We start from the raw sequence: 144,179 nt of genomic DNA, 5'->3' as shown, positions 1-144,179 counted from the left end.
TTGACTGCACATGAGTGATGTTAGATACCTATTTAGTCAAAAAACCTTATGAAGAAATCTTAGAGTCTATATAATCCCATTCCTTTTTCCTCTGTCATTTTAAAGATTAAGCTAAAGGCTTTATGCAAGATCACAGTTAATTAATAATGAAAATGGACCAATTGAAAGATCTTCCTTTTCAACTCAGTAATTTTCCCTTAATTCATCCTACCTCACATTGTCACAAGCAATTCAGCTTTAAAATTTGTTGAGTTTTGGGGGCTGAAATCTGAAAATTTAACAATGTATATTCAAGTATAAAATTTAACTTACTCTTTCTTTTGCAAGCAAGCATTCATAAGTGTTCCTACTGTGCAAAGGAGGTAAAGTGTGAATATTTCTTCTAAGCATTAAACCCACCATTTGAAATCATGCACAATAAACCATTTATTCATGAATACAACCCTCTTGGTCTCCACTTTCTCACATATGTGATTTCATTTTAAAAACACAACTTGAACTATTTTCATGGTAATATAACATTACAATACTGCAAGTGGTTCATAAACAAAGGAAAAAGTCCCATGTCGTACCATTTGAGGATTCACTCACAAATCTGAGTTGCAGATCTAATTTCTGAAATATTTCATTATTGTGTCAGACATTGAAAATTAACAAGAATTTTCCTATTGGGGAAATCTAAAAGCCACACCAGTTAGCACTAATGAGATGTGAACTCAGAATAAGCTTGACAATTAAATAATTCAAAAGTTATATAAAAAACAAATCTATTTAAAAAGTAATTTCCCCCAATAACGTACTACAATTTTCAATTTGTAAATCACTCTAGGAGTGATTTCGTGGGGCTTTACTTCTATGCCTTAATATGTTGAAAGAAAATATTGTGCCCAAGTCAGACATAAGAAAGGAATATGTCATTTAATCTAAGAACATAAAATTAATGATTAAAATAAATACATTTTGTCCCTTAGGAAGGCATATAATAACTGTTTAAGTCTACTGGTGGATCAGTACTCCACGTCATGGGGCTCAGTCAACATGGACTTGTCTATCCATCTCTGCTAAAGTTGGCATTTTTATTGCAGTAACATTGATTAAGGGACATAAAGACTGGCTAACTGAAGCATATACTATCTGTTTCAGCAGCCTTCATAATCTCAGCTGAATCTCTTGAAATGTGGGTTAAAAAGTAGCAAAAACAGGAAAAAGAAGAGAAGTTTTTTTTTTTTTATCAAGTAGCATTCATAGAGTGGGTAATCCCAGAGGTCTCCTCTTCCTGAATCTCCTTGACAAATTTTGTGACAAGGCAATTCACCTCCTCACAAAGCCTCTTCTTCCATTGTCAGGTAGCTTTCGTTTATTAGGGAATTTGTTTTCCTATACTTTCCAAAAATCAGTGATGCTTCTGTCTTCTGGGACCCCATAGAACAAGTCCAGCTCCTTTTTGTATCTAACAGATATACAAGGACTACTAACATAGCTGTCAATATCTCTTTGTAGGTGATTGGAATGGCTACTATGGGTGAGGAGAGGGGACAGAAGGAGTTGCTATGGGCTTGATGATGCTCCTGGGACCTGGCTGCTATCAAATTAAAGGCAGTGGGAAAAAAGACAGTTGGTATTACCTAGCAAGGGATCTTGGCCTATTGTCACTGATCTATACCCCTGCAACCATTTCTCCCTGCGTTCTCTTCCTTTACATTCATACATGGAATGGGTGGATCTAAACCCCTGAGAAATAAAATAGGAAATGCTCCAAGAGCCTCAGAAATAGATTATGAGGGGCCAGAAGAACAGAAAAGGGAGAATAATGAAGGAAAGAAGTCAGAGAAGCTTAAGGGAGAGATTTCATTCTATAAGGAAATTAAATAAACACCTACTAAAATACATAGGCCACTATTGGCTAAAAGTTGGAATCTGGATTAATATAAGTGGTTTAGAAAGTAGCAGTATGCATACTTCATACACCATTTCATGCAGATAGGTGAGGTGACAACATCAGGTTCAGTGTAGAGAGGAAGGAGAGTCGAGAATCTGAGCTCTGAAAGAGAATGGAAGGTGGCAAGAGAAGCACGCTAAGGGGGACTCCGAGCGCTGTTGGGAGAGGGGGCAGCCACACACACATGTAGTGCTGATTTGGGCGTGAATGCATGCTCTCCTGGGTGAGTCCTTGGCCTGTTGTGTATGTGAGGGAGATTGTTGTGTGTTGTGTTTGGAGATTCTGATGGCTTTATAATATATGAATATTTTTACAAAGCGACCTCATCAACTTCCTTACGAACCGTATTTTTTTGCTGATTTTACTACATCAAGTCATTCATTTGAGAAATATTTATACAACACTTAGAAGAAACATTTTGCCATTGTTAGTGAATGGGAGGAGATATTTTAAAAAAATGAGTACACTAACAACTCTGCTTTTGAGGCACTCACAGCTTTATTTTGAGCAAAAGATATAAACAGACATTTTGATATCATGGTGTAATAATATTATGGAGATATGGGAGCAGGGAGACCAGGACAAGAGTCCTTTCAACAATACTAGAGAAGTCTCACTGAGGACCTAATGTTTGAGCTGAGTATTGAGAGATAAATTGTAGCTTATATAAAAAAAAATGGAGTGAGCGGGAATGTTTTAGGAAATGGGAAGAATTTATGCAGTATCATGAAAGGACCTGGTATGTCCAGGACTTGAGAAAAATTCAGTGAGGCAGTAGAGGGAGAGAGAAGAAAAGATTTGAAAGATAGAATGCGTTAGATTGTGAAGAGTTTGTTTGGCAAATCATAAATCTTTATTCAATATCCAACAAGAAGCAAGAAGTTTTGTTTGCTGTTATTGTTTTTTGTTTTTGGTACTGTGTTTTACTTGAGGAGTGAAGTGTTCAACTTTATTTTCTAACCTAAAATATATTTTATTTTGCTTTTTTGGACTTTTAAATTTTATTACAAATTGACAAGTTATAATTTTAGATATTTTTACCATAACATCACAAAGTGATGTTATGATTAGGTATACAATGTGGAATGGGATTAAATCAAGCTAATTAATATATCCATCACCGCAAATACTTATAATTGTTTTGTGGTAAGAACGTTTGAAAGTTACCCTCTTAGCAATTTTAAAATCTGTGATACAATTAATTATAGTTACCAAGCTGTATGACAGATCCCAAAAATCTTATATTTCCTATCTAACTAGAGCTTTGACCAACAGTTCTCAAAAATATATTAGAAGGAAGGTTTCTCTGGAGTCAATGTGAGACATATAGGTGAAAAAAAATCAGGAGACCTTTTCAACAGTTCTGGGAAGATGATGCAGGTTTGAACTGAAAAGTGGTGGCAGCAAAGATAGAAAAAATACACTTTTAAGAGTGCTTTCTGAGACATAACTTAAATTTGGTATCTAACTAGATGTTGATGATGAAAGACAGGGAAATGGATTTGTTTAAGCTTTTGAATAGGAGACTGGTTGGAGGGTTGCACCTGTATTGACATTTAGATTATAGGAAACTAACATTTTTAAAGAAATCACATTTGAGGCCCTTGCATACATGGAAGCAGAGACTGCTATAGACTGTGTGATATTTTGGTATGTAGACTGGAAAAAACAAACACAAAGCCTGGCGTACAGGCACCTAGTTTGTTTACTGCCTCAGAGTACTGTATCTCAGGGAGCGCCATTCACATCATAAGACATAGCTGCTGGAGGCTCCTAGAGTAGCAGTGGGGAGCTGTCTCTTATACACATCCCTCCCTCACACACACAACAGGCCAGGAACTCACCCAGGAGAGCATGCATTCATGCCCAAACCAGCACCACATGTACGTGTGGCTGCACCCTCTCCCATTAGTGCTCAGAATCCCCCTTAGGGTGCTTCTCTTGCCACCTTCCATTCCTTTCAGAGCTCATATTCTCAACTCTCATTCCTTGCTACACTGAACCTGATGTTGTCACCTCACCTATTTGCATGAAACAGTATATGAAGTATGCATACTGCTAGAGGCAAGTGAGACCCTGGCGTCTGGGGAAGGAGGATGTATGAGTGGGCAGGTGTGTGTATGTGTGTATGCATATGTGTGTGCACTCGTGTGTACATCTATGTAGAAAGTGCCCACAAGCTGTTCATGTTGTACAATAATATGTAAGGTTAATTTTTTTCTTACAAAGCTACTGTATAGGCTAGCACAGCCTTGCATAAGGACTAGAGACACAGATTTGAGAATCATCAGTGTAACTGGCCTTTGAAGCTACAGGGTAGAAGAGGTCACTCAGGGAATGTTAGTAGAAGAAGACTAAAAATAAAGGTAATGATAAGAAACTTTCTCACAATGCAATTGTACTCTCTCTATGGAATATTATCTTTACAAAATTATCTAGTAACCTATCATTCATGCAACTTTTTTTTTTTTTTTTTTGAGACAGAGTTTTACTCTGTCTCCCAGGCTGGAATACAGTGATGCGATCATGGCTCACTGCAGCCTCAATCTCCCTGGCTCAAGCAATCCTCCCATCTCAGCCTCCCAAGTAGCCAGGACCAAAACTGGATGCCACCATGCCTGGCTCATTTATTATTTTTTGTAGAGATGGGATCTCAGTATGTTGCCCAGGCTGGTTACCAGCTCCTAAATTCAAATAATCTTCTGACCTCAGCCTCGCAAAGTGATGGGAATATAGGCATGAGCCCCCATGCCTAGTCCATTCACAAATGTTTAATGAGCACCTACTTATATGCCTTATTCCATGGAAGTGCTAGGATATAATGTTGAGCCCAACAGACACAGTCTCAGCCACATGGCTTTTAAAGTCTAGTGGGAGAAATGGACGTTAAGCAAATAACTTCATAAAAAAGCTGAATTGGGGACAATAAAGCAAGAAATAAGTTCTATCTATGAGGATTCTAGTTAGGCCCCAGGGAAATCCTCCCTGAGAAAGATCCAAATATGGAGCTGGAGTTAACAAGGCAAAGCCAGTATGGATGTTGGGGCAGGGAGTGGGGAGGTGAGTATTTAGGGACAGAACACTAAAAGCTGAAAGAGCAGCATGTGCATAGGCCCTAGGATCAGGGGAAACAGAGATTTTACCAGGAAGCCATTGTGAGGAAGAGGGTCTAAGACCAGGTCAGAGAGGACTGTTGAGTGGGACAAGGTCATGAAGACGAGTATGCATATGAAATATTTTGATCCAACGGCAAAAGAAACCATTGATGGGTTCTAGCCAAGAGAGGTACAATAATCTAATTTATACTTAGAACTAGGTTTGATTGGGATTGAGGCATTTCCCAGGACTTGGACATTCAATACTGAAACCAGAAAGTTCTAAACAAGCTGAGTTGTTTACCCTGCTTTGGACAGAGAGCTCTGGCTGCTGTATTGAAAACAGATTAGAGAAAAACAAGCAGAAAAGAAGAGAGACCAGTCAGTAGGCAGTGGCCACCATCCTCTTTCAAGATAATGGCATAGGACCAGGATGGTGCTACAGGAGGGACAGGGAAGTGAGGAGAAGTGAGAGAGGGACTTGGAGATGGTTTCAATGGAGTGGTAAGGAAGAACAGGTTTTCAAGGTTGGCTGCCAGCCTTGAAATCCAATTCATTGTAGAATTAGATTGATGGTGGTGTCATTATAGGAAACATCCTAGGAGAAAGAATGGGCAGGGTTCTGCATTCTGAGTACAAACTAGAGTAGTGATTACACAAGCTTTGGGATAACACCAGCTGAGACTGAGTGACAGATTTTCCACTTGCTAGCTATGACCTTGGCCAAGTTATTAAATTTCTTTAGCTGCAACTTCTCCATCTCTAAAATAGGTGTTATAATAATAATACTCATTTCACAGAGATTTACATGGATCAAATAAGATAATGTATATAAAATTCTTAAGTCAGTCTTAATATTTATTAAACTGATTGTTTTGGATATTATTGTTATTTTATCTCCCTTTCTACTCTCAGAGATTTTACATAAAGTGTTTTAGGAGTTTCATGTTTTAGAGATGCTTACAAGAATAATAGCTATGCCAAAAAGGAACAGGGAACATAACATCTTTACTATTGCCTCAAAGAACAAAGATCCAAGATGACACTATTATTTACTGGTTGAAATACTTGTTAATTTCAGTTGATAATTACCAGGATATATTAATAGTTTTTATACTTCTCTTTTATTACCTTTAGTCCATTACTTATTTCATTTGTTATATTTTCCATAAACATAACTTTTTAACCATTTGCTATATGGATATTTACTGGTATGGTGATACTGACTTTTGTTAATTTTGCAGCTTGATCTCAGTTTCTATTGCAATTTTATGTTTGTCCCATCTGGGATTTGTGGCTTCAATTGTAGGCTCAAAGACCATGGGACCATGTTGAGCTTGCTTTCTTGTGGCTTGATTTAGGGCTGTACATATGCAAACGTTGTTTGAAAAATAATTGTGGATAAAATATACACATCTAAAATTTAGTCTGTGATTATTTTGCCTGGAGTACCTCTATTAGAAAACAAATTCCCCTTTGAAAAGTAAAATCATTCTACATTTATTTCTGAAGCACCTATCTTTTACCTCAAACTCAGAACACATGTAACTATGCATTAGAAAATCAGAAAGTATTAGAGGCTCTACTAGTTATATATTATTTTCATGATTCAGTTTAGAAGTAGAAAGAAAACAATCATTATTAAGTAATATCTGAGGCAATATAGAATTAATGTAATAGAATTAAGTGGTATCTGAGGCAATACAGAATTAATGTTTAAAAGATTAATATCTGTTTGACAATGGAAGAATTATTATTCATTTTGAACTTGGACAGTGGGATATTGCAGGAATTTGACTCTAAAGAGGAAATAATTTTTTTTTTTTTTTTTTTTTTTTTTTTTTGTTGAGACGGAGTCTCGCTCTGTCGCCCAGGCTGGAGTGCAGTGGCCGGATCTCAGCTCACGGCAAGCTCCGCCTCCCGGGTTTACGCCATTCTCCTGCCTCAGCCTCCCGAGTAGCTGGGACTACAGGCGCCAGCCACCTCACCCGGCTGGCTTTTTTTGTATTTTTTAGTAGAGACGGGGTTTCACCGTGTTAGCCAGGATGGTCTCTAACTCCTGACCTCGTGATCCTCCCGTCTCGGCCTCCCAAAGTGCTGGGATTACAGGCTTGAGCCACCGCGCCCGGCCTAGGAAATAAATTGTTAATCACTAAGATAGATAGAAAGATAGATAGAGATATATACACACATGCTGTGGTCTGAATGACCACCAAAGTTCGTGTGCTGAAACTAAATCGCCAACATGATAGTGTGAAGAGATGGGGCCTTTAGGAGATGATGATGAGGTCATGAGGAGAGCCTTTATGGATGGGATTAGTTAGCTTGTAAACGGGCTGGAGGGAACGAGTTATGTTCTTTTTTTGTCCTTCCAGCTTCAGCTGTGGGGGCATAACATTCAAGGTGCCATCTTAGAAGCAGAAAGCAGGCCTCAACAGACACCAAACCTGCTAGCAACTTGTTCTTAGACTTCCATCCCCAGTACTGTGAGACATACATTTCTGTTCTTATAAACTGCCCAGTATCAGGTATTTTGTTATAACAGCACAAACAATGCACACACACAGGCACATATATGTAGATAGAGAAATGTCTTTGATATAGTATCCTAGGCTCCCAGAATCCTGCCATCGATTGACACTGGCTACAAGAATGTTGTCAGCAACTTCGGTCCTAACCCTTCCCGGATATTCCAGTTTGGAGAATCATGCAATAGGACACCCAGTTAAAGAGCTCTGGAGAGTGAAGGGGATACCTAGCATAAGAAGAAAATCATCACAGATATTTCCATTTTTAACCTGGAAGCAAAAAGGTTATTAAAGATAGCATTTTTGTAAAATTTGAAATGGGCACTTTTTTTCCATCTTTATAATTTTATAAAACCAAATCAATCAATTATCATATTGATAGAACTTAATATGAAGTCATGTTAATAAAATTAAATGTACAGTGCAAGTATACGTATTTCATTATAAGTGTCTTCCAAGCCTATTTGGGTATCAGAGTCATCTGTGAAGATTGTTAAAGCTTAGATGCCTCAATTCCATATATCACTGCTACTTATTTTAGGCAAGTCACCTAAACTCTCTGTGCCTCAGTCACCTCATCTGTAAAATGGGTATAACAGCCGTATCTTCTTAACAGGAATGCTATGCTGATTAAATGAGTTAATGTATGTAAGGTCTTTTGAAAGTGCCTGGTACATTAAAAAAGAAACACATTCTGACATATAGTGATTGCTCTTCTTATTCCCTGTATAAGTTACTTGGATCTTTGTTTCTAGGGATTCTGGTCTGACTCTCACTATGGGTTTATTCCTAGAGGGAGCTCAATTTTCCTAGCCAGGTACTATGAATTTGGGGTTAAATGGAGAGAAAATGTGCATGTTGCTGTGGCTGTTGGGGCAGTACTTCTATTAGTATGTGTGTAGGGCAGCTGAGGGGCAAGACAAGGCATTCGGAGGTCATGCTTTGGAACTGGAAGCAGGTCATCCTGTACCCTAATAATTCCCGAATGGGATTTAGCTTTGTCATTTCCCCAAAGTGTTCCATGGCCTACTGAAACATGTATTTTCTAAATGAAAATAGATTTGTTTATGCAACCGTAAATATAACTTTGAGGCCGGGCGCGGTGGCTCAAGCCTGTAATCCCAGCACTTTGGGAGGCCGAGACGGGCGGATCACGAGGTCAGGAGATCGAGACCATCCTGGCTAACACGGTGAAACCCCGTCTCTACTAAAAAATACAAAAAACTAGCTGGGCGACAAGGCGGGCGCCTATGGTCCCAGCTACTCGGGAGGCTGAGGCAGGAGAATGGCGTAAACCCGGGAGGCGGAGCTTGCAGTGAGCTGAGATCCGGCCACTGCACTCCAGCCTGGGCGACAGAGCGAGACTCCGTCTCAAAATATATATATATATATATCTTTGAATATATTTCAAAGCATAGATTTGAAACCTTAAAATTTAATGACAAAATGGGGAACTACTCTTGGACACAAATAAGCTTTGGCAAATATTGTAACAGACAGGTCCCATTGAAGCTGAATGACTCTGCAGGTTGATACATTGGACATTTTTGGTGAAACCTGTGTGAACAGACAACTGGAGGGTCAGATGATTTCTCCTCTCCCCAGTACTTTGGCACAAGGTAAAACTTCTGGATGTTTGATGCAACCTAGAAGGGGTTGGTCACAGTAAACAAATGAAGTTCCCATTTCTTATGTGTTCAGCAGCGGAGGAATGAGAGGGTTGAACAGAAGGTGTACAATTTTAGAAAGTCCACCTGGAATTTTGGCCTGAGATACATGCTTTATCATGGAAGAATTTTTCTGGTATTATTAAGAATTTTTATGTATGGTGACAATTATCAGTTTATTGCCTTTCAGCTCCAAATCTACCCTTCTATTACCTATTCTGAAATAGTGGACAAGACTTTGAAGTTTTTCCTCTGTAGTAAGCATGATGCTAAGTTTGTCAGTAGAGGGCGCTGGAGGGCCATTGCAGGAGGAAGGAGTTTCCTTTCCAGGTTCCAGTAAGTTTCAGGTTTTTTGCTTCTTGCTCTTTCTGCGTTGCTGCCAAACTGCACTGTCCCAGTCATGCACCCAGACTGTGCTGCCTGACTTCCTGCAAACTCAAGGCCCCATCTTAGCTCAGTAATCACCTCACTGTGGCCGCCCTGATGTGGATGTCAGGTGCCTAGACCTGTGGTAGGCCTGCCAGGAAACTGCCTGCCAAAGCCCCACTGCCCCAGTGTGCGCTCCCGCCAAGATCCCCGTTTGAGGAAGTGCGCTTCCTGTTTGTACATCGACTATGAACCAGGTCTGGCCCTGGCAATGCAGCCAGTGGCTCCACCATCCATTATGCTCCAAACACATCTTCTGGAATAGGTTTAAATCCCAGCCTCAGGAAGATGGCCCCCTTGGCAAGTTATTCCCTTCTTGGGTCTCAGGGAATTCTTTGGAACAGGGGCCCTCAACACCACCTGTTGGAATTTGTAAATAAAGACTTATTCGAATACAGCCGTGCACACTGGTTTATAATTTGTCTCTAGCTGCTTTGATGCTGTAATGGCAGAAACGAATAGTTGCATCAGAGACCCAATTGTCCAGAAAGCATATGCTCCGTACTATCGGACTCTTTACAGAAAAAAATTTGCTGACGTCTATTTGAGAGTTGTCTTTTCTCCTTTATAGTCACTCCATTGTTATAGTTAATAATTATTTTTTGACCAGGCGTGGTGGCTCACTCCTGTAATCTCCCAGCACTTTAGGAGGCCAAGGCAGGTGGATTGCTTAAGTCCAGGAGTTCAAGACCAGCCTGGGCAATGTGGTGAAACCCCATTGCTACAAAAAGTGCCAAAAATTAGCCAGGGATGGTTGTGTAGCTGTAGTCCCAGTTACTTGGAAGGCTGATGTGGGAGGATGGCGTGGGTCCTTGAGCCTGCAGTGAGCCATGATTGTGCCACTGCCCTCCAAGTTTGGTGATGGAGACTCTGTCTCAAAAAAAAACAAGTGTCATTATAACTTGTATTAAAATTTCCCAGTTCAAATTACTATGTTGTTTCTGTCTTTCTGTCTCCTGATTAGGCCTTACTGATAGATGCAATATATACTGTAATCTGACAGATTACATCCCACAGAATGGTGCCATTTTAATTTGAAAAAGAAGCACCTACTATTTTACCTCTGGCCAATAAAAATCCCCCAGGCAAGGAAATACTCTGAGTCTGGCTACTGCCTACAAAGTGGAAAAGGGAAAAAAATAGAACAATCCTTTAGCATATAAGTTAATTATATCGATAAATTATTTCACTACATCTATACTTTATTCATTTGTTGCACTTGGAAGCAATCCAGATACCTAGAACGTAGTAAGAAGTTAGTAAATGATTTTGAATGAGTGAATTAATGAGTGTATGAATGAATGTAAGAAGAACTGAAAACAAACTATAGGGAGCATTTTCCTTTCAATGCAAAGAAATGACAAATAATAAAATGTAGATAAGCTCTGGGTAATTTTTTCCTCAAATATTTACTCTGATTGTATGAAAATTATGGAAAATATATAAAGAGATGTGTCTGTGAATACATTATCTTTAAGCTATATATGCAAATGTAGTGGAAAACACAAGAAAAATAATTTTCTCCTGAAACAGTCTGATAATGGAATCAAGTATTGCATTTTTGGTTTGAATTAGCTGAGCTGAACGGGTGATTCATTTCACTTTGCGTGAGAGACCACAGCCATAGAGAGGTTCATACTGGGTTCACTTCAATAAACAGCTGTGGACTGGGGTCAATTTTTATTTTATTTAGCATTATTCATTCATTCAGATTCCATATTCAGCTAATTACTTGCAGGAACAGTACTCATTAAGAAAAATAACTCATTTACATGGAAGAAGGCTGCAGTTTGGCCTTTTGCTTTTATCTCCCTTCCTTCCCGTTGCATTTATTCTTCTTGCATTTTGAGTAACATAAAGCATAAAATCAAATCAAGGCACTTTAAATTTTGATTTCTTGTTTCCCAAACATTCAAACCTTTTTATGGACAGAAATTAGCCTTTGCCAGGTAGTTCAAATAAAGAGTTACATTCTATTTTATCCTCTTTTCAAGTGAGCATTTTGCCATGTTGCTCACATCTTCCTGTCGGCTCACAGACCACTTTGCAATGGTTTGCTCTGCCTTCCCTTTAGCTGATTGCAGGGCATTCAGTGGAAAGCTTCAGATGCTGGTGATATTTTCTCCACTGTTTACAAAAGCAGAAAAGAATTTCACACTTTTTTGAGCACTGCAGCTGTTTCAGCACCTTTAAATGCCACTTATAAGCCATTCTAAACAAACCAACCTGCCTACCAGAAAACCAAAATACCTGTTAGTACTTTTTTCTCTATGAAGGATGAAGAGTTTTCTTTAATGTTCCAAATAAATTCAAGGAATGCATTTTCATTCTAGGCTTTCATACAAAGACAGAAATGTAGGTAGATCAACATTAAAGAGATAAAAGTAGCTCCCATTTTTATTAGCAGCAGGAATTTGAGAGAGCGAGAAAGTAGTGATTATTCTGTAAAAGCAGTCTTAAAGGAAAGTATGTAATGCTAGTTAGCTTCTCGTTTCATTTAACGTGACCTCTAGGTTAGTGGTTCTCAACCTTGTTTGCAAGTTGGAATGACATGGGGAGATTGGAGAAAAAAAAAAAATGGAATGTCTGTATCCACCCCCAGAGGTTGGGAATAAACTGTTCTGGGCTGTGGCTGAGGTTTGGAAGTTTGAAAGGCTCCTCAAGTAATTGTAATGTACAAGCAAGTTTGGGAACCAGTGCCCTGGATTGACCTTTGAGTCCCAGGTCTTGTGTCATGGCTGTCCAACAGAACTTCCTGAGATTATGGAGGTAGTAACTGCAGTGAGAGCTATTACCCCTGGAGCAGAAGAAACAAAGGGAAGAGATTGGTGTTTTTGATAGAAGAAAGTACTTAGGCAGATAGTGAGGGTATGGGAATTCTCTGTAAGGTCTTCCTTTTAATGAAAAGCAGCCCCCAAATCATTTTCTTTTCTAATAAAGAGCAGACTGTAAAATCGAGCTGCAGACATAGACAAGCAAGCTGGAAGCTTGCACAGGTGAATGCTGACAGTTGTTCCAATACAAATAAACTACCAGGGAGTAAGCATGTTCAAAATGGTGGTTCCATCTTCTCTTTTTGCCAGGCATGGGTACAGTGAGGAACAGACAAGATGGCGCTGGCCAAGTGGAAAGGCCATTTGCATAATAAGATTAGGGTGGGGCATCAGCCTTTTCCTTGCCCTATGTAAACATCACACCTGGTTAAACCAATCTGTGGGCCCTACAAATCAGACACTGCCTCCTCAAGCCTGCCTGTAAAATCTGCTGCGATCTGCAGCCTTTCCCTTTTGGAAGCCTCTCTCTCACAAGAGAGCGGAAGCTGCTTTCTTCTCTCCTTTCTGCTGTTAAACTTTCTGCTCCTTAACCCACTCCGGTGTGTGTACGTCCATGTCGTTAATCTTCTTGGTGCGAGAAGATGAACCCTGGGATTTACCCCAGACAACGATGCTGCTTCATTTTCACAACCAGGGAGCTTCTAAGAGGACTCTACAGAATTGACACTGACTCCTGAAAAGAGGAACTGCCCAGTTGGTGCTACTATCACTGAGGTGGAATGCGTCATTCTGGGAGTGTGGAAAGAAAATATCGTCAACCAACTGCTGCTGCCAGGGAAAAGAACCATTGCTGGGAAGACTGATGGGAATAGACAAGAAAGTAGTCTTTTCCCCTCTCCTCCTTTTAATGCCCTTAGTCATAGAATCTAACAAGACAGTAACTGGTCAAAAGGACACAGTTTGCAGAATCTCAACTCCAGTCAGCATCTCCAAGCCAGAGACAGAAGCCAACTATGGACTGCACAGTTGACTGAAACCACAAAAAATACCACAATGGTGGTATTTTAGTAATAATTTTAGTAGTAGTAGTGAGATAATAATACTGTATTTTTTACCGTATCTTTCTATGTTTTCATATGTTTAGATACACAAATACTTACTATTGCATTACAATTGCCTACAGTATTGAGTACAATAACATGCTGTACAGGTTTGTAGCCTAGGAACAATAGGCTATACCATAGAGCCTTGGTGTGTCATAAGCTTGTAATAACAATCATTATTTCCACAGATCAGTGTTGTTCAGTTGATCTAGGTTGTGCTCACCTAACGTTTTAGCCTTCTGCAGTAGCTGGATTTATCGTTCATCAAATATCTACTCCCTGTTAATGTTGGGCTTGGCTGTCAGGTATGGCTGATGGAATTGTAAAGCAAAAGTAAAGTCTAAGTCGTCCAGCTCACTGAATGGACCCTTCTCTTGGCTAAGGGGACCTGATAAAACCTGAAAAACTAGTTCAGGCTATGACAGGAAGGTGGGTAGATGGTTATTGGACATGCTTCATTATACTCTTTTCGCTTTGGAGTTCAGGCATACAATTGACCAGCATTAACGTTAAAATAGAAACTCTAAGACTTACAGAATAGACTCTTTGTAGTAATAAGATACAAACTCGAGTCCCACCCAGGTATAACATCACATGGCAGATAATAGACTCTAAAAGGAAATCAAAGTGTTTTACCCCGAAATGTGTATCTTTGACATATTTTGAAATTGTATCAATCTACTTAGAAGTTTATTTTGCCAAGGTTAAAGATCAGCTGTTCTTGTGGGGAAATTTACATTCTGTAGAGACTCTCCTTCCTTTACTAGGTCTTTCCAGAGAGTCTGACCCTTTGATAAGAGACATTCACTTTTCTCTGAAGTCTGCTACCTGGAGGCTTCATTTGTATGACAAGAACCTTGGCTTGCACGATTCTCCTCTTACTTTAACTCAGAGCTGATTTCACCTCTTCAGGCAGAGCTTAACCCTTTCAACCAATTGCCAATTAGGAAATCTGTAAATCTATCTATGACCTGAAAGTGCTCTCAGGAACTCCTGAGGTCGTGTTATGGGTCATGATCTTTAACCTTGGCAAAATAAACTTCTAAGTAGATTGATACTCTCTCAGACACTTTATGGTTTACAGAATGTTAGTGGACACAGATAGATGCCTTAAGTGTGTTTGCCAGATTTGGAGTTTCACCACGAGAAGAATATGACTGTATTAGTTCATTCTTGCATTATTATAAGTAAATACTGGAGACTGAGTGATTTATAAAGAAAACAGATTTAATTGGCTCATGGTTGTGCAGGCTGTACAGGAAGCATAATGCTGGCACCTACTTGGCTTCTGGGGAAACTTATAATCATGGCATAAAGTGAAGGGGGAGCAGGCATGTCACATGGTGAAAGCAGGAGCAAGAGAGAAGGGAGGGGTGCCAAACTCTTTCATACAATCAAATCTCATGAGAACGCACTCGCCATCGTGACAGCAGTAAGGGGATGGTGCTAAACCATTCATGAGAAATCCGCTCCCATGATCCAGTCACCTCCCACCAGATTCCACCTCCAACACTGGGGATTACAATTAAATATGAGACTTGGGTGGGGACACAGATCCAAACCATATCAATGCCATTTCAGCCTAGGCTACAGAATGAGATGTGTGTCAGAAGTCTGTGACCTGGAGCAGAGCAGCCCAGCTGAGCACATGCTGGATTGGAAGAACTACTTTTGACCTGAAGACTTGTGTGAGAATAAACGCATTTGTAAGTCACTGAGTTTTAGTTTGTTATGTGGCATTACTGTGTAAATAGCAGGATGAATCACACCCTGAGCTTTTACCTTAGGCTCTTTAGTTGAAGATGAAAAATTTTAAGCACCCTAAAACTGCCTCAAAAAACAGCAGCATATTATCACACAAGATAAAGAATGTGTAGAAGTTCTCTGAATTGCGGCTAACATAATGTTATCTGAATAAATGTTGAATTCTTTTTCTTCTTAGGCAGTAATAAGTTTGCTATTGTTGTAGGATATTTTGAAATAGCAGATAACTGTAATTAGTATGTAATTTGTTGGTAACACTGTCTTTTTAGCAGTTTGAATGCATAGAAACTTAAATTCATAGTTATCAGTAATGTTTATTGTGAATGCTTTAATGTAGCAATTTTTGCATTTTTATGCATCTTGTTAATTAATAAGCTACTATTTTCTTGGTCTTATGTATCTATAGTCTCATTTAATTTTAACAGTTATGTCTTCTAAATAAAGGAATTAAGGTCAGAAAAGGAGGTAATCGTTGGACTGATCAAAGGAATCTATTCGGGTATCTTAGATTAGGTAGGGTCAAAGCTGAACCTAGAATCTAGGTAAGATTTGGAAAGGAGCAGAAGAGGGCATCCCTATTTAGGCCAGAACTGTTAGACGAGGGATTCTTGAATGATGAGGATATACATCAATTGAGATGCCAGCATACCTGGAATAGAGGATTTGTTTGAGGAATTGGTAATAAATATGTTACATAAAAAAAGCAAGAGAAAAATAAGTTTGCACTTGGTGGAGTAAGCAGTGTAGAACTTGTATAAAGTAATGCTAATAATGCTTTATGGAGATTTGTCTTGTGATAATATTCAATTAAAATCTTTAAAGTTTGTAAAACATGTTTTAACTCCCTTGTATATGTTTACTACATGCCAGACACTATGCTTGGTAGTTACATTCACATAAGTGGAGAAGTAGGCATTGTAGGGGTTAAAAAATTTAATAAGATATGGCCCTTGCTCTCAATGGAGCAGACAGATATTTTTACAGCCATAATACAAGTTATAGCTTAGTAAGTACTATAATAAAGGTAAAAGAATTAAGAGAATAGAGATGAGGGAGAATTAATTACTATTAGGAGGATCAAGGAAGTTTTGTAGAAGAGGTTGTAAATGGACTGCTAGTAAATTACTCATAATGGACAAAAAAGAGGGCAGAATCAAAAGTGATGTCAAAACTTTTAGTCCAGGAGACAAATAATGGTTTTGTCATGGCCAGAAATAGAAACCTGGAAATTATGATAATATTAACAACAACTTTGCATCAATTTCATAATTGGTGTGTGTTGCGATGAGTCCTCTTAACTTTTCCGATTCAATTCTAAATGCTTTCCAAGGCATGGGTTAAAGCATTACAGCATGTTTGTATTTAACAGTTAGCCTCATTGACTTAACGTGTTTAACCCAGTTAGGCTTGGCATTTAAATGAAGGAGACATGAGAAAATACATCCCCATTTGGTTCTTCTTGTACATAAAGAGTGTTTTCAAAATATGTGAATAAGCAGTGGTCTTTGCTAAAAATATATTGCCTTATGTAGGCTATCTATAGTATTTTATCTATTAGAAAGTTTTGGGCATGGGATAGAAACCCCCAAAAGTTTAAAAATAATCAAGATATATACAGATACATAGACATATAAAAAGAAGAATCTCATATAGTAGTACAACAGAAGTTTAGCAAACTTGAGCTTTGGTCTAAGGAAAGAAAAATTTAAACCAACATCATGAAGTCTTAGAAAATGTGTACAAAGACATGGCCAGTAACATTACATTCCAATCAGTAACACATGCTTTTCTTGAGGCTAAAATTACTCTTTTAAATAAACCAACAAAGACAGTAAATTTCTGCAGATGCTATTATAAGTTCCTTATTAATGCTATAAGTGACACTCTCCCATATAAGAGAGTCTCTGGCCTGGTTGATTCTAACATGTTACTTCAGTAAACTGAATAAGGCCACTTTTATCTCTCAGAACTTCAATTTCCTCATCTGAGGAGTAAGAAGGTAGGACTTGATTCCTCCTTCCTTTTTCCTAGTCTTTCTCTCTCTCTCTCTCCCTCCTTCCCTCCAAAAGGAACCTCCTTTTGGGACTTCCTTTGTGTCCCAGTTTAGATTCTTATACATTTTACCCAGAGTACTACAATCCCTAGCAAGCCTCTTTACTGCCAATACTGTCTTCCTCAAAATTATTCTCAAAAAAATGACCTGAGAAATGAATCTAAAATGCCAATGTGACTATGTTTTTTTCTTAGTTGGCCACAGGTGATTCTACCTGATGTAGCCCCTGTTGTTTTTGCCATAGCTTCATTGTGGGCTACTTTCCCCTACTCTCTCATCACCTGGTTACTGCTGTCCTCTCTGAATGTAGTGAGTGCCCTCTATGATTTTGTGTATGGGAAAACTCCTATTCATCCTTCAAACTCTTATCAAATGTCCTTTCTTCTGTGACGCTTTCAAGAAGAATAAATTCTTTCCTTCTCTTTTGTCATCATGCTTGGTTTTTGCCTCTACAGTGGCACTTATTCCATTGTGTTACACTTACATTTCTGCATGTCTGACTCTTTATGCCCTGGGCACAGTGACTTGCACATAATGGGTGGTCAATAAATATGTATTGATTTGTGAGCATTTTGGTGATTTTTATTGGGGACTAAACTACATAAGTGTTTTCAAGTTTCAACTTCTTTTTGATAAATCTATACATCACTGAAAATTAAGGGAGCATGAAAATGTGACTTTAATATTTCCTAATACTAAAAAACATATCTGAGATGTGATTATTGGTCAATTTCAGTATTTTAGAAACTAAATAAAACAGTAAAATTTGTGATCACTCTAAAGTATGGAAACATGTTTGGGCTTCTTCTAAGTGTAATGAAGGCACTGGGTGATTGTTCATATTATGGATTCCTGAGCTATTTCTTTACCAACTGCCCAAAAGGCAACACATCTGTTTCCTGAGTCTTGGAGAAAATCCTGTACTCACTTGTAGCCCAACTTCATGTTATGACTTCTGATATGCACTTGGAAAGCCTGTGTGACACATTTTCCTATGAATTTGGCTACAGAATTCATTTGAACCAACTTGACCGCCTTAGAAAAACACTGGAAATTCCAGGATCTAATTGGCACAAGAGTTATTTTTCCAGAAAGGAAGCCAAGTTCAGAGAAGTCACCAGTTATGGTCCCTTAGCTAGAATTTTCTTTCTTGTTTTCTAATAGCATCTCTTTAAACAATATCAGGGAATGGAATAGAAAAAAATCATTTGAGGGCAGTTAAACTATGATTTGGAGAAATACATAGAAAACGTTATCTTTACAATTTTACTACCTAATTTTTTTCGTGTGTGTACCTAAAACAGTTTTACTAAAACTTTACTTTTTAAGTGCAGAGTGTTTCCTGTTGCTTGTTTTAAGTATAAATATCTTAATGAAAACCCTTAAATCATATATAGGTGTCAAAAGAATTATCTTTTGGAAAGAATAATATACAAATATTTTGTTTTATTAATAATAAAACATTTAAAAAAATTAAACTGTAGGTTGAGGTTGAAATCTGAAATTAAGCCAACTGGTAAAAGACAAGCAAGGTTAACAATTTTACATGCAACTTAGAGTGAACAGGCTTTTTATCCTGGTGAGTGATTACTTGTTAGTGACTTTTATATGAACAGATATAATAAAGTGGTACAAACTTAAGCTATTCTATAGTAGATAAAGAAGGTAATGGATGGTGAGAAAAATAAATCCACTATATGTAAAATGTATTGTAACAAACTTTGAAGGGAAAAAAAAGATGCTACCTATATTAGTCTGTTTTCACGCTGCTGATAAAGACATACCCAAGACTGGGCAATTTACAAAAGAAAGAGGTTTAATTGGACTTACAGTTCCACGTGGCTGGGGAAGCCTCACAATCATGGTGGAAAGCAAGGAGGAGCAATCACATCTTATGTGGATGGCAGCAGGCAAAAAGAGCTTGTGCATGGCAACTCTCATTTTTAAAACCATCAAATCTAATGAGACCCATTCACTATCACGTGAACAGCACAGGAAAGATCCACCCCCATAAGTCAGTCATCTGCCACTGGGTCCTTCCCACAACATGTGGGAAATATGGGAGCTACAAGGTGAGATTTGGGTGGGGACACAGAGCCAAACCACAACATTTCACCCCTGGCCCCTCCCAAATCTCTTATCTTCACATTTCACAACTAATCATGCTTTCCCAATAGTTCCTCAAAATCGCAATCCATTTCAGCATTAACCCAAAGTCCAAATCCAAAGTCTCGTCTGAGACAAGGCAAGTCCCTTCTGCCTATAAGCCTGTAAAATCAAAAGCAAATTAGTTACTTTCTAGATACAATGGGGGTACAGGAATTGGGTAAATACAGCCATTACAAATGGGAGAAATTGGCCAAAACACAGGGGTGACAGACCCCATGCAAGTCCAAAATCCAGCAGGGCAGTCAAGTCTTAAAGCTCCAAAATGATCTCCTTTGACTCCATGTCTCGCATCTGGGTCATATCGATGGAATAGGTGGGTTCCCATGGTCTTGGGCAGTTCTACCCCTGTGACTCTGCAGGGTACAGCCTCCCTCCCAGCTGCTTTCAGGGGCTGGCATTGACTGTCTGTGACTTTTTCAGGCACAGGGTGCAAGCTTTTGGTTGATCTACCATTCTGGGGTCTGAGGGACAGTGGCTCTCTTCTCACAGCTCCACTAGGAAGTGTCCCAGTAGGGACTCTGTGTGGGGGTTCTGACCCCATGTTTCCTTTCTGCACTGTCCTAGCAGAGGTTCTCCATGAGGGCCATGCTCCTGCAGCAAACTTCTGCCTGGACATCCAGGTGTTTCCATACATCCTCTGAAATCTAGGCAGAAGTTCCTAAACCTCAATTCTTGACTTCTGTGTATCCACAAGGTAAATACCACATGGAAGCTACTAAAGGTTGGGGCTTGCATCCTCTGAAGCCATGGTCTAAGCTGTACCTTGGCCCCTCTTAATCATGGCGAGAGTGGCTGGGACGCAGGGCACCAAGTCTCTAGGCTGCACACAGCATGGGGACCCTGGACCTGGCCCACAAAACCACTTTTTCCTCCTAGGTCTTTGGGCCTGTGATGGGAGGGGCTGCTGTGAAGACCTCTGACATGCCTGGAGACATTTTCCTCATAGTATTGGGGATTAACTTTCAGTTCCTAATAACTTATGCAAATTTCCACAGCCAGCTTGAATTTCTCCTCAGAAAATGGGATTTGTTTTCTATTGCATTGTCAGGCTGCAAATATTTTGAACTTTTGTGTTCTGCTTCCCTTATAAAACTGAATGCCCTTAACAGCATCCAGGTCATCTCTTGAATGCTTTGCTGCTTAGGAATTTCATCTGCCAGACACCCTAAACCATCTCTCTCAAGATCGAAGTTCCACAAATCTCTAGGGCAGTGGTGAAACGCTGCCAGTCTCTTTCCTAAAATGTAAGAAGAATCACCTTTGCTCCAGTTCTGAACAAATTCCTCATTTCTATCTGAGACCACCTCAGTGTGGACCTTATTGTTTGTATCACTTTCAGCATTTTGGTCAAAGCCATTTAACAAGTCTCTAGGAAGTTCCAAACTTTCCCACATTTTCCTGCCTTCTTCCAAGCCCTCCAAACTGTTCCAACCTCTCCCTGTTACCCAGTTACAAAGTTGCTTCCACATTTTTAGATATCTTTTCAGCAGCACCCCACTCTACTGGTAGCAATTTACTGTATTAGTTCATTATCATGCTGCTGATAAAGACATACCTGAGACTGAGCAATTTAAAAAAGAAAGAGATTTACTTGGACTTACAGTTCCACGAGGCTAGGGAAGCCTCACAATCATGGTGGAAGGCAAGGAGGAACAAGTCACATCTTATGTGGACAACAGCGGGCAAAGAGAGAGAGAGAGACAGCTTGTGCAGGGCAACTCCTGTTTTTAAAACCAACAGATCTCGTGATTCCCATTCAGTATCACAAGAAAGACTCACTCCCATAATTCAATCGTGTGTCACTGGTTCCCTCCCACAACATGTGGGAATTATGGGAGCTACAAGATTAGATTTGGGTGGGGACACAGAGCCAAACCATATCACTAACTAAAGAACTGGGAGCATAATCATCAAATAGAATGATTTTTTAAATGAATATTTATGTATTATAAAGAAATGAGGAGAAGAATTTGGTTAGAATTCAATCCTTGAAACATGGCTGATATCCATGTTCATTTTTGCTTAAGGGTTAGTCTATGATGTGGGTGGGCAGAACTTAAGCTGAAAGCTATAGTGTTACTAGCTTTTGGTATTAGAGGATAGAGTTTGAGCCTTCAGGGTGGTTGAGAATTGAGGAGAACATTCTTAAAACGATGAATTCAAAAGCAGAGAATCCCTGAATTGTCAAATAAACTGAACCAAACTAAACATGCACCAGGGGGACTCCAAGAAACTTATCAGAAAGCAAAAGCTAGATGGCTGAAAATGTTGAACAGAGATTTTAGCTGCTGCTAAATCAGAGTATCTAAAAATAATAAAAATAGTTGACCATACAAAATAGTTCTGGAGAAATTGCAACTTTAAAACACCTCTGGTGAGAATACAAAATGGTAAACCACTTTGAAAAGTGTTAAACATCCATCTGCCATATGACACAACCATTTCATTCCTAGGTATTTGCCAAACCAAAATGAAACCTATGTTTACATGAAGATTGCATGTGGATGCTCGTAGCACCTTTATGTGTAACAGCTACGAAATGGAAACAACCTAAATGTTTGACATGGGCATGAAGAAACATATTGTGGTGTACCCATACAATGGAGTACATTTTCCTCAGCAGTAAAAATGAGCAAATGGTTAATACATTCAATAACATTGATGAATCTCAATGTTGCTATTTTCAGTGAAAGATGCAAGTAATAAAACAGAGTATACTGTATTACTGAATGTAAATATCATTCAATGAATTTCAAATTAATTGACAGTAACAGGAAGTAAATCATTGGTTGCCTGGGAGAGACAGCAGGTAGGGGCAGAAGGAAGGGGCTACAAAGGGCAAGAGGACACTTGGGGGGGATGACAGAAATATTTTTTATATCAGTGTGGCAATAGCTTCATAGGTGAATACATATGCCAAAACTTATCATCAAATTGTATACTCTAAATTATGTGAGGTCTATTGTTCTTCAATTGTACCTCAAACAACTGCATTAGTCTGTTTTCACAATGCTCTAAAGAACTATCTGTGACTGGGTAATTTACAAAATAAAGAGGTTTAATTGACTCACAGTTCCACATGGCTGGGGAGGTCTCAGGAAACTTACAATCATGGTAAAAGGTGAAGGGAAAGCAAGGCACATCTTACATGGCAGCAGGAGAGAGAGAGAGTGAGGGGGGAAGTGCCACACTTTTAAATCATCAGATTTTATGAGAACCCACTGTCATGAGAACAGCATGGAGGAAATCTGCCCCCATGATCCAATTACCTCCTACCAGGTCCCTCCCCTGACACAAAGGGATTACAATTCGACATGACATTTGGGAGGAGACACACAGCAAATCTGTATCAATAACCTTTTATTTTAATATTTTATATTCTCTGTTGAAACACATGCTACTTGCTTTGCTTACTCTTTTCTCACAGCAACATTTAATTGTCCTTGAGAACTCAAAATGCAGTGTGGTGACTGATCATCTTGGACCATGTTAGGCACTACCTTGAACTGTTCCTCAGGGAACAGTTATTTCTCTATTTCCATTGTTTTGAAGACAGATATACTAACCTATATGAAATGTTCTCACTAGACTTATAAATGACCAAAAGTTGGAAGTGTGAAATGGTGACACATAAAATGAATCTGAGATATTTTAATTTGCATTATTGATTATCTTATTTTTAACCTTCATATATTCACTGCCAATATTAAAATGAAATTCCCATTTCATGTATGCTAAATAGAAGTTCAGACTACCCTCATGCGTTTAAAGAATGCTTTTCTAACACCTGAATCTTTAAATGATCATCTTTCAACAATGAATCCTTCCACATATATATATATATATATATATATACACACACACACACATATTTATACCCTTATGTATATACCCTTATTATCCATACTAAGGGTATAGATAAAGTATTTCTTTTGCAAACAATTTGTTTTTCATCTAGAATCAGCCAGCATCCATTGTGACTTAAGGAACATTGTGTTTCAGTCTTAACTAATTTTGTGAATGTACACAACAGTAGTTAAGAGAGGTAGACATTGCAGTCTTTGTTTTTTAAATAAATAATTATTTTTTAAAAAGCAGATAAATGCGTTCCTTTGAGAGGCAATATTAGAATTCATGTTAAAACTCAAGAATCCTTAAATGATCAGACCATTAATAACACTCTCTCTTTATGAAAAAGAAATGGTTTCATAGATGGAAACAGGGAGCAGTGCATCAATTTAATGGTGCAAAAATTCTACCACCTTTACAAAAATTATGCATAAGAACTTGGTCTACATTGTCACTTAAGATAGCTCTTATATTTTGTATGATATTTATTTGCTTAGTTTGCTTAACGCCTTTTTACATACTTACATAATTCAATCCTAACAAATTCTCCACAAAAGGTGGAGTGAGAAACATCGTGACAAAATTTTTATAGTCAGAAAAATAAAGCTTTAAAATGCATATTGAACTTGTAACATATTTAGTAGCAATGTTTCTGCTCTGGCAACTTCCATACCACCAGATTTCATTTTCTCAAGCATTCTTAACTTTCTTTTGGAAAAATTGTTGACATATATTGTTAGTATTAAGAAGCAAGTACTTAGAAGCAATTATTATTATAACCTCTACCCATGTGTTACTTATCTCTAAAGAACTTGGATCTATTAAAAAAATAGTTTCTTTTTTCCTCACAATTGCCATGTAAAGTAGGTTAAATAAAGGTGTGGACAAAGTTATCTGAAAAAGAACTTGGAGGGAAGACTTTATTCTGGTGAACAGTTTGCAAATTAGAAAGACCACAGTCCTCTGTGTAAAAGGAAGGTGCTTTCTAGAGAACAAAGAGAGGGTTCAGATTTTATAACAAAAGTTTACACCCACGTTTCCAGTCAGATCTGTTTATGCAAATGAAAGATTGACAGTTGTTTAGTTCTGATTGGTCAATAAGCTGAGATCTGATTGGTTGAGGCAGTTAAGCTGTGATTGATTGGTTGGTTCAGGTGAGTGTGTTGAAAAGTCTCAAAGTTAGAAAGGTACAGTTTTCCAGGGTTTTCAGGCAACTCAAAGAATATGTGTAACCTCTACTCACCAAATGGCCACTTGGCTCTATTTTAAATTTATGCACAGTTAGCTACTTGGGATCCATCATGACGGACTGGCTCTTTCAGGTTCACATTTGTTCACCAAGTGATGAACCTCATTTTAGAGTGTGGAGACTGGAACTTAGGGAAGTGATTTGTAACTTTGCTCCAGCTTGAGACTTGGCTTGGAAATAACCCTGAGCCTCCTAAGGCTTGGAATACCAGCATTGACAGCAGTACCTGGGTGCACCTCAGGAGTCTGCTCAAAGAGGTGAAGCTATTAGATGGTGAACTGCTGATGAGAACCCAGTGTTAACAAGACAGAGGTGATGCATGCAATCCCTTTAGACACCAGTTAGCTCAGCCCTGGTATCTAATTCGGTCAAATCCAAGTAAGTATTTTTACATGTATGTTTTCCTAATTAGCTCTTACTCTTCTAGCTGGAGTTCAGAGATAAAAGATACGTGCTTAAGATTTCTTCTACCTTGGTAAACTAGATCTAGTATTTTACCAACACCTAGAGAAGAGATCTGTACAGAATTAAAAAAAAAAAACCTGACAAAGTAAAACTGATATCAAGATGGGCAGGGTGTTATATTAACCTGGGGTGGAAGGCATGTTTGACAGGAGTAAATATTAAAGAAAGAAGTTAATATGTCATAATTTTAAATTATTTTATTTGAATTTTTATGAAAGTGCTTTCTGTATTTTTAAGGTTTTATCAGTATGAAAGAGAAAGGTACATTATTATATATGGATGTATATATAATTTTTCTCTGAATATTTTTAAAGAACTCTATCACTAACTCTATCATATGTCTTGCGTGTATTGGGAAAGTGGGTAGTTGCAGAGGGGAGGTGGCTTGCTGTGTCCTAATTTGATATTGCAGATATAACCTTGTAAGTTTAGATTTACTAAAATTAAAATTAAGAAAGTTTAAAATGTAAGGACAGGCACAGGAAAAATCAGTGTGATTCTTATTTTTATTATGAACGATTAGATATTTATGTAAACTAAAATAGTATCTCTAGATTATTTTTGGAGAAAGTGCTGCCACTCCCATGTTTTAAAGACCAATTTTTAATTAATAAATAAATAATTTCTTGCAGTGAGAAAGGAGTTTGGAGACAGAAAGACAGAAGAATTGATATTCCACTCAGAGATATCAATTTTCAAAGAAATTTCTGCCCATTACGGATGCACCACAAATACTAAAGTCTGTGCAATATATATTTTGGAAAGAATGTTTTTTCATGAAACTATAATTTTCATTCATAAGAATATATTTCCTGACTTAGCATTTTATAGACTAGATTAAAATTTTGTTCCCCAAGTAATTGTGTGTGTGTGTGTGTGCATGTGCGTGTGTATGCATTCCTGAGGATTATTCTAAGGCTGAACTCGTTCATAGAAATGGAATTTTTCTGTCTACGCTCACATTTTAAAACAGCTCACACAAGTCAGGCAGAGACTGCCAACACCTTGGTTTCTAATTCTTTTTGCTAGTTCTATTAGAGGGGGCAAGTATAAACTGACTATGGGAAACAGTACACCCTTTCTCATATTCTTTATCAACATACATAAATTGGAAGAAAGAGAAAGAGAGGAGTACAGAGGGAGGAAAGGAGGGAGAAGAAAGAGAAAGGAGGGGAAGCAGGAAGAGAGGAGAAGGGGAATATACTGGGGGAAAGAGAGGAGAGACAGAACCTTTCCACTAAAGTTAGCATCTGAGAGAGAGGCACATGGAATTGAATTTTTTTTTTTAATCCCTTTGGCAAACCAGCATTTGGTCCTTGCTTGGTTATCCTGAGGCAGTGCTTTCTTTACCTGAGCTAGCTGACCATCTCAGCTGTGACAATTTAAAATTAGGCCACTATTTATAATTCAAGCTATGTGTAAACAAAACAAAACGCAATACAACCAATGAAGGAGTTGCTTGGTTTGTTTTTTTAAAGGTAGGGGCATTTTGTAAATCAGACAGAGATAGCTTTCTTGAATAAAATGACATTTTTAGTTATTTCTTTGTCTTGAACTTTCTCGTGAGGCACCTTTTGGCTGGCTCACTAGTCAAGAGGAACTGAAGAGGAATTGAAGGAATTCTAAACATCCCCACATTCTCCAGATGTGTCTTTTCAAGAGGCTGGCTGCTTGTAGGGAGGGTGGCTATACCTTAATTATTCAGTCACTTTTAATGTTTTACCTAAACTCTTTGTCAAATAGGTAGTTATTGCATTGCTTTAACTGTATACAGCCATCATTTGATCATACATTCTACCAAAGATTGATTGCTTGATTTCAGGTTTAATTTTAAGATTTAAACGGCTGACTCTTTAGCTTGCTCAATTGTATTCTTTGTCCCTGATTACTTATTCCATAGAACACTGCTTATCTTTAAATAAAATGCATTAAACTCCTTTGTTTTCAGATGCTCTAATATTTATGCCTATTGGGGATTCATACCCTAATAACTTGGGCTACTAGTCTGTCATAAAATATAAATTCTAGCCATATTAAATATGATAGACTTGCCCTAAAAGTCAGATTTATACCTTCAATATACCATGGAATTTATAATACAAATAAATTACTTTTTTTCATATTTGTTTTAAAATAAGAAATTGTAGTCTCTTGAGTTCTAGAGTTTCTGTAAGAACAACAGAAGGAACGCTCAGCTAATGTTTAGTACCCATATGTTTCATTAAAGTGACCAGATGTCCCGCATTTGTCAAGGGAAAAGGGAATTGTTTTCTTCTCTCTCAAATATTTCCTTCAAAAAGTCTATCATGGATACATTTTGTGCCTTCACTGCCCTTTTTAAATAATTCTTATTCATGCCTTATGATAAGAATATTACAACTGGTAACAAACTGCTTTTCAACTTGGGGTTTCAGATTTTCTAAAGCAAAAAATTGATTGTGTGTGTTGGGTTTTTTGTAGTTCTATAGTTTAGTGTTACAAAAATTCGTATCAGAATTCTCATCCTGCCTACATAGCCCTAAAACTAAATTTATAATGTAAAGTAGGCATGATCCTGTTTATTTTTTTAAAGCATTTTTTAAATGTGTGAGTTCCAACACACATTTTAAATCTCAGTAAAATGTGGCTTACTTTCTCAGTAAATACTGTCAGGAAAAATTGTCCAAACCTTGGAAATGGAAGAAGAGATTATGGAGCATCCTTTAAATGAAGTGCTATGTTTTGTTTGTTGAATTTTTCAAGGTTTATCAGATTCTGAAGAGGTGTGCTCCTTTGAGTGACTTCCTAGTGATGAGGCTAATTATCTCAAACCTTTTAGTCTCAGGATCCCTTTACACTCTTAAAAAGTTTTGAGGGCCCTAAAGACTTTTGTTTATGTGCATTTTATCTATTGATATTTACCATACTATAAATTAAAGCTAAGCAATTAAAATAAATATATATGTGTTAATTTATTTTAAATAACAATAATAATTCCATTGCCTATTAACATAGGACACCGGCTTATTTTTATAAAAAATAATTTTTATTTTGAAATAAAATTTTCAGGTGAAGAGTGACATTGTCTTTACAGTTTTGCAAGTTTCTTTAACATCTGGCTTGATAAAAGGTAATGGATTATCATGTCTACTTCAGCCTTCAACTGGTTGCACTGTTATTTTGGTGGACGTATATATATAATATCTGGTACCACACAGTTATGTACGGAGTTGGAAAAAGGAGGAGTATTTTAACACCCCTTAGCTATAATTGTGGATGTTTTTCTTTCACATTACACCAAAAATTGGCAAGTGGTAGTTTCTTAAAGGTTAGTTTCAATGGGGTATCTAAAGCAATATTGATGAGCTTTAAAACTATTCCTTTTGACTCTGTTGGCTTATCTTGCACATTAAATGGGCCATTTATCTATGTCAAATTATGTAACATTATTTATTGGTCATATAGAAATTATTGGTTTATGGATATATGCAGATTTTCAAAATGTTGACACGTTTGATTGCCCAATATTAAAATATCAAATTTGTCTATATTACTACCAATCCCATAAGACAGTTTGCAGATTAGATGTTCTAAAGGAAAGATTCATTTATTGTTGTTTGGAGAATAACTTTAAAATGCTCATGACATTAGACACAGGGATCTTACTGAAATATATTTTCTTAAAGAGATAATTGCACAAATGTATTAGTCCATTCTTAAACTGCCATAAAGAACTACATGACAGTGGGTAATTTATAAAGAAAAGAGGCTTAATCAGCCCATGGTTCCATGGGTTAGACAGGCTTCTGCTTCTGGAGAGGCCTCAGGAAACTTACAATCATGGCAGAAGGCAAAGCCCATCTTCACATGGCTGGCAAGAGACAGCGAGCAAAGGGGGAAGTGCTACACACTTTTAAACAACCAGATCTCATAAGAACTCACTCACTATGACAAAAACAGCAAGGGGGGAAGTCCACCCACATGATCCAATGACCTCCTACCAGGCCCTTCCTCCACCATTGAGGATTATAAATTGACATGTGATTTGGGTGGGGACACAGAGCTAAGCCATATCATTCTGCCCCTGGCCCGTCCCAAATCTTACATTCTTCTCACATTTCAAAACAAAATTATGCCTTCCCAGTTATCCCCCGAAGTCTTAACTCACTCCAGCATTAACTCAAAAGTCCAAGTCCAACATCTCATCTGAGACAAGGCAAGTCCCTTCTGTCTATAAGCCTGTAAAATTAAAACAAAAGTTAGTTATATCCAAGACACAATGGGGATACTCACATTGGGTAATTGCTCCTATTCCAAAAGGGAAAAATTGGCCAACACAGAGGGGATACAGGCCCCATGAATGTCTGAAACCCAGGAGGGCAGTCATTCAATCTCAAAGCTCCAAAATAATTTCTTTTGACTCCATGTCTCACGTCCAGGTCACACTGATACAAGGGTATTGGGGATAGGGTCCCAAGGTCTTGGGCAGCTCCACCCCTGTGGCTCTGCAGGGTACAGCCCTTGCGGCTGCTTTCACAGGTTGGCATTGAGTGCTTGCAGCTTTTCTAGGCTCACAGTGCAAGCCGTTGGTGGATCTACCATTCTGGGTCTGAAGGACAATGGCCCTTTTCTCACAGCTCCACTAGGCAATGACCCAGTGGAGATTCTGTGGGGGGGCTCAAACCCCACATATCCCCTCCACACTGCACTAGTAGAGGTTCTCCATTTGGGCTCTGCCCCTGCAGCAGACTTTTGTATGGACATCCACACATTTCCATACATCCTCTGAAATCTAGGTGAAGGCTCCCCAAGCTCAACTCCTGTCTTCTGGGCACCTGCAGGTCTAACACCATGAGGAAACTGCCAAGGCTTGGGGCTTGCACACCATGAAGCAACAACCTAAGTTGTACCTTGGCCCCTTTTAGCCATGACTGGAACTGCGACAGCTGGGAGGCAGGGTACTACACACTGCAGCTGCACAGAATGGCAGGGCCCTGGGCCTGGCCCATGAAACCAGTTTGCCCTCCTAGGACTCCAGGCCTGTGATGGGAGAGGCTGCCACAAAGATCTCTGAAATGCCTTGGAGGCATTGTCCCTTCTGTTTTGACTATTAACATTTGATTATCTTTACTTTTGCAAATGTCTGCAGCTGGCTTGATTTCCTCCCTTGAAAATGTTTTGGTTTTTTTCTACTACGTGGTCAGGCTGTAAATTTTCCAAACTTTTATGCTCTGTTTCCCTTTTAAATGTAAGTTCCAATTTCTGGTTATTTCTTTGTTTCTGCAGATGAATGTAGACTTTTAAAAGCAGCCTTGCCACATCTCTCTAAGCATCTCTCTAATTTGTTGCTTAGAAATTTCTTCTATTAGATATCCTAAATAATTTCTCTCAAGTTCAAAGTTCTACAAATTGCTAGAGCATCGGCATAATGCTGCCAGCCTCTTTACTACAGCATAGCAGCAGTGATCTTTACTTCAGTTCTGAACACGTTTCCCATCTCCACCTGAGACATCCTCAGCCAAACATCTCTGTCTATATCACTATCAGCATTTTGGTCACAACAATTTAACAAGTCTCTAGGAAATTCCAAACTTACCCTAATCTTTCAGTCTTTTTCTGAGCCCTCCTACCTCTGCCCATTAACCAGTTCCAAAGTTGCTTCCACATTGCCAAATATCTTTATAATAATACTCCACTTCCCTGGTACTGATTTTCTGTATTAGTTCATTCTCGCACTGCTATAAAGAACTACCTGACACTGGGTAATTTATAAAGAAAAGAGGTTTAATCAGCTCACAGTTCTATGGCCTGTACAGGCTTCTGCTTCTGGAGGGCCTCAGGAAACTTACAATCATGGCAGAAGGTGAAGGGGAAGCAAGCACAACTTCACATGGCTTGCAAGAGTCAGAGAGCAAAGTGGGGAGTGCTACACACTTTTAAACAACCAGATCTCATGAGAACTCACTATCACAAGAACAGCAAGGTCCCATGATTCAGTCACCTCCTGCCAGGCCCCTCCTCCAACACTGAGGATTACAATTTGATGTGAGATTTGGGTGGGAACACAGAGCCAAACCACATCAACAAGTATGTAAAACGTGTGTGAAATATAAACACAAAGGTATTAATGAGAGCACTGTTTATAATTGAGAAAGATTGGAAATTACCTAGGTATGGAAAGCAGAGATTATTTTACACATTAAAATACTTTGTGTGTGTGTAAGTGTGTGTATATATATATGTGTATGTGTGTGTTTAGTGGCATGAAAAAATATATATGCTTCTTGTAGAGTGAAAAATTTGTTATAAAATAGCATTATAGTAAGATCACAAAGAATTTTTGTGTATGCATATTAGGATAGATAATAGAGAGACAGAGAGATAATGTTTCAGATAAAGTTTTGAAGATTCACCACAATGATAATCAAATATCTCTGAGTTGACATATTAAGGAGATGTTGTTTTTCCTCGTAAGAACTTGATTGTTTAATTATTTTGTTTTTTAGAGAAGCGTGTATATTTTACAGTCAGAAAAAAATAATAAACCATTAGCTTTTGGGAAATGAAAGTCAGTTTTGTTTCTAAAATTAGATAAAATAGATGTGTTTTGTTCTGACAGCTAAAGTTGGCAAGATTTCAAAGCAGTATGTAGCTTATGTGCTACTAGTAGAAGTATTAGTGCAATCTACCTGACAAGTAGTTGGGGTTAAAAGTCTTAAAATTTTCATTCCTGATAATTTATCTGATTTACTTCTACTAATTATTCCTATGGACATATTCAGTGATCTCTTCAAAGTTTTGTATAAAATGCAAATGTCAGACAATAGAAAATAATTAGAATGTATTATATTGTAGTGTATTGGTTTGGTAGAATACCTTGTAGACATTACTATAGATCACTCAATATTTTTGCCTCATTGTCTATAGTTGCATGTTGCTGTGATTTGGGAAAGGAAGGAAGTAGAAAGTTGAGAAATGGGGGTCATAAGCCATTTTTCCTTTTTTTTTTTTTTGGTAGATTCTGTGGGACTTCTTGCCTCTCCATTCCTTCCTTTACTTGTCCCCACTTTGATCTCAAGTCTCCACTTATCCTTTCTCCACAACCTTGATTTTTAGTGGTCCATGAGTCTAGTTGTTACTTAGAATGACAGGTCCACATATCTAAATTTTTCTTATGGTATTTTACTTCTGAGATTCAGAAATACTGTTTCCAAAAACATTGAAAACAATTATTCTACATTGTAAAGAGGTATGCAAATGAAAATGAGTATGCCAGAGATACTCATAGGTGCCTGGGAATACACTTTTCATTCAGAGAACAGCAAAAAAGAAATTTCTAATGAAGTCATACCTTACTTAGTGGTGGGGAGACATTTTGCGTAATGTGTCTTTAGGCTATTTGTCATTGTTTGAACATCACAGAATGTGCTTACACAAACTTAGACTGTGTAGCCTACTACACACCTAGGCTGGGTGGTCTCACCTACTACTCCTAGGCTGTAGTGCATGTTACTGCCCTGAATAGTTTGTGTATCTAAACTTTTCTAAATCTAGAAAAGGTACAGTAAGAATACAGTATTAGAATCTTATGGATCATGCTCATATATGTGGTCCATTGTGGACTGAAATGTTGTTATGAGGTGTATAACCATAGTTTCATGTCTTTTTAAAAAATGGATGATATAAATATCAATTTTTTTTATTTGTTTTATAAAAGTATTAACAGTTGTTTATTTATTTATCTATTTATTTATTTTTTGAGATAGAGTCTTGCTCTGTCAACTAGGCTGAAATGCAGTGGCACAATCATGGCTCACTGCAACCTCTGCCTCCCAAGTTCAAGTGATTCTTCTGCCTCAGCCTCCCGAGTAGCTGCATTACAGATGCCCACCACCACATCCAGTGAATTTTTGTATTCTTAATAGAGACATGGTTTCACCATGTGTTGAGCCAGGCTGGTCTTGAACTCCTGACCTCAAGTGATTTGCCCACCTCAGCCTCCCAAAGTGCTGAGATTACAGGCGTGAGCCACTGCACCTGACCTGTTATTTAAAAATACATTTCCTAAGTACATTTAAAACAGTTTTGGGAAAAAATCATGTTAAATTTAGGTTTCTGTATACTTGAGAGCAACTAGAAAGCATTAAACTTTATGATCTAGCAGGTACAGATTCTCAAAGCTAACAGCTAGAAAAATTTCTCATGAGTAAAATTAAATTGCTCATCTATAGGATCTCTGAGTCTTTTCCAAATTTCATAGCAAAAGAGATTTCCCAAATTACCTTTATTTATTTATTTTTAAAGTAGATTCTGAAATCCTAGGTTGAATGAGATAGAATAATATGCATATTTTAATATCTAAATTTGGGTTTTTCTAATTAGCAACACATCTATATTGAATTGCTAATGAAAAATTGTCAATCTTTAATATTAGCCTATATTTTTCAACCAGAACCCCACTCTGAAGATAGTACTATTAATGCTTTCAGTGAAGTCATAGTTATTTTCTTTGGCTGTATCAACACAGGAGGAAAAAAAAGCAAAAGTCTTATCACATTTAAAAAACCAAATAGAATGTAATTTTCATCTTAATCATATGAAATGATATTTACTATCCAAAAACTTTCCTATAACTCTGTTATAAAAAGATATGTTCACTATGTCTGGACAATGTCAAACTCATTTTTCATGCATTCCCATTTCATTGCTATGTTCAATGATTAAATCCAAAGAAAATTTGAATAGATCCCTCAGCTAAAGCAAACACAAAGAGCATCAGTGGCAACAATGAGGATGAAAGGAAAATACTGTAGCTCTCACTAAAGGGCCTAAAAAAACTTCTGCTTTAATTTCTTTAAATCTATGGTAATGCTGTGTTCTTTTTAATTATACTTTAAGTTCTGGGGTACATGTGCAGAACATGCAAGTTTGTTACATAGGTATACACTTGCCATGGTGGTTTGCTGTAGTCATCAACCTGTCATCTACATTAGGTATTTCTCCTAATGCTATCCCTCCCCTAGCCCTCCCACCCCCTGACAGGCACTGGTGTGTGATGTTCCCTTCCGTGTCTATTTGTTCTCATTGTTCAACTACCACTTATGAGTGAGAACATGCAGTGCTTGGTTTTCTGTTCTTGTGATATTTTGCTGAGAATGATGGTTTCCAGCATCATTCATGTCCCTGCAAAGGAAGTGAACTCATCCCTTTTTATGGCTGCATAGTATTCCATGGTGTATATGTGCCACATTGTCTTTATCCAGTTTATCATTGATGGACATTTGGGTTGGTTCCAAGTCTCTACTCTTGTGAACAGTGCTGCAATAAACATACGTGTGCATGTGTCTTTATAGCAGCATGATTTATAATCCTTTGGGTATATACCCAGTAATGGGATGGCTGGGTCAAATGCTATTTCTAGTTCTAGATCCTTGAGGAATCACCACACTGTCTTCCACAATGGTTGAACTAATATACACTCCCACCGACAGTGTAAAAGCGTTCCTATTTCTCCACATTCTCTCTAGAATTTGTTGTCTCCTGACTTAAGGATCGCCATTCTAACTGGCATGAGATAGTATCTCATTGTGGTTTTGATCTGCATTTCTCTAGTAACCAGTGATGATGAGCATTTTTTCTTGTGTCTGTTGGCTGCATAAATGTCTTATTTTGAGGAGTGTCCGTTCATATCCTTTGCTCACTTTTTGATGGGGTTGTTTGTTTTTTTCTTATAAATTTGTTTAAGTTCTTTGTAGGTTCTGGATTTTAGCCCTTTGTCAGATGGATAGATTACAAAAATTTTCTCCCATTCTGTAGCTTGCCTGTTTGCTCTGATGATAGTTTCTTTTGCCGTGCAGAAGCTCTTTAGTTTAATCAGATCATTGTTGTTTAAGTTACTGCCTGTGTAGATGATTTAAAATGATGTGATAATTCAGGGAAAATTCACAGGGTTTGGGTCTTGGGTTTATGTGACTTTATCTCCTCTAGTTTTAGTTAGGTTAAGTTTCATATATGTTCAATATTTCTAAACAAGGTCTGATATTACTGCCAATATTTGCATGGCTTAGAGTATAAACTATTATTAGCCCTAATGATAACAAATGCAAAATTGTGCATTTCTAAATGCTAATTGCACACAAAATGCCTAATGAAATTTTCAACTTTTAAGAGAGCATGTTTATGGGGTACGAATTTGAACTTACTATGCTAGAAGGCTGGTTTTACAGAATTTTAACACTAATAAATTGGAAACAACTCTAATTTTCTTTCCATTGAAAAACAAGGTCACTCACTATGGATGAAGAAAAAATTATATATATTATTCATTAATAATGTTATATCATACATGCATTTATATGCTCTAAAACAATTTGGATGCTGCTGAGAAAATAATTTTTCCAAAGAGCACATTTTCAAAAAGTGCTCTAATGCATGTTCACTGCATCATATTTTTTTCTCTCGAAGACATTTGCTTTTATATTGTGCTATCAAATGACTTTGCTTTTTAGCTATACCTATTACAATGTCCTACTAAAAATAATTCATGTAGCAAATACAACGTTGGTTAGGGAACGAGTTTTCATAAAGGATTCCTTATACTTACAAAATTATCTTTACAAAATCATTTACATGTAGTGTCTCATTGCTCATCAAAATAACTTGATTGTGTAAATAATATCTGCAGTGACCAGAAGATAAAACTATGACCCAGAGAGATTAATAATTGCTAGTTAAATGTTGAATGTGAAAAAAGCATGCAGTTCTCCTGACCTCTTATTGAGTGTTCTTTTCACCACCACATTGAGGGAGGGGATCATTAACTCACATCCTGGAGGCTATCAAACTGACATGAATCCTTGATCATAATTGACCTAAATTATTCTGATCTACCACTGTTTAAATTAAAATTCAACAAATAATTGCTCAACTTCAATTTTATGCTGACTGCAGAGACCTGGCCTTGGAGGGCTTCAAAAAGGACTCTATCTCTCAGAAAATAAAGAAAAGCTTTTATTGGATTGAATTAAAGTGATTCATTTCTTTTTTCTTCTTTAAAGATCTTTTCATTGATTGTGATTTTTAAAAATCCCTTAGGAAATTCCTTATAAATGTATAAAGTTGATTTTGTGGTAAAATTCTTTTCTGCTATTTACCCTTTTTTATTCCTTGGAGAGCTTGGAACTTTTTTCCTCTTCATGTCTACTTTCACTTCAGCCATGCACCCATGATCTCATGTAGCTTTTCCACCCTTTAATCTTTTTTCCTGCTCACTTATGATAGGCTTATTGCAAACATACATTTCAACCTTATGGTGGAGTATTTAAAAGTGAAATTGGAAAGAACAGAGGGATGTACTTAACATTCTCTCAGTGTTACTTCTGCCTTTATAAACTGAGGAAATTTTTATTTTAGTAAAATTTTATTTAGTAAAATTGAGCATATATAAGCTGAGAAAATTTTTATTTTAGTAAAATTTGTAATCAGCCTTTATGCTCTTGACCAATATCATTTGAGATTTCATTAAGTGTAAAGGCCTGTGCTAAGTGATGGGAATTAAAAGATGTTTAACACCCAGTCTTCCATCTTGAGAAGTCTTGGCTTGAGTAAAGGCTGCCAGTGGAGTATATTGGCATGTTTATTTTTGACCAATTTTTAGATTTTTAACAGAATCTTAATAGATTTTTTATTTAACCATAACTCTGTGACTCTTACATATCATACAATGGAATTTTATTAGTTACATTAAATTGGAAGGAAGAAATGAGTTAGATAGAGAGGTTATTAAGCCTTCTTGGTTAATAAAAGTATTCTTAAATAATTCATGGCTTATATGAATCAGCATTGTCAAATATCAAAGAACTAGAATTTGGAGAGCCATAATTTGTCATGTATAAAATAAAAATCACAACTAATTTTCTCACATTCCATTTGACCAGCTGAAATTCCTTTGTTTTTCCTTCCAAAATTGGCTTGAAATTTTTAGGCACTATTCAATATAAAACCTGTCTCTTTTTAGTTCAGAGGAATAATATTTTGCATATATACTTATACAGATATATGTATGTATGTCTGTGTGTGTGTGTGTGTGTGTGTATTAAGCATTTCATACACACAAGTACTAAGACTTTCTTTTTTTCAGTTTAGCTGATTAAAATATTAAATTTTGTCTAGCTATGGAGTAGGGCTTTTTCCATGATTTCCAAAGCATGGTTACTGAAACAGTGAAAGCCTGTATTTTATTGGCAAAAGAATTATACGATTTTGAATCTTTAATCAAGAATTGTTAAATGCTTCAGTTTATAATGGGTTATGAATTAACCAGAATTCTCCACACAAATCTGTGTGCTTGAATGAAAAGACTGGTTCTCTACTTGCAGTATCCCCTAGAGTACAGCCTTCTACTGTTCACAAGTGATGGTAGTCCAGGTGACATGAGAGTGATCTGATCACGTACAGAAATACTTAAGCATTGTTGGCATAAATCCACTCGGAGTAGCTGGGTTTTCACTTGAAAAGGAGTCTGGAAATGTGATTTAAATGACATTCTATCTTTTCTTCTGCTTGTGTCTTAAAGTCCTTGCCTGTCTCTTGTAGCCAATGTAATGCATAAACTCTTCCAAGGAAGACAGGCAGACAAGCTCAGGGTTTGATTCACTGCCAGTTTTGTTCCAACAGTTGTATGAGTGCCATATTCATGAAGCTAATTCCCCTTTTCTGGCCCTACCACAGGATTCCAAGTTTTCTTTCCAGATGGCTGTGCAGCTTCAGCCCCACCAGCAGGCTGGAGTCCTTACGCACTCAACAAAAGAGATGTGTGCTTGACTCTGAAATGTTAGCATGACGTTTCTAATTATGACAATACCAAGAATCATGCAACTGGAGATATACATGGAGAAGGCAACTTGTTTGGTAAATAGTGGTATGGGTTTTTTTCTTTTCTTTTTTTTTTTTTTGGTCACTTATCTGAAGAAATAATATGTCCTATTTTTAATATCAAGAGAATACATTCCTTCATTTAAGCATTCAATCATTTACTAAAAAATTACTTTGCTGAATATAATTCACTACATTTTTCTCTTAGCTAGGTGCTGGGACTATGGAAACAAATCTTTCATTTCTATGGGCCATGGACTCATAATTAATTTTGAGACAGGTAAGGAAGATATGTCTGAGGATAACAAAGAGGGAAGGGTAACCAATATGCCTCTGGGGGCAGATAACTGTAGAAACATGGAAGGTTCCGGAAAGGAGGGGAGTTCAGGCTGAACATGGAGGTTTTAATTTTTTTCTTTCTCTCAAAGTGAAAGAAACTTTTTCTTTCCCAATTTCAAATTCATAGTTTTTAATCCTCCACAAATGATCTCTTAATTCTCAGGATAAGGGTCTGATATGTGTGTGTTATTCGCTCTTTTCATATATGAAAAAGTTGAGCCTCAGAGATGAAACAACTTGCTCATGTCACATGGCTGGTACTTGAAGAAAGAGGAGCTAAAACTACTCCCCTGAAAGTGGTACTGCCCCTTTCGGCAATACTCCCTTGTCACCTATGGCCCTGCCATTTTCAGCATCTGTCTCCTTTATTTGATGGTGTTTTGGCCTCAAAGTCGTAGTATTTCATGACTTGAAGTAAACTCACAATTGAGTATCCAATTTGATTTCGGTTGACCCAGACACTAAGGCATTTTCTCCTGCTTTTGATTGCAGATATTTGAGAAAGGAACAAAGTAAAAACAAGGTAAAATGATACAAGTAATATGTTTATTGAACAATGATGGGCAGGAACTACATTTAGTATTTTAGTGCTTTAGCTCACAATAATCTTATGATCAGTTCCATTTTACAGATAAGCAAACTGAGTCTTGGAGTAATTAAGTAACTTGCCCAGTGTTGCTCAGTTTGCATGTGGAAGAGCTTGGATTCAGCCCTGGCAGCCTGATTCTAGAGCTCAGGAACTTCACCACCATCAAGACACAAGTTTAGTTCCCTCTATGATAGTTCAATAATTAATAAAATATATGATCCAAACTATCTGGAAATAGGTGACCCAAACTATCTGAAGAGCCTTTCTGAACTTTTAAACTACAAAATTATTCTACTGTATAAACATTAAGGAAAGGTAGAATAGATTTGATACACTTACTGTGCTTTTTCTCAATTCACCATGTTATATCAATTTTCTTATATTTAAAACATAAAATGATGTAACAGCTTCTTATTTGTGCACAATACATTAGCATATTAATGATGACTTTTAGACAGCAAGGCAGAGTACACAGAGGTGTTTAATGTTCTTACATCTCTTCTGCCAACACTGTCATAAAAGTGCTTTTCCAAAACTATAGTAATACATTGTTCCTATCACTTTGGCTCACCTTTCAGACTTGGCCAAGAATTAAGAGAATCTATCTCATCAACAGATTCAAATGTGTTTGCATTTTCTTTATCTCAGAGGAGCTTCTGAATTATTCTCTCCAAGTGTTTGGGGAAAAGAGAAAAGTTAAGAGACAAAAGAGAAGTAAGATAATATAAATTCCAGGAGACGACGAATTAACATTCTCTGTTTTTGATTCATGATTCAGAATAGGGATCCGTGGAGTGTTAAATCAGAGTGTGATTCTGTGGTACAGGAACATTGTAGTTGGTGTAGTGTATCACATAATCCTAGAAATGAGTGATGAAAGGTATTTCTGGAGAAGCTGGTCATTAGTACAGAAAAAGTTAAGGGTGTATGCCATATATAGTTCAGGCAGCGACATACTCTTGAAAATTGGATTTCTTTCTTGCAGGCTTGATTTTCCTAACGGTAAAATTAATAGTGGGTATTATATGAACTAAGAGTATTCAGAGCTGTCAAGTTAAGGTCAAATGGACACGTTTCGTAAGTTTACTTGACAGTGGTAAAATGTCCACATTCTTAATCATTTATGAAATTCTAAAGCATTTCAGTTGTATTTCTAGTTGCAGCAGGATATGATATAAACTAGATGTCATTAGGACATTTAGGAGTGTTATTTACCCCAATTAATTTAAACTTCTTTGTGTATATTTTGCACTGCTTTAGTGCTTAACATTTTAGGACTAGTTGACTTGTACATGGAATATAACATTGCAGCTTCCTCAAATAAAAAATGCATGTGTATTTAAAATGAACCTAAATAGCTGGTGAAAGAGCTTCTTAGAAGATGTACTTATTTTAAATTAGAATTTTAAAATAAAACATGAAAATGGTTTTTGCAATTGCAGAATTATATTTTTGCTGCCATTATAGGAGAATAATTTTTAGAGTTAATCTTGAAATAGAAATATATATTTTAAGTGCTAGTCCAAAATTAAAAGAAGATCACTCTGTAACACCATTAGAGAGAAAGAGAGACTGAAATGGGGAAGAGATAAGTAATAACAATTAGAAAAATGTGATAACTGCAAAAACCTCATTTATGTACCATTGATTTCTGAATTACTTTGCTTTGTTCTTCCACAGAAACAGGACGTACTGTGTCACAAGAAATTATTAAAATAATAAATTCTTATTTTCTTGAGGGAAAATTATGTAGTCTGATTTAAAAATATAATGTGGTGACCAAAACAGCAGATTAGCAGAGAATATGATTGCCTCTGATTGTCCTTCAATATCACCTCAGATTCTAAGGTTATTATTCATTCATTTGTAACAAGGTATCTCATCTCCTCTGCCATTTATTATGTTTAAAATCCCACAAGAATCTATACTGCTTCCAGAGAAGTGACATAACACAAAGATTGGCATGTCCTTGTGAGCAAGTTTTGTACCAAAAACATAACGTACTCACCAAAAATGAAGCCTTTTTACATCTTCTCTCACTGGATCTAATTGGGTAGTTAGGTGATTTACAAGAACATTTTCTTTGCTGTATCTAAGTTAAAGTTAGACTTGTGAGTCCTTTTTCTTAGAAGGAGATTGAAAAAGATAAGCTTTCACACAGCAAGTGATTTACCAGTCACTTAAAGAATTCATTTCTGTTTTTTTTCATATATTACTACTGGGCTAATTCGGTTTCTTTCTGGCTTTTTCTTAAAGCGGGATTTCAATTGTAGTGATGCCATCATAGTTCACAGGAGAGAAATTCTTCAACTTTCTCTGGAGTCAGACTACATGTAATGAAGTTATTCCCGAGGTGATTAGTCATTACAAATTCAAGTTATGATATGCTTTGGCTGTGTCCCCTCTCAAATCTCATCTTGAATTTTAGTTCCCATAATCCCCACATGTCATGGGAGGAACCCAGTAGGAGGTAATTTAATCACAGGGGCGGTTACCCTCATGCTGTTTTTGTGACAGTGAGTACGTTCTCACGAGATCTGATGGTTAAGTGTTTTTCCCCCTTTGCTCAGCACTTCTCCTTGCTGTTGCCATTTGAAGAAGGACTTGTTTGCTTCTCCTTCCACCATGATGGTAGGTTTTCTGAGGCTTCCCGAGCCATGCTGAACTGTGAGTCAATTAAACCTCTTTCCTTTATAAATTACCCAGTCTCAGGTATGTCTTTGTTAGCAGCATGAGAATGGACTAATACAAGATATAACAACAACAAGAACAATAATAATGTCGAGGTATTTATGCATATAATCAGTTGCAGCCACATCACATCAAAAGTAATAATGACAACTATTCATTTAAAAAAAAAAAGAAAGAAAGTTCTAACGGAAAATGAAAAAGTGCCAGTGTTTCAGTGGAACTCTTGGAAACTTTGTCTCCAAATTGGTTTATTTTTTAATTTGTTGGGGAGGGAAAACAAAATACGTTTTCCTTCCACACATCATAGGTTCATTGACTGGGGACCCTGTAACAAAAGACAGATTAACAAGAGAAAAGCATATGCATTTATTTAATATTATTTTTATGTGATACAGGAGCCTTCATAAAGAAGTGAAGACTGAAAAAAAAAAAAAACAGTTAAACTTGAGTGTTTTTAAATAGATTTGAGGAAGAATAGAGAATCATGGAAAAACATGAGGCAAAAAAAAAAAAGAGCAAGAAAGAAAGAGAAGAAAGGAAGAAAGAAGAAAGGAAAGAAGGAAGGAAAGAAGGAAGGAAGGAAGAAGGAAGGAAGGAAGAAGGAAGGAAGGAAGGAAGGAAGGAAAGAAGGAAGGAAGGAAGAAAGGAAGGGAAGGGAAGGGAGGGGGAGGGGAGGGGAGGGGAGGGGAGGGGAGGGGAGGGAAGGGAAGGGAAGGAAGGGAAGGGAAGGAAGGGAAGGGAAAGGAAGGAAGGAAATAAACCGGGGGAAACTTAGGCCTTTTTGTTCAGATTCCTCTTGGTGTCCCTGTGATCTGTGTCTTTAGAGGTAAGGATGCTCCTTTCCTCCAGGTATTGAGAAGCCACCTCTCACATGAAGAACTATGACCTTCTCCAGGGGAGAAGTGAAGAAATCTGAGATACCTTCCTGCATATCTATTTCACAAATTCCTTCAACTTAAAATATTCCATATGTCAAGGTGCCACATTTTAGGAGAGCATATCTTGAACTCTGTCAAGTTCTATTTTTTTTTCTTTTAATGTGATGGAGTTTTTGGGGTGTGTGTGTGTTTAGTGTTGGGTGAGAAAAATACTTTATATCCTAAAATCCTAGTTGTAGTGATGTACAAATAGTCATAAACTCAGTATTTTAAAGAGAAAAAAGAAATCTTAACCATCATTTAACCCAACAGTTACAATAATGACAGATCATTAGAATTATCTAGAATTGCATGTGTGTATTATATGATCTCAAATTGTATCGTGTGTGTGTATGTGTGTGTGTGTGTATATATATATATGTATGTATGTATAGATGTTGCTGAGTTTCATTTCTGGGGAGTCAGTGCTAATTCACAAGGTATGGAAAATGACAATGCAAGGTTTCCTCTATGAGCAGCCAGGTTGGGAAACCATTTATGTTACAAGTTCTGTAACTTTGCATATGAGGCAACTGAAGGCTGTGTAGATTGACCAACCTACCAATTATCATACAGTCGTCGGATACCGTAGTCAGTAATAAACCCGGGCTTTCAGACTCTTGACTTTTCCCCATAACCGAGGTTTTTTTCTTCAAGATATTTTATGAGACATTGCTAATCCCTTGACTATGGCTTTGAATGGCTGACACTTCACGGATACTCAGCTCTTGTTATTTGTCTAATAAAGAATTATTTATGCTGTTGATTCACTACTTATCCTTTAAAAGCAACGTTAAAAATAAAGTTGTTAACACTTGTTCCCTTTCGTTGGAAACGATTTTCACATTTTCTCATTTCTACTTGTTAACACTTATCTTCTAACTTGTGGTTTTTCACTTCAAAGTTACACTATTTAAATTCAGGAAAAATTGTTTATTAAATTCACTTGTTTAACAATTTCAGAAAAGTCAGCCAATGAATTGTTTATTGAGAAGGCTGTTCCCTTCCTTCCTTCCTTCCTTCCTTCCTTTCTCTCTTCCCTCCCTCTTATAATCCCCAAAGGAAATGGCAGATGTGAATGGCTGAAATGTAATGTGATTGACTTGTCTCCCTAGTTTGTGTATTACTGCCCTCTGTTGGATACAATTAGGCCTGCACTAATATGTTAGACTGTCTTGCCCCCTAGTGGTTTGTGCAGAAGACAGTAATGAGGACATTGGAAAACACTGTGTGAAAGATCAGCTAATTATTTATTTACTTTTAAATAACACAATTTGACCAAAGCCTGATTTTATAATAACTAATTTAACATGTAACAACTCACCTTGCTTGTGTCTCAAATTTCATTTATGAACAAATCAATAGATTTATTACTAAGTTAGAGAAATATGTTGTTATACAAGAAATATAAAACTTACAGTTACTTTTTATGCACAACTCAATTTGTCACTTCATTAATTGGAGACTTCTAATGGGCCATTTTCTGAAAATTGAATTTATTTCTTCTTCTTCTTCTTCTTCTTTCAGAGATAGGTCTGTCTCTGTTGCCTGGGTTGGAGTGCAGTGGCTTCAGGTTCCTAGCCTCAAGCGAAACTCCTGCACCGGCTTCCTTTGTAGCTGGGACTACAGGTGTGCATCAACACACCAGGCTAATTTTTAAATTTGTTTTTGGAGAGACAGGTCCCACTTAATTTCCCAGCTGGACTCGAACTACTGGCTTCAAGAGATCCTTTTACCTCAGCCTCCCAAAGGTCTGGGATTACAGATGTGAGCCACTGAGCCCAGTCTGAAAATGGAATTTCCTGAACTGGAATGAGTTTTATTCACTATGGCTGAGATTCTGCAAACTGAAGCAGAGACATACAGCACAGAATATTTTTTTTTTTTTTTCTGAGACAGGGTCTCACTCTGTCAGCCAGAGTAGGGTGCAGTGGCATGATCTTGGCTCACCACAACCTCCACCTCCCAGGCTCAAGCAATTCTCCTTCCTCAGCCTCCCAAGTAGCTGGGATTACAGGCGTGCAGCACTACCACCCAACTTTTTTTTTTTTTTTTTTGTATTTTTAGTAGAGACGTGATTTCACCATGTTGGCCAGGCTGGTCTTGAACTTCTGACTTCAAATGACCCACTTATCTTGACCTTCCAAAATGCTGGGATTACAGGTGTGAGCCACTGCACCTGGCATGAATTTAAATTAGAAAAAAAGAGACACTTTAAGCAATTTTTTTTTGACAAAATATGAAAAATAAGTAAGTTGGCTATAGTAAATTTACTACTATTTCAAAATAAAATGTAATCTGCATAATCACCCATTCAATTAATTCATTAGAAATTAACAAACCTAATTTGTCCAACTGTCAGATGAATAAGAAGTAAAAAAAACTCTTGGTTTCTTGGAGCCTACAATCCTCAGATTTGTAGATCCTGTCAGGTTGAGTCTTATTTCTAAGAATAGATTAATTTTTCCCCCTTTCTCCTATCACTCTAAACTTACCACTCTCATGGCTCTTATGAATTCAGTTTTGTTTTCTTGTTTATCATCCCAATAATCCATATCTGTATGTCCTAGGGTATAGTACCTGAACCAAGGTGAGCTTTTAATGAATCTTTGTTTTCACTACCCCCTGTCTCTTTATAACCCTTAACTCTTCTCTTGACCCCTCTGGTATTCAAGAAATCCTGAGACTTTACCATGAAAACTTCCTCTTCTGAAAGGTCGATCAGCCATCTATTGCCTTAAAATGAAGTCTTTGCCCGGAAAGTAACAATGTATTTGCCCAGAAGTACAAACATATTAAGCTTTATCTTGAGTTTTAAATCAAGTATGCATTTAATTCATCTTCCGCTCTTCCAGGCCTACACACGCACGCGCGCGCGCACACACACACACACACACAGGATAGACTCTGGAGGACAAAGGGCAGGAATTTACGGCGCAATTGGTCTTCTCACTCCATAAACAATATGCCTTAAAATAGCAAATCTACCTCATCTTTTTTTTCTTCTTTTATTCATTCTTTTTGTTCTTCTTAAACTAAAGAACTTGCCCTTCTCTCTCAGTGTCAGCAGAGATGACACTTAGTCAGGTATGGCTGTACTGGTTGTGAAGAGCTGGAATCTGTCCGAATTGATTGCTGCATCTGTCCTGATGACCTGGTGCTTATTACAGATTCCGAAGATTACCATACGACAGCAGGCAGTTATCATTTGTCCACACCAGAGTTTTGTGTGTGGTGTTCCCTTTTTCTAGAATCACTTACCTTTCTCTCTTCTAATCCTGAATTCTCAGTCATATTCTAGTAGTCTGCTTATATATTATTTGGTGACCCTGAAAAATTGCAGGATAGAATTGATCACAACCTCATTTGAGTCCATTCTGTGCTTTGTGAAAACCCTTTTAAGGTACTTTATCATTGTTCTGCATATTCCTGAACACTGGGAAACTTCAGCTATGAACATTATTTTTTTTTTAACTTAAAAATAACTGTTAAACTTGCATTGTATTTTAAAATTCGTTCCTTTTCACCCTTTTTGGGGATCACTTCTTAGTCAGATGTTATGGATTTTTACTAGGTCTTTTTGAATTTTGTTCTTTCTTTCTATAAATCCTAGATCTTTTTTAACTTTTATCTTTCAATTAAGTAGTCCTCCAATCATTTTAATTTCTAAAAGCTCTTTCTTTTTCTTTGATTTTTTTTTCATAACCTTTCATTCCTATTTGGTGGATACTGTATCTTCTTTAATCTTTCTGAGAAAACATATTTGACTTTGAACAAATTTTCATCATTATGTTACACAAATTACCTGTTTCTATTGTATCTTTTTCATGTTGCAGATGTCCTGTGGTCTATGTTGAATGTTGGTTTTTATGCTGACACTTAGAAGGAATAAATAGGAAGCACTGTGTGTGGTCAAGTTCAGCAGGCTTCACTTTAAGGTTAGTGGGTGGGGGTAGCCATTAAACCAAATCTTAATGCTGGAATAAGGAAAACTGTGCTCTACAGTTTATTTAGAGTTTCACTGATTAACCAGAGGTAGATGATGCAGTTTCTTTGGAGAAGAGTCCTGTGATTTTTGTTCAGAGCTAAGTGCCAGGTAGCAGGATATAGTTCATCCGAGTCCTGGGAGACATCTACTGTCTGCTGACCTTGGGTCCCTGAGACAAAGCCACTCAAGAGTCTCCTTAGTCAGTTGAATTTATCCTTGAGTTTGTCTTTTGCAGCTTCCTTCCCAATTTTTCCAGTCTGCAGTTCAGTTTCACTTCTGCTTCATCCTTTATCTTTTTTCATCTTCTGGAATGTATAATTTTCTTGCCATTGACTTCATTGTCATTATTTTCTTCATTGCTGTGAACTTTACCCTTCCTGATTATCTTTCCTATCACTTTAATAGGTTTAGGGATGGAAAGAAATAGTTGTCTATGATCCTCCCACCATCTTGAAACAAAAGTCCTAAGAAGGATCAAGGGAGAGGACATCAAACACTAGTATTGCCTTTGTGATGAGAAAATAGAGAGTGGCAGATAGTAGTACAGAGGTGATGTTTTAATTACTTTCATGTTCTGAAAGTCTATCTATTAAATTAAATATACTATCTTTGTTTACATCCAATAATAAAATAACGGCATATTCTCTGAGGCCATCTTGTCAAACTTCAATTTGGAGGTTATAATTGCTTTTGCACCATTTCGTTCAATCTGTTTCCAGAATATACTTAATCACCCTCACCAAAGACTTACTGAAGCAATGCACAGTGTTGGAAATTCCGCTTTGTCTGAAGCAATGCACAGTGTTGGAAATTCCGCTTTGTCTGAAGCAATGCTCAGTGTTGGAAATTCTGCTTTGTTGCACGCCCCTTCGAATATGAAGATGAAATCACCTTCTCTCTTAGTTTTACTAATTTATCCATTACAAACATGTGCTCCAGGGGACTCTGTGGACACTTGAAATTGTATGTAAAAATTGTTCTTGTGTGTGCATAAGAACATTTTTCTGGGAAGATGATCCATTGGGTTTGTTATATTCTTAACCTAATCTGTAAACGAACAAAAGGCTAAATGCCACTTGAAACTAGCAGAGAAAGCTAGCTTTCTTTAATTTCTGAAAATTCTCCAAATACCCAAGAATAGCTGTAATTCATTTTTATTTTTGGTATGTACAACAATGAAAGCTTGAAAATCATCAAATAACATAGATCTGTGGCTCTCTGAATAAGATTCAGATTTTGAAAGGCTCATTCTATAGTTATTATATACCTGTTCGTACTCATCCTCATACATTTAAAGAAAGTCAGTAAAACACAGCAATAAATTCAGTATACTCTAAATCATGGAATCTAAAGGTTTCTTGACTTTCCGAAAAAGTAGAATAAGCAAAATAATACTGGTTTATTAGCCAGGGTTCTAATTAGAGGGATAGAACTAACGGAATAGATACATATATAATGGGGAGTTTATTAAGTATTAACTTACATGATCACAAAGTCCCACAATAGGTTGTCTGCAGGCTGAGGTGCAAGGAGAGCCAGTCCGAGTTCCAAAATTGAAGAACTTGGTGTTTAATGTTAGAGGGCAGGAAGTGTCCAGCACGGGAGAAAGGTGTAATCTGGGAGATTAGACCAGTCTCTCTTTTCACATTTTTCTTCCTGCTTATATACTAGCTGGACTGGCATTTGATTAGACTGTGCCCACCCAGACTAAGTGTGGGTCTGCCTTTCCTGGTCCACTGACTCAAATGTTTATCTCCTCTGGCAACACTCTCACAGACACATCCAGGATCAATACTTTGTATCCTTCAATCCAATCAAGTTGACACTCCGTATTAACCATCACAACTGGAAATTATCTCTATGCTCTTATGTTAATTGCCATACTTGAAAGTCTTCAATAACAAAGGATGAGATCAAGAATGAGGGATGGGATATTTGTGTTCACTTACAAATACATCTGCACTATCTTTTAAAAACCATTGTAAAATCTTCAGCACATTTTAGAAAGCATACTATTTTGCATAAAATTATTATGGCTTTTTGAAAAGTATTACAATTATAAAGACTTCATGGGAAATTTAATTTCTTCAATTTGATAGCATCACATTTTCTTAAATTATTTAAATAATGAACAATAATTATAGATATAAATTAGAAAAAATAGGGAAAACTAATATGTGAAATATTAGTATCGAGTGTATAGATATTAACTCTGGTGTATACTTTCAGAATAAAATATATTATTTGATCTGTATCTGTTTATTTATCAATATATTATGAAGTTTATTTCACAAGAGTGAATGTAGATGAACCTACCTTTTCATTTGTTAATATTAATAAGTTATAGCATAGTTTTCCATTGTTTAGAGGTACTAGTTTAACCTTTCTAAATAGATATTTTGTTTCCATTTTTGCTTCTAAAAACAATGGTATAATACAATCCTCATGCATATAGATATTGTCCATTATATATATTATACAGCCAAAATTCTTTGAGATATATTTATATTTCTATCCACAGTGATTGAGAATATTCTCTTTTTGGACATTCAGGCTAAACCAAGATATCAAAACCCATTTTAGTTTTTGCTAATGTGTAAGGCAACCTGTGGTGTACGTCTTTGTTCTTTGTTTTATGATACCTACTTTTGGTGGGGGCTGGAGGGGGCAGTTATTGCAAAACACCCATATTTCTATCTAGAGGTAATAACGGGGTCAGTGTGAGTTCTCTTGGTTTCTGAGCTTGTGACTTCATGAATAATAAGGGTTATTGTAAGAAGTCTGAGAAGATCTCATAGTCTTGAAATAGGCTTTGCTTGATAATTCAAAAAGATGAATTCAATCCATCTCTATAAAGAAAAAAATACATCCTCATACTCCTATAAGGATGAAAAACGCAGTATAAACATCAATACCTATTTGAATGAATTCCCAATTTGTGCAATATGAGAATGATAAATAGTAAAAATAAAAATGCCGACAATGAAAGGATTATTGGATTCAAAGATAATCCAAAAACTTCATTCTGACCAATAGCTTATGTGAATCTCTCACACTTAATATTTTCCTCAAACTGCCAACAATAAATATTTAAAACAAGTAAAAACTGAAAATAAAATTAAAGTTAATTAAATGCTATAAAATAGTTCTCTTTTATAACACCTTAGTTTAATACAGTTATTAATGAGCAAAAACAAAAACAAAAACAAACAAAAAACCAGGTAGAAAGAGCAGAAAGACCCAAGTTTGGACAAATTGACAATGACGTCCTGAAAAATTACATTAGCATTCTTATTCAATTATTTTAACTACAATGCATGTGAAAAATATTCTCTTTATTTTACTCTAGACTTTTCAACAGTTAAAATCCAGAAAATAGACCCAATGAAGTAATACATAATAAGGTTGTTTAAATTTAAAATATATACAGAACAATTTTATTTCTCATTATATTTTAAATATGACAACCAACATTTAGTATTTTACTTAGAGACTAACTGAAAATAAGTTATGATTATCTATATTTTTCTGAAGACTATGTAAAGGTAAAAATGTATAATACTTTTTTTGCACCCATTTCAAAGTGCACGACTGATGTTACTATTACAAAGGACAGATTAACAAGAGGAAAACATAACAAATTTATTTAATCCAAGTTTTATGTGTCCCAGGAAACTTCAGAATGAAGACCCAAAGACCTAGAAAAAGCTGTGCATTTTTATGCTTATATGCAGTAAAGAACTGATGGCTGTGTAGAAATAAGATTGGCTAAAAATGGTATGATCTAATGGTAATGAACTCTGGGGGAACCCAGCAAGGCCTGTTTGCTGATTCTTCTCAGCCTCTCAGTGTAGCATCCCTTTATCGAGGTATAGGTTAGGTCACTTGTCACATGAGGATCTTCAGGGGAGAAGAAAGAAAATCATAGAGTGACATTTCTAGATTTTATGACTTGTTTTAGGTGAAAGGAGTTCTAGTTTCTGGGATCTTCCTTGGGGAAGAGAAATTCTAGTTCTATGACCTGCTTTGGGGATGAAACGGAGAAAGGAGAACAGGAGAAGGTCACAGAGAACTTCTTGTGTCTGAGGCCCTTCCAGTCTCCTTCAGTTCAAAAGGACTTAGCATGGCAAAGTGGCTTCTACCTTGAGGTATCATAGTTCTGCGTCCCAACACCTCAATAGATCTTGAATGAGGTTTATGGACTTTTAAAGCCCACATTCAACAAAAAAAGGCAATTATGGACCTGAAATGTCCTGGAATTAAACTGAATTGAATAGTATTGCCAGAATATAGATAATGTTAAGTCTGTTTTTTCTCTATTTCTGTACCTTTGTCTAGCAATAAGTTCTGTAATTTAAGTTTCAAAACTTGAATTCAATGCTTTAGAAATATTTGCCACACCCAAACATATAAATGATTGACAACATTGTTCCTAGTACTTTAACAGAGAGACCACTTTGATGTCACTGTGATGATCCATTTTTATTTCATCTGAGCTGTCTGTATTACATGGATTGGGCCTCCTTAGCAGCCTGATTGGTCATGCATAGCCTGGCTATCATGATTTTATTATGTGCTGTACACAATACCAGATTAATTTCCTTTTGGTCCAGTCTCAATAGACTGCTCCCTAGGCCTGCCATGTCCTTGGCATCCTGGCACTTCCCTTCAGTCTGATCCTCTTTACTTTTAGTATCATTCCCTATTCCCTTTCCATTTCTTCTGTGTTGAATGCCCTGTCTCCTCTTCTGGGGGGGCCCCATACTTTCTTCTTTTTTTTCCCCTTATTTTGTTGGAGCACTTTCTCCCTTACCTTCCTGAGAAGCAAGTTTTGAGAAATGTATTTTTTTGCCCCTGCATGTTTTAAAATTTTTATTCTACCCTCATTTGTAATTGAATTGCATCAGGATATAGACCTCTAAGTTAGAAATAATTATCTTTTAGACTAATACCATTATCTTTATACCATTAAAATCATTATACCATTGTCTTCCAATCTCCATTGCTTTCATTGTGAAGTCCCATACCATTCTGATCCTGACATTGCATGTATTACACCGACAAATACAAAAGGAAGAATTTATATAATCTTTTTGGCTGACTCAAGGAAACACGCTCTTAGTTCCTTTAGATGGTTGTTATTACCGCTTTGCTTGAGGGTAGATTTGGGCAAACGTCAAGATTTCAGGGCAGGATTTTGTTGCCCAGATAGCTGGAATTTGTCAACCAAACAAAACACCCTAAACCCCCAGAGTTCACAGCTAGACACAGGACCACCTAGGAATTCAGCTCAAAGCATCTTTCCACTGAAAGGAAATAGATCTAGCTGGCTTCTTATATCTGCTTATGCACCAATAAGAGTCTCTAAAATACTTTTATACAATGATCCTATCTTGGGAAAAATTTTATTTCATTAATGAAAATTTACATGCAATATTTATCAAACTAGTCAACATATTTTGCTAACATTAGTATATTAACTATTCAGCTTTGGATATTGATTAATATATGGATAACAGAAACAACTGTATTAGCTACATTTTGAGTAGGGGCTTCCGTAGAATGCTGCTGATCACAACTCAACTGTACGTTCTTGATTAGTGTTTTAGCTGATGGCCATTGGCTTGGACATGCTCGATTAGTACCTGCGTTACGAGCTAAGCTGAGTAGCACACATTGCATAACACACTACAGGTCCTCAATTTTTAAATAAAGTCCATTAAGACTTTGCCACATTTATCTTCTAAGGAACCGATCCAGGGCTCTTCAGAACTTATTGGCTTGCTTATATTGGTCTATGTTTTCTAAGCATTCTCCATTCCACTAAGTAATCCACTTTCTAGTTGACAAAAAATTGCTGACATCTGTCTTCTGTTGCCGAATATTATCTCATTTTCCATGTCCTTCTGGATTTAACATACTTACTTCTTTTTAGCAAGGATACAGAAAGAATAGCGATAAACCTAAATTATTGATGCTGCATCTCTTAACCAACATTCCATTAAGCTTATTTTCCTAAAAGTGAAGACATTGTCTTATCAGATTATTTAAGTAACATTGGGTAAACATATATATTTGCTACCAAAATTTCTTATAAAATAAGAAAATAACTATGGAATTAATTGTTGTTAACATCCTCTGCTCTGTATCCTTATCTGGAGAGAGAATTGTCTACAAACAACAGCAATGAATTACCAGAAATAATAACAACCATTAGTTTGATTTGCATTATTTTAGAACTTTTCTGTTATTTAAAATATAGGTCAGCAGGAAATACAAATTTCATTACAAAACAAAGCATAAATAATAAAAATATCCCATTGAATCCTTTAATTGTTCTCTAATGAATATGGATGCTTTAAAATAGAGTTAGTATTGTTATAGTTGATTAAACAGAGACAGAACGTCTCTGTTCCTGGAAAAGTTAAGAGTGAGCTTTATGGAGATTGCATATAAACGAGCTGTGAGAGTTGATCACTGCAAAGAATCCAAGGAAGAAGTGTCCATGCCAATACTGAGATTTGCCTTAACTACCTAGAAATGACATTTTTTATTATAGTTTTTTATAGACACATCTTTGTGCTGGAAGTAATTCTAAAAGTTGGATTTCAAAATCTAATTTCTTCTGTGTGGCTATGTTATAACAATTAGGATTGTTCCTGTTGTTCCTGTCTCAATTTGGGTTACACTGATTAAAAAAAGTTAAAATCTATTTTTGTCAGTTATAATTAAGCTGCAAAATAGAAGCCACATTGTAAGTTAGATATGCAATAGGCTGTACTTTACAATAATACCATAATATTTTTTGAAAAAATTGTGAATTTTAGAAAATGAACCCATACATTAATTTCACAATTGGTATTTTTACTAGCCCTGAACTATGCAATTACTATCACTATTTGAAATATCCTTATTCAAAACCTCTGGCTTTGAAAATATGCCTTTTAAAAAATCTAAGTAATAATTGCAACTATGAGAAAAAAACATCCCTTCTTTTTCTGGAAATAATTTGAAGTCAAACAATTAATATCTTCATTTTCTTTTCGAAGCAGAGACATTAAATGGAATATATAACCTATTCACCAGGCAGTCTTTTGCATCGCAGATAATCAGTGCCTAATCTGTGCCATCATTAGATTGAAAAAAAGTCCAGGGAAATCCTTTTTTTCTGTAAAATGTTTTATGGAATGAAGCAGATGGGAGAAAGGTGTGCAGGAAAATTGGCAACTAGATTTATACCATATCCCTTTGGCTTTTGACAATCACCAATATTGAAAACATTTATAAGTTACTAAAAATGATCCTACCTTTCTTATTTCACTACGATGTAGATTAGCACTCTATGTAGACAAACTCTATTATATCTTTTTTTTTCTTTTCTTTCTTTTTTTTTTTGAGACAGAGTCTTGCTCTGTCACCCAGGCTGGAGTGCAGTGGCAAGATCTCGGCTCACTGCAAGCTCCACCTCCCAGGTTCATGTCATTCTCCTGCCTCAGCCTCCCGAGTAGCTGGGACTACAGGTGCCCACCACCATGCCCTGCTAATTTTTTGTATTTTTAATAGAGACGGGGTTTCGCTGTGTTAGCCAGGATGGTCTTGATCTCCTGAACTTGTGATCCACCCGCCTCAGCCTCCCAAAGTGCTGGGATTACAGGCGTGAGGCACCCCACCCAGCCTATATCTATATTTTATTTGATGAAGTTTTCTCTCAGGATATGTCATTTGATTGGTTTATATATAAATATAACAAAGTCCCACTGTGTAACACATGGGGATTGAGCTTTCAGTAACAATAATTATAAGTTAAATGTATCAATTATTATTTATTGAGTTCATGTTTGTACATTGTTTTAAAATAACCCTATGGAGCAGGTACTATTATTTTCATATTTTACATTTTCACATTTTATTGAATGTGTTAGTCTATTCTCACACCGCTATAAAGAACTACCTGAGACTGGGTAATTTATGAAGAAGAGGTTTAATTGACTCACAGTTCTGCAGGCTGTACAGGAAGCACAGCTGGGAGGCTTCAGGAAACTTACAATCGAGGCTGAAAGGTGAAGGGGAAGGAAACATGTCTTCACAAGTGGCAGGAGAGAGAGAGTGAAGGGGGAATTGATACAAACTTTTAACCAGATCTCATGGGAACTTACTCACTATCACAAGAACAGCAACGGGGAAATCTGACCCCATGATCCAGTCACCTCTCACCAGATCGCTCCCCCAACATTGGGAATTACAATTTGACAGATTTGGGTGGAGACACAGAGCCAAACCATATTATTGAGATATACAGAAATGTAGTATATTCAAACTGTGTGTAGAGTACTTAAAATACTCTCCACACACTGGGTGAAGAGTAATTTTATGTGGACTAAAAAATCATCAAATTTTGTGTCTATCATCCCATTTAATATTTATAAAAGTCCTAAGAAGGATATTATTATTTCTGTTTTACAAGTAATTGAGACTCAGAGATATTAAGTAAATTAGTAAAGGTCACACAACTAAAATGTAATAGATTCTAGAAACAACTCAAAGTTTTCTGACTGCATGTCAACATACATTTTAAAAATTATGTGACATATTAAATATAATGTTTATAAAACTATACTTCACATTTATGCTAACAGGCACATGAACATTTACAGTGACTTAAAAATATACAATTTTCCATATTGACTTCTACTTAAAACATTTAAGTCAAAGGGTAAACATTTTACAATAAATGAAACCAGTTTATGTCATGTAAAAAGATTTCTTTTTTAGTATCATTCACTCATGGGTAAAACAAGCAAAGATCCACCCTATAACTTTACTCAAATCACTTGGAAAAGGTTTTATTTATTTATTTTTTTTATTGCCACATGGATGTAAGTTTAAGTTATAGATGAACTAACAGTGACAAAGCGATTGAATCAACATAAAGGCACTGTGCTGGTGACCTCAGCATTGCAACTAAAACATATGATTAGTTTCACCATTATACCCAGTGAAGTTCACACAACTTTATCATTTATATATATATATAATTTTTTATTATAAATTAGTAAAGAGGAGGGTACTATTAATATTAGTAATGTATTACAATAAAAACATATTTATCTTGAATATATTATTTTTTTCCCTTAACATACATGATATGGTTTGGCTTTGTCCCCACCCAAATCTCATCTTGAATTGTAGCTCCTGTAATTCCCATGTGTTGTGGGAGGGACCTGGTGGGAGATAGTTGAATCATGGGGGCAGTTTCCCTCATACTGTTCTTGCCACAGTGAATAAACCTCACAAGATCTGATGGTTTTATAAGGGGAAACCCCTTTCACTTGGTTCTTCTTCCTCTCTTGCCTGCTGCCATGTAAAACATGTCTTTCTCCTTCTGCCATGACTGTGAGGCCTCCCCAGCCACGTGGAGCTGTGAGTCTGTTAAACCTCTTTTTCTTTATAAATTACACAGTCTTGGCTATGTCTCTATCAACAGCATGAAAACGGACTAATACAATCTGTGTTACACATTGTCCAGAAAAATTATTTTAATGTTCACATATTTGCCATTAAGACGTTTATGTTAACAAATCTAAAACTTTACTCAACTGTTTCAACTCTGTGTAGCACACAACCAAAAAAAGATGAATACAATGGGAACTAATTGTATAACTATCTTAGAAACTTTGGGACATGAAGACTGGAATCCAGAAGAGAGATTTGCACTAATCATCTCCATACAAATGGCAATCAAAGCCACTGATCTGAATATTAATAGTAGCTATTCCATATTCCATGAATATGTTGCAGCTAAATCTTATCATATTTCCCAGATACTCTATATGTGTGTCATAATATGCTTAAACTATTCCCTTCAAATGTTATTGATTTCTTTATAGCAAAATTTATGTTAAGAGAAGGTTAGTAATTTGGAGACAGTTCAAGATGAAGAAACAAATATCAGAAAGGCTGATTTTCAGAACTAACACAGGGTCCAAAGGAAGGAGTCAAGACTACAAGTAGATAAGAAAGAAGAAAATATTAAATAATATGAGTCTTGTATGTATTAAAACAAACTGAACTAGAAGTTTTACTACAAGCATGAATTCCTTTCTGTACACCAGAAGCTAGAGTGATGCTTATAGGAGACCATAGTTTTCTACTTACAGAGGCTGAACATGCATGAACTTAACTATGTGAAGATCGAACAGCGATGGCAATAATGAAAGATTTTTAAGGTAATAATGATTAATACTAAAATTCTAGAAAGGTATTTTTTGAGGTTAAACCAGGCAGGTTAATCATGTTTAACAGAGAAAACTTAGTGAGAAATGAAATACAGTCTGAAGAGTAAGTCATTCTTGGGCTTATAGTAATAATTTATTAATTTTTTTGAACATTTGGGAAGTAGCTTTAAATATTCTGTTTTGTCAGAAATTTGTATCTGAACTCCTGTCTTACCACAGAATTTGGGCCCTTCTGACATTGCAGCATGTCCTGTGGTACTTGGCTATTGGGATATATAATCCTCGATTACCCTATCTACTCTCTTTTCTTCTCCTGGAAACCACATGGAACCAGTTTGTGAGCAGAGTGGCGTAAGATGTAGTAAAATTGACATGAAACATGTATTTACTTGCTTCATGAAGTTTTTTTTTTTTAATAGTTAAAGGGGTGTCTATAGAAAAAGTTAAGAGCATAGAGTATTATCAGAAAAAAATTGGAGTTAACATTAACAGAAATATTCAATATTAGGAATGTCAGCTATTGAAGTATGGAAATTAGTTCCTATATATTATGGGAAAAAATTTAGAAACTTCACATGGCATAAACCCAAAGGAAAGTAAAATTTGATTTAATATTCATTAATTTGCTCAATTATTAAATAAATGTTGCATGAATGCCTACCATGTAGAAGTCTTATGCTAGACATTGTAGGTAGAATAATGAAGAGTAAAACATATTTCTTGCCAGGGGGACCTCAGTGTTATGGTCTAGTGAACAATAATAATAATAAAAAAACTAAGTACATGAAGAAAGGGATTTGTGTGATCAATGTGTTGGGAATTGAAGGCTGGTAGGCCATCTAACCACAATGGTTGGATTATTGATTTTTACCTTATCTTATTCCAGAAAGAATGTTTTAGAAATGAGATAGACAAAATGAAACAAACATGAAATCTGTGGTGTTAAGAACAAAAAAACCAACCCTTATAAAAGTGGAAATACATATGCACCTCTCCTTCTGAAAATAAACTACAACCCAACCAAGTCTGAAGTAGGGACAGTAAGAAAGAAAAAAGAGTAGAATGTTGATTTCTTTCAGACAGGAAAAAAGAACCAATTGTATATATTTCAAATATTGTTAAAGTTACTCCGTAAGGCTTTGAAAAATTAAATATCATCTCTCAGCGTGAGATGATATCCATAAATGTGCTTTAAATTCTTCAAAAGGCAGTATGTGGCACTCACTCTTTGCTATTTTTTTTATCTCTTTATACATTTTTATTTTGCTGCTTATTGTCATGTCTCCATGACATTAAAAATGGATAATGAAAAGAGATGAAAAACTTAAATCACTGTTATTTTCTTACAGCTTCAGTAGAGGTTTGATGAAAAAAAATATATTTTGGCATCATCTTGACTCTTGAACTTGCTCCCAGATCAGCTACAAATTTGTCCTATGGCCTGAGGCACTGAAAACACGACAGAGCTCTGCAATAATTTCCTGTCAGACCAGACAACCTAGTTATTCCCTTTTCCCAGGCGTCCTGGTGACCTATATTATTGTCAACAACAAGGCATTGCTTCAGCTTCAAGTCTTGCAAAATCTATTGGATTAGAAGACCAGATATTCATTTCACCATTTATCTGAAAATGCACAGTACATTTTAGAATGATGGGGTTTGTTTAGCTCATCTCTCCATCCATCCTTACTTTTATTCTGTTGGGTTCTTAATTCAAAAGAAAGAGTGCCACCTACTGGATATGAGATACAAAGAACATATTAGCATTAAAATACACTCTCTCATTAAAGGTTTTCTCAAAATAATTGCATAAGAAAATATTCCAAAGAATGTCTAATTTTTACAGATAACTATTGAACATATTTCCTTAAATGGTTTTATTATCAACAAATACTGAGTAAAAATTATTTAACAATGTCCATCTAATTATTTAGAAATAAAATTCCTTCTTCCTGTTGTCTTATTTTAATAAAGTAAACAATTAATTTATCTTTTTTCCGATAATACAGAATAATCAAGCATTCTCTTATGTTATCTATATAAAAATTAGAATAATGATCTTGACAATCTAGTACTATTTTGTGATACAAAAACTCAGGTTATAGAAATACTAACAACTTTTATAAACTACATTCTAGTAATTAAAAGCAGTCAAATTTGAAAAGGAGAAAGGAGCTCTCGTGGTTCAAATAGAATCAATGATTTTTATCAACCCAAAGTTAGCATTTAAAGTCTAAATGGTTGGTTCTGTAACTTGCTATATTATATTTCTTATGTCTCTATTATTACTTATTCTGTAGAGTACCGCATTTTATCTGTTTGACTAGCCACATTTCAAGTGCTCAATAGCCACATATGTTAATGGATACTGTATTGGACAGCTGGATTTATAGAACATTTCCATCATTGCAGAAAATTCAGTGGGACAGTGCTGATAGACATGAATACTGTAATGTTCACTCCATTTCCCTTGTATAACTCTTAAAAATGTGCCATAATGTTATCTTTAAGAGTCAGTACTCTAGATTCCATCTGGATTTTTATCTCAGTGTGGCCACTTACTGGATGATTTTCAGTACAATCAAGAAAATAACTGGGGAGGAAAGCATGAGAGTAGTGGTAGTATTGGGGGGGTAAATCAACAATTAGTAAGCAAATATATATAGAACACCTACTAATCATTGGCGTGACTGGAGCAGAGTCCCTATTCTAAACAGTTTATGCTCTAGCCAGGAAAAAGAGGGAATAAGCATGTAACCAAGTAAAAAAAGAACATTTTTAGGTGCTGTGCAATGATACAGATAAAATAAGATAGTATTATAGAGACAAGAGGGCTGCTTTGTAGGTAGATTTATTAGAAAATGCTCTCTGAGTTATCAGTTGATTGATAAGAAAATGATAGAAGGCAAAAATCTTGGGGAAGAGTGTATGAAGCAAATAAAACAGTAGGAATAAAAGCCCAATTGAGAAAAAATTTGACATGTTTAAGGTACAAAGGTCAATGTGGCTGGAGATTAGTGAAAGGAATAAGAATAGAGGGAGATAAAATCAGAGAAGTCAGCCTAGTAGTTTGTATTTTCTTTTGGTTGCAGTGAAAAGCTGTTGAAGAATTTTAAACAAAATAGTACTATGATCTAAAATATACTTTTAACAGTCACGAATAAAATGATTCATGATTCATGCATCTGTTCATCTAATAGGGAGGACAAACTGAATAAAAGTGACCCTTCATCTGCGTTTTGAAAACATTGCTGCTGCTTCATCATCATCCATTATTTTGCACATTTCCAGGATATGAGAAAAGGAAGTTCTCCCTTATCGTTTTCAGTAATAAACTTTTTTTTCCAGGCCACTTAGTGAACTTTCTGGGCAGGGATCTTGATGTGTGGAGAGATTAGCCTGGAGCCTGGGGTGATGAATTAAGGTACAACTAAAGTGGATGTTAGATTTACTGGGAAGAAGTCATGAATGTCAATTTGGGTAAGTCGGAAAGAGAAGAAAAAAAAATACTGCATGTAAATTTTCTGCAAATAAATGAAATGCCCTCAATTGATTTCTGATTCTATTGCACAAGTAATATAAAAACTAAGGGTTTGATATTCTGTTTTAATAATATCAATTACATGTACCTGCATACGACTTTTGAAGCCCCAATAATGCAGCTGTAATGAGGACAGTACAAGCTCAAACCACTGGAGAATAATATTTTAACCCCGTTTGCATTGTTTAATGAGATAATGAATTCAGTTGATTTCATTGTGACATGTCTTGTAAATCACTGAATTATTATCTTTACCAGGGTCAATGCATGGCTCCCATCTCCATTTTACAGCATCACTACCCTAGATAACACCCGGGGAATACGGGCTAACAATCTCCACATAATGTATTGGCCCATAAGTAGAGTAACCCTGTTATATATGAAGCATTTAAAAGGAAGATGCATTTATGTGCAAGAGAAAAAAAGAAAAATGAATTCTTAGCTTTTAAGTAAAAAACAGAATTACATTTTTTCTCTTTCCTACTTTGTTCAGTCAGAACATGAATATGACAGCAAATTAAAATTTGTGTTTGTAGACACAAGTTATTCAATTTTGGTGATTTCCTTAACCTTTAGTGATCTTATGGGTTTTAGTTTTAGTGCAACAGTGAAAAAAAATCATAATTGCTGTTCTTCTCTCTGCTTTACTTAGAATCTCCCAGTGTGTGTTTCTTAGAGGATGGGACTGCCACCAGGGTACAGTTCCTATAATGTCGTTCTAGTGGCCCCAAAGAAATGAGATACCCTAGTGCCTTAGTGACTAGTGCCCACATGCTTGAGTGATTTAAATTATTTCTATCTAGCTCAGTATATTTTGAAAGGATTTGACATTGATAATAGCTGCACTGGTTATGGGTATGAGAAAATTCTTCATTTCACGGGCTAATTGATGTATCAAGAGAATGCAGCTGTCATAATTGAGAAGAAAAGACATTTAAGCCACCAGACACAAGCTACTGCTGTAATAAATCGAACCTACAAAATCTGAAGTGAGTAGCCCAGTTATGCACATGCAATGTGGTTTCATTAATATCTTTTCCTTGTTAGAGTGTGAATCTAACTTCTAGCTTAGGCACCAGGCCCAGGAAGCATCATTACTTGGTTGCCAAATGACCTAGATTTAAGATTTCTATCCATCCATAGGTTTGTGAGCTTTATCAAAAAATTATGAACAGGTAAGGAAAAACTTTTGCCTTTTCCTTTGACTAAATTAATTCCACCTAAATGACAAAGGTCTTGATTCTGAATCGCACTTGCCATTGAGCTGTTCATTTAATTAAATTCATGTGAATGTTCTGCCTAGTCTCTAAAATAATTTTAATTTCTGTACCATTGCTGGTATCAGAGAAAAACAATTGAATGTAAAGTAAAACGTAGATCTAGATTAGTAGTGTAGTTTTCCAATTTTCACTAGATGAACCAATCTTGGTAACTTAGTGCTGTGAATTCTTACTTGTCTATGCTAATTGGATCTAGAAGGGAAAGAAAAGTTTCCTGCCCTCTTGTTTGTTCCTCCTGGATTTAAAAACACTGAACAGATGCAGTGATATAAACCTGCATTCAAGTCCCTTATACTTTCCTTTACAGACACAATTGTGAATTGTGTTCTTCCTGCATTTGTAATTAGAGGGTGAAACAGATGGCAAAGGCTCAGTGTAAAGAGATGTCCATTAAAATAACTTATGCTGCCAAGTGATTGTTCACTCCAAGAGGGGGATTCAATTCAATTTCCTCCATGCAAAATAAAGCAGCAGCACATACAGGCTTTGAAGAAATGTCATTATGTAAGGCAACGAACACACTAGCTGGACAACACACTGAAAATACTAAACTAAAAATGCATAAATGACTTCATCTTTTTTTATAAATGAGGTTTACTGAAGGTGGACGTTGAGGGAAGTTGAGGTTTAGATGGAAGTCCTTCAAAGTACAATTTAATATATTAACAATACCTGCTGTAAATCTGCTGTGGGTATACAGAAATGTAGAGTAATTTGTTTCTCTCCAAATTTTTAACTGGACTTCTGGAAGCAAATGTAGAATCACTAGTAAGGATGTGAGATATATCCCTCTATGTGTTAAACATTTATTTAGGAAGGCAACATAATGAAGACATTTTAACTATTATGTAAGGCAACACAACATAGTGGTTAAGAATGAGGATTCTGGAGTCATCCCATCTGGGTTTGAATTGCACCAACCATTTACCTGTTAAGTTACCTTGAGGAAATTATTTAACAATTCTGTGTTTTAGTTTTTTCCTATATTTAGTTGGAATGACTAAATATATCAATCTCAATGATTTATAATTATCAACAGATGTAATTGATATTTTATTATTAAATAAATAAAAAACACCTTGACTAGAATTTTATTTCATATCATTCCAATATTAAGTATTAACTTAATCATTTTCAAACAAAAAGAACTTTAACAAATCATTTCCAGAGTGAATCAACTGCTATTTTTCTGCTATAAATAGGTATGTGAACGCCCTGGAAAATCAAGGTGGATCTACATATAACCGCAAATTTGAAGTTTTAATCTGGGAAAATTTTCTTGTCTGATGCCTGTGTTTTTGATAGCTTTCCTGTGTACCTAAAGCTGAAGAATATAAAAGTGTTATTGAGATGAAAATTACAGAGAAATAATCTTTCAGAATGAAAATGATGTAATATTATTTTGGTAACTTAGTATCTGAGAATCCTCAGTGTAAGTGACATAAACATGTATGTGTTCATATCAACTGAAAATTTATAAAAGAATTTTAAGGTTTTACTATACACCTTGTACTATTCTGGCCACTGCATTTTGAGAGTCACTCAAATTCTGCTTGCAGGGAGCTTACATTTTAACAGGAAGAATACCTCTGCCTTTTCTTCTCCAGTCCCCCTGAAAAAAACATGAAGGGAAAAGAAAGATCCACAGGTCTAAAGCCATCTGCAAAGTTGGTAGAAGCTGCGAAACCTAGGAGTTTACTCAGTCTGTAGAATTGCAACCAGAATTTAAATATTGCCTCAAGCTTTGGGTCTAACCTTGGTCAAGTTGCTTAACCTCACCTTCATTTTAAAAGTCAAATTGTGGCTCTGTATCTTAGAGAGTTATGAGGAATAATTCAGTCAGTCTCAGGTAGTTCCTGGATCATATCTGGTATTTAATGAATAGATGCTCCTTTTCTTCCCTTTCTTTTAGATACCACCCCAAAATTACTTCAATACACTCATTTAAGATATTAATACCCTTTGAAGCCTAATGTTAATGCTATGCAACTCTTTCTGCTAATATTTGATAATAGTCCAAATTTCAGAGATTGTTTCTAGACCTGAGGGCATTAACTCATATCAAACATCATATTTAATGTCAAAATAGGAATAATAATAGTTAACATTTACATAGCACATGGGCCAGGCACTATTAAAAGCAGTGTTCGTATATTCACTCACTTAATCCTCACAACAACCCTATAAAATAGGCATTATTTTTCTTGAGGCAAAAGGAGCTTAAAACTTGCTCAAGGTCACACAGCTAGTAATTGGTGAAGTTGGGATTTAAAGTTATCGTTTGGCACTAGCATCAGCAATGTACTCAAGTACTGCATATACCACATCTCAAAGCTACAAAGACCTTATAAATTCAGGTACAAGAAAAGCATTCTATCCTACAGTATTTTACTTGAGGCCCTAGACCTGCAATAGGAACAATAAAAAATGAAATATAAATATTGGAGAGAAAAATATGAAGGCATCTTTCTATGTGAACAATATTATACTTTACCTAGAAAAACCCAACACAATCAACAAAATATAACTGAAGAAACAGTGAAATAGATCAGTAAAGTGATGTTATATAAAATTAAAGCATAAAATCACTATTTTTATAAATAGCAAACATTCAAATAAGAATATAAATCATAAAATTGTAAGAAGAAACCTTGTGTACAGGCTTAATGCTGGAAACATAAAACTTTAAAGCTAAAGGAACTAAAAGAGGATTTGCATAAATGAAGAACTATAACATGTTCATGAATGTAACATCTTAGTATTCTAAATTTTTGATTTTCAAAATAATCTTTAATGTTAATATAATAGCCATGGAATTTCCATCAATATTTTCCATGGAACCTGAAAGTCAACTCTAAAGTTCATATGAAGAAGAAAATAACAGAATAGTAAAAACAGTTTTCATGAAGAATAACAGATGTCATATTAGATATTAAAACATAATTGAAAAATATAATAGATAATAAGTTGATATATTTAATGGAGCACAACTGATCCAGAAATTGACATATAGAAAGCTAATATACCAAAAAGTCTTTTTCAGATCAGTTAATAAAAGATAGACTACTTAATAAATGGAGTTGAGATAATTTTCTATCCATTTGGAAAAAAATACTTGGAATCCTACCTTGAAGAGTCTCAAAAATGTGTTTCAGATTGACCTAATATCTATATGTAAAAATAAAAAGTATTTACTATTTGCAAAAAAAAGGAAAAGCATAAAAATAAGAAAAACAGGAAAATGTTTCTGTGACCTTGGAGCAGGAAAGACATTCTTTAAAAAAGATAATGGAAAATATATGAATAAAAATAGATAAATTTGATCATGGTAAAACAAACTATACCACAAAGTTAGAGAATAAGTGGTAAGCTGGTAGAAAACATTACAGCATACAACACAAAATGAAGTTCAACAAGTATCTAAAAAATAAGGAAAGCGTATGAACAGTCAAAAGTCATATGAGAAGAGTAAGTCAATACACACATGAAAAGATCACTTTTAATGACTTGCAATGGGGAAAATGAAAGTTAAAATAATGAGATACCATTTTCACTTATCTGACTGTCATCAAATTTAGTCTTTAAGTACAAAGTGTTAACTATTGTGTGGGGAAGCAAATACTCTCTGTTACTGGTGGTTGACAGGTCTAGCAATTTTTTTTTTTTTTTTTTTGACAGTATCACACTCTGTCAACCAGGCTGGAGGGCAGTGGTGCAATCACAGCTCACAGCAGCCTCAGCTTCTGGGCTCAAGCAATCCTTCCACCTCAGTCTCTCAAGTAGCTGGGACTTGAGGGACGCACTACCACACCCAGCTAATTTTGGTATTTTTTGTAGAGACACAGTTTTATCATATTGCTCATACTGGTCTCAGCCTCAACTTCTGAGCTCAAGCAATCCTCCAACCTTGGCCTCTCCAAATGCTGGGATTATAGGCATGAGTCACTGTGCCCAGCCAAGGTATAGCAATTTTGCAGAGTAATTGGATACTTTCTATGAAAACATTTTAAACATCTATACTTTCCAATAATTATTTTAAAGTATCTACTCTGGAGAAATTCCTACACATATATAATGTATCTCATGCAAGAAAGTTCTGTGTATTATTTGAAATACAAAAACAAAAGGGAAATGGAAACAACGTAGATAAATATCAAAAGAAAACTGTTAAATAAATAAATTATGGTACCTACATACCATAGAATACTTTGGGGCAATTAAAAAAAAAGATGGACTTTATGGACTGCTATGGGAAGATTTACAAGACAATGCTTTTGGGTGAATCAGTGTGGTATAATTAATGTATATTATCTATAAAATCTCTACATATGTATATACTACTTGTACAGTTTTGTAAGACTGGAAACTCTTTTTACAAGTTTAAGTTGTTGACAACAGAGTGGCATCATTCTGGCTGCCAGCGATTAGATAGAGTCTCTGAAAGAAAAGACTCCTAAATTAGAACTTGATGTGGGACTAAGGGAGCAATCACGGGATAGGGAAATACAGGCCGAGTTCTTATTTCAAGATTGGTTAGCATCTTGACAGCGCACACTTCATCTAGAGTAACTAAAGTTAACATTAGAGATGACAAAAATTGACAATATTGTATTTTGTTCACTTCATACTGAATTACCATTCATGTGTAGTCATTTTCAGCCCTTCAATATGTTTTGAATTAGTAATTTGGGAACAACCTAGAATGTAATGATTGTGCATGTTAAAATAGCAATAGATATGTTGTAGCTTCACCAAATAGATTCTTATTAGTAACACTCTTGTGATATTTTTTCTTGAGCTCTTCATTTTGGTTCTAAATCTAGTTTAGTATATTTGTTATCACCTCGGTTTGATATTGAAATAGCTGTAAAAATAAGAATGTCATGGGTCTTTCCATAACAAATATTAAGGTAGGGTAGTGAGGCACTTAATCATCAATCCTGTTGCCTCTGTTATTATTTCAAAAATTTCCCCAAATACTGAGGTTTAATAATAGTTTTTAAAATTACGTGAACACAAAGTTTTTAAAAAGACATTTCTAATTCATTGTAAAATTCTGTAGTAAAAGTTATCTTGTCAATTTGGATTTTTTTAGGCTGTGGTGAAATTATTTTGTTGACATATAAAAGCATTTAAATGGGGAAATAAGTTTTGTTTTTCTTCATAGAGAATACTATCGGGAATTTTAGTCTGTACTAAAATATTATCAAAATGGAATGAAATAGACTTTATATCTCATTTTGAAAAAGAAGACAACCTTCCTCAACAGTGTTCTGGCTTCTTAGAGTCACCTCAACATTAAATTGTGTTCTAATGTCGGATTAGCTCTGAGAATCAACACTAAATGGTACAGCTGCTGCAAATGCAGTATGGCTCTGAGGCTGCAGGATTTGACCAGCAGAGGGATATATAAGAAACGTGAGAAGCATTAGCAAATAAATAGAATCACCTCTGAGACTTTAAATTTTTTTCTTTTTAGCGAAAAAAAAAAGAGCATGCCGCTGAACTAATAGCATGAACTTTCCAACCAGACACATGTCAGTTGGATTGACTCCATCATTACTAGCAGTGTGATCACAATCATTTTTCTTTTTTCGTTTTCTTTTCTTTTCTTGTTTTTTTTGAGATGTAGTTTCACTCTTGCTGCTTAGGCTGGAGTGTAATGGCACAATCTCAGCTCACTCCAACCTCTGCCTCCCGGGTTCAAGAGATTCTCCTGCCGCAGCCTCCCGAGTAGCTGGCATTACAGGCACTCACCACCATGGCCAGCTAATTTTGTATTTTTAGTAGAGATGGGGTTTCACCATGTTGGTCAGGCTGGTCTCGGACTCCCGACCTCAGGCGTTTTGCCCACCTCGGCCTCCCAAAGTGCTGGGATTACAGCCCTGAGCCACTGCTCCTGGCCAATATTTTTCTTTAACTCTAAATCGGACCTACAAAATGATGATAAGAATATCCACCCTTGGTTACCACGTGTCTCAGTCTGTTTGGGCTGCTGTAACAAAAACACTTACAATGGGCAGCTCAACCAAACATTTATTTCTCACAGTTCTGGAGGCTGGAGAGGTCTAAGATTAAGGCCCTGGCAGATTCAGTGTCTAGTTGAGGCCACTTCCCAGTTCATAAATGACCATCTTCTCTCTGTGTTCTCACATGGCAGAAGAAGTGAGGGGGCTCTCTGGAATCTCTTTTATAAGGGCACTAATACCATTTTTGAGGGCTCTGCTCTTATGCCCTAATTACCTCCCAAAAGTCCCACCTCCAAATAAGATTTCAACATATGAATTTTGGAGGGGCACATTCATTCATTAGCAGTATGATAATTAAATGAGATAATGCCTATAAAGTACTTAGGATCTGGTACATCACAGATGCACAAACTATTAAATTTCATCCATCTAAGATGCCATCGGTATAAAATAGACCATTATTGTATGTACCATAAATAAAAAGACTATAAATTTCAAAAATGTTAACATGAAAAATTTGTAATAGAATAGATAAAATATAGTGATGACCTCATTTGTCAGACTGTTTTTCCATTCAAACAAATGTAACCATTTCAAGGAATACTTGACATTTAAATTGAGTATTTAACAAGAATTTGTTTTCTTAAACACTACTTTCACAGGGAAATATATAAAAATACAGACACATGTATCTTTCTTTCAAAAGAATTTGTAATGTATTTGGAAAGGACAAATGTTAATTAGTCATGAGGAAGTTCAGGCTTCTTATGAAGAAATTCCTTCAATCCTGTATTAGTCTGTTTTCATGTTGCTGATAAAGGCATACCCAAGATTGGGTAATTATAAAGAAAAAGAGGTTTAATGGATTCATAGTTCCACATGGCTTAGGAGGCCTCACAATCATAGCAGGAGGCAAAGGTGCATCTTACACACTGGCCGACAAGACAGAATGAGAACCAACTGGAAGGGGTTTCCCCTTATAAAACCATCAGCTCTCATGAGACTTATTCACTACCATGATAACACTATGAGAGAAACTGCCCCCATGATTCAATTATCTCCCACTGAATCCCTCCCACAACATGTGGGAGTTATGGGAGCTACAATTCAAGATAAGATTTGGGTGGGGATATAGCCAAACCATATCATTTCACCCCTGGCCCCTCCTAAATCTCATGTCCTCACATTTCAAAACCAATCATGCCTTCCCAACAGTCCCCCAAACTCTCAACTCATTTCAGCATTAACTCAGTAGTCCACAGTCCAAAGTCTCATCCGAGACAAGGCAAGTCCCTTCCATCCATGAGTCCATAAAATCAAAGGCAAGTTAGTTACTTCCTAGATACCCTGGAGGCACAGGCATTGGATAAATACAGCCATTCCAGGCTGGGTGCTGCGGCTCAACTTGTAATCCCAGCACTTTGGGAGGCCTAGAAGGGCATATCACCTGAGGTCAGGAGCTCGATACTAGCCTGACCAACATGATGAAACCCTGTCTCTACTAAAAATACAAAAATTAGTAGGGTGTGGTGGTGGGTGCCTCTAATCCCAGCTACTTGGGGGGCTAAGGCACAAGAATTGCTTGGACCCAGGAGGTGGAGGTTGTAGTGAGCCGAGAAAATGACACTGCACTCTAACCTGGGCAACATCACGAGACTCTGCAAAAAAAAAAAAAAAAAAAAAAAATCCATTCTAAATGGGAGAAATTGACCACAACAAAGCGGCTAGAGACCCCAGGCAAGTCCAAAATCCATCAGGGCAGTAAAGTTACAAAGTGATCTCCTTTGACTTCTTGTCTTGCATCCAGGTCATATTGCAAGAGGTAGGTTCTCATGGTCTTGGGCAGCTCTGCCCCTGTCTTTGCAGGGTACAGTCTCCTTCCCAGCTGCTTTCACAGGCTGCTGTTGAGTGTCTGTGGCTTTTTCAGATGTGCAGTGCAAGCTGTAGGTGGATCAACCATTCTGGGCTCTAGAGAATGGTGGCGCTCTTCTCACAACTCCACTAGACAGTGCTCCAGTGGGGATTCTGCATGGGGGCTCACACCCCACATTTCCTTCCACACTACCATAGCAGAGGTTCTCCATGAGTGCCCTGCCCCTGCAGCAAACTTCTGCCTAGACACACAGGCATTTCCACATATCCTTTGAAATCTAGGTGGAGGTTCCCAAACCTCAATTTTGACTTCTGTGCACCTGCAGGCTCAATATCATGCAGAAGCTGCCAAGATTTGGGACTTGCACCCTCTGAAGCCACGGCTCAAACTGTACCGTGGGCCCTTTTAGCCATGGCTGGAGCAGCTGGGACATAGGACACCAAGTCCCTAGGCTGAACACAGCAGGTGGGCCCAGGGCCCTGGGCTGGGAGACCATATTTTCTGCCTTGGCCTCCAGGCCTTTGATATAGGGGCTATCGCAAAGGTCTCTGACATGCCCTGGAGACATTTTTCTAATTGTCTTGGCAATTAACATTTGGTTCCTCGTTACTTATGCAAATTTCTGCAGCTCACCTGCATTTCTCCTCAGAAAATAGGTTTTTCTTTTCTATTGCATCATCAGGCTGCAAATTTTCCCAACTTTCTGCTCTGTTTACTGAATGCCTCTAACAGCCCAAGTCCCCTCTTGAATACTTTGCTGCTTAGAAATTTCTTCCACCAGATACCCTAAACAATCTCCTCAAGTTCAAAGTTTCATTAATCTCTAGGGAAGGGGTAAAATGCCACCAGTTCCTTTGCTAAAACATAGCAAGAGTCACATTTACCCCAGTTCCCAACAAGTTCCTCATCTCCATCTGAAACCATTTCGACCAGGAATCATTGTCCATATCATTAATACCTTTCTGGTCAAAGCCATTCAACAAGTCTCTAGGAAGTTCCAAACATGCCCATATTTTCCTGTCTTCTTCTGATACCTCCAAACTGTTCCAACCTCTGCCCGTTACCCAGTTCTGAAGTTGCTTCCACATTTTTGGGTATCTTTACAGCAGCGCCCCACTCTACTGGTACTAGTTTACTATATTCATTCGTTTTCACACTGCTGATAGAGACATACATGAGACTGGGTAATTTATAAATCAAAAGAGGTTTAATGGATTCACAGTTCCACGTGACTGGGGAGGACTCACAACATGGTGAGAAGTGAAAGGCACATCTTACATGGTGCTGGACAAGAGAGAATGAGAACCAAGTGAAACGAGTTTCCCCTTATAAAACCATCAGATCTCATGAGATTTACCAAGAGAATAGTATGGGGGAAACCACCCCCAAGAGTCAATTATCTCCCACTGGGTCCCTCCAACAACACCCAGGAGTTATGGGAGCTGCAATTCAAGATAAGATTTGGGTGGGGACACAGCCAAACCATATCAAATTTCTTTGACCAAGAGGCATCTAACCGATATACTTGAACACCTCCTGATGGTAACCTCAGTTCAATGAGCCTGCTCTGTCCTTCCATTTCTCGACAGGCCCAGTCTTTAGAATGTTACTATTTCTATGTTATATTAAACCTGTGTCTCAAAAAGCCACCGTGTGACCCTAGTTCTTTCCTTAAATCACACATAATATTAACTAACTGTCTTACACAATGGACTGACAACTATTAGATGACAGCTATTTTTTCTAATTTCTCCTCAAAAAGTTGTTTCTTCTTTGCATAGTAGTAATAGTTAATATTTCAGAGAACTAAATACATTCCTGACAATATTCTAAATGCTATGCATGTTTTAGTTCATACAATTCTCCGGTGATCCTTCATGTTTAGCACATACTATTGATGTCGTAATTTAACAGTGAAGCAAATGCGTATGGAGAAGTGGAATAACCTGTCCTAGCTTCCCTGGGTGGGAAGGAGGTAGAGTCAGGATCCAGCCCCAGGCCTCTCTAACTGTTGAGAAAACAGTGATTACTAGTGGGTTGCATTGCTACTTAAAATAGTCTTAGCTGTCTTGTAGGATTTTCGTAATTTGTATTAAATTTCTTGAAATATGCTGTAGTTAATAAAAAAGTCCCTCTTAAAATATAGTATCTCAGTAAAGAAGCAGTTCTTCAGAAGTGGCCTGATGCCACAGAGTAAAGTGAACCTATCATCTGCCTTGTCAGTTACATAGTAGTGCTCTGTAACCTAAGTTTGTACTGCACTTGTTTCTTAAGTAGATACATTGTGCAGGAGGCTCATTCTGAAAGGATGCTCAAGTGAGAACCTTAGGATTTTATTCTATAAGCTTCTGTCAACATTTGTAGCTTCTATTTTTTAACTTATATAATTGATTATGTTTTCCATTTATTTTTGAAGCAATATAGAAATTTACATGCATACCTATGAAAGCTTAGGGTGCTATGGAGAGCTACTGAGATACATAATTTGAGGTTTATTCCTCAATGTGTTGGCTATTTTTCCTGGGAATAGTTAATGTATAAATTTTAGTATTTCATTTACATTTATAATTATACATATTCATTATAAGAAGTTAGGGTATCTTTAAAAATAATTCTGCCTCTGAATTCCCAATACTCTGTGTGTATGGGTGTAAACCCACCACATTATTTCTGCATGTTTCCCCTTTTCTATATCAAAGCATCATGTGGCCATTTGTTAGAGGAAATTGTTTCTGGTATCTGACATATTGCTAACTAGTATTTACTTTCTAGTTATCAAATATTGCATCTCTTTTGTGTTTTCATAAGTATTTCATAGAGGAAATGAGTTATCAAGTATCATGTAATATTATGTTGTCATCCAACCCACAGAGTGGTAGAAAATATTCACAAACTATGCATCTGACAAAGGACTAATATCCAGAATCCATGAGGAACTCAAACAGAACACCAAGGAAAAAACAAATAATGTCATCGAAACTAGGCAAAGGACATAAATAGACAATTATCAAAAGAGGATATACAAACAGCCAACAAAAACATAAAAAAGTGCTCAACATCACTAATTATCAGGGAAAGGCAAATGAAAACCGCAATGAGATACCACCTTACTCCTCCAAGAATGGCCATTAAAAAAAAGTTGTTGTGGATCTGGTGAAAAGGGAACACCTTCACACTGCTGGTGGCAATGTAAACTAATACAACCACTATGAAAAACAGTGTACAGATTTCTTAAAGACTAAAAGCAGAAATACTATTTGATTCAGCAATCCCACTGCTGGGTAGCTCCCCAAAGGAAAAGAAGGTATTATAGGAAAAAGACACAGGCACATGCATGTTTATAGCAGCACAATTCACAATTGCAAAGATATGGAACTAACCTAAGTGCCCATCAACCAATGACTGGATAAAGAAAATGTGACCTATACACACCATGGAATATTACTCAGCCATAAAAAGGAATGGAATAATGTCTTCTGCAGCAACTTGGATGGAGGCCATTATTCTAAGTGAAGTAACTCAGAAATGGAAAATCAATATTGTACGTTCTCACTTATAAGTGGGAGCTAAGCTATGAGCATACAAAGGCATAAGAATGATATAGTGGACTTTGGGGACTCAGTTGGGGAAGGAGGAGAGGAAGGTGACGGATAAAAGACTATGTATTGGGTTCAGTATACACTACTTAAGTGATGGGTGCACCAAAATCCCAGAAATCACCACTAAAGGACTTATCCATGTAACCAAAAACCACTTGTATCCCAGAAACTATTGAAACAGAACACAAAATTAAATTTAAAAATATTGTCTTCTTGATCAGAAACCCTTGCTATTAATAAAAAGGAAATGAAATAGTTGCTAATTTAAGTATAAAGTAGCATAGAGCTGAGTTCTTAGATCTATGGTGTGTATCACCATCCTAGTGTCTTTTCATGACTGAGTTGTCATTGTTTAGTACAGTAGTTATATCGGCTACTAAGCCATCTTTGGAAACCTGGTGGTAGCAATTACTGCAGAGATCTAGATCTAACCCACAGGACTTCGAGTTGTTCACCAAATGCTAGGCCCTTTGGTCAGGTCCGGAGACCAAGAAAATGAGTCATAGTGGTGCCTGGGATGATTAAACTATGACAGAAAGACTCACAGTAAGTAATCTATACACAAAACTGCCACTGACAGAAGAAAGCAAGTCACTGTCATCTACTGATTAATAACTGTCAGAATTATTGGACACTGGAAATGAACACAGTGTCTTTTTTTTTCTAATGGTCATTCAACAAAAAGAGTTAAATAACAATCAAAAATTCTTCTGATACATATAAAATCAAAGCAGAGAATATTTAAGGATCTTGGAAAAAACAGAAGTAAAGCATTAACAGGGAGATGGTAAGTTAAGGGTACAATCCCTCATTTGTGATTAAAAAAATACTAAACAACTCTGAAAACTGAAAAAAAAATAATACCTCATTTAGAAGCAAACTCTGCTCTGACCTGGAAAACTTAGTATTTTACTGCAGAAATACAAATATGTTTGATTACATAACACTCACAGGGATCCTGCTGGGGTTGGCACATACTATATTGTATTTGGACTATTTTGGGCTATCTAAAATCTGAACATACATGATGCTAAATTTAATACTGCAAGATTTTGGGCCGGGCGCGGTGGCTCAAGCCTGTAATCCCAGCACTTTGGGAGGCCGAGACGGGCGGATCACGAGGTCAGGAGATCGAGACCATCCTGGCTAACACGGTGAAACCCCGTCTCTACTAAAAAATACAAAAAACTAGCCGGGTGAGGTGGCGGGTGCCTGTAGTCCCAGCTACTCGGGAGGCTGAGGCAGGAGAATGGCGTGAACCCGGGAGGCGGAGCTTGTAGTGAGCTGAGATCTGGCCACTGCACTCCAGCCTGGGCGACAGAGCGAGACTCCGTCTCAAAAAAAAAAAAAAAAAAAAAAAGATTTTGGAAAAAATATTATAAACCTCTAAAGTCCTTCAGCTAAGAGTCCTTTTAAGTTAAGAGAACTTGCAGGACTTTTTTCTACTGTACAGATTACTTTGCCAATGGAAATAGAAAACTCCAAGTTAGTTTGCCAGGGATTTTCCCACTCCGAGTAGTGAATATGTAATATCCAATTGGACATCCGTTCTCTTTGAATGTTGGTTCTTTGGTTTTCAGGCTGTTTAGATATATTATATTCAGTGCCTGTACTAGATATGTCCATTAATGGGCCCATCTCCCACCCTTGTAATCCCTTGCCTAGAAACCACAAGGTGTATATGTGACCCACACCTGTCCACAGCTAATTGAGCCAGGAGCTGTCAACTGGTCTGAGATGAAAGAGGCAGCGATTTGGCCTGACTCAAAAAAAAAAAAAAAATTGAGCTGGGTCTCTCTCTCTCTCTCTCTCTCTCCTTTTCTCTTTGGAATTTATATGATCAAAATGATGCCACAAGATATATTAAAGGCTATGGAGATTGAATCCAGAGGGAGCCACAGTTACCAGGAGGGAGACATTGTGAGGGGCATTAGAGAGGAGAGCAAGTAACAATTATGTAGAGAGGTATAGTTACTCAATGAGAGAAAGAAATCATGAGCTCCAAGAGAAAAATAGATCAATTCACTGGTAGGGCTCTCCTGACTTTGGTGCTTTTTCCAGTACCAGTTCTAGTTCCATGTATCCGCATAATATGCTTCTTTTGATTGCAGTAGCTTGAATGAGCCTCCATTCTTTGCAACTGAAAGAGACCTAACTAAAATTGTGGCACATCTTTAAGATACTAACACTGCCTGATTTTGCTTAACTTAGGAGCTAATATTGCATTAGGGAAAAAAATTGGAGCCTATTAATTAGAGTTTTATTTTCAACTGGGGGTAAACCCACAACCTATGGTAAATATTGATTCAATTGTTTTACTCTAAGAAGGCAGTTTCATTTTCCATCTAATTTCCAAGTGTTTGAAATTGTTATTTGAAGTTATGTGTAGCCATATGTCTGAGATTTAGTTCATGGAACATGTGCGGAAGTGATAAATGCTGATTAAAGTCAGAAAACACCTTCCTCTTTCCCTTTCTGGTGGTTGGATGCTAATGCCAGGGTGACCTCAGAAACCAGAAGATGATGATGTCACTGTCTCCATCAGCCTGGATGTCTGAATAAATGAGTGGAGCAGGGACTTCCTCCACCCCCATGCATAGAGCTTTCATATTCGACTCTTATATAAATGTGAAATCAACGTCTGCTGTGTTTCTTTATTTTATCCATTAGAACATTAACATCCATACTTGGATGTTAATAAGAAATTTCCTTTAACGTCTAAGTACAGAAAATACTATCTAATTTTACTGTTATCTAGTTTGCATTTCCTTTTGAAAATATACTTAGGAGATACATCTTGAAAAATTGGATAAATATCTTGCTTAAATATATGCACCCTGCACTCCTTATTTTGCTAATTTATTTGTACACCTTTCACAAGTAAGGTATTTTACTGTTTCCTGGAGCAGTGATTGCAGTTTCTTGAGAAACTTTGTTTATTCACATTTATGTATATGAGTCATTCTAATATTTAGTCGCTAAGGATATTTGAGAGGAAAGGGATGATTTTTTTCTATACATAATACATACATGATACCAAAGGTGTGTGAAAGCCTCTGACAATTCCTAGAGCTTGATAATAACTTTTAAATACATTACACCATTTTAAAGTTCAGGCTTATGTCACTTTTAGTGATTACAACTAAGGTAGAATAGCCTTATATTTATAGTAATACTGCTTCTTAAACATACACTTTCAGCCAAGCATGGGGGAGTTATGCCTCTAATACCAGCACTTTGAGAGGCTGAAAGTGGGGGGATCACTTGAGCTCAGGATTTCAAGGCCAGCCTGGGGAACATAGCGAGACTCTGTCTCTACAAAAATTACAAAAATTAGCTAGGCATGGTGGCTTGCACCTGTGGTTCCCACTCCTGAGGCAGCTGAGGTGGAAGGATCACTAAAGCCCGGGAGTCCCAGGCTACAGTGAATAAGGAAAGTGCCACAGCACTCCAACCTGGGTGACAGAGACTCTATGACAAAAAAACCCCAAAACACCAAACAAAAAATAAACCCACACTTTTATTCTTTCAATTAAAAATTTGTCCATTTCCTGATAACTGAAAATTGATTTTGCAAACATATAAGTTAGATTGTGCTTTACTAGGAAAAGGAGCAAAATTTCAAGAAGTAGCAAGTTTTTCTTCTAAGGGTCTGAGATTCTCTGCTACTTTGTTTCTTGCTTCCCTTCCTGATAAAACTTCATATTTGGTTGTTATGCTTTACTTCAGCAGCACGTTACAGTCATACCTTCACAGAAGAGAAAATTCGTAGTTCACAATGCATTTTCACTGTGAAAGGTGTCTGAATGGTAGAAAACCAATCCTTCTAAACCTTTGGGTCAATTTCCCCCCCAAAAATGTTATTTTAGTTTTGCATAAAGTGAAACCCACATACTACCATGGCTTCTTATATTTCTCTGACTGCTTTACATTTCACCCCCTGGAAGGGCTTTCCGTGAATCTGAAATACGTAGATTTCTCTATGGAATTCCTTTTGAGATCATAAAAAATGTTAAGTGAATTTATTTGTTGAGGATTCCCATCATTTACTTTTCTCTGTTCAGAAAAGTGCCCATTTGTTCCAACTTATCGTCATTTCTCGGGTGTAAACAAATATTTATCCAAGAACAAACACTTTTCCCAAATCAATCTTAGGACATTAGGAGTCACTTTTTTCAGTATCCATCCAATGATTGAATTCAGCTGTAATATAAGGATGCTTTAAGGCCTTTCTGAGGCAAACCATTTTACCTTCAGACAGTATTATCTGTTATGTGATATGTGGACATTACCAGAGTTAGTCACAGATTTTCTTTAAATACTTAAATTTTCTCACATCTTAGGGGGAAAAAAAAACTGTAGAAATTAAATTTGCATGCACATTTGTATGAGTCTAAAATAATATTATATATTGTCGTGTAAGTTGTGAGAAAATCTCCTTTTTTGTAGTTATGCAATATATTCCTATTCAAGAAATTTTGTATGTCCTACTTACTCTTTAGAATTGTCTACCTCTCCTCCCTATATAATGTGATAAAGCAGCAAGACAGGGTATAAAGATCAAAGAGTCTAGAATGAAAAGTAATTTTCTATCCCATTTCTGCTGCTTGCCAACTCTGGAAACTCAGTCTCTCTGAGCCTCAGTTTATCCTCATGTAAATGGTAAGAATAATAACATTAATATAGATCTTCTCTATGTCTCAGGTTAACTGTGTGTATCCAGTTGAATTTTGTGTATAAAAATACTTTGTAAAATGTGAAACCACATATTTTCTTTAATTACGTTTAATAAAGAAACAGATGTATTTCTAGGGTACATACCATGGAATTGATTCACATGAGGCAAAGAAGCATGCTTATTTGGCCTGTATTTTTCACATTGCATATGAGAATGTTGTAACTCATTTAAAAATTTATATTGTATTTTTCAAAATCTTGTGTAACATGAGTAACATAGCCATGCTATAATTCATAATATACGAGAGACTTAAAATGACCTTCTCATCTTACATTATTGTCCCAGAAGCTCATTTTGGAATGTGTGGAGACTAGACGAAAACAAATTATTGGGCCATGTCAGTTAATTGATTTTATATCTGGTGGGGAGTGCAGGAGATTGGGGTTAGTCATTTTAGGAAAGTGGTAAATGTCACAATTTCTTGGATAAGCAAAGGGAAACACATGTGAACAGTTATTTAAAGAGCTCAGTGTCGGCCTGAATTTCCTAGAACTGTAGCTTGAAACAGAACGTACATGCTAAAACTATATTGGGGCTTATTATCTTAGGGAGGCAAAAGCCCCCAAAAAAAAACCAAAAAAAAAAAAAAAAAAGGAGGGGGAATTGAGACAAGAAAGAAGGGTAAACTGAGACATGGTGTTGCATTGCCAAGCTGGCCTCAGCTTCTCAAGAAAAAACAATTGGTTCCTGGTGAGAGGTAACAATGTGCTAGCAGCCCTCACTCGCTCTCGGTCGCTCTTGGCACCCCCTCAGCCTCGGTGTCCACTCTGGCCGGGCTCGAGGAGCCCTTCAGCCTGCCGCTGCAGTGTGGGAGTCACTCTCTGGGATGGCCAAGGCCAGAGCTGGCTCCCTCTGCTTGCCAGGAGGTGTGGAGGGAGAGGCTCAGGCGGGAACCGGGGCTGTATGCGGAGCCTGCCGGCCAGTGCAAGTTCCGGGTGGGCGTGGGCTCAGCATGCCCCACACTCGGAGCGGCGAGCTGGCGCCACTGGCCTGGGGCAGTGAGGGGCTTAGCACCCAGGCCAGCAGCTGCAGAGGGTCCCCCAGCAGTGCTGGCCTGCCTGCACCAGGCTGGAACTCTTGGGGCCTCAGCTGCCTCCCCGAAGGGCAGGGCTCCCGGCCTGCAGCCTGCCATGCCCGAACCTCCTCCCCAAATGCACCAATCAGCACTTTGTGTCTAGCTCAAGGTTTGTAAACACACCAATCAGCACCCTGTGTCTAGGTCAAGGTTTGTAAATGCACCAATCAGTGCTCTGTGTCTAGCTAATCTATGGGGACTTGGAGAACTTTTGTGTCTAGCTAAAGAATTGTAAATGCACCAGTCAGCACTTTGTGTATAGCCAAAGTTTCATAAAACACACCAATCAGTGCTCTGTGTCTACTCTGTATTTAGCTAATCTGGTGGGGACTTGGAGAACGTTTGTGTCTAGCTAAAGGATTGTAAATGCACCAATCAGCACTCTGTGTCTAGCTAAATGTTTGTAAATCAGCACCCTGTCAAAATGGACCAATCAGCTCTCTATAAAATGGTCCAATCAGCAGGATGTGGGTGGGGTCAGATAAGGGAATAAAAACAGGCTACCTGAGCCAGCAGTGGTAACCCACTGGGGTCCCAGTGGACACTGTGGAGGCTTTGTTCTTTTGCTCTTCACAGTAAGTGTTGCTGGTGCTCACTCTTCGGGTCTGCACTGCCTTAATGAGGTGTAACGCTCATCGCGAAGGTCTGCAGCTTCACTCCTGAAGCCAGCAAGACAACGAACAACTCCAGTAGGGAGAGACAATCAACTCCAGACAGGAGGGATGAACTACTCCAGAGGCACTACCTTTAAGAGCTCTAACACTCACTGCGAAGGTTTGCAGCTTCAGTCCTGAAGCCAGCGGGACCACAAACTCACCAGAAGGAAGAAACTCTGGACACATCTGAACATCTGAGGGAACAAACTCCGGACACACCATCTTTAAGAACTGTAACACCGCGAGGGTCTGCGGCTTCATTCTTGAAGTCAGTGAGACCAAGAACCCACCAATTCTGGACACACTGGGTCATACGTGAAGCCTCAAGAGAGGAAGAAGGAAAATATACTCGCTTGCTCCTGTTACTTCTTGTCTCTCATTGGTCAAAGTCTCATCCACAACATGTTAACTCATCTGCACATCTGGGTAATTTGACAAGGATTCTCCGGGCAACTCTTGAGGAAACCACAGTCTCTGTGGTCCAGAAGATCAGATCTCACCCCTGAGAAGGCTGAGGCTGAAGTGTTGTTAGGAGATGAAGTGGTTGCAGGGGTTGCAGTGGTTGCCAGGGCTTTATGACCATGAGCAGAGCTTTGGTAGTCACTGGGATTCTCCAGACAACCAGGAAGAAAGCACATGGAAGGTGGGGGTATCAGTTGGATTGGTATAAGTCTGCGGCAGCCCACCCCCTCTGACAAGAATTACACAACTTGTCTTATTAGATAGGAAATGCAATAAACTTTCTCAAACCCATATGCCTAACTCAGTTCATCTACTTAGAGAAATTGTAACCTTGGAAGGAAGTAGCTTTTGATTCCCTACTAACTACATACCGTACTTATATAAAATCATTTATACAAACGACTCTGCATGTTGCAAATGACCAAGATCATTATCATCTAATTGCAATCATTATCATTATCTAATGGTATTTCTGAAAGGGACCACCTGCCCATTTCTAAGCAGATGCACAAGTGATGGATTGATAACTAAATAATTACATTAGGGTACATTTAAATAGATTAAAAATTTAATTTGGAATTAGACCAAGGTAAGCCTGTACTACTTTCCTTAATAGAAACATATTTAGAAAAAGATATACTTTTAGGGCTGCTGGGATTTTTAGATAGTTTTTCCAAAATTTGTTTGTTAAAACTTTTATTTAGCTGAGATGACATAAGAAAATGTACTGCAATAAAAAACTATCTTAATTTCGACTGGAAAAAGTGGTACACATAAAGACTGAGAAAGTAAATCAAGAAATAGAGCATATTAGCAAATACACTAAAAGTGAAGTTTTACTGTAGGAAAATATTTGCTGTTAACACATAGCTGCCCTCTGAGGGAGTTAAAGATACACTGTATTGAAAGACAAAGAAGGATAAGGACTAGCTAGCTGGATTATTATTGGAAAGCCAACAAACCAAACATTCAGGGGCTAGCCTAATGACATAGCTGCTGACTTGAGAAAAATTAATCCATCTTTAAAATATTTGATTAAATTGCACAAATGAGAGTCCAACTTAATCAAGCCAAATAAATTTTTTCTTGAGCAGCATAAATTATGCTTTTCCTGCCTCGGCGCACACGCTCACAGGCTGTCGACTGGCCATTTTAGAGTGCAGTACTGCATTTAACTGCTGTGTCATGCCTAATGGAAAATGTATTCAGCAAGATGGTTATTCCATTGAATTTTGGAAGCGGTTAGGAACACTAATAGCCTCTTATTTTTCAAACATGCTTAATGATATAATGAATATAAAATAATTCCCTCTACAAATCAACATGACCTTTTTTATAACAAAAGAGGAACAAAAGGATGGATTACTTTACAGAAATTCTCATGTACAGCAGATGTTCCATTGAATTCTATCTCAGGATTCTATAAAAAGTACAGACTGTGAGGTGAAAAAAGGGTTTTTTCTCTCTCACAAGCTTTAATGTTAAATGAGAGTATGAAAACTAGATGATCCAAAGAATTGACAGATACTCCATAATAAAAAAATCCTTTAAACTTTATAGATATAGAAAACATAATAGTAAGTCAATTTTAACATGTACTTTGAAACCAGTTTTAAGAGTAATTTTTAAATAAAAGGCAGTGTTAATATAATTTTCTAATTTATTTATACTCCATGATGAGAGAGCCCCCTATTGTTACAATCTGCTGAATTGTCAAGAAACAAAGTAAGAAAAACTAAATTTAAAGAAATTTCTTAACAATCTTAAACATTTGAGCAAAACTAACATATGGAGACAATTGAATAGAATTTTCCCATATCAAGATATAGATCACATTTAACAAATATTTGTGTGTAAGAAAATCTTTAGACACCTTGTGTAACAAATTATCACCATTTGCAAGGAGAATAGGACACTGTGGCATAAAACAAGGGACCAACACCATGAAAACAGATTTATGCTATAAGTGAGGTATTTGGGATGTGAAGTTATCAGATTAATTGGTCCAAATAAAAGTCACAGTAATGGTTTTTGGAATTTAGATGATCCTTTAGGCGATTGCTTAGGCATTGCTACCTTTCCTGACCATCTTCTGACTTCTGTCACTTCAATACCTTGAACTATACCAGGCTTTAAATTATCTTTGAAGTTACATGATTTAGTCTTTTCTATGAGCTGCAAATCTGCCATATTTTCTCTGACCTGTCCAAAGAGTAATGTTTCTCCTAAAAAGCAAACATAAATTATGATTTTAGGTGAAAGAAGGGGGAAGAGAAGGAATAAAAGGCAGATGAATAAAACTGATTGAGATAATACACGTGAAGAAATTAGCACTTTGCAGAAGAACACATTGGAACGCTCAAAGATGTGAGTTGTTATTATTCATGATTAGATGAAATGAATTCATACTTCCCAACTTCGTTAACTTGTGTACTAAGAGGCCATTTAAAAAGCATTGAAATAATATTAAATTAAATCTTGTGAATATTTATTAAAAGAATGTGTACATTTGAATATACATGTTTGAATTAAAGTGCATTCAGTAAATCACTTTTATTTTTACACCATCAACCAAGAGCTCTCCACGAAAGCTTTTACTCCAGGTACTTCATCTTCTCTTCTTGAGGTATTACATCTTCTGCATCATCTTATGCAACCATTCACAGGAAGAACATTGCTACAATGTTTGCATTATCTTTTTGGTCCCACAAGCCAAAAAAAAAGAAAAAAAAGAAAAAACCTTTAAAACCTGTGGGTTTGTAAATCCAAGTGGCTTCTGTTAATTCTAATCAATGTATATGTACCATAATCAGAAGACACATGTGTGAAAGAGAAGAAAGTCTATCCTTAAGACATCAGAAAGCAACAATAACAGCAAAATCAATATAAGCCAGTGAGTGTAAGTATACATATATGTGTGTCTTGGCAGGGGAAATGGGGAGGGAGTATTGTATAGGAGTGTAACCGTACTCATCATAACACAAAAGTAAAAGAGAGGCAGCTATTGCATTATCAAACAGAGCAAATGTGCAAGTACCATAGTCATTTGGTTGTCTCCGCACACAACTGATTTGATAACATACATCTAGATTAAATTTTATGTAAATACAATTTTTCTACTAGTGTTTGAGTTCTACTTGAGATATTGTAATGTAATTTCACACTTCATTTAATAAAAGCCTTTAAAATATAAAGCGTACATTCATTCTAGATGCCTGTTAAATGTAAGATGCAGAGACATAAATAGGAGATAGGTAGAGATTTTAGAGAGAGTTTCTGAGATATTTTTTGTTTTTCACATTTTAAGCTACTCACTGCGTGACAATGTCACGTTGAGATTGTCAGTGTTTTGGAAAGGTCATTTTCCAAGTGCTACTGCTCCAGTCCCCTAAGTGGTCATAACTGATGTGGTAGACAGACAGATTTTACCATTTGCTTAAGTGTGTGTTAAATCTTCCATATAATAGGCTGATAGCACCCCTGTTCAAGAGCTTAAGTGTTTGTACTTTTTATTGTTTCTTATCTTTGTGGGCATTTTCTGTTTCCTCAGATACTTCTTTTTCCAAAGTGACTTCTTTTTTTTCTTTTTCTTTGGCTTCCTTGACCTTCTTTATAGCATAAAGCTCTTAGTTTGCAATTTATTTCAAGGCTACTGTTGCTACCCTCAGTCACGCCATTTTGTCTGTCCATGTATATGTGTATGTTTGCTAGAGTGGAGGAGAGGGTAGAGAAGAAGTAGAAATGTGTAACTTATTCTGAAATGAGTTATAGTTTACAAGTATTTTCAAATCTTTGAGAAAATAAATAACTTACAGACTTAATGACCTATTTCATCTATACCTTATCCTCATCTGAACATATGAGATGGATTTGAAAAGATAAAATACTTCCCCTGACTCTAGAGGAGCAAAAAACTATATGGTATACAACAAACACCTATCTGATATCCAACAAACAACTTGTCTGATGTTGTTGATGACATTTGTCCACTTAAATAAAGCTTATTTTTCTCAGGCCATGAATATATTTCCCAAATCCTGGAAAAAAGAACAGCAAAAAATAATTCTTTATTCTCCCATCTTCAAAGGCACATATCTTAAAGTGTAAGTTTTCCTTTAGTGAAATGACATAGTAAATGATATTTCTTGAAAATGATTAGCTGAACAATGTTTGACAATGAAACTATAAGAAAGGTTAAATGTTTTTGTTTAAGTGATTGATTTAAGAATTTCAGAACGCAGTAGGTTGTTTTTGTCATTGAAAAATGTTTCCCAACAAGGCAAGTAGGCAAGACTTTAGTCAACTCTTTTTCATATCCATAAACTTCTGTTAAAAAAAGAATTGGAATACTTTTGTTTATATTGCTCTATTTGAATTCATTTACAACCAGTATTGTCCAAATGTAAGAATAATCTGTTGGCCTACAAGACATCAGACGAATCCTGTAATATTCAATACAAAAAGTTTTTATATTTTTTGAAGCAAAAAGTTGCATGCCAGGAGATATAAAAAGACTGTATTTCCAGGACAACTAGCATTCAATCCTATGTCTAGAATTCAGTAAGAATTACATGTATGTTTATTGCAGCACTATTTACAACAGCAAAGACTTAGAACCAACCCAAATGCCCATCAATGATAGACCAGATAAAGAAAATGTGGCTCATATACACCATGGAATACTATGCAGCCATAAAAAGGATGAGTTCATGTCCTTTGCAGGGACATGGGTGAAGCTGGAAACGGTCATCCTCAGCAAACTAACACAGGAACAGAAAATCAAACACCACATGTTCTCATTCATAAGTGGGAGTTGAACAATGAGAACACATGGACACAGGGAGGGGAACGTTACATACTGGGACCTGTCGGGGGATGCAGGACAAGGGGAAGGAGAGCATTAGGACAAATACCTAATGCATACAGGGCATAAAACCTGGATGATGGGTTGATAGGTGCAGCAAACCACCATGGACACATGTATACCTATGTAACAAACCTACACATTCTGCACATGTATTCCAGAACTTAAAGTCAAATTTTAAAAAAAGCAAATGCCTCTAACAAAAAAAAAAAAAAAAAAAGAATCATGAGTGAGTTATAAACCTTGGTAATGTGTTTTCTGCCTCCAATTCCAGTTTCTTATTATAATGTGCATCCATAGTTCTCATATGCTTTTTAAAAGAAAGTTCCCATTTTAAAAGTGTAACCTAAAATAGCTCATAACTGAGAAAATGCTTGCTATTGTTTTGAACAATTAAAGAGATATGACTCAGCTTATTCTCATTTAGCTAGTATTTTATCCAATAGCTTAAAAATAAAAAATAATTTTTAATAAGATACAGAAAAAGGAGATTTTTTTGCCTGAGCATAATTGGGAACAGAAGAATGGGAAAGCAGAAATAAACAATGCTGAACAGAAAGCTAAAGTAGAGAATAGAAGAGGAAAACAAATAGAAAGCTATAGTTCAATTCGGTATTTCATATCACTGTAGAAGAGGTGCATGGCTGCTAAATACCTAAAAATACATACAATAAAAATGTGTGTTTTTCCATCTGTCCTTGCTCTTTCCTCTCTCTTCATTCATTAAAAATGGAAGACAAACTAAGTAGAAATGCTGCATTACTATGGGGGTCACCAAAGTCCTGATCATCAAACCTAGCACAGATTGGGGTTATGGGAAGGTTAAGTAGTAAAATGGGAGAAAATTAACTTGTCAGGAAAAGGCTGTGAAGCTGGCTGGTGAAGGTTGTTAGATCCCTGGGCATGGTTACAGCACACTGACTCAGGTGCACCAAGCAGAGAGAAGGTCACACCCCTTGAGGCTGGATGACAATCGGCCGATTTAGACACTAGCCCAGGGTCATCCTAGTTTTACTAAGTAATATCTCAAACTGGGAGTTGTCTGACAAGGTGCGTATATGAGGATAAATTCCAGTCAAATGCATTCCAGAAACAACTTCTTTTTCTGTTCTGTTAACTGCAGGACATTTGTTTAATTAGATAATGTGCAATGAAATGCAAGAAAAGGCCTATTGCTGAATAGTCATGAGAAGAGAAAAAAATTTGCCTTTCTTTTTAAAACACAAGATGTTAAATTCTCTTCAGTTAAGATGATAACTTATTTTCATGTTCTATATTTAAACGTAACTCTTTGAAGCACAGGATAGGGTTTTTTTAAAGTACAACCTATCAGATTGGCAAAAAAGCAGAAGTTTGACAACATAATATATTTGGTAAGGCTGAGGAAGCTAGGAAGTGTCAGATACTGCTGATGGGAAAGCAAACTGTTACATCACCTATAGAATAAAATTTGGCACTACACAGCAAAATCGCATGTGAATAAAAGCTCTTGTTTCTAAAAATCTACCCCTGAAATACACTGCAAACAATACAAAGACAGATAATCATGAAGCTATTCACTGCAGGCTTATTTGTGATAGCAAAAGACTGGAAACAACTCAAATGTCCTTAGTAGGGTTCCAGTTGAATAAGCAATGGTACAGTCAAACAAAGGAGCGTGCAGTTCTGAAAGAACAGGAGAAATATTTTTATACATTGCTGTGCAACTATCTCCAAATTTATTTATTTATTTATTTTTTTGGAATACAGTGAGTTTTTAATCCAATCATTTGCAAATTAATAAGCAAGTAATACACCAACATAATATTTTGCTGTACAAGATGAAAATCTTAAAAAGAATTTGTACATGTATCATGTGGAACATTTTTATTCCTAATTTATACTTTGAAAGATATCTGACAGTGTACAAAGAATACCCAGTTCTAGGTGGCGACTGTTTTGTATAATCATTTATTTATAAAATTTCACCACATAATAGGAACTACCTTTAAAAAAAAAATCAGCATTGGTCCTATAAAGGCCATTAGGATAAATTCTTAAGCCTACAAAAGACGCCTTAGTACTACTGCTCCCAGGCTCATTATTGTTAACTACAATCTGACTCCAAGGCCCAAGTGTAGTTTCTAGTTCCAATTCTACAGTCATTCAAAAGCACGTTCTAACTAGATTGACAAGGGACAGTGGAGGACCCAAGAAGTCCTATCAACCCCTATAAGAGGTGTACATAAGCCTACTGCTCATAGCCTTCTAGACATACCACCCTTTATTTATAATGGGACACCAGATAATCCCACTATGTTAAAACATGGTTGCTCTGGGAAAAAACGAGGCTTTCTCTAGACCAGCTGGACTGGTCAGGAGGGAGAGTAAACAGCGGCTGTTGCTAGTGAAAAACGGTTTCATTTCTTCAAACTTTTTCCTTTTCCTTTTCTGGGCTCCTTATCTTTTTCTGGTTTTGAAGGCTTTGAAGATTTTGTCTTTTTCTTGATCATGGCATCAGTTTCTATAGCATCTTGGTCTTTCTCATCAGATTGAGAGTCATCTTCATTTAACTCTTCATTGTATTCCGAATCCAGGGATGGGCTTGTGCTGTGTCTAGATGCCTTTATAGCTTGAAGTGAATACGGAGTAAGGTGGGCTCCCTTATTGTAAGCTCTTGTGAAGGCTACTTTCACCTTGGGATCCAGCTTTGAAAAGGAACTAGGTTTGCCACCCCAGCTGCTAATTTCCATGATATTCTCAAAATCTTCTTTCATCGAATAATATGTGTCCATAATTGCAATAACATCCTGTACCCTGTCGACTCTTTGTGAGGTCAAGGGCTGTACAAGTACATCCCTTAGATGTGACAAATAATCCATGTTTACGGTCCTTTTGCTGGAGTAAGTTCTGAGACTCATATGCAAGGCCAGGTCCCGAACAATACGATCGTGTTTGCCTGTAGACTAGTGCTTCCCCAGTCAGCTCGGTAAGGTGGGAAACTGGGTCATGAACCCCCTCATCAACTCTCCAGGAAGAACACTGGCATAAATGGCCTGCGTAGGCAGAAGACTCCAGTTTTGCTTACTCTGGATCTGGCTGTCCACTAAGTCACCATCACATATGCTGTCTGCTGCTCTGCTTAAAAGCATCAAGTGGTTTTTCATGTCACCCCCTGCTGCCACAGGCTTCACATGTATGTAATTTTCCTGGACAAAGAGGGGTGCTGTTGAATACTCAGATCTCTTTCTTCATGATTATTCAATAGCACCCCTCTTTGTCCAAATTTATTATTAGGTGAAAAAAGCAAAAAGGAGAAGGCATGTATTGTATGCATCTACTAATTTAACAAAGGAGTGAGATTAAAATACGTACATATTTTATCATAATATAAACAAATCAATATTGAAATAAAAAGTTACTGACGGGGAAAGGAGAAGGAAGAGGAAGCGACAGAAATAAAAGTTAGACTTTCCTGAATGTATCTTATTTTGCAGATTTGAGTTTGTCACTATGTAAATATTTTACATTACTAATTACATTAAATCTTTAAAATGAAATTCTTAAGAAAAAGGAGCAAATGAATCTAACTGCATGGAGGTAGTGACACAACCACACAGGGAAGAGTTATTTCAAGTGACTTTGGAATAGCACAGTTTCATTATTTATTCATTATGAGACAGACATACCTAAAAAACAAAACTTTGGGTATAGGAAATTTGGGTATAAAAATTACTTTTACTAATTTTATTGTTGGTGTTTATTCTGAGATTATTTGCTACCTTTGTGGAATAGAACATATATTTAATTATGTTGGTATTACTGGGAGTTAGTATTTTTAGCATGGGGGAAGGAGATAGGGACACAAGATCAATGAGGTGAGTAAAAACTGTGAGTTCTGAATTTGCATTTGAAATATCAGAAGGAAGGAACTCATACTGCATTTTATCTTAAAAGGAAGGAGAGCTTTTAGAGAAATGAAGGATTCTGTTTCTGGAATGAGAAATGTTCAAGATGAGCCTGGAATATCATGCCATGCCAGGAAGTAAAGAGATTTTCAAAACCTGTGCAGTTGTATCAAAAGAACTAAGGTGTAATTTAACGAGTCTTTCACTTGTCAAGATGAATGAATTTATATATGAGTGGAAACAGTAACTGCAATGATTGGAATATTTAAAATGTATTAACTTCCATGAGTTCATAATAATAATAAAGATAAAATGGATTGGATCAACTTTGTTGGATGCTATAACAATGAATTTTAGCAAAAAGTGTTAAAGAAGTGTATCAAACTGTATTTTCTAAGATGATAGCCACAAGATCTACCATCTCATGTGATCGTACAATGTAAATTTTCATTCTTCCCACTGGGGTGTGGGGTCCATGCTCCCTCCCCTCAATTTGGCAGACCTGTGATTTTGGTCTGTGATTTCCAAGACTAGGTCATAAAATATGATACAGCTGTTACTCTTAAAAATCAACCACTATGCTGGAGAAAGCCACTGGCTAGAGCGGAAGTGGACATGTGCAGGTGTTTCAGATGACAAACCCACTTGAAATCTTCCATACACGTGAGTAAGGATGAGCCTTCAAGATGACTTCAGCTCCAGTCATAGTCTGACTGCAACCATATGAGAAACTCCAAATGTGAATCAACTAGCTGAATGCAGCCAACCCCCAGAACTGTGAGATACAACAATAAAATAATTGGTATTGAGTTTTTGTTTGTTTTGTTTTTTGAAACAGGGTTTCTCTCTGTCACCCAGGCTGAAGTGCAGTGAGCAATCATGGCTTACTGCTGCCTTGACTCCCAGGCTCAAGTGATACTCCCACTTCAGGGTCCTGAGTAGTTGGAAGGTGCAAGCCACTATGCCTAGCTAATTTTTGTATTTTTTGTTGAGATGCGGTCTTTCTGTGTTACCCAGGCTGTTCTGAAACTCTTGGGCTCAAGCAACTCTTCAGCCTCAACCACTCAAAGTGTTGAGATTATAGACATAAGCCACCATGACTGGCATGGTATTGTTTTAAGGTACTAAGTTTTGGGGTGTGTTAGCCACAGATAACTGCAATATATTAGGAAAAAATCAAGCATTTGTTGTGTTTTTCCTATACAACAAATAAGTGACAAGAAGAAATTTTTAAATCTATATTTCATCTAATAAATGTAGAAAAAATGGTAGAATTAGAATATCATCACTAATAGAGTCAGGCAATGATCTCTGTATTAGTCTGTTTTCATGCTACTGATAAAGATATACCCAAGACTGGGCAATTTACAAAAGAAAGAGATTTAATTGGATTTACAGTTCCACATGGCTGGGGAAGCCTCAGAATCTTGGTGGAAGGCAAGGAGGAGCAAGTCACATCTTACATGGAGGGCAACAAGCAAAGAGAGAGAGAGCTTGTGCAGGGTAACTCCTCTTTTTAAAACCATCAGGTCTCATTATCACAAGAACAGCATGGAAAAGACTTGCCCCCATGATTCAATTACCTCCCAGTGGGTCCTTCTCACAACATGTGGGAATTCAAGATGAGATTTTGGTGGGGACATAGCCAAACCATATCATTCTGCCTCTGGCTCCACCTAAATCTTATATCTTCATAGTTCAAAATCAATCACGCCTTCTCAACAGTCCTCTAGAGTCTCAACTCATTTCAGCATTAACTCAAAAGTCCACATGCAAGACAAGGTAAGTGCCTTCCACCTATGACTCTGTAAAAGTAAGTTAATTACTTTCTAGATGCAATGAGGGGTACAGGCATTGGGTAAATACTGCTACTCCAAATGGGAGAAATTGGCCAAAACAAAGTGGAGCCCCATGCAAGTCCAAAATCCATGGGGCAGTCAAATCTCAAAGCTACAAAATGATCTCTTTTGACTCCATGTCTCACATCCAGGTCACATTGATGCAAGAGGTGTGTTCCCATGGTCTTGGGCAGCTCCAGCCCATAGCTTTGCAGGTTACTGCCTCCCTCCTTCCTCCCAGCTGCTTTCAGGAGCTGGCATTGAGTGTCTGCAGCAAATTTTCCAGGCACATGGAGCAGCTGTCAGTGGATCGGCAATTCTGGAGTCCAAAGGACCGAATGCTTTTAACAGCACCCAAGTCATCTTGAATGCTTTGCTGCTTAAAAATTTCTTCCACCAGATACCCTAAATCATCTTTCTCAAGTTCAAATTTCCACAAATCTCTAGGGTAGAGCAAAATACCACCAGTCTCTTTGCTATAACAAGAGTCACCTTTGCTCCAGTTCCCAACAAGTTCCTCTTCTCCGTCTGAGGAACTGTATTTCATTGTCCTTATCATTATCAGCATTTTGGTCAAAGCTATTTAACAAGTCTCTAGGAAGATCCTACTTTCCCAAATTTTCCTGTCTTCTTTTGATCCCTCCAAACCTATTTCAACCTCTGCCTGTTACCAGTTCCAAAGTCGCTTCCATACTTTTGGGTATCTTTTCAGCAATGCCCCACTCTACTGATACCAATTTACTGTATTAGTCCATTTTCACTCTACTGATTAAGATATACCTGAGACTCAGCATTTTACAAAATAAACAGTTTTAATTGGACATAAAGTTCTACATGGCTGGGGAAGCCTCACAATCATGGCAGAAGGCACAGAAGAATGAGTCACGTCTTACATGGGTGGCAGCATGCAAAGAGAGAGACCTTGTGGAGGGGAACTCTTCCTTTTAAAACCATCATATCTCATGAGACTTATTCACTATCACAAGCACAGCATGGGAAAGACTTGCCCCCACGATTTAATTACCTTCCCCTGGGTCCCTCCCACTATACATGGGAATTCAAGATGAGATATGGGTGGGGACGCAGCCAAACCATATCAATCACTGATGACTCTAACATCACAAAAAGAGACAACACAAGGTTACGTGGCTCCTGATGGAATAATACACTGCTGCCTATGAAGCACCCTGTGGGAAGTACTGGGGACAGAGTGGCATATTAATACTGAGATACAATCAGCAAATTTCAGGGCATAAGAAATATTAATAACAAAAGATATGATCTCTTAAACAAATGAATTTCAAAGGAAGAAAGAGGGAAGAAAACCAGTAATTTAAAATAGACATAACCAATTGCTGTAGACCTTATTTTTATTCTGATTCAGCTAAATAAGCCTTAAAAATATATGAGACAGAGTATTTGATGATTTAAAGTCATTTTTAGTATTCGAAGAATGGTCATAATATTGTGGTTGTATTACAAAAAGAATCCTTATGTTTGGAAATACATATTGAAATGGTTTGATGTCTAAGATTTGCTGCAAAGTAATCTAGGACAGGAACTTAGATGGAGTACAACTGGCCATATGTTGGTAATGGTGAAAACAGTCATGGGCATATGTAGGTGCTTTTTATTCTTCTTCTTTCACACAAGTTTGAATTTTCTCTCTCTCTCCTTTTTTTTTTTTTTTTTTTTTTTTAAGATGGAGTTCCATTCTTGTTTCCCAGGCTGGAATGCAGTGGTGTGATCTCAGTTCACTGTAACCTCTGCTTCCCGGGTTCAAGTGATTTTCCTACCTCAGCCTCCTGAGTAGCTGGGATTACAGGCATGCACCACCACGCCCACCTACTTTTTTTGTATTTTTAGTAGAGACGGGGTTTCTCCATATTGGTCAGAATGGTCTCGAACTCCCAACCTCAGGTGATCCACCTGCCTTGACCTCCCAAAGTGCTGGGATTACAGGCGTAAGCCACTGTACCTGGCCTGAATTTTCTCATCATGCAAAATTTAAAATATGCACTTGAAGTGCTGAATGCTAATCCTGGGTCTTTGATCTCTTGGGCAGTCTCTTCATGATCCACATTATGATACGCCCAACTGGTGAACCAGAGTAGGTGAACTTGGCTATACAAATGTCTAAAGTGATTTCCTACATGAGCTAAAAAACAAAACAAAACAAAACTCTTAAATATTACATTTCTCTTTCTTCCAGTGATTTCTATCTAATTACAAAACTAAGTTAAGATGAAAAGTCTAGGCAAAATACTAGCAAACAAACAAAAACATTGCTTCAAAACTAAGCAAATTATCAGAAGCAGTATAGTGGGAAGAGTGTATTGCTGGGCTTGGTAAAACAGGATTTTTTTCCAACTAATAAAGTAAGTGACCACAGGCAAGTTATGTAATCCTGTGGCCTCATTTACCTTATCTGTTCAGGTGGACCATTTGTGATACAAACTCCCTAGAATCCAATCCAATCCAGCTCAGCTCAGCTTAGTCCAACTCTACTCAGTTCAGTCCAGTTTTGTTTTGTTCTATTTTATTTTATATTTTTTGTTTAAAAATACAAATTGCAATGAATAGTTGAGTCCATCCTGCCTAGAAATGGCATTTGATGGCTGGGGTGTTGGGAGCCTTCTTATTCTAAAGAATAATCTTAGGAGGGGCCAGGATGGCCATTTAGAAAGAGATACGGTCCGTGATACTCATGAAGAGGAATGAAAGCAGAGAGTGAATTCCGCACCTTCAACTGAAATATCCAGGTTCTTGCTTTGGGACTGACATAGGCAAACAGCTCTAACCACAGAGAACGAAGAAAAGCAAGGTATGGTGACAGCACAAGTGGAAGCAGCACAGAGCCAAAGGGACTCTTATGCTCAGTCAAGGGAAACGATGAGTGATTGTACCATCCTGCCCAGGAAACTACGCTTCTCCCATGGATCTTTGCAACCAGTGGATCAAGAGATTCCCTTAAAAGCCTACGCTACCAGGGCCTTTGGCCGGATACACAGAGCTGTGTGGAGTCCCAGCAGAGCAGCCACTTGGGCACACACAGAGACCCAAGAGTTTTGCATACTCCAGCCCTGGAATTCCCAGCAAGGTGGGAGGCCTACCGGTACATTCCCCTAGGAGAGAGGCTGAATCCAGGGAGCCAAGGCTGCTGCTTTCAGTCAGAGACCTGCAAATGACCAGTTCGGTCTGTGGCTGGGTTAATCTTTCTTTCTCTTTTTTTTTTTTTTTTTAATGTTTTAGCATTACAAATGAGCAAACTAAGTTTCAGAAACCTGGCCAGATCACATTACTAGCAAATCATAGAGGTCATAGAGGTCAGTCCTGGTCCTAGAGGGAGTCTTTAAGTCTTCAAAAGCCAATTTAAGAGTATCATATCCCAGCCAGGGGAAGTGGCTCACGCCTGTAATTCCAGCATTTTGAGAGGCCAAGGCAGGCAGATCACTTGAGGTCAGGAATTTGAGACCAGCCTGGTCAATGTGGTGAAACCCCATCTCTACTAAAAACACAAAAATTAGCCAGGCGCGGTGGTGTGCCCCTGTAGTCCCAGCTACTCGGGAGGATGAGGCAAGAGAATCGCTTGAACCCAGGGGGCAGAGGTTGCAGTGAGCTGAGACCACACCACTGCATACCAGCCTGGGTGACAGAGCCAGTCTGCTAACAAAAGAAAAACAAAAAGGTTATCATGTCCCTTTCCCTGAAGCAGATTGAGAAACAAATCAAGTAGTGGCAGATAGAGGAAAAGGGATCATCTTTCTATTGAAAGTTAAACTTGAGCACATGTGCTGGCTAATACTTAATCCCAGCATTGGGCAGATTTGCATGCACACTACTGGGGCAGGCCTTTCACTCTCATCCCTCCACGCTCCACTTTCCCTCCTCACCTTCTGTCTAGACTTTAGGGTAAACTAAGGAGAAAGCTTGCTCCTGAAAGTAGCTTATGCTCACGATTAAAGTAAAGGAGAGGGGATGACCACATCAGGCTTAGCCTTCCCCAATTTGCCAGTCAGCTTCCTCTAGGACTGAGTGAGTGAAAGGTCACAGAGAGGATTCTGGATAACTCTCATGTCTCTGAATACACATGGAAGGAAACATCCGGAGTGGGGAAGAAGGTTTCACCTCTATATTCCCCAGATTAATTTTTCTTTTCACCCATTAAACTCATGCTCAGCCTTCAGAGGAAGAGATGCACAAGTTTCAAGATAAATTTACTCTCATTTTCATGAGGTTGTTCTCCAAATTCCTAAATCAAATTCACTGGATTACCTTGGTATTCCTGGACCACTGTAGAATTTGCCTCTAGAATGCCCAGAAATGGATATGTATATTACATTATGTATATAAACTTTAAGGTCAGTCTCAACCTAAAGTTAAAAATTCATTCTCTATTTTCTTTTAATTTCCAAATTATGTCCAGCTACATTTTTAAACAGCATGCCAGAGGTTTTTCAATGAGATTTAATGACAAAAGGGAAGAAAGCATTAAATTTCTCTAGTAGCAAGATGCCAAGACCATCAAAACATCCCAGCTCTAAATATAAAGATTTATAAAGTATTATACAAATCCCAGGACAAAACTGAAGTTCAAAGATAAAATATCTTTTCAAGTTAAAGCCAAAATGAAGTTCAAATACATTTAAGTTCAATATCAAATTATTTTCCTCTTTGGAGTTAAATGTTAGAAGTTTAAAATTTATAAACTGTAATTAAGACCTCAAACTATCCTCCCAAGTTTATCATTCAGCTCAGTCCCAGTCAGGGCAATTCTGAATGCCTGAGTGAAGTTGGTCTTCTTTTAGCAGCCACCTTCTGAGATGTATATCACAGGAATATGTGCAGTTCCTTCATTTAGGGCTTCAAAATTTGTAATGTCAAGTCTCTGATGCACCTCACTTTAAGGAATCCAAAGGAGGAATAAGAAATAAGAGATTATTATAACGTTGGCTCCATGGCTACCAAATTTAAAAAACCAACCAATCTCTAGTGCCTATATTAATCATCTCTTGCAAACTATTTTTCCAGAAGCCAGTGTTATCAAAGACCAAAGCAGAGACTCAGTGTTCTCTGAGAAAAGGGGAAAAGGATGCAGATAAATCCATGCTAGTTGTCTACAATCCTTAACCCATATAATTAAATTCCACTGGGATGGATCTTTCAGCAAGAAGCTAATTTAGGCACCACAGATTTGCCTGTCTCGGGTAGGGAGGATCCACCTGTGTATCTTGCTTTCCCTTTTAGAGTGGCAAAGAGTCACTGCCGTTTTCCCACAAAGTTGAGAAATTTGCATTCTTGAGAGTACCAAATACCAGGTCTTAACTAAAGTGCCTTTCTGGTCACTCAGAAGTATATTCAAAACCTCTGGATTTCTACTACCTCTAGAACTGGGTATGGACTGCATGCACTGTCATAGCATCGTCTTTCTTTTAGGAGCAGGTGTTCATTCCTGGGCTACTATTATTGCTGCTGTGTCCTTTTATATAAATCATATTTGCACACCCAAAACTTGTTTCCCTGAAAATGTTTCTCATTTTCATTATAATTTTATAATAAAAGTGTAAATAAAGCCAGTCTAGAATCAAAGTGAATTTGTGGACAAGCCTCACAAATCCAAAGCTACTATTGATGTTTTCTCCTTTCTGGGCCTTGAAAATAATCCAAAACATAAAAGCAAGAATAATTTGGGAAGCCTAAACAGGCCTGGCACTAACAATTTAAAGGCAGAGCTTCAATAGTACCCTCTGCAAAACTAGAAGAACTCAGCACCCTGTCACTCTAAATCAGCAAATATTCTGTCCAACAATGCCTGCAAGGCCTGAAAAGACCTGTAACAACTGAACTTTGCCTTGGCCACAACTACTTTCAAAAAGTTGTGTTTGTTCTATATATTGACTGAGTCATCTGCAACTTGCTGAGAGCTTCCTATTTCGTCCCTATTTTTAGGTCCTCCAGGCTACCAAGGATTTGACTGAGGCCAGAGTCCTTAACCAAAGCCAACACCCTTTGCCTAAGTCCTGGGCTCTAAAAAACCCAGTCATTTACATGTGGACAAAGCTGCTATAACCTATTTGACCCAATGACATCAAAATATTATTTTCCCAAAGACTTAACGTCTCTTCTTTATGTCATAGCCTTTAAAAGCTAGTCTCATATACATCTCAAAAAATAAGACAAAGAAAGGAAAAATAGAAGTTCAAAATGTCTAGCCAAAATAATAAATTCCAAGTCTAACATTAAATATCTTGGTGGTCCCTCCCAAAGCCTTACCACATGTACATTTGGTCTTGGATTTCACTCATCTATTTTATTTTTCAGAGCTCCTCGTCCATGCAAGAAATGTTGGGGATCTTTAAGGAAGGGAGGGAAATACATAGCATCCCTGTCCCATAGCTAGGTTCTGGATAAATTCAAAAATAAAACAAAGAGACGCAGATGAAATTTAAAAATATCAACTTTATCTTTGGTCAGTGCAAAGTCAGAGACATGCCTTTATATATAAGCAAGTGAGCTTCCTTCATCTTAGAGTTAGACAGAACTATCCACATGGTTACAGATAGTACAGGACTGGCAGCCCTCCTGCCGTAGTCGGTTAGAGTGACCAAGAAAGCTTTCTCTCAACTCCCAAAAGGAAGAAGGGCAGAGCTAACCTGAAAATGTTAAATTGGTTCTTTACAAATTTAGCAATTGTGTAGTATAAGACTTTCCCCTTCCCCAGGGAGAATTGAGAAAGGGAAGGAAGAGTGTAACACTAATGAACTTTATAACCAAAGAAGGAAAAATTGTAGGGAATAAATGCCTCCCCACAACCCCCACCCCTAACAGATCTAAATGCTTGTGATTCCCAATCTTTCTATTATAGGGCAACCATTTTCCTATTCCCAAAGGAAATATTACTGTTTGTGATATTATTCAGCTATATATCTGATATATAAGCAGTTATATTTAAATAGTCTATTACTTCTACTTATGGTATCATGGGCTAAATGTATGTAAAACTATCTAAAAGTCTGTCAAAATATGCCTTGTCACTAGACTCAGCTGAGACCATTAAACTGGTGGTGAAATTCGACAAAACTAAACTGGTCTATAGCAAAGTACCTTCACCTTATCCCCAGAATGCCAAGGTGTTAATAATGTGCCCCACAGGGACCAGTGACATTATCACTTTTCTCTTCCCAAAGCTTCCAGAATTTGAATAGACAACACCAGTGAGAGGCCATCCATGTGAAAAGCACTTCCCTACAATTGAGGGGAAATGCATATTAATTTTCCTTTCTCATTCTTTGATGAGACATATTCATAATACGTTTGAGAATGGAGACAAATGAGTGGAAGTTTATTCTTTATGCCGAAATGACCTTCTTCATTTAAATGCTGATGACACTTGGTGGAGCCTCATAATTATACTTGTAGCTGGAAATAAACCACTTGCAACCTTCCTTCTTTTCTATTTCTTAACAGGGAAAGAAATTATGAGAAATTAATCAGAATGCAGCCAGCAATTATTATTTGACTATGTCTGCTGATTCTTATTTTTGCCATAGAAATTCTCTTTCTTTTTATTTTAGACCTGTTGTTTATAAAAGATAAGGATTATACTAAAATTATTGGCACTGGGGAGTTGAAGAGCAAATAATGCTAATGGAATAAATAATACATCATTTATTAGAACTGTTCTTTAGGGACTTATACCAATTCTTTACTAGCCTCAGCTGCATAATATTTAGCAACCTCTAACAAGTTTCAGGGAGATATATTACCTTGTGACTCAACAAGGATCCTTAATACACTGCCTAAATTAGATAGTATATTAAAAATTAATAGCAGACCAATATTCTACAATTATACTTTTATCTGGGGAGCAGACGACCAGGTTTGCACGCTATTAGTAACTTTTGGCTGTGCATCACTTTTACAATTTCAGTTGATCGAGTTAGCTAATAAACTTTTGTCACACATGGGCATGTTGACAACCACACTTAAACATATATAAAACATAAGATAAATATTTGAGTATGAACTGAATTTGTCAATGGTATTAATTTAAGAAGGTGACTGTATGGTGAGAATGACACATAGATATACTGTTTATATGAAGAACTGTTTCCTATAGCAGCAGAGAATGATGTTGGAATTCTGTTCTTAAGTGCCAGCTCTTTAAGAGGATGTAAAAGGTGAAAGTGAAGAAAGTTGCCACAACCGAGGTCAAATCTCCTTCCTGAAGAAGTTCACATCTGATGGCTTGTCAATGTGGAGATATAGAGACAAGGTCCCCAACTAAGACAGGATAATTATTATATTCAAAATACTGAAGAAAATAAAAACCTTGCCAGCTGAGACTACTTTATCTGGGAAAGTTGTCCTCAAGGAATTAGGTAGAAATAAAAATTTTCTCAGACAAACAAAAGGTGGTGAATGAAAGGAGTTCATCAACACTAGGCCTGCTTTACTGAAATTGCTAAAGGGAATTCTTTAAGCTGAAACGCAAGGCTGCTAATTAAAAACAAATATGAAAATAAAATCTCAAAACGTAATACATAGTCACACTGAAATTATTTAATACTGTAAAGGTGGTCTTCGAAGAATTTTATCCCTACTATGACAGGTTAAAGATTAAACTATGAAAAACATCCACAGCTACAACAAATAGTTAAATAATACAAATTACCAAAAAAAGGGAAAATTTTCACATCAAAATTATAAAATCTGGGGGTTAGAGAAGGAGTGCTCATGTGATTAAAGTTACTACCAGCTCAGAGTAGCCTGTTATGAAGACAAAATATTGTATGTAAGCCCCATGATAACCATGTATGTTTTTGCAACTACTATAGGCATTTGCTTTGTGGTTATCATGCATGAAATATAAAAAGAAAGGATTCAAAGTTTGCCAGCACAGAAAGCCATCAATCCACAAAGGAAGACAGAAAGAAAGTAAAAAAGAAACAAGGGACCTACAAAACAACCAGAAAACAAATTTGAAAATGGCAGTAGCAAGTCCTTATATATCAATAATTACCTTGAATATAAACAGATTAAATTCTTCAATCAAAATTTAAAATGACTAAATGAATAAAAAAACAAGAGCCCCTGCCTACAAGAAACTCACTTTATTAGTAACGACATAGATTGAACGCAAAGAAATGAAAAAAGGTATTTTACACAAATAGAAAACAAAAGAATGTAGGGGTACCTATATTTATGTCAAACAAAAAAGAGTTCAAGTCAAAAATTATAAAAGGAGACAAAGACAGTCATCAATAATAATAAAGCGGTCAGTTAATAAAAAGGACATAACAATTGTAAATATATATGCTCTTGACATCACATTACCTAAATACATAAAGAAGTTAGTAAATAATCTGAGGAGAAAGATAGACTATAATACAATAATAATACTGGGCTCCAATATCCCACTTTCAACAATAGACAGACTATAAAGAAAGAAAATCAATAAGGCAACATTGGATTTGAACAACACTTCAGAACAAATGGTCCTAACAGGTATATACAGAACATTCCATCCAACAACAGCAGAATACACATTCTTCCCAACCACACATGAGGCATTCTGCAAGATGTATCATATGGTAGGCCACAAAACAAGTCTTAACAATTTCCAGAAGATTGAAACCCTGTCAACTAGTATCTTTTTGGATTGCAATGGCATGGAACTAGAAATCTATAACAGGAGAATTCTGGAAAATTCACAAATATTTGGAAATTAAACTACATGCTTCTAAACAAACTATGGGTCACAAAAAATAAAAATGGAAATAAAAGATACCTTGAGACAAACAAAACTGGAAGTACAACATGCCAAAACTTATGAGACGCAACATAAACATCCCTAAGAGGAAAATGTGTAGCATTAAACTCCTAGATCAAAAAAGGACTAAATATCTCAAATAAACAATCTAACATTATATGTAAGGAATTAGAGAAAGAACAGCAAACTAAGCCCAAAGTTAGCAGAAGAAATGAAATAACAAAAATCAAAGTAGAAATAAATGAAAAAGAGACTGGAAAAACAACAGAAAAAAAATCAACACAACTAGGAGTTGATTATTTTGAAAAGATAAATTTGACGTACCCTTAGCTTGACCAACTAGGAAAAAAAGACAGAAGACTCAAATAAATAAAATCATAAATGAAAGTGGTGACATTACATCTAATATCACAGAAATACAAAGCATTATAAGAAATAACTATCAACAGTGATATGCCAACAAATTTTATAACCTACCAGAAATGGATAAATTCCTAAACACATGCAATCTACAAAGACTGAGTCATGAAGAAATAGAAAATCTGAACAGATCAATTATAAGTAAGGAGACTGAATCCATAATAATAAGTGTCTCATCAAAGAAAAGCCCATGACTGAACAGCTTCACCGCTGTTTTACCAAATATTAAAATAATAAATAAAGCCAATTATTCTCAATCTCTTATAAAAAATTAAAGAAGAGGGAATAGTTCCAAACTCATTTTATAAGGTCACCATTACCCTGATACCAAAGTCAGATAGGACACTGCAAGAAAAGAAAATTACAGGCCAATATCCCCATTGAATATAAATGCAAAAATTCTTAATATTAATGCAAAAATTCTTAATTAAATAATAGCAAACCAATTTTAACAACACATTAAAAGAATCATTCACCATGATTGAGTGGGATTTGTCCCTGGGATTCAAGAATGGTTCAACATATGGAAGTCAATAAATGTGGTACACCACTTTAACAAAATGAAGAATTAGAATGATTGTCTCAATAGATGCAGAAAAATCAATTGACAAATTCAACACCTATAAAAAGTTGTTTTATGGTAAAAACTCTCAATAGGTTAGGTATAGAGGAAATGTACTTCAATACAATGAAGGCCATATATGACAAACTCATGGCTGACAGCATACTCAATGGTGAAAATTTGAAAGCTTTTCCTTTAAGATAAGGAAAAGGATAGTCTTTCACTACTTCTATTGAACTATGTACTGGGAGTCCTAGATAGAGCTATTAAGCAAGAAAAAGAACTAAAAATTACACTAACAGGAAAGGAAGAGTGAAATAGTCTCCGTTTGCTGATGACATGATCTTATATACAGAAAACCTAAAATACTCCATCAAAAACCTGTTGGAAGACTCCACCAAAAACTATTAAAACTGAAAATTCAGTAAAAGTGCAAGACACAAAATCAACATATGAAATTAGTGGCATTTCTATATACTAATGATGAATTATCTGAAAAGAAAACTAGGAAAACAATTCCATTTGTGATAGTAACAACAAAAAATGAAATACTTAGATGTGAATTTTTTTTTTTTTTTTTGAGACGGAGTCTAGCTCTGTCGCCCAGGCTGGAGTGCAGTGGCGCGATCTCCGCTCACTGAAAGCTCCGCCTCCTGGGTTTATGCCATTCTCCTGCCTCAGCCTCCCGAGTAGCTGGGACTACAGGCGCCCGCCATCTCGCCCGGCTAGTTTTTTGTATTTTTTAGTAGAGACGGGGTTTCACCGTGTAGACCAGGATGGTCTCGATCTCCTGACCTCGTGATCCACCCGTCTTGGCCTCCCAAAGTGCTGGGATTACAGGCTTGAGCCACCGCGCCCGGCCTAGATGTGAATTTAACCAAGGAGGTGAAAGAACTGTATGCTGAAAACTGTAAAAAAAAAATTGACAGAAATTGAAAAAAAAGCACAAATAAATGGAAACATTTCCCACATCTATCATTTGAATTAATATTGTTAAAATGTGCATACTACCCAAAACAATCCACAGATTCGATGTAATCCTTATCAAAATTTCAAATGTAATTTTTCACAAAGCTAGGAACAAAAATCTTTAAATTCATGTGGAACCACAAAATATCCTGAATAGCCTGAACAACCTTGAGTGAAAAGAACAAAATCAGAGGCATCACATTCCCTGAATTCAAAACATACTATGAAGGGATTGTTATCAAAAAACAACATTGTACTGGCATAAAAACAGACACATTGCCAAGGATAGAAAGCCTTAAACTCATGCATTCACAGTCAATTGATTTGCAACAAAGGTGCCAATAATACATAAATGTGAAAAGGACAATCCCTTTGATAAAGAAGTTTTCTGAAATGATATTCAGAAAACTACTTATCCATGTGGAGAAGAGTGAAAATGAATATTTATTTCACACTACATACAAAAATCAACTCACAGTGGATTAAAGGCTTAAATATAAGACCTGAAGCCATTAAACTACTAGAAGAAAACACAGGGGGAAAGCTCCATGGTGTAGGCAACAACTGATTGCCTATGACCCTGAAAACACAGACAACAAAAGCAAAAATAGACAAGTGGGATGACATCAAACTTAAAAGCTACAATACAATGAAGAAAACAATTAACAAAATAGACAACTCACAAAATGCGAGAAAATATTTGCAAATCATTTATTGATAGGTGGTTAATATCCAAAACAGATATTAAATAATCTGATTAAAAATGGGCAAAAGACATGAATAAACATTTTTTTAAAAGAAGACATACAAATGGCCAACAGTACACGACAAAACTCTCAACATCATTAATCATTAAGGAAATGCAAACTAAAACCATAACCGGATATCACCTCACACCTATTACAATGGCTTTTCTCAAAAAGATGAAGGACAACACATGTTGTTTAGGATTCAGAGAAACTCGTACACTGTTCATGCAAAAGTAAATTAGCAAAACCATTATGGATGGTGGTTTTTCTATAAACTAACAATAGAGCTACCATGTGATCCAACAATCCCACTTCTGGGTATACATCCAAAGGAATTGAAAACTATGTGTCAAAGGGATATCTGCATTCTCATGTTCATTACAACATTATTCGCAATAGTCAATAGTGAAATCATCCTAAGTGTCCATCAACAGATGAATGGATTTTAAAATGTGGTACCTATACACAACGGAATCATATTCAAGCTCTAAAAATAAGAAAATTCTATCATGTGTAACAACATGAATGAATCTAGAAGACATTATGCTAGGTGAAATAAGCCAAGCACAGAAAACAAATAGCACATGATCTCACCTATGTATGCGATCAAAGAAAGTTGAACTCATAGAGTAGAGAATAGAATTATGATTACCAGAGGCAAGAGGGGAGAAGGGGAATGGGGTTTGGGAATGAGAAGTTATTGATCAAAGGGCACAAAGTTTTGATGAACAAGAGGAATAAATTTTGAGATCTAATGCACAACGTGAATATAGTCAATAACGTACATTTCACAATAGCTTACAGAGTAAATTCCAGTGGGCGGAGCAAGATGGCCGAATAGGAACAGCTCCAGTCTCCAACTCCCAGCGCGAGTGACACAGAAGACCGGTGATTTCTGCATTTTCAACTGAGGTACTGGGGTCATCTCTCTAGGGAGTGCCGGACAATCGGTGCTGGTCAGCTGCTGCAGCCTGACAAGCGTGAGCTGAAGCAGGGCGAGGCATCGCCTCACCTGGAAGCGCAAGGGGGAAGGAAATCCGTTTTCCTAGCCAGGGGAACTGAGACACACAACACCTGGAAAATCGGGTAACTCCCACCCCAATATGCGCTTTAAGGAAACAGGCACACCAGGAGAATATATCCCACACCTGGCCGGGAGGGTCCCATGCCCGGAGCCTCCCTCACTGCTAACACAGCAGTCTGCGGCGATCTATCCGCAAGGCAGCAGCGAGGCTGGGGGAGGGGCGCCCGCCATTGCTGAGGCTTAAGCAGGTAAACAAAGCCGCTGGGAAGCTCGAACTGGGTGGAGCTCACAGCAGCTCAAGGAAGCCTGCCTGTCTCTGTACACTCCATCTCTGGGGACAGCCCACAGCTGAGGTCCAATAGGGGAAGCAGCGGGGGCCGGTGCAGAGGCGAATGACTCTGTCTGACAGCTTTGGGGAGAGCCGTGGATCTCCCAACGCGGAGGTTGAGATCCGAGAACGGACAGACTGCCTGCTCAGGTGGGTCCCTGACCCCTGAGTAGCCTAGCTGGGAGACATCCCCCACTAGGGGCAGTCTGACACCCCACACCTCACACGGTGGAGTCACCCTTGAGAGGAAACTTCCAAAGGAAGAATCAGACAGGTACACTCGCTGTTCAGCAATATTCTATCTTCAGCAACCTCTGCTGCTGATACCCAGGCAAACAGGGTCTGGAGTGGACCTCAAGCAATCTCCAACAGACACAGACAGTCTCTGACTGTCAATGGAAAACTATCAAACAGGAAGGACACTATACCAAAACCCCATCAGTACGTCACCATCATCAAAGACCAGAGACAGATAAAACCACAAAGATGGGGAAGAAGCAGGCAGAAAAGCTGGAAATTCAAAAAAAGAGCGCATCTACCCCTGCAAAGGAGCGCAGCCCATCGCCAGCAACGGATCAAAGCTGGTCAGAGAATGACTTTGACGAGATGAGAGAAGAAGGCTTCAGTCCATCAAACTTCTCAGAGCTAAAGGAGGAATTACGTACCCAGCAAAGAAACTAAAAATCTTGAAAAAAGAGTGGAAGAATTGACAGCTAGACTAATTAATGCAGAGAAGATCATAAACGAAATGACAGAGATGAAAACCATGACACGAGAAATACGTGACAAATGCACAAGCTTCAGTAACCGACTCGATCAACTGGAAGAAAGAGTATCAGTGATTGAGGATCAAATGAATGAATGAAGCGAGAAGAGAAACCAAAAAAAAGAAAAAAAAGAAATGAACAAAGCCTGCAAGAAGTATGAGATTATGTAAAAAGACCAAATCTACGTCTGATTGGGGTGCCTGAAAGTGAGGGGGAAAATGGAACCAAGTTGGAAACACTCTTCAGGATATCATCCAGGAGAACTTCCCCAACCTAGTAGGGCAGGCCAACATTCAAATTCAGGAAATACAGAGAACACCACAAAGATACTCCTCCAAAGAGCAACTCCAAGACACATAATTGCCAGATTCACCAAAGTTGAAATGAAGGAAAAAATCTTAAGGGCAGCCAGAGAGAAAGGTCGGGTTACCCACAAAGGGAAGCCCATCAGACTAACAGCAGATCTCTCGGCAGAAACTCTACAAGCCAGAAGAGAGTGGGGGCCAATATTCAACGTTCTTAAAGAAAAGAATTTTCAACCCAGAATTTCATATCCAGCCAAACTAAGCTTCATCAGTGAAGGAGAAATAAAATCCTTTACAGATAAGCAAATGCTTAGAGATTTTGTCACCACCAGGCCTGCCTTACAAGAGACCCTGAAGGAAGCCCTAAACATGGAAAGGAACAACCGGTACCAGCCATTGCAAAAACAGGCCAAAATGTAAAGACCATCGAGGCTAGGAAGAAACTGCATCAACTAACGAGCAAAATACCAGTTAATATCATAATGGCAGGATCAAGTTCACACATAACAATATTAACCTTAAATGTCAATGGACTAAATGCTCCAATTAAAAGACACAGACTGGCAAACTGGATAAAGAGTCAAGACCCATCAGTCTGCTGTATTCAGGAGACCCATCTCACATGCAGAGACATACATAGGCTCAAAATAAAGGGATGGAGGAAGATCTACCACCAAATGAAGAACAAAAAAAGCAGGGGTTGCAATCCTAGTCTCTGATAAAACAGACTTTAAACCATCAAAGATCAAAAGAGACAAAGAAGGCCATTACATAATGGTAAAGGGATCAATTCAACAGGAAGAGCTAACTCTCCTAAATATATATGCACCCAATACAGGAGCACCCAGATTCATAAAGCAAGTCCTTACAGACTTACAAAGAGACTTAGACTCCCATACAATAATAGTGGGAGACTTCAACACTCCACTGTCAACATTAGACAGATCAACGAGACAGAAAGTTAACAAGGATATCCAGGAATTGAACTCATCTCTGCACCAAGCGGACCTAATAGACATCTATAGAACTCTCCACCCCAATCAACAGTATACATTCTTCTCAGCACCACATCACACTTATTGCAAAATTGACCACATAATTGGAAGTAAAGCACTCCTCAGCAAATGTAAAGAACAGAAATTATAACAAACTGTCTCTCAGACCACAGTGCAATCAAACTAGAACTCAGGACTAAGAACTCATCAAAAACCGCTCAACTACATGGAAACTAAACAACCTGCTCCTGAATGACTACTGGGTACATAACGAAATGAAAGCAGAAATAAAGATGTTCTTTGAAACCAATGAGAACAAAGATACAACATACCAGAATCTCTGGACACATTTAAAGCAGTGTGTAGAGGGAAATTTATAGCACTAAATGCCCACAAGAGAAAGCAGGAAAGATCTAAAATAGACACTCTAACATCACAATTAAAAGAACTAGAGAGGCAAGAGCAAACACATTCAAAAGCTAGCAGAAGGCAAGATATAACTAGATCAGAGCAGAACTGAAGGAGATAGAGTCACAAAAAACCCTTCAAAAAATCAATGAATCCAGGAGTTGGTTTTTGAAAAGATCAACAAAATTGACAGACCTGCTAGCAAGATTAATAAAGAAGAAAAGAGAGAGGAATCAAATAGACGCAATAAAAAATGATAAAGGGGATATCACCACCGACCCCACAGAAATACAAACAACCATCAGAGAATACTATAAATGCCTCTACGCAAATCAACTAGAAAATCTAGAAGAAATGGATAATTTCCTGGACACTTACACTCTCCCAAGACTGAACCAGGAAGAAGTTGAATCCCTGAATAGACCAATAGCAGGCTCTGAAATTGAGGCAACATTAATAGCCTACCCCCCAAAAAAGTCCAGGACCAGATGGATTCACAGCTGAATTCTACCAGAGGTACAAGGAGGAGCTGGTACCATTCCTTCTGAAACTATTCCAATCAATAGAAAAAGAGGGAATCCTCCCTAACTCATTTTATGAGGCCAACATCACATCCTGATACCAAAGCCTGGCAGAGACACAACAAAAAAGAGAATTTTAGACCAATGTCCCTGATGAACATCGATGCAAAACTCAATAAAATACTGGCAAACCGGATTCAGCAGCGCATCAAAAACTTATCCACCATGATCAAGTGGGCTTCATCCCTGGGATGCAAGGCTGGTTCAACATTCGCAAATCAATAAACGTAATCCAGCATATAAACAGAACCAAAGACAAGAACCACATGATTATCTCAATAGATGCAGAAAAGGCTTTTGACAAAATTCAACAGCCCTTTATGCTAAAAACGCTCAATAAATTCGGTATTGATGGAATGTACCTCAAAATAATAAGAGCTATTTACGACAAACCCACAGCTAATATCATACTGAATGGGCAAAAACTGGAAAAATCCCTTTGAAAACTGGCACAAGACAGGGATGCCCTCTCTCACCACTCCTATTCAACATAGTGTTGGAAGTTCTGGCTAGGGCAATCAGGCAAGAGAAGAGATCAAGGTATCCAGTTAGAAAAGAAGAAGTCAAATTGTCCCTGTTTGCAGATGACATGATTGTATATTTAGAAAACCCCATTGTCTCAGCCCAAAATCTCCTTAAGCTGATAAGCAACTTCAGCAAAGTCTCAGGATACAAATTAATGTGCACAAATCACAAGCATTCTTATACACCAGTAACAGACAAGCAGAGAGCCAAATCAGGAATCAACTTCCATTCACAATTGCTTCAAAGAGAATAAAATACCTAGGAATCCAGCTTACAAGGGATGTAAAGGACCTCTTCAAGGAGAACTACAAACACTGCTCAGTGAAATCAAAGAGGACACAAACAAATGGAAGAACATACCATGCTCATGGATTGGAAGAATCAATATCGTGAAAATGGCCATACTGCCCAAGGTTATTTATAGATTCAATGCCATCCCCATCAAGCTACCAATGAGTTTCTTCTTCACAGAATTGGAAAAAACTGCTTTAAAGTTCATATGGAACCAAAAAAGAGCCTGCATTGCCAAGACAATCCTAGGTCAAAAGGACAAAGCTGGAGGCGTCACGCTACCTGACTTCAAACTATACTACAAGGCTACAGTAACCAAAACAGCATGGTACTGTACCACAACAGAGAAATAGACCAATGGAACAGAACAGAGTCCTCAGAAATAATACCACACATCTACAGCCATCTGATCTTTGACAAACCTGAGAAAACAAGAAATGGGGAAAGGATTCCTATTTAATAAATGGTGCTGGGAAAATTGGCTAGCCATAAGTAGAAAGCTGAAACTGGATCCTTTCCTTACCCCTTATACGAAAATTAATTCAAGATGGATTAGAGGCTTAAATGTTAGACCTAATACCATAAAAACCCTAGAAGAAATCTAGGTAGTACCATTCAGGACATAGGCATGGGCAAGGACTTCATGTCTAAAATACCAAAAGCAACGGCAGCAAAAGCCAAAATTGACAAATGGATCTAATTAAACTAAAGAGCTTTTGCACAGCAAAAGAAACTACCATCAGAGTGAACAGGCAACCTACAGAATGGAGAAAATTTTTGCAACCTACTCTCATCTGACAAAGGGCTAATATCCAGAATCTACAAAGAACTCAAACAAATATACAAAAAAAACAACAACCCCATCAAAAGTGGGGAAGGATATGAACAGACATTTCTCAAAGAAGACATCCATACAGCCAACAGACACATGAAAAAATGCTCATCATCACTCGCCATCAGAGAAATGCAAATCAAAACCACAATGAGATACCATCTCACACCAGTTAGAATGGCAATCATTAGAAGTCAGGAACAACAGGTGTTGGAGAGGATGTGGAGAAATAGAACACTTTTACACTGTTGGTGGGATTGTAAACTAGTTCAACCATTATGGAAAACAGTTTGGCGATTCCTCAAGGATCTAGAACTAGATGGACCATATACCCAGCCATCCACTACTGGGTATATACCCAAGGATTATAAATTACTCTACTACAAAGACACATGCACACGTATGTTTATTGCGGCACTATTCACAATAGCAAAGACTTGGTATCAACCCAAATGTCCATCTGTGACAGACTGGATTAAGAAAATGTGGCACATATACACCATGGAATACTATGCAGCCATAAAAAAGGATGAGTTTGCGTCCTTTGTAGGGACATGGATGCAGCTGGAAACCATCATTCTTAGCAAACTATCACAAGAAGAGAAAACCAAACACCGCATGTTCTCACTCATAGGTGGGAACTGAACAATGAGATCACTTGGACTCAGGAAGGGGAGCATCACACACTGGGGCCTATCATGGGGAGGGGGGAGGAGGGAGGGATTGCATTGGGGAGTTATACATGATATAAACGTTATGCACATGTACCCTAGAACTTAAAGTATAATAAAAAAAAAAGTAAAATAAATAAATAAATAAATAAATAAAAAGAGAATAAATTCCAAATATCTCACCATACAAATAAGTGATGCATGTTTAATGAATTAGAATTAATGTTAATTATTCCATGTTGTATACATACATCAAAACATCACATGTACCCCATAAATATATACACTTGTGATTTGTCAATTTGAAATTATAGTTTAAAATATCAATAGCTACAAAATAACAATGTTGTAGTTTTCTCTGTATGTATGCTTATAATTTATTTGAAATTAGCTTTTTGAATTCTATAGTGGAGAAATCTAGCTTTAACTCCATATAGATAGCCAATTGCTCCTGTCATTCTACTGAATATTTATGTTTCCTCCATTGGTTTGAAATACTAAATCTATTATATTAAAGATATATTAAATCTAAATATATGTATATTTGAATATAAGAAAGAAATAACTTTGAAGGCCATCTTGACTCTAGAACTTCCAGTGGGCTCATTTGTGAACTTGATTCGGACTGAATCACAAGTCAGTTTATCCCTTTGTCCAGTCTTGCTTCCTTTTCCTCCCATCCTGAGGTGCTGATCTCAACAGCACTCCCTAACTAATGTTCTACATGCTAATGTCTGTATCAATGTCTGCTTCTTGGGGAAGCTAAACTGCAACAGGGTGTCAATACAAAGTTATATTCTGAATCAAATTTTTTACACACACATGTACACATGCACAACACCTACTCATACATTCATCTGTTGGCTCATAGGGAAGAAAAGAAAGATTTAGGTCTCTCCTCACACATTTTACTGTACCTTTTGAGTAAGAGTAGAGTTTCTATGGATTATCGAATGCAGAGATAATTTATTGGGCACAATCTAGGAGCTTTATGCCAATACATATGACAATTAATAGCATTGAAAACAGAAAAGACCAACTTTGTCAGAAGAGTATAAAGAAAATCTGAATAACCTATACTTAACAAAAATATTAAGCTTCTAATTAGAAACTTCTCCACAGAGATAATCCAGGTCCAGATGGCTTTCCTGGGAAATTCTAACAAATATGTAAGAACAAAATAATCCCAACCCTACATGAAAGCCTCGAAAAAGACATAGAGTGAGGAACACTGCCAACATGTTTTATGAAGCTAGAGTTATATTGATTCTAAAATTAGACAATAACCTTACATGAAAAAATATTATTTATAAAAAAGGTAATCCTTATCTAAATATTATCAAATTAAACATATGTGCATATAAGTATACTTAATGTAAATGTGTTTAATTAAAACACATGTGTATATATATTTCATATATATTAATTAATATAGATTAATCCATCTTGACTACTGTCATTTATTCCAGAATTTCTAGGTTGGTTTAACATTGGAAAATCGACCAGTACATTCACCATATGAACAGAATAAAGGATAAATATAATGATCATGTCAGTAGATGCCTTCTAAAAAACAGATGACTCTATTCAAACCCATTAGTGATAAAAATCTCAACACACCAAGAATAAAAGAATGTCTTAAAACTAATTAAGAGCATCTAATTAAGAGCTGTAGCATAAATGCTACAGCTAATGTCGTGCTTAGTAGTAAAAGACTAAATGCTTTTCCATTAACATTGGGAACAAGGCAAAATATCTGCTTTTATCAGTTTTATTTAGCATTTTTCTGGACAGTCTTTACAGTGTAGTAAGACAATAAAGAAAAATAAAAGGCATAAACATTTCTGAGAAAGAAATACAATTTTTCTTATTCAAAATATGGAAATTGGTCTTGTGTGTATGTGTTTTAATTTTTGGAGACAGGGTTTCTATTGCCCAGGATGGACTGCCCTAGCTCAAGCGATCCTCCCAACACAGCCTCCAGAGTAGCTGTGACTATAGGCATGCATGACTATGGCAGATTAGTTTTTTGTATTTTTGTAGAGACAGGGTCTCAGTATGTTACTCTAAATGGTCTTGACAAACTGGACTCAAGTGATCCACCCACCCCAGCTTAGCAAAGTGCTGGGATGACAGGTGTGAGTCACTGTTACCAGCAGCTATTGTTTTAAATATGGGATTTTAATCTTCACCTTTTAACAATTTTGTGGTTTTTGAATCTTCATTAAATATCTTCAATTTCCACCACATTCCTGATTTTTTTTTTTTACTTCATTCTTCATCTAATTTTGTTTTTTTGGTTGTTTTCCAGCCTTTCTTCCATATCCCTTAATAAACGTTTAAGTTTTCAGTTGAATTGAGCTCCTGTAATTGGTAACTGATTACAATTGATCGGGACTGAATCACTTGTAATTTAGTCTTCTTGAGAGAATTTTTTTTTTTTTTTATTTCTTTGAGTTTGGTCAAAATCATTTTTATCTATCTTCCAATTTTTTCCTATTTGGAATCTGAATTTTTGAATTTCTGATTTAGGCATTCATTAATACCTGCAAATGCACATACAGCTATGCTTAGCCCAGGTTCAAGTGCATGGTTATTTTTTCTTCTAAGTTGTGGTTGTTTCCCTTTGAGGAGGGAAGATTTTTCACCGACTGAATTACTTTAATTAAGAAACTTTTTTTAATACAAATTGACTTTTTTTTTTTTTTTTTTCTGTTTGTATTTGTTTCCACACAATTTATGCACCCAAGGGTAAAGGTTTTTTTTTTTTTTTTTTTTTAATGGGATAGCATGTCTTTGGGTTTTGCTGTTCTCTTTTGTTTCTGATACCTTTAATTTCTCCCCTTACTTTCTTCTTTTCCTTTATCGCCAGGTCTTCAAAAGTGCCCTCCAGAGCCTATTCACTTCCCTCTTTTCCAGGAGAGTTTCCTTTGTGAATTTGGTACCCCGGTTCAGACATACTTTCAAACACCTTTTCTACGGCCAGTGCTCAGATAGACCAGGTCCAAGGTCTGTTTTAGAATGTTTGTGGCTATATTGGGCCTTTGCATATTTGGATATTATTTGCTCTGGACTCCATCACCCTCTTTTCTATCCAGACCCTTCAGATGCCATCTTATTTCCACAATCTTATGGTGTGAATTCACAGATATCTTTGCTGGAATATAGGGTTAGCGTCTTTCTTTATATGTAGTTTGAGGACTGTGGCATTCTCTGTGTCCAAGGTATGCCAAATAAGTCAGTTTTGTGTGGTTTCACTGGCTTTTCTTCTTTATTAGTTTACTTGTGGGAAAAAGGATTGAGAAGCTTTAAGCTAAGAAGCTAGCATTATCCTGGGACAACCCAGAAGTACACCCCATCGATTTAGTAAACAATTTCCTATTTATTTATTTAGAGGGGATGTTGCTCTGTCACCCAGGCTGGAGTGCAGTGGTGTGAACTTGGCTCAGTGCACCCTCTGCCTTGCAGGCTCAAAGGATCCTCCAACCTCAGCCACCACAGTAGTTAGGACTACAGGCAAGTGCCACTACAATTGGCTAATTTTTTAATTTTTTTGTAGAGATGAGATCTCACTATATTGCCCAAGCTGGTCTCAAATTCCTAGACTAAAGAAATTTTCCCACCTTGGCCTCCCAAAATGCTGGGATTACAGCTGTGGGTCACCACACCCAGCCCAATTTCCTATTTCTTACATAAGTGTGATTGTTATCTTGTGAAGATAATTACGTAAAATTGCCAGAATAGGCAAAATCTGAAGAGACAGAAAGTAGGCTTATGGTAGTCTTGAGCTGGGGCAATGGAAGGATGGGAGTTACTCCTGCTGGAGATGAGGTTTCTTTTCTTTTTCTAAAGGAAGAAGCTATTTTCCAGGGCTGTTTTAGGTTCACAGCAGAATTGAGTGGAAAGTACAGAGCGTTCTCATAAACTGCCTGCCCCTCATTCATCCCACTTTCCCTACTATCAACATCCAGCAGCAGAGTGATGCCATTTGTTACAACTGATGAAGTTACACAGACATATCATCATCACCCCAGGCCCACAGTTGACATTAGGACTCACTCTCGGTGTTGTACATTCTATGATTTTTGATGCATGTGTAATAGCATGTGTCTACCATTATAGTATTATACAAATGACTTTTACTCCTAAATATCCTCTGTGATCTGTTAGTTTTCTTTTTGGAGTGAGAAAACTGTTAAAAATTAGATTGTGCTGATTGTTGAGTGTCTGTGAATATACCATAAAACATTGAATTGTACCCTTTAAAAGGGTGAACTGTGTAGTATGTAAATTGTGTCTCAGTGAAGCTGTTAAAGTATTTTGTGAATATTTTTATTGTTTGGCTGCTTTCGTTGTTCACATTTCTGACTAATTCCCTACTCAGAGTTTCAACTGCTATAAATAATTTACATTTGACTATTTTGAATCTTTTCCTTTTCCCACCTAGTAAATGGGTCCTTGCTTTGCTTGTAAGTCTTTTCCCTTAACCTCTTCCTCTATTGGTTAAATCATGAGATTAATTCTTTCTCTTTTTTCCCTGATGCAGGTCTGAGAAAGGAAAGAAGGTACTATGGAAAAAAAGGCATGCATATTCTAAGGCTGAGGTAGAAATGTTTTAGATAATTTGAAGAGCAGCACCAAGGTTACTACAGGAAATGGAAGGAAAGGGGCTATTATTAAGCATGTCTGTGACCTAGGTATCATTTTCATATTATTTGAGAATTGCAAGGATGAATTTGCTGATTTTCAAGTTACATTTTAGTTGTGAAATTGTGTTTCTTTAATGATTACTGAACCATTTGTATCATGGCTTTGATATGTTTATAATTTTTGGAGATTTCCTTTAAGAATAGTGGACTTAATGTTTGACCCTCAGCTGAATACTGGGGGAAAAAAAAATTGATCTAGAACCAAGCTATTTGTTTTTTTCCAGTTTTATCAGACAGTTGGAACTGATGTGCAAACGAGTAGAGGGCTGTGAAGATGGAGCCAATAGGTTATCAGAATATTGTTAGAACACAAGAGAAACATGTTAGAGACATGGTGCTAATGCTAGAAGCAAAAATCATAGGTACACTTGCTTTTCTGAGATGAATGTACCCGCCAGAGTGATACATACAGTGTACATACAGTGATTTTTTTGAGTCACAAAGATAAATTTAAAAAACAAAAGGAAAATACCCTCAGGAAGCAGCAGACTGGGCATTTTATTTTGTATTCCAAAATCTATTAACATACACTTTCTTTTAGATACCTACAGTTGGTTAATACAAGGTATAAGAGAGTTAGAAGTCAGCTTCATGATCTTAAATAATTTTCCTAATCTTACTAAATCTTGAAGCTTCTATTTGTAAACTAGAGATTACACTAAAATGTCATGCAGTTATTGGGAGATTTAAATGGGATAATACTTCAAAAGCACTTGGCAAATAATAGTTGCTTAATAAATGCTAACTTCATTTGCTCCTTCCTCCTTTTCTTTATGCAGAATTTCTACTAATCTCAAAAAAAGCCATACATTACATGTAAATCTTCCTTGGTTGAAAACCACAGGGAAAGATAATTAAGTTTAATCGATGAGCAAATATAAACACACATTAACAGATGCCTCATTTTATAGTGGCAAAGGCTGACTGCTTTACAAATGCTTGTTATAAAACATGACATTAATCAAGAGGACTAATTTTGGTGCTGATGTGACTTGAAGTGCTTCCACTCAGACTCCACCTAGGGAAAGTAATATATTCATAAACAGTAGCAATTGGGGCAAATCCCAGTTGCTGATCTTACCTACATTAGCTTTTCTGCCTTTGGGAATATGATTAATTTCACTGTGTAACAAAGAGAATAGGATGCTGAGAGAACTTCAAATTTAATTTCTTGATTAGTTAATGTTTCAGCTCTTAGGATTTTACTTTTATTCAAGCCATTTCTCAAATCAGTATTTTGTGTGATCTGATCTGAAGCATTCAAATATAAGAAAGCAAAAGCCATATTTTCAGCACATATTCTCTTAATTCATCAGATAATGAAACTTAATTGTATTATAGTGTTCTCCACATCATATTGCATTTGGACATTTACTTGTATGTTTGGCCACCCAGACAAATTCCAAGAGGAGATAGATGTTGACACATGATTTCCTCGATGTCAAGAATCAAGCTTCAAACATATGAGGGTCATATATGGAGTCATAGTTGTTCAATATGTCACAAAAATTATCCATGGTTGCTTAATAACATTGTTTGAAAAAAATAATTAGGAAAGTCTTATTTTATATTTATTTATACTTTAAATACTTGTCTGGGCATGGTGGCTCATGCCTATAATCCCAGCACTTTGGGAGGCTGAGGCAGGCAGATCACCTGAAGTTAGGAGTTCGAGACCAGCCTGGCCAACATGGTGAAACCCCATCTCTACTAAAAATGCAAAAATTAGCCGGATGTGGTGGTGTGTGCCTGTAATCCCAGCTACTCAGGAGGCTGAGGCAGGAGAACCACTTGAACCCAGGAGGTGGAGGTTGCAGTGAGCTGAGATCCTGCCACTGCACTCCTGCCTGGGTGACAGATTCAGACTCCATCTCAGAAAAAACAAAAAAAAAAAACTTAAATGCCACTTACTTAAGTAAGCATAAGGAATACAATAAATAGGAAAGATATTCTGATATAAAGCTTGCATCCTAGCTGTGCCCAGAGGACATTATAATATTAAGAGCATAGAATCTAGAGACAGCTCACCTGAGTTTCAAACCCACTTCCCCTATCATAGGAACATTTGCTGTTCTGAAATGAATGTACCAGTCAGAGTGTAGTGTGACCTTGGGCAGATTATTCTACCTCTACAGACTGTCTATTTTTCCTTATATGAAAAATGGGCTTATTAAAAGTAGCCTCCTAAAAAGGTAAGACAGTGCCTACTATGTAGTAAGTGCTAAATTTGAGCTCACTAAATATAGTAAGAAAAAATAAGCAATTGTAATCAACAGTGAGTTATAAAAGGGAGCTTTTAGAGTTTGTAGTAGACGGAATTCTAAGAATGACTCCCAGTGATCCTAATCTCCTCCCCTTAAGTACGAGTGGAGTCTGTGGGTATGATATGGCGAAAGGAATTTTTCATAATTAATTAAGGTTTCTAATCAGTTGATTTTGGATTAATTAAAAGGGAGATATTCAGGAAAACCCAACCTAATTACACAGGCCCTTTAAAGCAGAGTTTTCTCTGACTGTAGCAAAAGGAGGAAGTCAGAGGGTTTGACAGCCTGAGAAGGGATGGACTTACAGTTGCTGATATGAAGACAGAGGAAGCCACAGGCAGAAGTTCCCTGGCCACTAAGAGTAAGCTTCTGCCTGACAGCCGGTAAGGAAATTGGACTTCAGTCACAAAACTACAGGCACTGAATTCTGTCAGCAACATGAATGAACTTGGAAGCAGAGTCTCCTCTGTAACTTCCAGACAAGAGCCCCGCCAGACCAATCCACAACTTGACTTAGCTGTGTGAGTCTCTAAAAGGAGAACCCAGTCAAGCCTGCTCAGACTTCTGCCGTATGGACTGTGAGATAATAAATGAGTGCTATTTTAAGTAGTTGAGTGTGTAGTAACTTGTTACATATCAGTAGAAAAGGAAATAATACAGGACTGATGGAAGCATACAGCACGCTCATCCAACTTTATCTAGGCAGATCCTTAAGTCTTCCTAGAGGCAATTATATGAACCACAGATTTGAAATGATGAGTAAGAGTGAGCAAGGAGAGAGCGATGGGAAGAAGAACCCATGATGAGAGACATGCAGATGCCTAAATGTGAGAAAAATGCATGCACTGGGGATGGAAACAAGATCATATGACTTCTGAGGTGAGAAGAGTGACAGACTTGCATGCATAGTTGGCCAAATCTAACTGAACAAGCCAGGAATGATCTTTTACGTTAAATAAGGGCATTTACATTTTATCCTTTTTATATTTATGTGATGTGTGTGTACACATGCATATATGCAGAAGCAAAAGATGTGTGTGTCTACACACACACACACACGCATATATCTCTTTGGAAAACCATTGAAGGATTTGAAGAGCAGGAGAAGAATTTGTTTATAATTTTCTCACCTTCTTTCCCTGCTGAGAATATCCTCTTCACATTTCAAATGCACCCTTTTTTATGAAGAATTTTGTTTTCCTCAAGGTTCACTTAATGACTTCTTCCTCTGTTGTACCATACTTCTAAAGTCTCTCATTCACTGAGCATACATTGTTTCAGGCATAGTTCTAAGTGCTTTATATACACTAATCCAAGTATTCACCATTACAACCCCGTGAAACAGGTGTATGTATCAATCCTCATTTCTATTTACATGAATAAAGTGCTGAGTGTGGAAATGTTAGGAATTACACAAGTCTTCACAGCAACCTCTGGTAATTCTGTAGATAATAGCTACCTCATCTACATACAGTTATGGCAGATCAGTTAACAAATACTTATGGAGTGCCATTTCATAGCTTTTACAATGCTAATTTTAGAAAAGTTTTGATAAGGTGGTCTAAAAGGAATCACCAGTTAGTATATAATTCCATTCAGCAAGTAAATCTGATTTTTTTTTAAAAGTATAATATTTATAAGTTTAATCAAGGTATTGACATGTGAATTTTAGCTCAGAACTCCCCCCCAATAGAACTATACTTTCTCTATTTTCCAATCTCTTTTGAACCTGAAGACATGTTTGCTTATTACCTTAGAGTTTTATTTACATCTATACTCTCCCTGGAACTCTTTTGTTTGCTTTTTCCACTGTGAGAATATTTGAGAGTTCTGGCAGTTATTATAGACAGTTCTAATCAAGGCTTCATTGTGCACAATATGCACTTGGAAAAATCTACACCTGATTATGCCAAAGTAAGTTGAGGACTGTTTTACATTTCACTCAGTTGTGGCATTTTTATTAGGTCCCAGATTGCTTACTTTGCCTTAGACATTTTCTATGTTAATTAAACTGATGATGGTTCCACTGCTTAAATTCTTCCCTTTTAAATAGTTGAATAAAAGAGAAAATGCCTTAGAGTATTTTTGAAACTTTTGTATTTTAACTGCAATATTAATATGTAATCTCATTTCTCCTTTCTATAATCATTAAAATTCCAGAGAGATAAATATTTTCAGCCCAATTTATAAACTCTTGATTGACAATTGAAAAGTTGCTTTTTGTCAAATAAAAGAGCATCTCTTTAGATGTCAAGAAAATTAGGCACAATACACAAACCTTTTTTGAATATTTCAGAATGATCTCATAAAAGGCCATAATTTTAAAATAAAATTTGGTGTGATGTTGTGTCATAAATATTGTCAGGTAAAATTTTACATTTACTTGTAATTAGATGTAGATATTAGGCTCTGCAATTTTTTTTATATTTAAAGGTAAACACTGATAGTTACAAAACTTTCTTAAAATCCTTGACACCAATTAAAATTTTTTTCCTTGTAGAAATATGACATCGGAGTTTAGCAAGAATACATTTACCATATTGTATTCGTTATTAAAACTCTGCTAAGCATCCTTACTCCCTTGCTAAGGACAGCAAATGGTGGCCCTTTCAGAAATCTGGAAGTGTTCCTTTTCCTTTTGCTATTATTCCCTTGCAATATCAGGCTTAGAATAGCACCTAATAGCTCCATGTTTCTAAATCTGGAGACAGAACCATTACGTGGCTCTTGCATTAATAATTTTTGAGACAAACAAAGTTGGTTCTGCAAATGTAAAGCATGGAGCTGAACACCTGCTGGCCTTGTATACAATTTTCTAGTCAATCTTAGGTTGACATTTGTGGTAGACCAGCCCATAAAATTTGCACCAATAAAGCCTTTGGTAAGACTGTCCATATGTGAAACTGCCTCCTCAGTACTGAGTGACTCTACAAATGAAAAATCATGTGGTGTTTTTGAAATGCAAACACCATGTAAGAGTTGATTAGTTTTCACTCCTTTTTTCCTCTGCTGAAATCTGTTTGGATAACTAAACTCTCCTTCTGTTAGGTGCAATTTTATACATTGCTTCTAACTTTCTCCCTTTCTTTTATTTGCCAAGATAAAGGCCCTTTTCTTTCAAACCACAGCTCACTATTAGAAGAAATGAATACATTTCGAAAAGAAACAGGGTAGAAAAGCTGTTTTTTGTTCTGGAGGCTACAAAGGAAAAGGTTTTGTATTCACCGACTACTGGCTTTAAAAGATATCTTTTAAATGCATCTCAGTAAATGGGAATTCTGTTTGGCTTGGAAGTGAATACATAAACAAGTAGTGTATGGTTATATATAAAAATACTAAAAGTAACCAACCCTCTGCTAAACAACTCAGAATGAAGAAAAATTTTCCATCATAGTGGCTTTTATTATTTGTCTAATCTGCCCATTTTCTATTTTGCTTTGAAAGCAGCAAACATTTAGAAGCATCTCATAGAAATATGCTTCTAAAGTTGAGTATTAAATGATGGTCTGAAGTTCTACTTGTGTACATAGAAAGGACTTAAAGACTTTTATTTGTGTGAAATTGATGAAAAAATATTGACAGTATAGATTATGATCAAGAACTCTGTTATGAGCTTGAGAAAACACATTATATGTATAGCTTCTACATTTGAAGAGTTTGGAATCTGCAATAGCAATCTTTTGTAACCTAACAACTTACCATACACTTAGCGGCTTAAAACAACATACAACTATAGTCTCACATTTTCTGTGGGTCCAGAGTCTGGGCATTACTTAGCTGGGTCCTCTGCTTCGGAGTTTTCCACAATCCTGCAATCAAGATGTTAGCCAGGGCTGGATTCTCATTTGAAGATGCAACTGGGGAAGAATCTTTTTCTGAGCTCACATGGTATTGATGGCAGTCAGTTTCTTGAAATCTGTCAGATTGGGATTTCTCTTTTTTGCTGATTGTCAGCCAGATCCTGTCCTTAGTTTTTTGTTAGGTGGGACTTCCCAACATGTTCATTTTCTGTATAAAGTTATTTAAGTATATATTGCTTATTAGAAGGTATATAAGCTTTGACTACAATTATACTTTCTATTTTCATGTCTGTTTCTCTGTCTGTCACACATACATGCACACATACACAAGCAAGTATATGCATATGTCTTTGTCCTTTTATTTTTTTTTCTTACCAACTGTGACTTCCTTAAGGTCTCTGTGGACTACAATATTTCGCATTTGGGTTTGCAAGTGATTTCTATCTAAGGAGGTTTGTGCATCTACACCTTATGTCACATGACCTTCTTCATGTTTGACTTTAGCTTGACTTCCTTAAGAGTATCCACAATGAAAAGATATAACACAAAGAAAGTAATGGTAAAATTAGGAACTTAAAGGAAATCTCCTAGTTTAACTAGTCGTTCTAGTGTGCTGTCTATTAGCTTTAAATCATAAAATGCTAGAACTTAGAACTTGTATATGTCTTTTATTTTTCATTTCTATTTTATTCTACAACAATCAATTCTTGTCTTCATGGTTAAGTGGGACCTGATGGCTGATTATGAGAAACTATACCTAATTTTACTAGCTAGTCAAGAGTTCTGTTCAGTAATTAAGAGTCTTGGAGTTCCTGGGTACATTTTTACAGCAGATAAAAGGGCCAAGAGCCTTATAAAATACAGACCCAAAATGTGCCACAAAGAACTGCCCTCAAGCTAGCTGGCATTAGACTGTATCAGCTAGAAGGCACTCTTTTCCCCTCAATTTACATTATTTCAGGAAGAAAAAAAAAAATTATGCCGATTAAAGTTTTAATTTTTGATGATTCAAGAAATACCATTATTAAAAATGATTCATGAACAGAGTTGTGTCTACTAAATCTGCACAATGAAGATGTCAAATTGCCTCACTTTATTAACCATAACTTTGGTATCTGATGAATATTAACATGCCTCCTTTAATCTAACCATAACAATATTATTTTTTTCAAAAGTGAAATTTATTTTTTTTTAAACCATGGAAAATCTAGGTATAACACAGACCTGTTGAAAAAATCTGGATGACACCAAGCCTTCCAAGTGAGAAATTTCAATCAGTAATTTAAATATTTAGTTAACGTGATATCAAATATCTGGACACTAGGAAACCTCCAGATGACTGGTAGAAGTATTCATTTTTTATCCATATGTCTTGCTGTTTTGATAATGTACTGATTAACTTTCTTCCCAGCCTATAAATTTATTCCTTCTATCCTAAAGGAGAACTAAAGGACTGGGTGAGAAAAATCACATTTTTTTTTTCTTCAGCTCATCATTAAATTGAACAATGTGAGAGTTTTTGAAGTTTAGCAATGTATGGTTTCCACCATAGTGGATGGGTGTAGCTTTAGTAGAGTATTTGACTAGCTTTAACCTGAATATATAATTTCTCTACATTCTCCAAATCATCATGAGCTTAATGCAATTTGGTAACTCCAAGTCTCCTGCAGCAGTGCATTCCTGTCAGGTTCACATCTCAAGGTAGTTCTCTCTGAGAATGAAGGAAGTGAATAAAACACACACATTCCCAGGTTGTATATATATTTTGCACATCATAGTTTCAAGGGCAATAGGAAAGGTATAAATTACCTAAAAGCATCTATGACTTACTATACTTGAGAGCCAAAACCTTATCCATTCAGTCTTATTTTAGTGCTGAAATGTATTTATTTGTGCAGTTCCAAGAACACAATTTATCACTTTTCTTCTGTTGCAGAGAAAGAAAAAAGGCCAATAGATCATCACAGTAAGAGCTGAAACTACTAAATATAGTGATAGAGCCTTTAGTTACTGTTAAGAAGAGTCAGAATAGAAAGAAACAGTGAGAAGTACTATTTTGTATCCTGATTCCTCACAGGTACACTTAAATATTGAGGGTCAGAGATGTGAATCTAAATCCTGTTTCAAATATTTGAAGCATTTTTAAAAGGCAGAAATCTAGTCTCCTGAGAAACAATATGATTGTGGCAATTTCTACAAAATCAGTAATAATCTAATTTCCATGTAGAACATTCTTAATCTGTATAGGACAATATCTAGAAAGTATCATAGAGCATAAACTTTATAAGTGATGAATCTAAAAAAATTCAAAGTTTGCATCTTTCTTTGATTTGTCTTTATGGTAAATGGTAAAAATAGTTTATGTAAGAAGTTATTGAAAACACCAAGAAAATATTAAAGTTTGTATGGTTTGGTGCTATACTGAGATTTCCAATATGGGATAATAACTGAGTGTTTATGTTATTTTTAAAGGACTATGATAGAATAATATCTTTTAGAAAGTGGTAATTACCTATGAAATACTATTATGTTTAATTGTTGTGCATTAACCAACTGCTGTTTTCTGACCCTTTGCACATAATTCTTCTCTGTTTTTGTAGGCCATAATGGGATAATTTTAGTTTTTTCTTGCTAAGGCTATAGCATAAGCCATTTAATTCAATACAGTTCTGTTGTTCCGTCAAAATCTGCTGCAGAAAGTGTGCCAGGAGAATGTGCTGTCATCTTCTCAATTTCCAACCTTAAATATTAGTTTTGCATCAATTTTTATTCAATCAGAATATCCTTCATATATCATTGGAGGACTTACAATTGGGAAATCCTTTTTATGTTTTTGGTCCAACTTAATACTTTAGCAAAACATTTTCCAGTTTTATTTTTAAAAATTATACAGATTAATAATCCTTTCCACAATACTAAAATTATTTTGATCAAGTTTAAAAATCTGGCATGTCTGAGATAATTTTAGGATTTGCTGTTGGATAATACTGTATTCTTTTAATCTATATAGTTCATGATTTGATTTTTAATCTCTTAACTCTATATAAGCATATCTTAAAATAACTAAGGAAAATTAATGTCATATTAATAATAAGTTTTCTGAAGAGGGAATACAAATAACAGTAAATATTTTGTAAGTTGCTCAACTTCTTTAATATTAAAGAGATGCAATTAACAATGAGACATCATTTTTTGTTACCTATGGCTTTAGCAAAAATTAAACAAATTAGAGTACTAAATGTTTGCAAGAATGTTGAGAAACAGAAGTACCTAGGTAATTTTAGTGTGAATGTGAATCTACACAACACTTTTGGCATAGAGAGCTATGCATTAAAATTTTGGATATCCATACCCTTTAATCTAGGAAATTCACTTATAAAAATTTATTATATTTTAGAATTTTATTCACACAAATACCCCAAAATCATGTATACAAGAATAATTAATACAACAATAGAAACCAACAAAAGTCATCTGAGCTTCTATCAATAAAAAATGGTTAATATACTATCCATTGGAACACTATGCCATTGTGCAGTATACAGGTATTTAAAGACATCGTATACATTTGCACATGTTCATCTGCACAGTTGGCCAGTATTTTGCAGGGTTCAAAAATGAAAGTTACCCAAAGTTAAATTATTTATTTATTTATTTTCTTTTTTTATTATACTTTAAGTTCTAGGGTACATGTGCACAACGTGCAGTTTTGTTACATATGTATACATGTGCCATGTTGGTGTGCTGCACCCATCAACTCATCATTTACTTAAGTATATCTCCTAATGCTATCCCTCCTCCCTCCCCTCACCCCACAACAGACCCCAGTGTGTGATGTTCCCCACCCTGTGTCCAAGTGTTCTCACCCAAAGTTAAATATTTATTTTGTGAAAGTATTGCAAAAAGATTTTACATTTTTGTAATTTCTGTTTTATTATTTCTCACTATGCTACCTTTTCTTCTCTGACTAGGAGAACTTTTACTTTTGTTTTATAACTTACTGTGTTATTTGAATTGGGTTTCATAAAATAATTTGAAAACATAAAAGGGGCACAACAGAATAAATATTTTAAACCTTTTATTTTTACAACTAATGACAAGTCAGTATATGGTGTCTTCTGAACACCAGCATAAAAACATTCTGCACACAGTTGAGAAAAGTAATAATGAAATCTTGCCTGGAGAAGCAAGTTTGAGAATCATTAGCAGTGGGTTTAGATGAAGCCTCCAAAGGTAAATGTGTATATTGAGAAAAGCATAGATTGAGGGCTATAACATGTAAGCAGTAGATGTAGCAGAGGAGCAGGAAATAGAACCTGACCTTCAATAACTTTTTAACATATTGAATAAACGAATAAAGAAATTAACAGGTTTTTACTGAGAACCAGGAAATATACTTATATGTAATACCAAGAAGGAAGACATTTTCTAAGGAGTGTCAATCAGTTTAAGTGTTGCAAAGCTAGGTCACCAATGACCTCCATATTGCTTTATTCATGACTTAGCATAGTGGAGGTATAAACCAGATTGTATCAGGTTGAGGAGAAATAAAAAGTAAATAATTGCAGACTGTGAGTTATATATCTTTTAAAATAAATTGGCTGTGAAGGGAAAAACAATAAAGTGGAATTCATAAGGGGTTGTGGGCATAAGAAGTATTTTGTTTAAGACTCTAATGTTTAGACCTGAGTCACTTAAACAGGAGTGTATTCTGGGATAACATTTGAAAAGAAACAAAATCTGATAATGACGTAAGGTTCTATCTCTCTAAAACCAAAAAAGAGAAAAGATGGAAAACACCAGGATTCCCAACATTTACATATTAACGAAGAACCATCCAAATAATAAGATGGTATTTTTCTTCTGTAAAATCTTTCTGCTTATATGTCACCTTCAAGTGTAAAGTCTGTTAATGCTACTTATGCCTAGGTAATTCACGAAGAGTTCTTTTTTTATAAGGAAATGAAAAATTCATGGTCATATATCCATTGAAACAAATAATTCCATGCAGAAAATATCATGAAAACATTGTAGTGTAATCTATCAAAAAGGTATCTGAATTGCAGGCAAAAGTTTTGGTGAGTTTATAATTTTCTGAAAGCTTAAAAGATAATAGTTGGCTGGGCACAGTGGCTCACGCCTGTAATCCCAGCACTTTGGGAAGCCAAGGCAGGCCAAGCACTTGAGATCAGGAGTTCTAGACCAGACTGGGAAACATGGTGAAACCCCATCTCTACCAAAAAAAATACAAAAATGAACTGGGTTTGGTGGTGCGTGCCTGTTGTTCCACCTACTCTGGAGGCTGAGGTGGGAGGATTGCAGAACCTAGGAGGTCGAGGCTGCAATGAGCTAAGATAGTGCCACTGTACTCCAGCCTGGGCAACAGAGAGAGATCCCGTCTCAAAAAATAAATAAATAAATAAACTTTAAAATTGTACAATTTTCCTGAAAGTTTAGAAGATAAGATTATCTAGCAATAAATCTGTACTCAATAAAGCTTTAATAAGAAGGAGAGTAGACAACCTTTGTCTGTGCTTAGTTCAAATAAAGTATAAATGCTTGAGCTTCAAAGAAAATAAAACATAATTATTTTACACTATTTGCACTATGCTTGAAGCAATGGACTTGGAAGAGGCCAGCTAGCAGAAGCCTGTAATAGAAGAATACAGACTTTTTGATTTTATGACAATGGTTATATTTTCATGAGATGTGATTTTATGTTAAAAATGAAATGGCTTGAAATTGGGTCTACTGCATGGGAGGGGAGAGGAACATAGCATATGAAGAACACATTTTGCAAAAGCTTTTTCACCAAAGCCTATGGGAGGGTGAGAGGAGATAATGAACTCTTACCTGAACTCATCTTTCCTTCACTATTTGCAAGAGAGAAAATAAAAGAAATGCAAATGAGAGCAATTTTTCTGCTAGTAACAGCAAGAGGTCATGTTGGATCAGGTGATTTATAAGAATTGTTAGTCACCATACGTGTTTAGGATTGTTCCTTACCTTTTTCTTTCTTCCTTTTGGTGCTATTCTTTCTCCATTTATCTTTTCCTTCTTAAAGATTCCACACATGAAAAGTGGAGTAATGTACCTGGCACCAGGGAAATCAGAAATCTTTTATCAATAAAAATGGAATAGTCCTCTCTTTAATTAATATGATTTATTAGATGTGAAGCTAGATCAGCAACTCCTTCTAGAGTTTCCCATGTAGCTCTCTCATTGTTATTGTAATTTATTGAACTGTCTACTGTACTCTCCTAGTTAATTCTGGTACACTCTCCAACAATTCTGAAAACCATTTAATGCTGCTGTTATGTTTAAGAGTCTGGTGATGTCTATTTTCCTTATGCCTCCTGTAAGGATGTTTGGATTAAGTAGATAAATGTTACATTATTAAATGGCTACAGTGGACAATAAATTCTTAAAATTCTTCTTCATAAACCACAAATAAATGGTGGAAACAGTGAAGACGAAGAACATTGGTCGAAGAACATTGGTAGAAATTTTATTTCTTCTAAATAATACAAACTGGAAAAAAGTTTCTTTTGAAATAACTATAGCAGCTCCCAGTTTCATTATATGACTAATGGCATTGCCTTAACCCTATTGTTAAAAATATATCTTTCTTCAAAATGACAGAGACAAAATTAAATTTGTATCTTAACCTTAACCCTAGCCTGGTCTAACATTTCATTTAATAATTCCATATAGTGAGATTTACTATTAACAATTGAATGGTACTAACTCAAAATGACATTGTGTCAATTTGGTTCTATTTTTAAAGACACCATTTATATAATATTTATGTATATGCTGTCAAGATCAGTACTTGGTAAGTTTTTATTCACTCTTAAAGTCAAGTTCAAGGTCAGCTATTTTTGCCCATATTGATTTGTCTACTTCTTGTGCCAAACCCTTTATTAGCTCTATCACAAATTTTGACATTCAATTATATTCTGTGGTTTATTCATCATTAATTGAGAATATGTCCCAATGAGGAATTAAACTATAAAAATCACATAGTAATTTAATTCTCTCAATTACCAACATACTCTGGAAACTCAGCAAAGACTCAACAAATGCTCAGAGAACTAAAAATATAGGACAGAAGGAAGATTGTCTTACAGACATAGTTTAAACTTTGACTCGTGTTGAAAAATCATTTTTCCCAGATTCACAGAAACAAAGAAATTCCAGCACTGGAAATGACTTGAAGTTGTATAGTCTAATGTCTCTGGTTGGCAGCATAATTAAGACATGGTTGGCCAATCTCTGGTAAAAATGAATAACCACTTTCCAAGGCAGTTATGCCTTTTCAGATGGTTCTGACAGCAAGTTTTATTTTAAGCTTAAATTCACCACCTTGTAACTTCTACTGACAATATCATGCACTGTGACCATACTCTTGAAAAGAGCTTTTGTGTTCCCATTTGTCTTCTCTTTTCTAGTTTGCTCAATAATTCCTCATATCCCTTCATATATTGGTTAAGATGCTTTTGACTATGAATAATAGCAAACTGACACTAATAAGCTTAAGCAATATGGAAAATTATTATCTCACATAACAACAAGAGGCAGATGGATTCCAGTGTTGGTTGATTTAGCCACTCAAGGATGGCATCAAACACTCTCATTTCCTTTTCCTTCCCTTCTCCTGTCTCCTATCATTCTTGGTGGTCTTCACTATTAAGCTGACAGAAAAATGACTTCTTCTCACGTATCAGACAAGAAAAAGATGGAAAATTATCATTTCTTGTCCACTTTTCTAGAGATTTTTTTCTAGACTTCTCAGCAAGTTTCATGTTTCATTAGAAAAAAAAAAACTGGGCAACATACCCATGCCTGAAGCAATTCCTGGCACGAGTGATGAAATTACATATAATTGGTTTAGAAACGTTACCTGGTGTGAAATAGAGTCAACTGCAATTCTAATACACATGGCTACATATGGTTTTTATTTGCTTTTATGTTCTATCTCTTCTTTATGCAGGTGATACAAACTAATGGATTTTAACCCTTTATATTTAGAAGATCATTGCAAGTCATTAGTTTATGTTACAACCAAGCTCTACCTAATAGGAAGTCTTGCGATACGATGATTAAGAAAAAAAAAAAAGGAGGTTCCTTGTGAAATAAAAATGCTGATTTATTTTAAGTAATTTGTACCTATCTTAGTGTGTATCTTTTTATATTTTGCACTTTGAAAACATTATTTTAGCTTTACATTCAATTTAGTAGATAAAACTCCTACACAATGAGAACTATTTCATGTGGCGAAATAAGTTATAATCTTATCTAAAAGTGTAGTTAGTGGTTTTCAAGCAAATATTATAATTTTGTCTCTGTGTTGGGTGACAAATTTTTATTCTTTTCAAGGTAGCAAATAATTTATTCAGGCTTTTACATTTTCTTCTTTCTTTTCTATCATGTTCATTTAATGAAGGTAGCAATTTAATATATAATTGGTAAACTAAATAGGCAGTTATTATACTTTTATGCGCACAATAATTATAATGGGATTTACACAATTGCCAAGATAAAAGAATCACGTTAAACAGGAGCAAAGGAAGACATGCGATATTTAAGTTCTTTCCTAATACAGACAGTTGCATACTGAGAGAAACTGTCTCAATAAGATATACTAGCTGCATCACCATAATGAAAAATTTCTGATAACACTAGGAGCTCATCAAATACACACAGAAACACATTCGCTGGAAATCATAAAACCTAAGTAAGAAAAATTATTGAGTTTTTCTTTCATGGCTTAGATAATTACTTAGCTGTCATATAAATATTTAGCAGAGTATACCATTTCAACAGTATACAATACATAATACAGGAAGCATGTTTCTTCTTAACGGTTGGGATAAATTGTTGTTTCATGTATAATTTAATTTATTTATAAAATTACCTTGCACGAAGCAGTTCACTGATGGTGACAGGTAGACAGACAAATTCTTAGGCAGACAGAGTCGGGTCCCCCAGTAAAACTCAACCTTCAAACCAAGGACAATGTAAAGCCTGAAAACTAAGCTGCCAGTCCCAGATAGAGTCCAGGACTGAAGCAAGACCTTCTATCCGTGTCTTATTCACTCTCTCGACTGGTTTCTTCTGAATGATGCCTTTTAACCAATTGAATGGTGCTTTTTCCAAGAACACCTGTGGACCCATCAACATGCACTTCCCCATTCTAAGGCCGTAAAAAACCCAGACTCAGCCTCACAAAGGGCTACCCACTTTCATGTTCCCTCCTGCAAGGGACAGCTTTCCTTCTGTCACTCCATAAAATTCTTCTCTACCTTACTCAGTCTCTGGTGTTTGTGTACTTTATTTCTCTTGGTCTCCGGACCAGGAACTTACCAAGCTGAGGGAGGTGCGAATGAAAGAGCTATAATTCTCACTCCTGCTTGCGTAACTGTGGGAGCAAAAGAGCCATGATGCTCCTGGCTGTCTCGCCAAGCTGCAGGTGGTGGGAATAAAAGAACTGTAACCCTCCTTCCTGTTTACTGAACTGCGGGAGCAAAAGAGCTGTAACACTCCTGGCCGGCTCGCTGAGATGCCCGTGGTAGGAATAAAAAAGCTGTAACCTTCTTTCCCTCTCACCAAACTACGGGAGTAAAAACGTTGCTGGGTGCCACTCCCTCCTGCTCACCGAATTACGAAAGTGAAAACGTGAAAAGGCCATTGGGCGCAATTCCCTCCCACTCGCCAAACTACTGAAGCCACAATATTACTAGGCACCATGGGCAGGATAAAACTTAGTTCTAGTCTTCTGATTAAATTATTTGTAAAGCTAATTTTTCTCTCCTGACATTCTACAAAAATGCAGAAAATGGATAATAAGCACAGTCCATAAAGACAAATAATTTCAGAGAAGAAACACAACAAACAAGCAATGTAGACAAACTTATGAAAGAAAGAAAACAGAAGGATGAATGGTAAATACCTCAGGTTTTTTTTTTGTTGTTGTTGTTGTTATTTTGCTCTGCTAAGGGCTAGTAAAACAGAAACCAATGAAAATCAACATGCAGAACTGCACAAAGATTCAAAAAGTGAAGGATCCATATATACAGGCATGGTATGGATTGGTTGAAAGTGATTGTGACAAGCTGTCAAAATAGAACTTATTTTCTGCTAAGATCTCAACAGATGAAGAATAAAATAGGAAGTTGGAAAGAATTCTTGCATTCCAAAAGATAAAGCAAACAATGGCACTGACAAGACTTTTAGCAAAATATCCATCTAATAGATTAAGAAGTATCAAGCATGAAGAGACTGGGACAAAAATCTTTTTGGAGACAGTTACAAGGGCACTAGAGAGAGAATGTTGCAACATTTTCCCTCTTCACCCTACTTTCTCTATGGTTCTGTGGCAAAGAAGGGGGCCTTTTTCTCTTAGCCCAAGCCTAGTGAGAGAATCTTCAGTGGAATTCCATTGAAAACTTGAATGTGATCCTAAGAGGACATGCATTTGAGTTTTACTCATTCCAGAAAAAAACTGAAACTTGCTGCACTAGGAGTGATGGGAAAGAGACGTTTCTTTTCTAGGATCTAGATATTGGCTCCCTGGGTAAGCAAGATCCAGCCTGGATCATTTTACAGAGAACCTTAGCCAAGACTGCTTCTTGCTACAGGCAACATAATCTCAGTAGAAAAAGATGAGAATTGTACGTATGGATATAGAAACTAAAGATTTTGTTTTTATTACCTTTTAGTTGTGTGTGTTTTTTAATGTCCAGCCAGAGGAAAGGCAATGGCTCATTGAGGCAAGTGAAGTCAGGTGTTCCCACTGTAGGAGCTCTCTAGAACCAAGTTCAAGAGGCAATGAATCAGCTTTAAGCATTCTCCAAGCCCAAAGAACAGAAAAGGCTGATGGTAACAGAGTCTGTTAACAAACACCTTGTTATCCCTCTCCACTCTTTCTTCTCTTAGTCCCAAAACTGGAGAAATAAAAAATCAGATTCCACTCTTTTTTCTCTTAGCCCCAGCACTGGAGAAATAAAAAAAAAATCAGGTGGAGTTAGCAGGTGGGAGAAAGAAGATGTGCAGGCCTGGGACAGCAAGAAGCTGAGCAGATGCCCGTTTTCCATATTGAGTGGTTGAGGTCCCTTACTGAAAGGCCACACGGCTAGGGGAAGAAAAACGCAACTCTCAAGTCAGACGAAATCTTTTATGATTAAGCTTAATGAACATTTTTATTACTGAATCAAGATTGTCCTTGGGTCTAAAAGTGACTGAATATTGTTAAAGTTCTGCAATATCCTACATATATAAAAGAGTATATAAACCATGTATGACATATCTGTAAATTTAGATCGTAATTATAGAGCAAATGTTGTGTAATCACTACCCAAAATTAAGAAACATAACATGATCATACCTTAGAAGCAATTTCTTATATGCCTCTTCTCTATCATTGCACTGTCCTACACCAACCCTCTGACATTGGTGGCAATAATTTTTCTAATTCTCTTTTTAGTTTTACCAGGATTAATTCATTCTTTTCACTGTTGATGGACATTCGAATTGTTTCTAGTTTTTTTTCCTTTTAGAACTTATCTTCCCGTGAAAATTTTTATGCCTCTTTTAATGCACATGTACACTAGTTTCTCTAGGGGTTACACTTGGCATAGAGATTTAGAGTCCTAGGATACACATTTCTCTATCGGAGTTTTCCAATTTAGACTCCCATCACAGTGCATGATATTTTCTCTTGTCCCATGTGCTCACCAACACTTATTATTGTTATTTTCAATGTTTGCCAATTTAGTGGGTTAAAAAGGGTATTATATGTGGATTTATTTCTTTGATCATCCATGCAATTAATCACCTTTTCTTATGTTTTGTATTAACCTTTTGGATTTCCTCTTTTCTGATATGCCTGTTCAAATATTTATTTTTATTTTAGGCTGTCTGTCTTTTCCTTGCCAATTTAAAAGAGTTCAGTATGTATTCTGAATACTAGTTTATTTTGTTTATTTTATGTTGTGCAAAAACCTACCTTGTAACTGGCTTTCTGCTCTCTTTGACTTTTGATGAATAGAAATTATTTAATTTAATATTTCTTAATTAGACATATAATTAAATTATACATAGAATTAATTTTAATACATTTCAATGTACCAGTCCTTTTAGTGCTCTGTGTTTCAAGAAATTATCACCTTACCAAGATAATGAAGTTATATTTTATTTTATCTTCATAATAAAACAAGAGCTTTATAAATTTCCTTTATCCATTTAGATCATGAATCCTATTGGAATGCATTTTTGTGTATTTTGTGAGATAGAATCCTTTTTCTTTCCTGTTTTCTTCCTTATGGCTAGCTACACAATTTTGCTGGCACCAATTAATGAGAAACACTGCTTTTCTCTGTTGATCTGCATAATCACTGCTGTTTTATAACAAGCATCCGTAGTGTTGAGTGTGTTCCTGGGCTGTATATTCTATTTCATTAATCTGTTTGTCTATCCCTAAATAATATCACACTTTAATTAATATAGCTTTACATATACTTGAAATTTGAAGAAAAATAACCATTTTATTTTTTATCAATACTGTCAAGGTTATTCATGACCCTTTATATTTTCCTGTAAGTCATAGAATTTATAACATAAATATAAAATATGTGTAAGTATAATTCTATAAATTATAGAATCAGTTTTTCAAGTCCACAATGAAACATACAAAAACCTTGTTATGATTTTTTCATTTGTATTAGAAAGAATCTATTTATCAATTTAAAGAGAATTTACATTTCATATGACATTTCACATGGAGTCTTCCAATTCATGAAATAAAGCATTTCTCTTATTTTCATATAGATCTGTTTTAAGAATTACTAGGGACTGAATTACGTCCCCTCAATTCATATGTTAAAATCTTAACCCCCTAAGTGACTATATTTGGGGATAAGGCCTTTAGGAGGTAATTAAGTTTGAATAAAGTCATGAAGGTAAGGTCCTAATCCAGTAAGGTTGGTGACCTTATAAGAAGAAAAAGGAAAGATCTTTCTCCCTCTCCCTCTGTTTGCCCATCTGGAGACCACAAAGAAGAGGTGTAGTAAGCACACAGCAAGAATGTGACCACACATAAGCCAAGAGAAGAGGCTCAGAAAGAAATCTGCCTTGCTGGCACCTTAATCTAGGACTTCCTAGCATTCAGAAGTGTGAAAAATACTTCAATATTGTGATGTTAATGTAAATGACATCTACTTAAAAATTCCTTTTTTTGGTTTGTTATGGAAAAATGAAATTGATCTCTATATTTTGATCTTATTTCAATAAATCTTGTTAATCTCTCTTATTAAATGCCAACTACTGATCCTTAAATTCTTTTAGAATTTCCTACAGAAACAATGATATCTATGAATAATGAAAGCTATGGTTTTTTTCTGATCTTGATTTTTTTTTTTTTTTTTTTTTTGCCTTAATGTGCAGATAAGGGCCTAATTTAGAAAGTCTGAGGTGGACTCTGGGAATCTTCATTTCTGACCAATATCCTTGGATGAATATTGAATGTTTATGAATTTCCAAATTACAGTAATTGGGTTGTAAAGTTCTGATTGGCAGACATTTGTCGATTGACTCACGTTTGTTGATTGGTTCACCTTTTTTCTTTACAATAACAATTTCTGAAAAGTTAAATTTATCTCTGGTTCAGCAATGCAACTGGAGGTATCTGGGTCAAGAAGGGCCTCTGCTAGGGGACAGAGAGTGGGTAAAAGACCGTAAACTGGACATGGGTGGTGACAGTGGAGACTCAGAGTCAGCTTTAGGAAACTGAAGAGCAGAGAGATAGGGAGATCAATGACACAGAGATGAAGATATTTAACAAAATAAATATCAAGAGTTCTTTGCACACTCCAGGCTCACAAGGAGCTATTCTTGAAGCTCTCCTTGATTTTCTAGGTCAAATACAAACTTCAGCTAATTGGTTAAGCCCTCCTTTTTCCCTGAATATCTCCCACACTCGGCTTCTTTAAAAAAATGTCAAAAGCCCACTCTCAACGTGTTTACTCTTCCACCTGGCACTATAAACTCCATTTACAAACAATGGTTCAAAGGAGAAACATTTCTTTCACAAAGGAAAAATGTTTGAATTATAATATATACACAATAAATGATAGTAAAGGCAAAGGTAATTTCAGGAGAATAATAGGAATGAAATCATCAAAGAGATAAGAGATAACAACTGAACTGAATTTTAAAACAGGTAGGAATTCAAAATGTAGGAATAGGAAAGCATAGTGATTCTTAGCTAGAGAAGAGGCTGTGTGCAGAGGGCAGTGGACAATAAAGTTTGGGAGTCAGTGTAGTAATCAATTTCAGAGAATCCTAAGACCAAACAAAGGATGAGAATGTAGCCTAGAGGAAGGCAGAGTCTTCTAGGTTTATTATTGATGGTCAAGTGACATATATAAAACTAAATCTATTCCTGTTTTGCAGGAAAGAATGAGGAAAGAATGGAGTAAAAAAAGATTTAGCAAACTATAACTTAAGTACGATGTAAAGAGAACTCAAACTAAAATATTGTTTAAAAATAGAAGAAAGGAATGTGTTTAAAGGAAGCTCTAAAAAATTCATCAACATAAAAGTCACTGCTGGAGGAAAAAGTGCCTTCAGATCTTACCTAACACACTTATTTCAAGGGAGGCTCAGATACTAAAATATTCTACAGAATCAGGTCACTAATCAAGAAAGTTTTCTTTCTTTAGAAAGATTAGAAAAGAAACAGCTAAAGATTTTTGAGCTATGTTGTTCTTTTTGGAAAATGTCAGGCCCTGGTTTGTATTCAAGAGGAATAATTTCAGAAGATTTCTCTGATGCAGTCTTCTAAAATTTTGTCAGGGTGACAATACCTTGTTTATCCCCTGATTAATGTATTACTTTTAAAGACCAGCTGGAGATATCTGATGTGTCAGTTCATTTAAATGCTGCCATTTTGCTTTTGTTGGAGATATACAACAATCACCCCCACAGTGCAGTGAGTAAGACCTTGGCAGTTGCTGCTGTATATGTCTGATCAGTCTTCATGCCTTAAGCAGACAAAGAGGGAGGAGGAAAAAAGAAGGAAGAGCTCTTTTTATCCATATTTTCCAGAGCTCCACTAACAGACTGTGCAATTTCTGACTTATGTTGTGTGAAAAGTGAGCTACAGAATGGCTCACTTCATTTGCAGCATAATGTCTTGGAAAACTGAAAAACAGAAGCATGAGCTCTCAGCAAGTCAGCAATATGATCTTAAATTTCAGGTGGAATAATCAATTGTTTAAGTGTGCAGCAAAAAAAAAAAATATATATATATATATATATGTAGAGAGAGAGAGAGAGTGAGAGAGAGGATTTCTTACGTTGATAATGTTTTACTTTATACACGTGGTTGATTTAGCATATGGTACTCTAGCCTTAAGAATTTATTTCTACTCTGGCTGGGCGCGGTGTCTCACGCCTGTAATTCTAGCACTCTGAGAGGCCAAGGCGGGTGGATCACAAGGTCAGGAGATCGAGACCATCCTGACTAACACAGTGAAACCGCGCCTCTACTAAAAATACAAAAAATTAGCCGTGCGTGGTGGCGGGAGCCTGTAGTCCCAGCTACTGGTGAGGCTGAGGCAGGAGAATGGGGTGAACCCAGGAGGCAGAGCTTTCAGTGAGCCCAGATCGGGCCACTGTACTCCAGCCTGGGTGACGGGGCGAGACTCCATCTCAAAAAAAAAAAAAAAAAAAAAGGAATTTATTTCTTCTCTGGACAATCTTACCTTGGTCAATGTCACCACCATAGATCTGTTTAGTTGTTCATGTTAAAGAATTTGGAATTCTTGACTCTTTTTCCTACTCAAAGCATCTACACCATATATCCCATCTCTCCCAAATTCTCACACTCTTCTGCATCCCATAGATTCTGCTTTATTTTGGCTTTTATTAGCTCTTGTCTAAACAATTTTAATAACCTTTTAACATGTTTTCACTCCAGTCTCCCCACAAAAGCCAATTCTTCACAGCCACTGAGAAGATTCACATGTTCAAAGATGAACTTCATTATTCCACGTTTCCTTGGTTAACATCTTTCAATCTCCACCTTCACTTCCCAGAATTTTTTCTAGGGATGAGTAGAAACAGCATTTATGCATTGTTCTCCAAAACATGGCTTCAGGCTACTTTTCTGACCTCATGATTCTCACAATCACCTACGTGGTCTGCTCCCCCTTTCTAAAGCTAGAAAACACATTGCATGAGACTCAACATAAATGGTACCTCCTACATGTAACATTCTCATCTTCCCTACATTAAGATTTGATGAGCACTCCCACTCTCTGTTCCTATAGTATTTTAATATTTTTAAAAATATTAGTAATTTTTATTTCTTTTTTCTATGATATGACAGTCTTGTCCATTTTTAAGACAGACTGATTTTATTACAGCCTTTCACACCTAATTACCACAAATCACCTTAACAAGAAATCTAGTGCTATCAAAATGAAAAAAAGGAGAAAAGCTACTTTTTAAAATTATTGTTTTTATTTTCCCAGAAAGCACACATTTCTGCTTTATGTTTCTAGTCTTCTGTAAATACCTCAATGTTTTCTATGAATACCCCTCTGTTAAGTATTACCACTGGTTGGAGACTACTGAAATATCCATATTTACTCCTTGAGTCCTCAGGAGTTACCAGTAAAGACTAAGCAAGCAACAAAACTGTTAAATGGTTGACTCAAAGCATATTTTTCAATTCTGTTGTTTCTTATAGCTCTGGTTTATCATTATCATAGCACCTGACTGCCACCTTTTATGCATGAGGTGTATTTTACAAATTCTTGCAGAAATCACTGATCCCTTGAGGATTATGTAATGTAGAGCTATCATCTTCTATTCCTTTTAATAACTGTTGTCTACCGACCTACTGACAACTATTAAGCAAAATTTTAGCACCAGATATCTTTTATTTTCATCCAAGTCTTATCCTCATCTTAGATTAATTCAGTAGCTAACTCCTTTTCACTTTGAGTCTTGCACTCTTTCAGTTCTATTGGTTTTTATTTCTACTTTACTTTGGGATTCTATATTGAAATCTTGAATACTGAGATACTCAAACCTTGGATACTGACAATATGTAAGAGGAGTTCAACTCAAAATCTTCAACTTTATTCTATGCCTTTAGTCTCTCAATATTTTAACATTCTTAGTTCATTACACCCTTTATTCATCCCCAATTTTTCTCCTTTCCCGCTTTTTAAAACTTTTCTTAATTAGTCTAGACCCAAAGGTTTCCTTTTTCAACTATTATTTTATCATTACCTTCCAAGTTTTTATCTCTTCCCTATCATACCTTCTTTGTAAAACCACAACCCTGGATTAATATAGCTGTCTGCCTTCTTTAGGCAATGGAGGTTTTGATATTTACTGAGTAAAATTACTGCAACTATGTAATTGGCATGACTACAGTTTTGTATTTTCTGTTATTGTCTGTCTTATCTATACTGCCTGACAACCCTGTAACAAATCCATAGTCCTTCCATATTCCATGTCCCACAAGAACTCATGTTGTCTGCTTTTTCTCCCCAGCCCTCCGTATATCTGCATACATTTTTTATTGTAAAAAGACATTTGAGTCTGTTGGGTGGAAATGCCCTCAGCCGCATGCTTATTATCCTCTTCAGTAAGTATGTCAGTCTTTCAGTTGTTAGCTATTTCCCCTTCCAGTTTCAGTGGAACGAAGATGACTCCTTCCATCTATGGCTATTTCCTCTGCTGATCCCTGAAGTTTCTGCCTTTCTATTTTCTTGAGTTGTTTATTCATCAGCTTTTTCCTCTTTATCATTAATCTCTTCATATATTTTTTCTTAAAAATACAAAATTGCTCTATGATCATGTCTTCAAAAATGCTTTTACATCATCAGCTTCCTTCAGCAACAAAGCAACAAGCATCTTTCTGCTTCACAGTTGTCTCTTGAAAAAGTTTTCTCCACTCTCCACATTTTCTTCTTGCCTCCATTTATCCCCCAAACTACTGCAGTCTAGCTTCTATCTTTATCCATATAGCCTTTATCTTTATGACTCCAATGAAATAATTTTCAATAACAATCTCTTTTTTTGCTAAATTCAGTGCAAAATTTTGTGCTTTTTTCTTTCTTTACCACTCTAGCATGTGACACTATGGTTCATTTTATTCCTTTTTTTAAGTCCTGCATTGACTATCTCATTCTCTCTCTCTAAACAATCCTTTTAGTATCTATTTATGCTTCTCTTCTCTTCCACTGTCTTATATAATAGTGTTTTCCAGCATTCTGCCCTTGGCCTCTTCTTTCACTGTCATTGGAATAAGGGAGGAGACCACTCCTCATGTTGTCTTATACCCAATTTCTGCCTCCAAGAAAAAAAGAAGTACAAATTAAAAGGCAGAAATAAAATCTACAGGAAGACAGCCCAGTGCCATACCCTGGGCCTTGTAGTTAAAGATCAACCCCTGATCTAATGGGTTATGTTATCTGTAGATTACAGACATTGTATGGAAAAGCACTGTGAAAATCCCTGTCCTGTTCTGTTCCATTCTAACTACCGGTGCATGCAGCCCCCAGTCACGTACCCCCTGCTTGCTCAATCGATCACTACCCTCTCACGCATAGCCCCTTAGAGTTCTAAGCCCTTAAGAGGGACAGGAATTGCTCACTCAGGGAGCGCAGTTTTTGAGACATGAGTGTTGCTGATGCTCCCTGTCAAATAAAGCCCTTCCTTCTTTAACTCGGTGTCTGAGGGGTTTTGTCTGTGGCTTGTCCTGCTATAGTTACACTATCTGAGCTTACCTATGGTGACAGTTATGGTTGGATCCATAATCTGTGAATAATGAGCCCTTGAAAGCCCTTGCATTGACTGTTGGGGAGTTAATGAATCATCTTTGAAGGGGGAAGGCCCATGAATCCTTAGAGCTTTAATGCGAAAACAAATTGTGGTATAGACATATAATGAAGTAGAATTTATCCATTAAAAATAATGAATTGAGGGAGTAGGGCCAAAAAGGCCAACTAGAAGCACTGGTATTCAGAGGTGCCCATTGAAAAAAACATAATAAGCATGTGAATCCTTCACTGGCAACCAAGCTATCGAGGTTCTCTCATCAAAATTGACTAGAAGACTGGTGTGACCTGTTGGAGAGAAGCAAAAGCAGTATGGTGCAGCAGTCCACTGGAGAGCCACATGGGGAAGGAGAACCCCTCCTCTCCAGCCAAGAGAGGCGGGGAGTGAGTATGCTACCCAGCCAGGCAAACTGCTTTTTCCATGGAACTGTGAAACCCACAGATTGGAAGACCCCACTAGCAAACTCATGCCACTGGGGTCTAGTGTCCCAGAAGGCGCAGATTCTTACAATCTCTCAACTGGAATCTGTTAAACCTACTGAACTCCTTAGAGGTAGGGGCAACCAGCACTAGCTGCAGCTGCCTGCTTTCTAAGCCTTTTGAACTTTTTGAGGGAGGGGCAGCAGCAAGCACTGGGACTTGCAACTGCCTAATATGCTAAGCTCCCTGGCACCCATTTCTATAGTTACAAGCTGTGCTTTTCCCCTGCTGGAGCCAGAGAGGCTGGACGACTTGGTCCCAAGACTCTCCCCACAGCCCAACACCACACTGGCTGTGGCAGTATGTGACCAGAATGGCTCTTCAAATCTAAACCTGACCCATCCTTCTGCAGTGGGTGAGGCTTCCCTGCAGAATCTCCAGTAACTCCAGCCAGAGGCTCAGGGACAGAATTCAGATCTCCCTGGGTCTGAGTCCCTAGGGGGAGGGGTGGCCACAGTCTCTGTGGACCAGCAGACTTATCCTCTCCTCCTGGTAGTTCTGAGGAATCTGGGCAACCCAGACAAGTGGGTTTCCCCCCAGCAAAACACACCCTCTCTGCCAAGGGACAAAGTGCTTCATTAAATGGGTCTTGTTCCCCACACCACCCAACTTGGTGAGACCCTCCAACAGGGGTTGTCTGGTACCCAATATAGGAGCGATTCTACTGGGATCAGGTCTGAGGTGGGAAATTAGAAAAAAAAAAAATTTAAAAAGAAAAAATTAAGTTTTCCTGTATTAGGCTGACTTGTCCTAGAGGCAGCAATAGGCACAGCCCAGACTCAGGAAAAGTCTTGATAATATTATCTAATGTGCTCTGGAGACTCTCCCAGCACTCCCTCAACATAGGGAAAAGAAAAAGAAATTTTTCTGTTTTATGGAATGAGTTTATAGATTCTTGTTCTCTGTAACTAGTGACTTCAAGTATTCTGTTCTATCTAAGATGTACAATGAAGGTCACGAAAGGTCTGAGTAGTCCTGAACTACAGCTGCCTGGGCACCATAGTAAAGGTTATAGGATAAACCCACGCCCAGGCAAACCTAGATAACGAACATCTGGGATGCTTGGCAACAGTCATGTGCAGTCCTGTCTTTGTCCTGCCTCTGTATCCCTACGTTCATTCCACTGTAAGCTTGCTTCAGCCTAGCCCCCCTGCTTTTGTGAAGTATGTATAAAAGTCAACTGCTGTCTTTGTTCCAGGTTCAGTCTTTTAGACGTGAGTTGGGCCTGAGTGCACTCAATAAAGATTATTCTGTTTCAACCCGAGGTCTTTTTCATCCTCCTGAATCCCGCAATAGGTTGGTGCCCATCCAGGTCAGAGGTCCCAGAAGAAGGATCAGGAACCCAACTTTGCTGCTCTCCAGGTTCTTTGAGTGACATCTCCAGGCATGGGAGTAAGTCAGATGAATAGGACCTCAAGTGAACCCCCAGAAAACTGCAGCAGCCCTGCAGAAGAGGGACCTGACTATTGTAAGAAAAACAAGCAGAAAGTGACAACAACAGCATCAACAACAACAAGAATAAAAGGGCCCACACAAAAACTCCATCAAAGAGTCAGCAGCCTCAAAGACTGAAACTAGACAAGCTCATCAAGATGAGAAAAAATCAATGAAAAAATGCTGAAAACCCAAAGGCCAGAGTGCCTTATCTCTTTCAAATGATCACAACATCTCTCCATCAAGGACACAAAACTAGACGGAGGATCAAATGGATGAATTGACAGATACTTCTGTCAGTAGGCTTCAGAAGATGGATAATGAAAAACTACAATGAGCTAAAGAAGTATGTTTTAACCCAATGCAAAGAAAATAAGAATCTTGATAAAAGGTTAGAGGAATTGCTAACTAGAATAACCAGTTTAGAAAGGAACATAAATGATCTGTTGGAGCGGAAAAACACAGCATGAGAACTTTGTGAAGCATAAACAAGTATCAACATCCAAATAGACCAAGCAGAAGAAAGAATACCAGAGTTTGAAGACCACCTTACTGAAATAAGACATGCAGGCTAGAATAGAGAAAAAAGAATGAAAAGGAGTGAACAAAGCCTCCAAGAAAGATGGGACTTCATAACAAAACCAAACTTATGACTGATTGGAGTACCAGAAGGAGATGGGAACAATGGAAACAAGCTGGAAAACACACTTCAGAATATTATCCATGAGAACTTCCCCATTATAGCAAGACAGGCCAATAAGCAAATTCAGGAAATACAGAGAACACCATTAAGGTATTCCACAAGAAGATTGAACCAAGACACATAGTCACCTGATTCTCCAAGGTCAAAATGAAGGAAAAACTGTTCAGGGAAGCCAGAGAGACAGGCCAGGTCTCCTACAAAGGGAAGCCCATCAGATGAATAACAGACATCTCAGCTGAAACTCTACAAGCCAGAAGAGGTTGGGGGCCAATATTCAACATTCTTGAAGAAAAGAATTTTCAGTCCAGAATTTCATATCCAGCCAAACTGAGCTTCATAAGCAAAGGAGAAATAAAGTCCTTTCCAGACAAGCAGATGCTGAGGGATTTCATTACCACCAGACCTGCCCTGCAAGAGTTCCTGAAAGAAGAACTAACTATGTAAAGGAAAAATTGGTACCGGCCACTGCAAACACACACCACAATATAAAGACCAATGACAGTATGAAGAAACTGCATCAACTAGTGCGCAAAATAAACAAATAGCATCATGAAGGCAGGATCAAATTCACATATAACAACACTTACCTTAAATGTAAATGGACTAAATGCCCCAATTAAAAGACACAGACTGGCAAATTGGATAAGGATTCAAGACCCGTTGGTGTTCTGTATTCAGGGAACCCATCTCATGTGCAGAGACACATACATGCTCAAAATAAAATAAAGAGATGGAGGAAAATTTACCAAGCAAATGGAAAGAAAAAAAAAAAAAGGAGGGGTTGCCATCCTAGTTTCTGACAAAATAGACTTTAAACCAACAAAGACTAAAAAAAAAAAGATGAAGAGGGCATTATATAATGGTAAAGAGAAAAATTAAACTAGAAGAGCTAACTATTCTGAAAACATATACACCCAATATTGGGACACCCACATTCATAAAACAAGTTCTTAGAAACCTACAAAGAGACTTAGACTCCCATACAATAATACTGGGAGACTTTAACACCCCACTGTTAGACATATCAATGAGATAGAAAATTAATAAGGATATTCAGAACTTGAACCCAGTTCTGGATCAAGTGGACCTAGTGGACGTCTACAGAGCTCTCTACCCAAGATCAACAGAATATACATTCTTCTCAGTGCCATATGGTACTTATTCTAAAATCAGCCACATAATTGGAAGTAAAACACTTCTCAGCAAATGCAAAAGAACTGAAATTGTAACAGTCTCTCAGGTCACAGTGCAATAAAATTAGAACTCAGGATTAACAAACTCACTCAAAACAACACAATCTCATGGAAGTAGAACAACCTGGTTTTCGATGACCCTTGGTTAAATAATGAAATTAAGACAGAAATCAAGAAGTTCTTTGAAACCATTGAGAACAAAGAGACAGCATACCAGAATCTCTGGGTCACAGCTAAAGCAGTATTAAGAAGGAAATGTATAGTACTAAGTGCCTCCATAGTGAAACAAACAAACAAACAAAAGCCAGAAAGATCTGAAATTGACACCCTAACATCACAATTAAAATAGCTAGAAAGGCAAGTACAAACAAATTTAAAAGTTAGCAGAAGACAAGAAAAAAGTAAGATCAGAGAAGAATTGAAGGAGATCGAGACACGTAAAACTCTCCGAAAAACAACAAATCCAGGAGCTGGTTTTTCGAAAAAATTAACAAAATAGCTAGACAAATAAAGAAGAAAGAGAAGAATCAAATAAACACAATAAAAAAAGGGGGATATCACCACTGATGCCACAGATACAAACTACCATCAGAGAATACTATAAACAACTCTATGTAAATAAGCTAGAAAATCTACAAGAAATGGATAAATTATTGGATGCATACACCCTACAAAGATTAAACCAGGAAGAAGTTGAATTCCTGAATAAAAATAAAAAGTTCTGAAATTGAGACAGTAATTAATAGCCTACCAATTAAAAGAAGCCCAGGACCAGACAGAGTCACAGCTGAATTCTACCAGAAATACAAAGAGGAGCTGGTAGCATTCCTTCTGAAACTATTCCAAACAATTGAAAAGGAGGAACTCCTCCCTGACTCATTTTATGAGACCAGCATCATTCTAATACCAAAATTGGCAAGAGACATAACAAAACAAGAAAACTTCAGGCCAATATCCTGGATGAACATCCATGCAATCCTCAATAAAATACTGGCAAACTGGATCTAACAGCACATCAAAAAACTTATCTACAACGATCAAGTCGGTTTCATCTTGGAGATGCAAG

The 144,179-nt window shown here is 36.7% G+C and overlaps 1 protein-coding gene across 1 annotated transcript; it reads right to left on the bottom strand.

Annotated features, from left to right (window-relative positions):
- Positions 1–87,056: 87,056 nt before the first annotated feature.
- LOC117091039 (replication factor C subunit 1-like) lies at positions 87,057–87,947 on the bottom strand. Its single transcript, XM_033223525.1, has one exon. It carries the CDS (start codon positions 87,647–87,649, stop codon positions 87,149–87,151), a length of 501 nt encoding a protein of 166 aa, XP_033079416.1. The 5' UTR covers positions 87,650–87,947; the 3' UTR covers positions 87,057–87,148.
- Between the last annotated feature and the right edge of the window lie 56,232 nt (positions 87,948–144,179).

Source organism: Trachypithecus francoisi, unplaced genomic scaffold (assembly GCF_009764315.1).
Source record: "Trachypithecus francoisi isolate TF-2019V2 unplaced genomic scaffold, Tfra_2.0 Lachesis_group11, whole genome shotgun sequence".
NCBI classification, from domain to species: domain Eukaryota; kingdom Metazoa; phylum Chordata; class Mammalia; order Primates; family Cercopithecidae; genus Trachypithecus; species Trachypithecus francoisi.
This window is presented reverse-complemented; position numbering and strand designations above follow the sequence as displayed.

What these genes read in the sequence shown, in the direction of transcription:
- LOC117091039 (XM_033223525.1), bottom strand. Translation starts at nt 87,649, where the DNA reads ATGAGTCTCAGAACTTACTCCAGCAAAAGGACCGTAAACATGGATTAT.